The 131846-nt window shown below is 36.3% G+C and overlaps 4 protein-coding genes across 5 annotated transcripts; 3 read left to right on the top strand and 1 right to left on the bottom strand.

Annotated features, from left to right (window-relative positions):
* The first annotated feature begins 34134 nt into the window (after positions 1-34134).
* On the top strand, positions 34135-71274 carry LOC149087817 (phosphatidylserine lipase ABHD16A). 2 transcript variants are annotated; one of them, XM_089231726.1, is made up of 20 exons: positions 34135-34346; positions 38070-38138; positions 40012-40078; positions 41567-41653; positions 42672-42757; positions 43749-43819; positions 45378-45473; positions 45587-45660; positions 45852-45892; positions 47157-47261; positions 50569-50682; positions 52779-52943; positions 55253-55316; positions 57206-57269; positions 58260-58316; positions 59158-59220; positions 61305-61378; positions 64135-64233; positions 65277-65323; positions 67352-71274. In XM_089231726.1, the coding sequence occupies exons 1-20, from the start codon at positions 34278-34280 to the stop codon at positions 67481-67483; spliced, it is 1644 nt and encodes a 547-aa protein (XP_089087852.1). In that variant the 5' UTR covers positions 34135-34277; the 3' UTR covers positions 67484-71274. The 2 variants fall into 2 exon arrangements, with proteins under 2 accessions (XP_089087852.1, XP_089087853.1); XM_089231727.1 differs by lacking the exon at positions 41567-41653 and having other exon boundaries at positions 34168-34346.
* Positions 71275-74128: 2854 nt separating this feature from the next.
* Positions 74129-80891, bottom strand: LOC149087816 (uncharacterized). Its single transcript, XM_089231725.1, has 2 exons — positions 79361-80891; positions 74129-74780 (listed from the first exon to the last, which is right to left on the bottom strand). The coding sequence occupies exons 1-2, from the start codon at positions 80655-80657 to the stop codon at positions 74668-74670; spliced, it is 1410 nt and encodes a 469-aa protein (XP_089087851.1). The 5' UTR covers positions 80658-80891; the 3' UTR covers positions 74129-74667.
* Positions 80892-93198: 12307 nt separating this feature from the next.
* On the top strand, positions 93199-93873 carry LOC149087815 (ubiquitin-conjugating enzyme E2 Z-like). Its single transcript, XM_089231976.1, has one exon. The coding sequence runs from the start codon at positions 93199-93201 to the stop codon at positions 93871-93873; it is 675 nt and encodes a 224-aa protein (XP_089088102.1).
* Positions 93874-121242: 27369 nt separating this feature from the next.
* Positions 121243-131504, top strand: LOC149087814 (RNA helicase aquarius). Its single transcript, XM_089231724.1, has 3 exons — positions 121243-124695; positions 126609-126840; positions 130740-131504. Exons 1-3 carry the CDS (start codon positions 121343-121345, stop codon positions 131307-131309), a joined length of 4155 nt encoding a protein of 1384 aa, XP_089087850.1. The 5' UTR covers positions 121243-121342; the 3' UTR covers positions 131310-131504.
* The last annotated feature ends 342 nt before the right edge of the window (positions 131505-131846 follow it).

Raw genomic sequence — 131846 nt, 5'->3', positions numbered from 1 at the left:
CTACTCTCTTGCCCATTTTTTTTTTAACATAAATTCTCCGGAATACCTTCGATTTTGAGAAACGAAAAATACGAAAGTGGATATTGAATGAAATTCCAAAGTACTTACAGGTGTTGAAAGTCCAAAACCAACTCAGTCATATTTCAAAATTTTTCTCACCGAATGTACTTCTTGGGATTAAAGAAGAAATGATTGACTTCAAGACAACTCTACAAGCATATTTCTAACAAAAGTCCTCATGCAGACGTCTCCTCATTAACACTCTTATCACTCGTATCATAGAAGCATGCGAAAAAGCATTTGGAATCAGTTATAAATTGCGTCTCAATTAATATGGATTTCTCGTCCTCTTCGTTCCAGTAACATTTAACGGATTTGAATGGTTTAAATCATACATGCTCAACTAATGACCAGCGAGACAAATGTGGCCTTCGGAGTCATCTGATGTGGCCCGGAACCTCAAACTTAATTTTGTAACTTTGAACTAAGCGGCACATAACCAGATTTCTTAAGTGACACGCGGCGCATTTAATCAATTAAGCGACCTGGGGCACTGTTCTAGATCATTTATGTGGCTCGCCGTATATTTTTCCCTCACTTAAGTGACCCGTGGGGCAATTTTTAGGTTACTTAAGTGACTCGCGGCGCATTTAAAAATCAATTAAGCAACCTGGGGCACTTTCTTTGAAACCGAGCACAAGTCAGGTCTATTGCCATGGGCAATTTACTATCTAGTGACCTGTGCCGAAGTGTAAGTGTCTGTGTGTACTTAACAATCTGAGTGCGCTGGCATCTATATTTCACAAGTGAAGTGAGTGAAGTGTAATAATTGAATATTTTTACCGTTTGTAGGCCTGTTGCTCTCTGTGGCGAGACTTTTTAACGGGGAGATCAGCGCTCATTCGCGCTTCGAAGTCGGAAACCACAGAAAACCAACTTAAGCTTACTACTACTATGGTGCCAGTGGGGTTCGAACCCGGGAATTCTCCATGCGAGTCCCTCACTATGACCACTCGACCACCACAGTGGCACTGTGGCTAGTCGTACATTCTTAATTGACTTAAGTGACCCACGGCACACTTCCAGACCATTGAAGTTACACGGAGCACATTTATAAATTAATTAAGTGAACTGGGGCACTGATCAGGATCACTTGAGTGGCTCGCCGTACATTATTGCCTCACTTATGTGACCCGCAACACGTTTTCAAACCACAAAAGTGGAAGTTGAATTTGGTGTAAAAGGTATTTGATGATTCTTTTTGAAGTTAAGAACTTGAGGTACACATATATAGTGTATCTAATATAACTACTTCACCAAACACCAACTCTGGCCACATATCGCTTTAACTGGTCCTACTAAAGATATCGACCCAAATCAGTTAATCAATTAATTTCTTTTTAAAGGAAATTTTTACGTACAGTCAACACACAAATCAATTAAAAAACAATTTTTCTTAATAGTCTGTTTTGGCTCAAGTGGGAAGAGATTATGAATAAAAAAATAATTGCAGTAAAAACAACACGAAAATGATTTTAATTAAAAATATGAACAAAACTTAAGCTTTTGAAAACGAACTTTAAACAACGAATGGCATAATCTTGACACGAGTTAGTAAAGAAAACTATTGCAAGTATTTAATTTTTGCTAATGTACTATCAAACTATTCAAATATAACTCATTCAATCGTTCAAAAGTTTTCTTGAAAATAGCGGTAAATCTAAATCAGTATTAAAAAAAAAAATTTATGTTTGTGAACCGGTAAATTTTTTAAAATAATTTCACGGACTAGCCGAAATTTAATAAATAATTTGTAGACCTGATGGTGGTCAAGAGAAATAAAAACAAAATTTATAGAGACGGTATTTTCTTAGTTAAATCTAAAACTATGAAGTGGTACATAAATTGGGCGAAATGTTTCGCGAACTGGCAGAAAATCCTCAAGGACCGGCGGTTGAACATCACTGATCTAACTGAACTGATTTTTTTAAATATTCAATTACAGCAAGGTTTCTCAACCCTTATCGAGTCGCAAACACCACCCATATACTAATCATCAGAAGAAAAACACCCGCAATCAGAACTCTGACGTTGTGTGTGTGTGTGTGATTTATACCCAAACTAAAATCACCACAATGCAAATTTTTGAACTTACAACTTGTGATTGGGTGAATCTCTCCATACCTTGTGAGTATGAAATTAGGCACGAGCTTCGGCAACCTTTGATTCTCATGAGCAGCAGATTGAAAATACTTCTGTGATCTATGGATACCTATATATATCACATTATCCAGAATTGCGTTTTACTGCGAGTACATAATGATTCTTTGGAACGAATGATTTTTTTTGCAAATATCATATTTGTCAGGTTTTCACGGCTGTCGTTCAATGATGAATTTCTTTTTGGGCTAAAGGGCCGCCAGGCAGGTGTGAATATCACTCACGGTTGCTCCGACTTCAGTGGTTATCGTCATCAGGAGATAATTGCTGCTCTTGAAGTTTGTTGCTGTGGTGGTCGGGTGGGCATAGTAACGGATTCGCGGATGAATTCGAACAGCACCGTTGCCACAGTGGTTGTCGGCTGAAGTTGGTTTTCTGTGGTTCCTAACTTCGAGCACAAATGTGAGCCGATCTGCCCGTTGAAAAGTCTAGCAACAGGCCTAAAACGATAAAATTATTCAATCATTACACTTCACTCGTAGTTAAAAAAATTGACGGCACATGACACCACTAATATAACAAGCATTAGACAGAAACAAGCTTTATGTTAGGTCACCATATACATGCACAGATTCCAGGTCTGCTTCGACCACCTGCTAAAATCTCTTCATTGAGATAGAGCGGCGGGCCGTGATCTGGTTAGAAGGAAGTCTTTAAAGTTTGACAAAGTGATATCTATGTGATTTTAAATCAGACTAACCGATAAACCTGTGTCTGTTGTCCGAACTCAGTTTAAGCACGAATAAAATGAGTGTTTTCTTTCCGTAAAAGGCCGAAATGAGTTCCGATGGGTAGGCAGCGTCAGATTTCTGTAGATCCCAAAAGAGTTGCACATTTCGATATCTAACATGGGATGTCTCTGAGTATGTCACAAAAAACTGCGTAATGTCAAGTTGATTGTGCAATTGGACTATGTAGTCTAATTGCACAATCAATTCTATCCACAATCTATTCACAGAGAAGACCTATCTCCCCCTCCCCCCGTTACATATCATTAATACTCGTCTCGATGATGTCCATTGGAATCTGCAGAAACCTTAGGCTTAGTACCTATTACAAAGTACTCTAGCATACGACGTCCAGTGAAAAGCTATTTATTAAGCTATTTATACTTGAACTTGAAATACCAGACAGAAGCTATTTATACTGCAAGATTTATAATGCACCGGATTTTATTACACTACCTATGTATTATACATATACTAGATACAGCCTGTATTTTTATATAATTTTTTAAAATGATCTCTATGCTTATCTTTGTTCTCTTCCCACATGAGCCAAAACTGAGTGTTAATTTTTTTATTTGTGTTTATTGTGCGTCAAATGCCTTTTTAAAAAGAAAAAAAAAATTACTTAATTGATTAATTTTGGTCGATACCTTTACTAGGCCTATTTAAGTTAGGTACACATATATGTGTACCTCAGGCCTTAACTTGAAAAAGGTATCATTTAAAACCCGTTTAAACCGGTTAAATATGATAGGAGTGAAGAGAACATGCTAATCAAACCACTGAAAAAGCTACGTCATTGTATGTATAGTTTGGAAAATGCGAGTCACTGATCATAACTCAAATATGTATGGAGAAAGGAGTCATAAAATACACAAAGTTAAACCCATAAGCAGTATGAACTTTGGAGACGAGTGTAATTTTGGTCTGCACCATACACTTGGCGGGAAATGCAATTTATTCAATTTTAAAATAAAATAAAATAAATTATATAGAACTATTAGCTCAAACTGTATACACACACTGGATCTTAAAAAGTATTTTATCAGAAAAATTCGTCCCCATTGAATAGTTTATTCCATCAGTATTTCGTGATAAGTAAACTAAAGTACGACAAACGTCAGGGGTTTCAGAAATCCATCGTGTTTGCTCAGCAAACACAGTCAGAATCATTTAGAGCCCGATTGTTTATGGAGTTCGAAGTCACGTTCGAATCGTACAATATGATTTATTCGGTCGTTTTAATTTATGAATAATTAAAACCAATATGTAAGTATACTCTCGGTCGAGTACAACGAACCGAGTTTCTTCGCATATAAGGAAAGGAAAAAAAAACTCTCCACGCAAGGTCATCACCACGCTTGTCGGTGGTGGTGTGGATTTATAGTTGGTGCACAAACTTTGTGTATGTCTCTCTCTCTCTCTCTCTCGCTTTATAAGGAAAAGGCAGTCCTTTCTGCAGCAGGTGAGTCTGTGGGTGGACGGAGACCGACGAGGAGAAATCTACGGAAGGGAGGTAGGAGAAGAATGGTTGCGGAGTATTCAGCAAATATGGAAGAGAAGAGAAGATGGTTGGCTGGCTTGGATGCTGTAGCTGAAGACAGAGAGAGAGAACGGGAGAGAGAAAGGAGGAGTTCTGGAGGATGTGATATTAAAGGTTGAGTCGCCTTATTGCGAGAGAATCTAGCGGGCTTCCCAATCCCCTCCACCGTTGAGTCGAGTTGGCACAAGAAGACTGAGGTTAAGCAAGGAAGGGTCGCCGTGTTGTCGGGTTGTCGGTGGCAGCAGCTAAAGGGTGGGTTGAGTCTGTGCTGTGTACAGCAACGACGCATGCGCTAACCCAGATCCTTTTTGCTCTCCCCCCCCCCCTTTCATCTCTCATTTCAAATCACCATTGCCGAGCTCATTTCACAATTTGAGATATCGCATTCGATCGGTAAAACACGATTTGTTTCATCCTAGTAATATTGACTCGAATTTATTCCCCTCTCTCACTCGATGATTAAACTGAGATTTTATCTCGAATATACATAGTTACAACTTGGTTAATTCGAATTTTGGATTGTTCGAACTTTTACGAACTCCCCTTGAGTTTTCTAACTAAGGCCGGCATTACACTATAAAATCTTTCTAAAAGCTCTTTGATAAAATTTTAAAAACGCAACCAATAATCGATTACATTCGAACAAACGTAATCAATAGCCTTATTAATTATTTTTCCAAAGTCTGTAAAAAATCTTTTATCAAACCGTTATAGTGTAATTCCAGCCTAATTTAATGATAAAATTTTCTGTTTGATTCAAATTTTTTGGATCATTCGAAAAGTTGGAGGAAAACACAACGATTTTTTTTTTTTGTATACGCAAATTTAGTTTGGAAAAATTCTACAAGCATCCCCACAGATTTTTCTTTTCTCGATCAAGCTATTAAACAACAAAATTTTGAAGACTAATAGAAATTGATAATGAGCTTAATACCGATTATGCTTTTGAACCTATAAATCGAGGTGTAACATTCAAACTATGAATCTTTTAAATCATTTTAGTCGTCACTAAGATTATGGAAAGTATATCAAAGTTTTCAGATTGTGATACGTTAATGAAAGTACTATATTTCCTTGATAGCATGAGAATGATAAGCAAAATTTGAGAAACGGTTTCGTATCTGACGATCATGAACTGTTTTCGTAAATCAGGCTTTGAACATGGTCGAGATATTCTATAGTGATGCTGATTCCATAACTGTGGAATAATTCAGCACTCCTAAGATAAATTATTAAAATTTGGGAAAAAGTTTTGTAACTGATGATAAAATTTTAATAATTGATAAGTGTTATTATATGGGAATGTTGATGATTACGTTAGAATTTGCAGTCATTTTACTGATCCAGGATAGATTAATTGCATAATTCGAATTTTGGATAATTAAAACTTTGTTCCAGGGACTTTGGACTTCGAATTAACCAAGCTCGACTGTATATTTTGCAACGTTTCCTCTACTTATATAAATGCAGTGAAACCTTGATATAACGATTCTTTGAAGACCAAGAAAAAATATCGTAGGGGAGGGGTTATCGTTATATCGAGTTTATCATTGCATCGAGAATCGTTGTAGCGAGGTTACACTGCAGATATTTACTTTTAATACTGTATGAAACCCGAAATTAATTTAGTTTATAGAAACAAACAGTTTTCCGTAAGATTATGTGCTACAGAGACTTACAGACTATCAAGAAGGGGCCACTTACGTTCAAATATATAAATCATGAAGGCCAATGATCCCATTGGAAATACATAGATATATGTGGCCAATGAACTCCAATACATTTTCATTTTGAAATTCTCTGATTTTAATATTTAAAAGATTGGCTCTATTTGGTCAAATATACGATACGAAATTCAAAATTGAATCATTTGCACGTTACGAGTGAGATTGGACGCAGAAGTAGTGTCCAAAGCCCACTTTCTACCAATAGATTCCAACAAGTCCGTTGATGAGCTCAAAATTAAACATGTTCTGAATCAAGACCGTAGCGGGAGTGGGGAAGGAGACCATGGGGTCCCCATGAAATGTGAGGAAATGGCCGGAACATATTGAATACCATGGTAAATTCCACTGTTCTCTCTCTCTCTCTCTCTCTCGACCACTTTGGAACCTCCCATCGAAATACTAGATGCCCCCATTGATCAGGCAGACCTAAATAATATATATGTCAAATGCTGTACAACTAAAATACAGCAACTCAATATAAAAGCATATATCACAAAATTAAAAAAAACAAATGATTAATAACATATGATTCATTGTCCATAAAAAAGATTGTGGTTGCCTTAATCTAAGTATGTATACCGTTTCTATATATATTTATCCCACTATTTCTTTGCTAACGTATCAATTGTGTTAAAATTCACGAAACCCGGAGGTAAGCAATTCCACTTATTAACAACCCTATTTGAAACACTCCCTGTTCCATAACCTGGAATTGTCCCTTGTCCTAACTTAATCACGTTAGAAAAAAGAAAAGAAGGATAAAATTGTAGAAGAGAAAAGGAAGGAAAAAACTAATCAAAGAGTAAAACAGTATAACAGATAAGTTAATGATGAGAATGATGCAAAGTAGATTTCTCTTTTCACCCTCACCCAACCTATTCTCTTTCACTCTTAAAAGAAAGCTACATCATATCTTGGGGAAAATTCACTATCAGGGTATACAAAAACCAAAATGAAAAAAAATTATAGGGTTGTGACAACGCTTCGAGACGATGAGGAGAGAGAGGAAACAAAACAGAGAGACCTTGTTTGAATTTATTACACTGACATTTCGACGCAATATTACGTCCTTGATCGTAAAGTGGCTAATAACACATGGTCCATTCTATCCACCCAATTGAAAAATTTAAACACGTCGATCATATCCCCCACGACACCTACGTTCCTCCAATGTAAACATATTCAAGAAATCAAGTCTTTCTTCATAGCTCAAGCCTTGTGTGGCAACGAGAGCCCGCGCAGCTCTTCTCTGCACCCCTTCAACCAAGTCTATGTCTCTCTGTAGGTATGGTGTCGAAAACCTTGCGGCATTCTTCAGTCCAGCATGAACTAAGCCTCGAAATAATGTAAGAATGATTTTAGGAGAACGCGAAGAGACCTTTTTAGAAATAAAACCGAGCATTCTTTTCGAATTTTTGACCACCGCTGAAAAAAGGTTCAGAAAAACTCTCTCTCTCTCTTTCTCTCTCATCAATGAGAATTTCCAAAACGATGACCCTAGTTGCAACCGGGATAGTAATACCATTCAACTCGTAAGTGAAACGTGGGTTGTTTGAAACAAAATGAGTGACCATGCATGAACTTATCAACATTAAAGGTCACATTCCATTCATTAGTCCATGCTGCAATCATATTCAAGTCCGTGAGTATGTATATTACATAACGTAACGTAAAAATTCAAGCATTTTTATAATCTTTATTTCAAAGTATGGGAGACAGATGGTAGCAATGGACACAAAACAAGCTCAACTCTGACAATATCAATGCCGCATATGATATCACCGCAATAACAATATTAGGGCCGCATATGCACTCAGAACAACCATTTCGGCATGTACCGATTCGTTGGAAATTCCTCGGAGGAATGAATGCGTACGAGGTGCGCATGCGCAGTTTGTATTTCTCCAAAAGATATTTCTTGCTACCACCCTGCTCTGAATCAATTGTGCTTTTCAATGCTGAGAAGGTGAAAGAGCTCTTCAAAGTTCTTAAATACAGGACCAGATAACAACCATGTCACAATTATGGACAGTTCATCTTTATTTAGGTCGCATTTCAATCATTATTTTTATACAAATACAAATACAACGCCACAACAGGCAAATTGCCCAACGAGGTGGCTGACTTAAGAACATCGTGGATCCCTGAGCCCCTACCTACTACTGCTACACCACACATGCACCCCCCCCGCGGAACCCCCCCAACGAATAGGTACATGCGGGAATGTGCGTGCAACCTGACGTAAAGTTTGTTTCTGTGTAATGCTTGTTATGTGTAGTGCTGTCATCTGCCCCCAGTTTTTCTAACTATGAGTGAAGTGTTATGGTTGAATGATTTACCGTTGTAGGACTGTTGCTCTCTGTGGCGAGACTTTTTAACGGGGAGATCGGCTCGCATTTGCGCCTTGAAGTTGGGAACCACAGAAAACCAACTTCAGCCGACCACCACTGTGGGGTTCGAACCCGGATCCTCGCATCACGAGTCCGGCACTATAACCACTCGACCACCACAGCGGCTATATACACAGCGGACCCCTATTATTTTTTATTTCAAAGAAACACATACGATAAATCAAAAAAAATTACGAAATTGCAGTGGGTGACGTAATATAACAGGTGGTCCACAGGCTGAATTGGTAATTCAATGAATAACTTGGTAATGAATGGAAAATTACACAATTGTGAAACTGATATCATTAATATCCTCATGGGTCTAACTACACCCTTATACTTTGGGTATAAGAGAAAAACATTTCATCGAGAAAAATACTGGAAATCATGATCTTATAAACAGGATATCACTAATTGTCACCAAAACATGCAATTTACAATAAAATTGCCAATTATTGCTGAAATTTGCTGAAATTAAGGTCTATTGTGAATCGCAGTAAAAAAATGTATTCCACAAAAAGAATTTAAAAACCTTATGATTTCACGACACTCACATAATAATAATCTTGATAAAGTTTTTTTTTTTTCATTAACATTGGATCATGAAAATTTCCCGCTCGCCTCCATCAATTTGATTTTTTTTGTCTTTGCTAATTAATTAATGATTTTGTCAATATTGTATGTATAACATGAATGTCAGGTATTAATCTCTGGAATTCTGTATCTATCTATCTGTCTGTCTGTAGATCTCTGTATCTGATCACATTTTATTGAGAAAACGCACACGCACACAATTCCACATTTCATACAAAAAATTCAGATTGTGAACGCGAGAAAATAGTGGTCACCACCAATTATCATAAAAAGCTTAGTCGTAACATGGCAAAATCACCAATTATTTCAAAAAGTGATGAAAAATCACCAACGGTAAGAAAATGAGGGGCTACTGGATATTGTACTGAATTGTAGTTCTCGGGGTAAAAGATGTTGAATAAAATATGTGAGGTATGAGTATTTTTTATGACCAGAATTATCATAACATAGTTAAAAAGTTAAATACACAGTTATAAAAATTACCTACATTTTCAATTTTAGTAAAGATAGCAGATTAAAATGAGCTTCGATGAAAAAACGAGACAACTCTACAAAAAAGATCGGTCTAGCTAAAATTAAAGGAATGTCCCGAAAAATACGGGTCTTATAGATATACTACTCAGTGGTCCGTCGAAAATTTTCAGAAATTTTACTTGTCCGTGGGTGCAAAAATTTTGAGAAACGCTGCGTAACAATGTCAAGAAAGATATTTCCTTTAAAAGTTATACAATAAGTTCTAGCTCAAGCTTTCCCCATGAAATATACCCCCCTCCTTATACTGCACATACACACAAAATTCTGCGTATAAAATTCAATTCGTTTGCATATGATGGAGATTGGTCTTATAATCAGTAAAATCCCGTTATAACGAATTCCAAGAGACCAGAGAAATCGCTTCGTTATAACGAAATTTCGTTATAAAGGAATTCCAGATTTTTGCATTGTTCCTATGTGAACTTATCTGAGGGATTAGAAAAGTGTTTGTTATATATAACTAGATTTTTGCTACAACGGTATTCGTTAAAACGGGATTTGACTGTAAAACATATGAGATGTGAGAAATAGCGCGTTAAGATGCCCTACGCCTGCTACAGTGCTTTGCTGCAATAATATCGTTATTGCAAAGAAGTTATACACTAGGGACACGTATGCACGTGTTTGAGTGAATAATTTCCAACACTTGCATCTCAGGATGAAAAGCAGGTGAAAGCAGTATTGCGGCCAATTTCCCTTAGAATATGGATGGTAGATGGCAGCACTTCTCGAGAACACGAAACGCATTCAACTGTAACGTGTTAAATACCATAAGGTAACGCGTTAACACGCACACGGAACTTTTCTTCTCTAATTCGATCGGAATTCTCAAGAGGATTTTTTTTGTTTACGAGGTGCATGCAAGGTTTAATAGTATTAAATTGTCTAAAAAAAGTAATTACAGCATTTTCTAGATTCACTGATACTTCTGGAAGCCCCTCTCAACTGTTATGATGACGAATTCATCCTGCAAGATCATACTACTACATGCACTTCGTAAACATTCCTCTACGAAATTTCCAACTAACTGATGCACGTCGGAATGTGTTCTGAGTGTATGCGAGACATTAACATATTTATAGTGTCAGAATTATAAGTGTTTCAAGATCTAGTGGTACTGTTATCAGTTTTCCATATTTTGAAGTTGAAATGGTAGATACCTTAATTTTAGTGTTCTGTAAGTATCGTGGTAAAGGTCTGCCCATTCTCTGTGGAGAGACTTCCCTACTTAAAGACCGGTTCGGATTCACGCAATCGCCTGCACCTATATAGGTCAATGGTTCTCAAACCTTTTCCACTCCCTTGGCCCATGCCATAGTTTATCCATGGCTTCTCAAAGTAGACTAGAAAATAATCATTTTAAAGCACTGAGCGGACACGCATCAATACAAAAACTCTTCGGAATGCCCTGACAGAGATTTCTGATGCCCATAGGGTTCCACAACGAACATTTTGAGAACCATTGGCCCAAGTACAGGGTGATCAAAAAGTCACGCAACCCTAACTTAAAATTATTTTCATTTTGCACAATTAGATAACAGCACTACTATCACAAGTTGTATTTCACCAGAAATTTCGTTAAAGTTGTCTTAGATTTAATAGCCGTTTATTTGGTGGTAGAAGGACATTATTTTTTCCCCAGCAGAACAAAATTTTATGATTGAGAAGACCTTTGCAACACATTCTTACAGAAAATTTATTTAAGCATTTGAAAAGACCTTCCCTAATGTTTGTGAACTTGACAAAAACCACGATATTCCGCTTAGTAAACCAATTTCGAAAAACTAGAAGCATTCACGATAAGAAACGAAGTGGCTGCTCTTCTGTTCTGTGTCCTGCGAAAATGTGTTCAGAATAATATGCTGCAGTCACCAGCAAAAAATGTTAGAAAGCTCGCATCGCAATCACGTCTATCTTATGGAAATGCACAAAAAGGCACTGAAGAAGTTACATCTTCACACATTACGTCTTCATGTTGTTCAGGAATTGAAAGCGCCTAATCAGCTTAAACGGTTACTCTAGTGTCGGTGGGCTCAGGTCATTTATTGATCAATGAAGCAAGAAAACTTGTTATGTGCTTTTTTAAGTATGAAGCTTAGTTTCATCTTTTTCAAATGTCAATAGCCAAAACACGCGAATATGGAGCCCAGAAAATCAGCATGTCTTTCACGAAAGTCCGCTGCATTGATCAAAATTGGTGCGCTGTGCCACGTCGAAACGTAGTGAGACAAATATTTTTTGAACAGACAGTGGATGAAACTGTGTAAATTGATATAATCAAGTAGTTTATTGCGTTACTGGAAGTGGATGTCGTTCTTGCTGTTTTCAGCAGGATGGAGCAACTTGCTACACATCAAATAAGACAATGCATTTTTCACCGGCATTTTTCACCGATGCCGACCACTCCATTTCGAAAGGATTCTGGCCTCCCCACGTTCCCCCGATGTATCATCACCAAATTGCCTCCTGCAGGGTCACCTAAAAGCACGTGTTTATGTGAAAAATCCACACACCATTAATGTAAGTGAACATTGAGAATGAGGTTAAAAAAATGAGTTCGTTCATTGAGAAAAGTGTCCTAAAATTTGAGAAAACATATTTGTGCACACATTCAAGTGAAAGGCTCGCATTGTGACAATGTTCAAATTAAAGTGTTTTTTCGCTTTTTGTTTCTCTCTTTTGTTACACTATATACTATATACATTTTTTAATTTATTCTACGTTTATAGTTTTATTCATTTTAGCATTTTTTTATCACAATATTTTTGCTCCGGTTGTGAGACTTTCCGATCGCCCTGTAAAATGCCCTTATTACTATATTGCTATTACTTAATCGTACAGCGGGCATCTCGTACGCAGTCCTCTGCAGAACTTTTTTAATGAAATGCTTACATGGAAGAACGTGATATTTATATGTGTATATACGTGCCGTATTTATGATGTCATAGTTATGCTTATTTCGAATTTTACTGATGCTGCCATCTGTCTTCTATATTTTGAAGTTAAAATGGCTAATGCCTGATGTATATATTTATTAATGTTATAAAAGTATCCCGTTGAAGGTCTGCCTGCTATCAGTGGAGAGACTTTTTCAAGTGGGAGACGTTCGAATTCGTTTGTGGGCTATCTGCGGTTAGTGTGTTTGTGCTCTCTGTGGCGAGACTTTTTAACGGAGAGACCGGCTCGCATTTGCACCTCAAAGTTGGGAACCACAGAAAACCAATTTTAGCCGACCACTACTGTGGTGACGATTGGGTTTGGAACCCGATTCCTCGCAATGCTGGTTAGCGCTCCGGGCGTCGCATCGATTTTCCACCATGTCTCAAACCCTCTGGATGACCAGCTTATATCCCCTAGGGGGACAGAGCTGGGGTCATGATCGGTTTCGGGTCCTCGCAATGCGAGTCCGTCACTATGACCACTCGACCACCACAGCGGCACCTTTAAGTTGGAAAATGTCAGGAAACCAACTTCAACCGACCAGCACTGTGCCTTCAACAGGTTCGAACCTGGATCTTAGGTGAAAATACCAGGGTGCACAGGATCTCAAACAACAGGGCAATATTAAACAACATGTTGCCTTTAAATATTTGGAAAATTATGATCAAAATGTTCAAGAACTTCTCTGCGCTCCCTTTTCCAACAATTCTCCAAGTCTGAACCGGGAATAAAGCACATATTCAGATCATTAATCGTTCTTTCTTTTCATTGAACTTCGGCCACGTACTTTCTAGGAAACCATCGAATTGACTGCAGTCTGTATGGCTCTATATAAATGTGAAAACTTTCCAGCATCGAATTGTACTATTTTCAAATAACCTTGTTGCTGCCCGAGCTACACAAAACGTTTTCTTTTCGTATATAAGCTGGTGGCAACATTAATACAAATACAAATACAACGCCACAACAGGAAAAATGCCCAATGAGGTGGTTGAGACCACCACCTCTCTAAGTTGACTGTGTGTAAGTGCGTTCTGTCTGAAAAGAAAATGATGTCGGTGCAAATTATATATTAGAGTGGCATCTACTCTTTTAAAAATAACTAAAAGTAATTAAATGATAATTTATACATATTTTAATTTCAGAATTTTTGAAAATGATATTTTGAATTTCATTTTCCACGCTTTCGATGGACTTCTAATATGAAATGTGTCGACATTTTAAATATCATGATAAAAAATTTTGAAAGCTTTTGTACTCAAAACCCGTTACACTATATACATTTTCTTATCTAATTTCTCACATCTTTAGGCACTACGCGACTCCTAAAACGACAAATTGTTTCGCATTTTATTACGTGAGTATACCTGTACCTATATATCATATAGCAAGAGGTGCATTGTAGTTTCGCATACACAGCATAAATATATACACATGCGTTTGCACACTAAGAAAGTTATAACTTTATTCTATAAACATCCGTGTCAAAGAATGGAAGTGGATTATCCCCAAGAAAATAAGAGAAGTAAAAAAAAAAGCCTATCCCAAGAGTGGTGACGTTCTGGCGTAGGTGGCAAAAGAAAAGAAAAAAAGTCTAAACACTTTATCCGAAGGCAAAGCTGGCCAAAGTAAAGAAGGATGAAGAGACGATGGAAACAGAGCGAGAGAGAGAGCGGAGGCCAAAGCGGCCTGGTTAAGGAGGCTTTTCACGGCCAGCGGAGCAATACCCATTCGGGCGATATAGCTTATTGCCCCGCACATGTTGCACCACACTCACACACACACACACGCACACACACACGGGCAAAAGCCCTCTTACCCCCGCTTTTCTCATACACACACACAGCTCTGGCTCTCCTCATTGGCGAATCCACCCTCATCCTGCTACTACAGTGTATGTGTATACTGCTCGAGTTCGGTTCCCTCCTGGCTTACGGCGACAGCTTTTCACTGGGAAAATCCTTCTCCCACATTCCCATCCTTCGCTCCCATCCTTTTCTCTGGAGCTATAAGATGAAGTGACATGGCAAGGAAGACTCAGCGAGAAGAAGACCGGGATTCGGCAATAAAACGTGGCTTGCGTGCAGGGTATGTTCCACCATCTGACTTATTTTTTCCCTACCCTTCTCCACCAATCTCCAAAGCATTCTCCACTTCCCTCCATATTACTTGCCCTGTGTTCTCTGGAGCAATTTTTTTTTTCTCTCTCTCTCTGTCGTTTTGTCTTTGAAAATTTTTTCTACCGTGCACAAGAGACATGGCACTGAAAAAAAAAAATTCATGGAAAAAAAACTATGATCGGAGGGGAGAAAATGTGAAATTTTTCTATTTTGCGTCTCCCTCTACAGCGTCTTTTTTTTTTCTTCTCTTTACTCTCCGCTATAGCATTACCAAAAAAAAGGTTCGCTGCAGGAGCAAAGAACAACTTTATTCCCCCCTTTTTTTTGTTATTTTTCCCAGGGACTAGAATTGTTTTGGTTCCCGAATAACACGGAAGATCTTCGATATATGGCTTTATCCTTTTTTTCTCCTCTTTTTTGTTCTTACACAGTCTCTTCTTATTCTCGAAGACGGATCACACTCAAAGTTGATTTAAAGTTTTTATTGAAACTTTTCTTTTGTCACCGTTATTCTCACTGTTTACCTCCCTATGGAAGGCGTGATCCATAACATTTGAAGAAGTATATCCTACAAGGCATAAAGGGACAGGGTTTTAATTCGTAACACACGTAATAAGATTGGTAAATACGCGTTTGTTTCAAAATATCAGAACATCTCAGAAACTAGCGAGAGCAGTTCATGAAATGCTTGAGTTGGAAAGCTCAAGTGTTACTTGGTTGACCATTGCAATATGGTTGCAATTTGAATTTCTATCTTCTGAGGCAGTATATCTTACACCAGTGGTTCTCAATCCTATATGCCACGACCAAACTTGATTTGCAGAGGCTTCCGAGATGGATCATTCAAATCCACTTACAGCCCGTGATTCTTGAGCTGCTAATTTACTTCACCAAACACCAACTCTGGTCATGTCGCAATTTACTACCATTTACTACCATGAGAGGGGTTGGAAATGAAGGCGCTGTCTACCGGTGGTCGCCTCAAGTTCGTTAGGGAAAATACCTTATCTATATCCTCCCTTGGGTTCGAACGTGGGACTGTGACAGCAACCTTCACGGCAGTAGACGAGACGAGCATCTTACCACCACGCCACTCGGGCGTTGATTCTTGAGCTATGGATCACGAGTCAAACATTATTTGTAGCGGCTTCTCAGATGGGTCGTGCAAATGTACTTGTTACAGACAGGAATCCTTAAGCTGTGGGTCACGACTCATAGCTTAAGCAGGGGCTTTCTAGATGAGTCGCACAAATCCACATAGAATCCTCATAAAAAATGCACTTATTGCGTAACTGTTTCACTAATTTGAAAAAACAAACAGTTCCATGTACTACTTTGGGTTACGAAGCTGATTTTGTTCTTGATTTGGGTGGCGGCTGAAAAAGTTTAATAATTCTTGTCTTAAACTGTGCGTCGTGGCTCCTAGGGATGAGTAGTCGACATTCATTGACAGGCCTACAACGATACAAAGTCTTCAGCTGTGACAATCAAAGAATACAGACTAATGCTTCAGAAGACGTCTCTGGATAGAGGTGTACATTAGACTCTTTGTGTGTGTGTGTGTGAGAGAACGAATGCTTTGGTTTTTCTGTTTCGGGTGTTGACAGCTGAAGACGTTCGCGAATGCGAGCCGATTTTCTCGTTAAAAAATCTCACCACAAGGAGCAACAGGCATACAACGATACAAATCTTCAATTATTACACTTCACTCATAGCTCAAAAAATAGATGGCAGCACTATAACAAGCATTATACAGTAACAAAATTCAGACGTTTAGGTTCACGACACGCACACTATGACTCCGACACGTACCAATTCGTTAGAATGCACCAATTACACATGTGCGTTATATGTACCAATTCATTGGAAATGAATTCCAGGAATGTGGACGAGGTGCATGTGTGGTTTAGTAGTAGTAGCAGCTGAAGACATTGTTTGAAGATGGGGAATGAAGCATTCGAGAAAAAAAAATTTCATGCTGATCAAACTTCATCGGAGTTGCGATGGTTTCGTGATAGCTGATGAGATGGTGCCTGATAACAATCTTATCGAGAGATTGTGGTATTGTACTGCAAAAAAGAAGAGATATCCAAATGCAAATCAAGTTATCGACAAGAAATGAAATGTAAATGAATAATCAGTAGTTAGTTCGAACGCAAACATCGGGTTATACTGAAGTGGAAAACATATAACCATGAATAAAGGAAATGAATGAAACATTAAGTTAAACATACAAAATTCTAAAATCAAGAAATCAAAAATTTACGATGTTTTCATCCACATCTTTGGCAGATATCCCCAGAGGCGTTGTCTAGTATTATATCCGGAAAAACAAAAAAGAGCGTCCGGCGACTGAATGAGTTACCTTGTTTTTGATAACATTGGACAACAATGAAATTGCTCCCGAAATATACAATTCCGACTAATTTGGAACTGCTGAACACCATGAAAAAGTTTTATCGGTTCTTGTTTTCGAGATATTACCATATTAACAGTTAGCCTTTTAGGCTTTTGAAAGAGTTATTATATGGAGAAAAAATCGAAAGACTACCATAAAACAACGTTACCAGAGAAAATGGCCAATTTCGATGTTAGCTGACCACTGTTGCACAAATGTAAGAGACGCTCCTTATGTCCAGTACAAGTGCAATGAAAAACGAAGTGCTGTCAGACCTCTTTATAACGTTATCCCCGAAGATCGAATAAAAATTACTTCAAATGACTTCATACGTAGGGTTGACTGAGTCATAAGTAAAAATTTCTGCCAATTGTTGCTGCTAAGACTTTCAAAAAACTGACGTTATAGGCGAGGTAACGTTGGAAGTGATCGATGTTATATCAACATCTTTTTGTGCATGTCAAACGCCGATAAATCAATCCAGCTTTTTCATGGTCTAATCCGTGTTCAGAGCACCGAATCACTTAAGAAACGACTATTTCTGTTGCGGACGCAGAAATTCGGTCAAAATTTGTTGTCCAGTGAATATTCAAATTTGTGTGTGCTTGCGTGCATGTGCGTGATGAAAAAGTTAAATGAGAAATTAATTTTACGATAATATTTCAATAAAAAATGAATGTCCAAAATTTTAGTATTAGAATTTCATCTCAAGACCATAAAAAAAAATATTAGATTTCCAAACTTTATTAAATAAAGCTAAACTATTCTCTTGATATGTTTGAGATCAAAAAATGAGAAAGCTGCAAAATTCTCTCTTGTCACCGAGGTAACTAATTGTAAAGATACACACGCACACATACCAGTAGAGTTGCCATTTCCCCGTTCTACCAAAGTAATATAAATATTTCCCCCAAGTCCAAAAGCCCCTTAAATACAGTAAAAATACCGGATGAAACTTGACATTTCACGCCCTAAGCCCATTAAAAGAAAGTCATGGGAGGAGATTTCCGATTTCAATAGAGATTCCTTCCCTTCCCCTCCTCGTTCCCTGGGATCACGCGGTGCCACATTGCATAAATGCATTTTAGCCTTCGCAAAATTCAATGCATTTCCACCAGGTGGTCTTCGCTGCTCATTTTTTTTTATTCTCGGGCTTTTTGATCCAGTCCATTATCCGAGTTTTATCCCGAATGAAGCCTTGTTTTCTAAGATCACCGGGGAGTAAAACTCGTTCGGATAAAACTGGGGATTTTGAGGATTTCCCGGTTACATTATGATCCGAGAGTTCTTTAGGTGAAAGGGGTTCTTTCTCATTTGAATACGTTAAATCTGGGCAATGTAAGAAAAATTCAAAGAATGGTGCACGCGAAAACGAAAAAGAGCAGGAAATTATATCGAAATAATTCTGAGAATTAATAAAAAGTTAATTTTACTGCAAACGAATGATTCAGAATAATTATTGGTTTTGAATTGACATTTATTACAATAAAAGAGATAATTCAAATATGGGGTTATTGGTATGATAAATATTTGATTAGGTTACTTCTCCCGTGTTCAATAATTCCGCCACAATCAAGACATGTTCAAAAGGAAATGTATTTATTACAGCAAAAGTTAAAAATATTATTACTCTGGGATGATAGCCATATTATGACGGGTTTTTTTTCACTTTGACATTTTTACTATATTTAAGGCATTTTGTTGGATTGCTGTGTACAGTTTTGGAGTCAATTAAAAGCGTTTTCCTCAAAAGGCAAATTTTGTCCTTACGCGCATGATTTCTCAAATCTGATTCGACCAATCCTTATGAAATTTTACAAATTACTATTATCATTTATTATTTCTCTAATCTTTGACAGGTTCGCTTGTACCGAACGGGATGATTGTGCAAGGGCTGGTGTAGTTGTATAGTGTCTGATCTCATTCATTTGTGTGGTTCGAATCACTAGTCGATGACAGTGGATTTAAACCCAGATTCTGCGGAAAAGTGCTACACCCAGATCTGTTCTCAAGTTATTACATTGTCTAAACTCTTTGAGGGGTGTTTTTTTTTTATTAATAAGGATACATAAGTTATATTATTTGATAAATATAAGTAATAATTATTCATTATTTCATTGGTAAATATTTATAAAAAATGAAAATTTCCAAAAACTTTCAGGTCATTAAAAAATATAGCGATAAATCTCTGGTACATATGCTGATTCTATTGCGTACGTTTTGTGAATCAAAAAATACTGAACATAAAAAAATGCGCGGTATGAAATCATAAATTACAGAAAATTATCTAGAATTATTCAATAAAAATTTGTGTACAAAATTCATTGATATTATTCATTTCTTCTTACTTACTTTTACAAATCATCAAATTTTTAGAAAACATGAGACACCCTTTCTGATATGGACACAGTGGCACTTTACAAGTACTGCACATAACACTTTTTCAGCGGGGTTCACTATGGTGCATCTTTATGACGTACACTTTATTGGTACGTGGATGTTACGTTTTGTCTATTTCTTTAAAAAAAGGAAAGGCCTAACTTCCCCTTAAAAACAGTCCCCCCCCCCCTAATAACCTCCTCATATTTCAGTTTTCCCCACTCGCAAGCACATCATATTATAGCCCAGCAACAAAAAATCTCACACTTCTTTGCTCTGAGTAAGCGGTGGTTCACCCATGAAACTCTACTACATTTTTCATATTTTTTTGGAGATTAAATGGGAAAACTCAAAATTTACATTTTTCTGTAGTTAAAGTATGTTCAAATATAAGTCAATAAAAAAAGTAAATTATTTTGTGCTGCCATCTAATAGCTTTATTGAACCTTACAAAACATATTTTTCCGAATGAATTTCTCACAAACCGCCACCCGACTGAGTAAAAAAATTTTGAACAGGTTTTGCGTAGCGAAATCGCTGCCCCTCAAGGGGTTTAAGATAGCCTGCCAGAGGCTGGAGCTATTTTTTTTCTTCTTATCAACCCTTTTTTTTTATTGTTGGTCATTTTTGTCGCATTACGGTCATTTTCTGCACACGAGGGCTAATTAGACCGGGACTTACAATTTTTTTGCCGATTCCGAACGGAAGCCATTTTTAATATTCATCGAGAGGTTGGTGTGCTAACCCCTCGATGTTGGACTTCCCGCGGTAGCAATCCTTTTTCTGTGGTAACTTTATCGTTGTACCCCTGTGTCAGGGAAGTTCTTTTCTGACGAGGACGAACCGGGTATCGAATTCGCAACACCTCTAAACATCCTTTGGTATTTTAAGCGAATATCTTATCGACCTGGGATACCGCTCCCTTTTTTCGATTGTAATGAATTTGCAATGTCTGAATTTGATTGCTATCTATCTTTTAGAAAATTCTGAAAAAAAGGGAATTTTTTTTTCACACCCGCAGAGAGAGAAAAGGATTTATCCTACTATTCCAGCAACCAGAGGGTTAAATTCTTATAAAGAAAAAGATTGATTTATTAACTGGAAAAGAGTATCGAGACAAAATTTTCTCTCACACAGTGCAAAGAAACATTCAATAGAGGATTTAGGTCTTATCACTTATATAGTCGAATCCCACTTTAACGAATAGCATTATAGCGAAAATCTCGTTTTAACGAAAGCTCGTTTTAACGCGCAATTTCTCACATCTCATATGTTTTACAGTCAAATCCCGTTTTAACGAATACCGTTGTAGCAAAAATCTAGTTATATATAACAAACACTTTTCTAATCACCCAGATAAGTTTACAAAAGAACAATGTAAAAATCTGGAATTCCTTTATAACGGAATGATTTGTCTGGTCTCTTGGAGTTCGTTATAATGGGATTCAATTGAATCTTATGTAAAGGAGAATTGATATCCACTGGAAGTAAAGAAATGCAAAATCAATTCTATTCTGAAAGAAACGTTTTCACTCCGAATTCTAAAAGAAATTTATTCCAAAACTTAACCAGAATCATCTTCACCATCATATTCCTACCAAGCAATTCATGCAGCACCGATAGATAACAATGCCTTTATGATCTTTAAAATGAACTTTTTTCAAAACGCTGAAAAACTTAAATGTACTGTGGGTAACTGTATAGGAGAAGCGGAAAGAGAAATATTGTGTCTTGCCGCACCATCCCTGGAAATACAGATGAAACGTTATTTGATACTTAAAGGCCACCAGGCTATCAAACAGTCAAACAGAACACGTTACAAAAAAAATGTGTTGTGTGTGTTTTATTTAAGCTGTTAAATTGTTCCCAATAAGTGTGAACACTCTCTGTGTTACCATAGCATGCCTCAAGTGACAATCTTGGACAACGTTTCTAAACCTATGGTCGATGGCATAGGTGGGTCAGTGTTATTGACACTAATAATATCCATTATGGTAAAAATAAAATTATACCTTAGGTATAATTATTATTACCTTAATTATACTTAGGTTCACTATACGTCATCGAGGAGAACACGGTCCTAAATACGGGATAGCGCTAAATTTTGCCAAATTTATTGCGCCAATATATTGTTTTAAATGTAACTTGCTAATTACTACTAGAATTGCTGAAAGGTGCGAAAATAAAGGGCAGCTACAAATCGTAGTAAGTAAAAATCTATTTCACGATACAACGAAAATATTCAAATGATCTGGTGACCATATTTCATTGAGAAAACTAAAATTTCCGTTAACTGGGATCTTAAATATTTATCCGTAAAATACGGGGCATCGCCAATTGCCATTAAAACATTGTCGGAATTAGGTATAATCACCCCAAGCGTAATTAAAATTTCAAAAAAATTGAGGACGAAACATTAAACCTGACAAAGATGTGAGATGAATATTATTTATAATTTTTACAATAATTATCATAATGTAATTTATGTTATGAAAACACCGCCTATTCACGACTTTAGCAAATATTAAAAATTCAAATGAGTATCGTTGAAAAATCGGGACAAATGTATAAAAAAATTGAACCAACAGAAATTACTGGAAAATGTCCCGCAATACATACATCAAATATTTTCAGATATTTTACTGGCCCTTGATTTCGTAAAGGTTGAGAAACGCTGATCTTGGACATCAACTAGCATAAAGCATGATGAAGTTTAAAAAATGAAAAAAAAAAAAATCAAAGTCAAGAAATAATTAAAAACTTCAACTCTTTTTCCAAAAAAAGAGAAAAGAACGGTTTTAAAGATCTTTGTTTTGCACCAACTGAATATGCACAACAAAATATTTCGAAAAAATTTAATTTCTCATTTTTAAAAGTTTCGTGGCCTTCTGTGTTTCTTTTAAGATTTAAAACGAAAATACATTAGATGTTCACTGATCTATAAAATATTTTGAAACATAATCATTTCTATATGCATGTGGCCATCTTGTGGCCTATGTCATTCACGACCTATTAGTTGATTGCTACCGCTGTCCATGTGCGGAGCCTTTCAACATATATATACACTCCAAAGTCGGAATATTCCAACTGCTTCTATAGCTTAAGGCCCGTTTACACGAGGCAAGTGCTTTAGTTGGTAACTTAATTTTAACTCACCGATTCTTCTTGAAAGTGCCCACACGATAAGTGGTAAGTAGACGCTCATTGGATAATTTTTACGGAGGTGAGCGCAGTTAGCGGATGCGCGCTCCAGTCTACTCAAATCCACGGAGACAGAGAGACGCACAACGCGCGGGAGAATAATAGTAATAATTTTTTATTTATCTGGCATTTAGAGAGGTGCTTTTTTTAAAGCTCATAGCTTTCGTAACGATGGATGAAGATGATCAGGTAGAACTTGCGAATACTGTGATCAGAGCCACATTATATGATATTTTTTTTAAAGAATATAAATTTATTCACTTTCACTTACCCAAGAGGGGAAAAAAGAATACACAACATATAAACTTGTGTAAGTCATCGAGAAGAAATATAAGATTTCTCTATTTCTCCTCTAAGTTATAAATATCGATTATATGATATTTTAATCGAAGTTAAAGAGGAGACAAATTATGAATTATATAAGCCGAAAATACGTGAGAAGATTCTTGGCATTCGTAGGAAATTCTAAGGGTTAAAAATTAAATAATAAAAATTCTCATTAAACATAAAAATTATTTCCAAATTTTCGAAATTATTATTATTTTTTAATTTAATCTATAGAGATGATATCTTTATGTTAAATATTTGATCATGTATATTCGAAACCCCCCTCCAGTTTTAATATATAAATCCTCCACACCTGATATATATTTTTGAATCTTCAAATTTTTTCAACTCCTGACATCACGTCGACAGAATATTCCATAGCTTTTTCCACCATCGAATAATTTTTAGCTTGTTTTTGTTAACGTAATTTTCAAATGAAAATTAGTTCTATAGTTCTATAGTTCAACAAACATTCATGGCGAAGATATTTTTCAACAAACTTGAAGGTTGTGTCCTCTGGCCACCTCACCATCCAATATTTCCGCGGAATTCTAGCGAAACTTCAGAAGACGACGGAGCATGAACAGGTTCACGCTTGAGATCAAAATAAACCCCTCCGTGAGAGAACAAAAAGTCCCCTCCAAGAGTGGCAGGTCACGTCCACTGGCGCATGCGCATAGGTCTACTTAACCGAAAAAAATAGAACCGTTCGTATTCACTTACCAACTAAATCACTTGCGCACTTGCGCACTTGCCAACTAAAGCCGTGTAAACGACCCTTATCGTCTGCATACATTGTATCGTACTTGCCAACTAAAGCACTTGCCTCGTGTAAACGGGCTTTAAGATGGTAGACCACCCGTACGGCAAGAGAAAGACCGGGGTTCGAGTCCCGTTGGGGGCAGAGATGAATTTACTTTCTTCCAATATCTTCATCTCCACAAATAACCAGTCTTTCAATGAATCTTGTATAATCACTATATCTCGAAAATGAATCGAGAAAACCTCAAGTTAAATAACGAAAACGTCTCGCCAGAAGGTGACTGCTATGGAGTCATTCAAGTACAGAGTGTTTCAAAGAGAATCACCCGATTTTTGAAATGCGTATAATCACGAAAAATATTGAACAGATAGACACTAAAAATTTATTTTATATTAAATGGCTAATCCTAAAGTTTTTTTACAAACTAAATTAAAGGTGCTCAAAATATCGACCTTGGGATGCACGGTATATAGCCTATGTGTATACGGTAGTCAAATACGTCCCAAACTTTTTGCGAGTACGTTTGCATCCACGGCTGCTGTTATGCGTATCTTCAGTTCGACTAATGTAGCTGGAAGGGGAGGCACATAAACGTAGTCTTTTATAAACCCCCCACAAGAAGAAATCGCACGCTGTGAGGTCCGGCGATCTTGGAGGCCAGTGATGTTTAACTGAATCGTCAAGTCCCGTACGGCCGATCCATCGTTTAGGAATGCGATTGTTCAAAAATTCTCGAACGTCCAAGCTCCAGTGTGGTGGTGCCGCCCCGTCCTGCTGGAAAATAAAGCCATTCGAATCGGTTTCTAACTGTGGGAAAAGCCAATCATGACAAACACTGAAGTGGCAGCCGAAAGAAGAGTGTTAGCGCAACCTTTCGGCAACTGCGTGAAACTCGAGATTTTCCTCTTTCTACTTATACATTATTCGATCAAAACGGCTGAATAGTTATTATTAAAAGCTGAATAATTATGATTTTTTTTTTTAAATCAGATGATTCTTTTTGAAAGACCCTGTATTACGTCAACATCGGGGTGGGGGGTTTCCGATTTTCTGACTTTTGGTAACAAGTGGGGAGTTTGGATGATGCTTACGTCATCAACCTCCTTTTATGAAACTACGAAATATTCTTAATGGCAACTTACTTGGTACGTCAAAAACAAGAAAACCCTTTCGCTAGTTTGTGGGCACCTAAACTAACGTTCCACCTATTGATAAGTCCCCTACAGAGCCACTTTAGGGATCTCTAAATGTTTCGCGGATTCAAGTGATCTGGAAATGTGTCCGGGCCGCTTAAGTGCTCTGGAACTGTGCCACGTATCACTCAATGGATCTCTAAATGTGTCACGGATCGCTTAAGTGCTCTGGAACTGTGTCGCGAGTCACTGTGTCAGCGATCTGTAAATGTGACGCTTAGTTCATTTTTACAAAATTAGGTTTGAGGGAGGCGAGACCACATCAGATAACCTCGAGGGGGTGCATTTGGTCCGTCGGTCAAGGGTTTAGCATAAATGACTACTTAGAGGGTGGGTCGCAAATTTCTCAGAAAGAAATTATGAGTTCTTAGCCTTCAAATAGCGTTGAAATTAACGGAAATTGATTATAATAACATATAAAGGTATTCTTTTCCAAAATTTTAATTTTTGTTAAAAATATCTTTTGCATTAAAAAAATACATTTTTGATCAGGGGGGGGGGGGGACACGAGCTCCTCTATCCCCCCTCCCCCCCTAAGTACGTCTCTGATCCCACCAATATGCGTTTAGGATGTAGCGGCCAGAGCTGACGAAATTTTGCTGGCGGGGGCGGGGTCAAAAACGGCAAAAAATTGCTGACGTAATACTTGAATGGCCCCTATGACAACGAATTCACGGACAGTGGATAATCTTAGCACTCTAAGAGTGGAGTTACCAGACGTCCTCCTTCAGGAAGAAATGTCCCCTTTTTTATGTCATTTGAAGTGTCCGTCTACGCTTCGGAAAATTCGCCCCTTTTGTCCCCCCTTTTTGGTTTCCAGAATTCTTCTGACTTCTTTTCCCTAGGGAATTTTTTTTTCACTCTGAAACATATATATATATATATATATATATATATATTTTTTTTTTTTTCATTGATATGAGAGTTTTAGGTGTTTTCCCACCACCCGTTTACACGACCTGACCAATCGCCTTTGAGGCAGGGCCGTCTTAAGAGCATCATGAGCACCCGGGCCAAGTGGTTTTTTTTGAGGCCCTACCAGGTAAATTCTAGGAAATTTTAACCACTTCTCATTTTTGTGAGGCCCCCGGGCCGTGCCCGGGTAGGCCCCTGCGTTAAGACGGCACTGCTTTGAGGTTCCCTGAATAAGAAAACAGTAATTGCGAAAGAAAAGTAAAATTTTCTGAAAGTAGAGCTTTAACAAGACCATGAAAGCTTTCAGAAATACTAATAAACGGTGGGGATAATTCTTTCATTACAAGAAAAGGGAGACGGATATGTGTTTGTTCTTTTTTTTTTAGCGGTTCCGTTTTGGTTGGTAAAAATTATAGTGTGTAGTAATTGTCTTCGTAATTGTAGTGGCAGGCTTTTTTCGTCAGTGTAGTGACGTCATCTGTTGTGGGAATTAGTGAAAGTGACGTTGCGAAGGGTGAGTGATATGCGTCCTCCGTTCTTTGTATTCGAATTTGGTAACCCGGGGGTGGTCAACCCATGGTACGCTCTTAAAAAAATTAATGATCCTATTCCTATGTAATATTCTATTCTTATTAATAAATCTATTCCATTTTTCAAACAACGAAATTCCATTTTTCAAACGACGAAATTCCATTTATTAAACAATCCTGTTCTTGTGAATGGTGGGTTTTTATTGCCAAGCCTATATTTGATGTGATAAGCCCACTTAAAATAATTATTATGTGATGACTCTGTATTCAATGCGCTTCTGTTCGGTTTTTCATCTTCTTGCGTAGTTTCTGGACGTTCCATGTGTACGCGATCGAAGATCGTCCTCATGGGGGGGGGGGGAATGTATTGTGTAATACAATTATAGTATACATCCAGGAACTCTTGGGGGGCTAAGCCCTCTTACAAAGAGTTTACCGGGAGGGGAGGTCCTCAGGTGTGGTTTCTATGCCGAACATGGTGCATGTAAGGTAAACTTCTACCGGTATACGTACATTCACAATCTGCATTGCGAAATCGAATTTATGACAAAAATAAAAACAATTTAGGTTTCAAATGAGTGACAAACTGAGCGCATGTTTCCGAAAATAAAAGGACAACCGAACACTATTTTACAGAAACAGAGAGAGAGAGAGAGAGAGAGAGAGAGAGAGCACTCTTGTCCCGTAAAAACGGGTTGCATGGTCATCGTGTTAAAATTTGTTAAGTGGCACTCTTACCGAAAATAATATTGATTGTGGTACGTCTTGGTAAAAAAGTTGGCCGACCTGGTGGTTGTAGTATGTAAGCGTATTGATGTTCTGTTGTTTTTAGCGGCGCCATCTATTGTAAATAGAAGTAAAAAATCTTTCACATCATGAGCATTTAATAAATATGAAAGAAGGTGCTGCTGCCTATCGTTCAAGTTCTCAGACGAAAAAAACCTAACATGATATTTATTATAACTTCTGGAACCTCGCGATATCTAATCTTTCACTTCGTTTCTGATTCTTCTTGCTTTTCGATAAATTTCTTGCCCGTCATGATTTCGTGTCACTGATTAAAGATCTTTCTTTCTTTCTAAATCGAAACTTTTCTAAATAACGAATAAAAAATATTTCCTTATCAAATCCCTTCCTAATCAATATGTTTATATAAAGCCATCTGTCGGAATAAAATAGAACTTTAATCAGAAATTTCCTCGAATTACCGCAAGATGCCAGCACCTTCTTTCATGAGAAACACCAACACATTATAGGTGAAAAAAGTACAGTAAAAAAAAAATAACTCTCGGTGTTTAATGCGTAAGGCCGAATCGTTCTCAAACCGAAACAATTTCCCTGATAAGAATCAATGTAAAATGAAATAATCCATTCCTGGCGCACCCGAAATTTTCTATCGTAAAATTTTGCAGCAACTCCTGTCCAGAACGTGAAACCAATGGAAATCATTAAAATAATGTTACTGGAAAAAATAACCCCAGCATGAAAGAGCCGTGCCATGTCAGGTTTCATTAATTATCATCTATAATCCCAGTGTCAAATCCATGGCTCCCACAAGGAGGGGGAGGGGGGGGGCTAACAAGGTTCCAGCCTTCGGGCTCGGCACGATTCTCACCATTTTTTTTTCACGCTTTAAATTTATTATGGCCGCGGTAGCCCAGGTAAATAAGATACTCGCCTAAAGTACCAAAGTATGTTCAGAGGTGACGCGAGTTCGATACCCGTTCGTCACAACTTTCCTGACACAGGGGTACAACAGAAACGGCGACATGACCGCAGATAAAATTGCTACCGCAGGGAGTCCCACATCGAGGGGTTAGCTCACCAACCTCTCGATGAGTATAAAAACAAGCCTGCCGTTCGGAATCTGCGATAAATTGTAGGTTCCGGTCTAATTAGCCCTCGTGTGCAGAAAATGACTGTAATGCGACAATATGAATATAATAATTCTTTTGAAGTTGGGACGGTGGTCCCATAGTGGGCGCACTTGTTGATATTTTTTCCTATGGGTTTTGAAAAAATGTCTGGCCTTCAAAGGATTAATCGAGCTACTTAGCACATTTATATGTCATATATCGCATTAAAATTCTACCTAAAATTTACTAAAAATAATAGAAAAAAATTTTTATTCAACCAAGTATCGCAAATGCGTTTTCTGCGCATTTTTAAGAAACAACATGAAAATTGATGAATTAATTTATTTTGAATCCAAAGACAAAACGCATTTATTGAAAATCCAAGAAAAGCTCTCCTCATTCTTTAGTTTTTGAAATCGTGATTTGTCGCGTTATGTTGCTTATATATTGTTAGGTTGCGTAAGCGTAAAAAGATAAGTTCTTCCCACCTTTTCATTTATACGGTGCAGCGAAGTAACGGCCCTGAGTTTATACGTTTGGGACCAGAGGGGAAGGGGTCCGTGCCCTCACGATCAAAAATTAATATTATAATAATTGCGTTTATTCCAAATATTTCAGTAAAAAATTAAAATATCGAAAGAAAATACGTTTGTACCGTATGTTATCTATATCAGTATCTGTTAATTTAAAATGCTTCTTGAAGGTTAGTAGCTCAAAATTTCTCTGGGAGAGATTCCATGTGTTCCCCCAAACTCAATGTGTCCCCCTTTAGAGGTGGGGGGCCCCCACCTCTAAAGGTCGATCTTGGGGTATTGTAATACAAATACAAATACAAAAACAACGCCACAACAGGCAAAATGCCCAACGAGGTGGCTGATAAAAAGATGCCCATAAAAATATGGTTGTCATATGTTTCAAAAATACAGCAACCCAATTAAAAATGCAATTAACACAAATTACAAATATAATGGTAATGTAATGTGGTAGGTCTTCTCATGGTGCAAACCTGGTAACGCAAATTCTACCACAAGTCATTGTACCGCTTGATCATTGTTTGGCGCACCATAGCCTTGATGGTCCTCGCACCTATAAAGAACAAACACCAATCCAATCCGAAGGTGCATATGCACCCTCGAATGAATGATAGTACATATCGCAGCAAATCCGTTGGAAAAAATCAGCAAATAGTTCTCCAAAAACACCCTCTGCCATCTTTGCCATTGCGATTCGACAGCACATTCTATGATAAAAAATGATTGCTTAGGTGAGTTATATCACGTATTAAATTTTATCCCAAAGAATTTAGAATCACCTTGTATTTTACATGTCAGAAAGACATCAATGAACTAGGAGTACTTACGCCATCTATCAAATAAAGCTGTTACAATTTTTTGATTGAAATTAGTAACCGGATTTTGGTTAACGTGCCATGTAAAAAGAAACAATATGGCATGATATTAGTTATTAATTTATAAACAATTTAATTAAAATTTAAGCATATTAATTAAAATTTACCTCGAAATTTTCAGAACTTATTTGATAAATTGAACGATTCTGAATTTCCACACCTTGCGGAGATTTCATCATACGACAGTAGACACAAAGCACGATTAAAAAGACCAAAAAATTTTCTACGCATGCCTCGACCTGTGTTGCCAGGTCTATGAAGATTTGAAAACTTTTGAAAGAAAAAAAAAACCCTTGGGTCTCAGGTGAACCTACGTCTTCATCCACCTTATTAGAATCTAACTATCATTGCAAAGCGCACTACTGCACAGGAATTGGCAGAGTCATGATGAAGGGGGTTTGATGGATTATAACTATCCATTGGAACCCCGTTTCACCAATTACGGTTTTCGGTTCATAACCAAATTGACAGCCATGGACGGATACAGTCTGCGAGTTTTATTAACGGTGTTTTACCGCTGACAAATAACTGCAGTTAAAATTTCGAGGCAAACTTGACAACTTAACTAATATTATTTATTATAAATCATCAACTAATATATCATATCATATTGTTTTTTTTCACGTTGCGCATTAATCAAAATCCGGTTACTAATTTCAATCAAGGAATTAGCGGTTTTATTTGATAGGGGGCGTAAGTGGTTCTAGTTCATTCATGTCTTTTTCACATGTAAGTATGGTATAATTGGAATATTTTCTGGAAGGCATATTTTTGCTGATGAAATTTTATTTTTGGCCGCTCATTGGTTATGGACAAAAGTGCCCAAGAAAGGCGCCATTTTTTCATGGTGGGTAAATTAGCAAAATATGATAGTCTAAAGTATGAGAATGCTTCCATGTACACAGAATTTTTTGCAGCTCAGAAAAAAATTCCTTACATTGTATAAGACAGCATGCTATTTTATCATTCCGGATCCAAACAGCATGGCTCTAGAGATTATTATATTATTGTGTTGGCTGTATTTTGCTATATTTATATATAATTTTTACCGGCGATTACGCATAATTCCCAAATAAAGTTGGAAAGTCTGATATATAGCAGTTTATAACCTTTCTTCTCTTCACGAAACCAATTAATTGTTTTCACCCGAGCATTACATGATACGTACATATTTTGCAATAAAAATTAAATTAAAATAAGTGTGAAGAAGAAATAAACGTCCATAACAACATTATCAGTTATGTGTCGGCTTTCTTAACACGTATCAACATGTGCAAACAAAACCAACATTACCATTCGGAATCAGCATCTTAAACTATAGTTATGTTCAGTTAATCAAGTAATTAATTGACAGCAAGGCCATAGCGAGGAAGGGGGACTTGAGAATCTGCTCCCCCCCCCCCCGAAATGTGAGAAATTGCCTAAAAAGAGGAGTAAAGATTGCCAAATCTATTGTTCTATCAATTTGCCCCCCCCCCCGAACGAAATTTCTGGCAACGGGCCTGATTGACAGATTACCTTATTTACTAATACGAGCTTGGGATTTTTCATATAATCACCGTTGAATATAATGAATTCTCTATTTATGGACAAAAATTCGCAGATTTTGATTTTTTTTCCAATTCAGAGTTTGAATGATTTTAGTGTCCACTAACGGGGAGTGAAATACAGTAAAGCTTTATTCCACGGGACCGAGGATAAGAGAAGTGTCCGTTAACGGAAGGTGTCTGCTAACGGGGAATGTCCATTAATGGAGTTCCACTGTAATCATTTCCGAAAAAAAAGATTCATTTTTAATGAAGAAAATATACCCATCGACGGTGAATTATTTTAATTATTCGATCGCGAGTTATATAGTAATATTTCATTTCAGTTTTACTTCTCTCTCAATACTCTTCTTAATTCACCAAATTCTTAGTTTTTAAATAAATGACCATGGCCACCACACCGTCAGGCTGAGACTGACATGGTTCCAGTCACAACTTTCTGGATTATACCTAGGGGTTATCTCGGAAGTCATGCTTCCAGTCCGGGCACCCTGGATGATTGTCATTTTTTTTGTCTATACTATCAATTCACTCTGGAGGAGCCTACAAAAAAAAATTACCTTGGAGCTCATCAAATATCTCAGCCTAGTGCTCCTTCTACTACCACTACTGTACTAGTTAATTGTTCAAGCACCTTGTACACATTCCTCTACGGAATTTCTAACGAACTGATGCATGCCGGAATGCGGGGCCCTAACGTATTTATATTTATTTTGTTGAAAGAAAAGTCATCTGGTCTCCGCATTAACCGAACCAAGGTCGAATGAGATATTTTCCCCCTTCCCTCCTGGGGGGCCATTTGCCGAAACTAAGGGAGGTTACTGATGCTTCTGTTTCAGTGCTTCACGGTACCGTGCGTGAAATGAGGAAGGCAGGGTCGTATATTCAGTGATGCATATGGTAGTGCACTTGTCCGGTTTGGAAGAGGATCTGGGTCGGATTCACAGCCCACCCCTGACAAGAATAGGGTACCCCAGGACGATTTTCATCATTTCTTGTCTCTTCGTGCTATAAATTCACTATAGACGGGGTCCGTAAAAAATCCGGCCTGGGGCCTCGCAAAATATCCCAGACAAAAGGTCCTGCTGCAGGATGTGGATGCCGTGCCGTGTGGACACCAGATGCCTCCCCCCGAGTTCACCTCGGTATAATATCCAGAAAATGCCTATTTTCTTGATGTACTTGGGCTGAGAAAAAAAAGCCATCTCATTGTATATATTGGCATCATTTGCCCATCAGTAGCTTCGGAGACGGGGGTGCGGTGGGTACCTTTATAGGCGTACGCAGAATTTTCTCAAGGAGGGTTATGTTTTTCCTGCAAAATGACACTATAATCTCGGTTTCGGAGAGGGGGTTCGAACCCTAAATCTCTCCCCCCCCCTGCGTACGCCAATGGATACTTTCATGACCTTGTAATGCTATTGAGCACGAGGGGCGTCGGAAGTGTTTCGAACCTGTGGGTGCCCGTCTTTTGAAATTTCGATTTTTGAATCAATTCTGTGGGTGCTCGAACCCGTTCTGCAAACTCCGTGGGTGCTCGAGCACCCACAGCACCCCCAGCCCCGACGCCACTGTTGAGCACCAATGGAAATTAGCAGAACGGGTGAAAGCGTCCCAGAGCTGATTCAGGAATCAAAATTTCCTACACGTAACTTGAGACGAGCTCCAACCATCGAGCTTTACTGGAGGGAGCATCCAGCCGCCGCGACGGCATAGACATCAAATGCAAGGAAATCACGTGACTCGGTGAAAACACAATTCGTGCCTGACAATTTGTTGATACAAATGCACAGTTTAATTCTGGAATTATTTCTTTCATTAATTTTGGAATTATCACTTTCATTAATTTTTGGAATTATCACTTTCATTAATGCTGAAATTATTTCCTTCATTAATTTTGGAATTATTACTTTCATTAATTTTTGGAATTATCACTTTCATTAATGCTGAAATTATTTCTTTCATTGATTCAGAATTCATAATTCATTAATTCTGGAATTATATCTTTCATTAATTTTGGAATTATCACTTTTTCATCAATGCTGAAATTATTTCTTTCATTAATTCTAGAATTTTTCTTTCATTAATTTTGGAATTATCACTTTCATCAATCTGAAATTATCTTTCATTAATGCTGGATCGGGTTATCGCTTTTAATTATTTTGGAATTATCACTTCATTAATGCTGAAATTATCACTTCATTAATGCTGAAATTACCTCTTTCATTGATTTTAGAATTATCTCTTCCATTAATTCTATAATTTTTCTTTCATTAATTTTGGGATTATCTCTCACTTTCATCATTCTGGAATTATCTTTCATTAATGCGGAAATTACCGCTTTCATTAATATTGGAATTATGTCTCTTTCCTTCATTCTGGAATTATCTTTCATTAATTTTATTATTACCTCTTTCATTAATGCTGAAATTACCTCTTTAATTAGTGCTGAAATTATCTCTTTCATTAATTTTGAAATTATCACTTTTATCAATGCTGAAATTATCACTTTTATCAATGCTGAAATTATCTCTTTCATTAATTCTGGAATTATCTCATCGATGCTGAAATTATTTCTTTCATTTATTGTTTTAAATTCCTGTGGATGTGCCATAAGAAAATAAAGGGGGATTGTGTTTGTTTTCACCGAGTCACGTGATCTTCCAACGAAAGATGTCGGGGGAAACCGTTTTCTCAGCATTGCCAAGGATGAGACCACTGACGTCACGATCTCTCCAGTAATATAAGCTCGCATCTCCCTTCAAACATCGGGGATAAATGCACCGAGTGATGAGAATATTCCTTACTTTTTCCTGCCCAGAAGGTTTTTTTTTTTGGTTGTCATTGTTGTTGTTTTCCCATCAGTCGTGGTGATGGTTAGCGGAGTTTGCTAGTGACCTCCCTTTATTTCCTCGAAAGAATCGCGTGTATTTTTTCCTGGTGCGAATTCATCGGAAGGAAAAGATGTCGATGTACATTCGCTGTCTCTTTGGACCGCGTCTATTCAGGCTTCATCGCGACGACAACCAATCGGTTTGTTCGGGCTTCTCTGTTTTATTTGTTTACATTAAAATTGTCTCCCATTATATCCATAATTTACACGCTGAGAGAATGGCTCATTTTTCCTACTTGCGCAATACCTTTAATTTATTACGTCATTTCCCTCCCCCCCCCCACTCTTTCATGTATTTACGTGAATTTAATTGAAAAGTGTCAAATCATGAAATCGAGTAATTGCTGAGAAAGTCTCTAAAAAACACCACCCTTAAAGTTGTCTCTATGACTGGGGTTCCTAACATATAGCGGTTCGCTTATATATCCTTTGTGTAACTAAGATCAAGTCCACGGACCCCATGTCAATGAAATAATGGCCATAGACTCCTTTACAAAACTACAACTTACTACTCCTTTACAATTCATCATATTTTTCGGGTTTTCAGGTCAACCCGATAGAAATTTTTCACCTTTCAAAATTTTGTTTGCACAGGTGGCAAACTCTTTCAAGAAAATCTTATTTAGACGTGAAAAAAGCTGTTATCTACAACTTCTCCCCCAACTTGCATTTCACTGTTAAGGTAAACTTCTCTCCCACCCAATAGGTATGTCCTCGCTGGTGCGTCTTCTTTCAACAGCTTTCAACTTTCAATCTCGTTTTTTTTTCCTTTACCGCTGAACTCTATCGCATGCCTCAAGTGGCGTGCCTTTCTTCTGTCTTCACCTATACGGCTAAACCTTTCAATTCAGATGCCGATGCAACTGTCGCAGTGGATGCAATTTCCACATTTTAATATGAAAATATGTGAGGGAAAATTGCTCTATAAAAGACGGAATATATAGACGAAATCATTCTCAAAATTGCTCAACTTCGGAATAAATTAAAAATTAAATCAAGTCGTTCGTCAACTTTACCCGAATATAGTCGAGTCAAAGAAATTAAGAAAACTGTATACTTCTATTTTGCTAAGTCGTAATCTAATACGTATTTAAATAATTTTTTTCGTTAAAAATTATAGTCAGCGCAGCATTATTTTTCTCAAATGTTTATTCATACACCAAAGCACTGAATCCGTGGTAATAGAAGTGAAAAACTTGAAATTTCCAAATTAAATAATTTTTTGTAATAAAAAGTAGCAGAATATGATAGCCCAAGATGATCAGATTTAAAATATTTTCGCACACAAATCTGAATATCAAAAGAAAATTATTTAATATGTTGTTTCAATCAATTTTTAAACTTGAAATACCGTATTTTCGACAGTCAGTAACAGAAAATTTCTCTTGATGAGAATTTCTTGTGTGCTCATCCCTAAACTCGGCATGCTATTCGAAAGGTTGATCCTGCGTACGCTTCTGGTTGCACCTCTAATAATATTAATGAAAATAAAATCTCATAAAACTACAGTTTTTGAGAATATAGCGAAGATTATTATTGCGCTGAAGGGCACAGCCTGTTCCTCATAAAGTTGGGCCCGTGCAAACATTAATCTTTTCCCTCCCCACCCCACCCCCCTTTTATATAACGTTCTTTGAGGCAACTTTTTTCCAGTCGCAAGCGCAATGCTTGTTCCCATCATCAAAAAGGGTGCACCCTTATCAAGTTTGGCATACGATTGCTTGAAATCAGGATGATTTTAATCGTTGAATGTAATTTGAACAAAGTGTTCAAATTGGGACGTTAATCAAGTACTCGCAAACATGAAATCGGACACGAGCATCAAGCACTTTGAAAGCACCACAGTGCCTGCAAGCAGCAGGTTGAATATGTCTGCTACAGATTACAATTATGTAAAAAGTTTACATAATTACTCTCAAATTAAATTCCACGTTTGGAAATATTCTACGGAAAGTAAGGTTAAAAAAAGTAAAGGAAAGGAAATCCAAATTTGTGGGCCTCCGGAAATTGCAAGGGCGAAGGACACTTGCCCCGTTTGCCCATGCAAGAAACAGGCACTGGTAAAGGAGTCTTGCATCCGGTAAGGGTGATCCTCCAACAGTTGACTAAGTATTATTCGTGTGCCGCCACGAAATGTTTAGAAAAATGTGGAGTCAAGAGTTTCAACAGCACGGTGGACCTCCGATGAAAGTGATATTCGGAGGGTGTATCAATTTCATATACTTTGAAGAATCATACCATTAGATCTTATTATCATAAATAGCCCTCCAACACATCTGGTTAAAGTTCTCACACCGTGTCTGGATTGCCCCATGCATCGAGGTGGCCCCGCGAAGAGCTCATGAATTATTTTATAATTACACAGCAAACCTCCGTAACGCGAGCTCTTCGCAAAAACATGAAAAAGAAATCGACCAGCATTTTAATATGAAATTCTACCAAAAAAATAATTTTCTAGACAATCATTTAATTTATAATTTTACAATTATAATTACCGTTAATTTAAATTTACCTTCAATAATATCACGTAATGCACTACGTGACCTGAAGTCTTCAAAAGTTTTTTTTTGTTGACATCATAAAAATCGAGAAAAACTTATGAAAACAACACTGAATCTTCACGAAAAGGAAAGGGAAATTAAACGAAAATCCAAACCTGGTGGAGCAGAAGGAAAAGGAATGGCTCTTAAAAATGGCCGCCTTTCAACAAGTTTGAGTCACGCCTGAGTGATTTACGACACGCTTGATGACAGGTGTGCCAGTGGAAAGCGCATTGACACAGAAAAAACGCACCAGTGTAGACATAGCTAATGAGACTTTCTTTAAAGTGCAATGAAATGTCTCAGCCAGTGATGATTGAACTTTCGAGGCTCAATTATTACACATAGCCCCCTTACAACAAAGGCTGATCGGGCTCTAATTTCAGGTTCCTATTGTTCCCACACACAAGTGAGCATGTTGGAAAACCCATATTTTGTCTCTGAGGTAGTTTTCTCTTGTTAAAGGGGGGGGGGGGAATCTAAATAAAAGATTGGGTGAAATTGAAGCCCATGCCTGCATTCAAACGACTTGAAAACATTCTATAAGGTACAAAGTTGAGATGACTGTGTGGCTACAATGCAAAGATAATTTTTGAAAGAAAAGTCACATTCCTCAGCTAGGAATCGAACCACCAACTTCTTACTGTCTGGGCGAGTGCTTTACTATTAAGCTATTTTTTTTTGACTGAACAGGACTGAGCAATAGACAGCCTCCCAACTCAGCGATAGCTTGCAGCAACATTTGTCCCCAGATGGCAACGTAAATGAAACGATAAACCTCTCAGTTTACATCAAAGATTGCATGAAATTGAAGAGTCATTTACGCTACCTCTCATAATATAGTGCCTGGCTCTCAAAAGTGAAATTCATTGTAATAAGATATGTGGGTTATGCCCAGGTGCACCTTGCATAAAAAAAACTGCTCTGATGAAGGCCCGTTTTTCTAAAAACAGTTATTATTGTTGTCACAGCCTTTTATACAAGATCCTAGATGCTTAACACAAGTTCCTTTGATAGGCTGCAATTTGATCTACTCAGGTTGGACATTTTTCTAGTCTCTATTGCATGTTGCTTGCCTGGAAAGAAAATATTTTGTGACATCTTCATGCACATTTATGGGGAAGTTCAGCGAACCATTCAAGGAAAACTCGAAGCACTTGGATGTAGATGAGCCATTAAGTTATTTTTTTAAAGCTATAAAAGCCATAGCCTTTTTTTTTTTTTTCACAGAAATGGTTGTCTGTATTTTAGTTCATATTGAATGTTGACTTGTGTAAACTAACACTTGGAAAATAACAATATTTTTTTTTATTCTTCCTCCAGGGACGACCATATGAAGGGAATTTCTTGGAAAGCTTTTGTGATGGTCTCATCAAAACTGCCACGTTTTCGGTAATTTTCTATGAAGTATTTTCTGTGGGAAGATAATTGTTTTTGTTCTTCTTTTAAAGGTCATCGAAATTTGAGTTTTGTAAATTGAAAGATTATTTGATTCCAAATACAGTCAACGCTCGTTATAGCGACCGTTCCTTTACAACAACCAGTACGATGAGTCCCAAATGTTTTCATAGAACCACTATCATATATGATGAGAGCAGGCAGACGTACAACATGATGCTGAAGTAACATGAAAAATTCAAGCATTTCCATCTTTACTTCAGAAAATGTAAGACAGATGGCAGCATATGAACATAAAGCAAGTCTAACTTGGCAACGCAAATATGTTAGGGCCACACATACGCTCAGAACACACATTCCTTCAATTCGTTAGTAATTCTGTAGAGGAATGTGTATGCATGTGCGGTTAAGTAGTAGTAAAATTTCATTGTAATAAGATATGTTTCACTTTCTATACAATGACTCTTCCACTACAACATCCATTTTTGATGGGACGAAGGGATGATTATATCAAGCCTCGGCTGTAGCACAATTTCCTTGGTTTTGTTCAGTCTGTTCCGATTTTGTAAATAATGATTCTCAGTGGAGTCACTTTGTCATGCATAAAAGCTTGGGGTGTTTAAAACAAGTCACAAAACCGACAGCAATTGCTGTAATGCTGTATTTGTCTTGTAAACGAAACCACTTTCATTTTTTCATTTTGCATGGCATAGCTCCCAAGTCTCCTGAATTTCTACCGTAGGTACTGACCTGAAGAAAATATTAGGGGCTGAAAGTTTCTGGTCATCACGTATGTTCAGGACTCAAGCGTGTATGCAAGAGCGTGAAGGTGCATTGCATTGTTTTTGAAGAAATTATTGGGGGGGGGGGGCTCAAATGGCCTCAGTCCCTAGATTCCAGTGCCTATGATCTCCACTCCATGTTCCAGACTCCCAAAAAGTTTGTATATCTCCCAAATGTTTGATCGTGATTGTAAGAAATTCCTACTTTTTTTGTTGGTGGGGGGGGGGGGGGGGGGATTATTTCCGAAGATATCTAAAAAAAAGACTGTTCCATTTTTAATCCCGATATCACAAGCTCGATGCATTTATTCTTGAAAAATTGCCTCAATTGCATCACATCACAAAAAATATTTTCTGGGGGGGGGGGGAAAGACAAAATTTGCCAATCAGCCAGCATCAATTCGGCCTTTTGACATTTGTAATTTGCTAGATGACCTGTAGTTACTTTGACTCTATGTCCTGTTTTAGGTTTGATGGCGGTTTTTTTTGGTGTGATTTGATTTCAGAGTAGTAATGACAGGTAATTTTACTTACTGGTTGGCAATGATTGGTGACTTGAAGCATTTGGTGATGACTTGCATTATGTCATATTTTTGCAAAGGGGAAAAATCAATATACAATTTTACTAAAGTTAATGAGAAATCCCTATATTGTATTTCAAAAATCCCTTTTATATTTATTTTCAAGAAAATTTCTTTGATTGAAAAAATGGAATAGAATTTCTATAATTTTCCAAAAAAATGTTTGTGCGCCACTCCTGACACTGTGGCGTGCCACGAGTTAGTGTTCTGTACACTTTTCTTGAAGTCCTTCAAGTTTTGTGACATACATCACAGTTTTTGATCATCAAATGCATCCTGCTTTTCGGCTGGTGGCATCAAATTTCACACTTGTCTGGCATTTCAGCTTCGTGATTATTATAATGATGCTGGGTCAAAAATATGATACTTGCCTACTGTATTACCAAACCAAATTCAAAATGATTTCTGATGTATCTGTATTTAGTTTCTTATCACAGTGATGTATAAAATTTTTATTTTTCGAAAAACAAGTTCTCTAATTATTTTCATTTCTTTTTATTACAGATTTCCATCGTGTGGTCACTCAGCTTTTACGCTTGTCCCATAATTGCAGGCTGGATGTACAGGAAAGGTTATTAGAGCCTTCTTTTCTTTTGAAGTATAAAAATGCGTGTGAAATACAGTCAAATCCCTTTATAATGAACTCCAAGAGACCGTAGAAATCACTTTGTTATAAAAAAAATTTCTTTGTAAAGGAATTCCAGCTTTTTGTATTGTTTGTATGTACACTTATCTGGAGAATTAGAAAAGTGTTCGTTAAAATGAGATTTTTGCTATAACAGTATCCATTAAAACCGTGTGACCAAAAAATTAACTCTGTTGACAGGGTTTTTTTTTTAAACCCATTGCCTCATTGAGAAAATTCTCTTGCTTATTCTTGTTGTTTATGAATTTTTTTTCCCCTTTTCAGTTTAGCATAAATATGATTTGGTCCAATGTGCACTTGATGCCGAATATGCAATTATATAAATCATAACGTTATTTTTTTAAAATGATATTTATAACAGAGAAAAATAGATCGCTTTTTCTCAGCCCAAGATATCAAGGAAACACATATTTTCTGTATATTATGCTAAGATGAACTCGGAAAGAAAAGTCACGATGAAGGCTGGGTCATGTCTCCAGTGGTGTAGCTTGCCCGGTATGCAAGAGGACCTGGGTCCCGGCGGAGACAATATGACTTTTCTTTCCACGTTCACCTCAGTGTAATATCCAGAAAATATCTGTTTCCTTGATATTTATAACAACTATAAAACAATAAAATTATCATCATAAATGTTAAAACTGAAACAATTGAAATTATCAAACATAAGTGGAACCATGCCTTTGCCAGTAAACCAATATTCCTGGTTATCAAATATTTTAAACTACAATATCGTGTGTATGATACTGCCAAAGCCCGAAGTGTGGCCAATTCGTGAAATGGAAGATAGTTTCAGCCTAAGTCCAATTGGCAATGATTCAGTTTTTGGCCGGTCAATTCACGAAGTGGCTGGAGATCCCTGGTCAATGTTTGATGTGCTGATCCCAAATCCATTTTTTTCCACCTCTTACGTGTGATACATGGCTATATATAGGCTGTATTGCAGTAGCTCCATGTGGGCAGCTAGAAAAAAGAAAAATCAGAGAGAAAAACTATTTATGTTATAATGTGTGAACATATATAGTTTTTTCTGTCAAATTTCTCAAAGATTTTTTGATGAATGCCCATTCAAATATGGATATAGTTTGCTGACACTCATAAAAAAGTTTTTTCAGAACAAAATACACCTTAAATGCGATTTAATGGATAACTATTATTATTTTTATTAGTTTCATTCACAACTCTATTTTTGGAAATTCATTACTTCAATCAAAAAGAAGAGCGTTTTGAATGAGTTCATTTTACTGATGGCTAGAACTTTTAAAAAATGCGTTGAAAATTTGAATGGTTTTTAAAAATATCTCGCATTTAAATTTTTGAGAAAGAAAAGAATAGTTGCCAAGGTTATTAAATATTTAGCTATTTTTATGGCTTGCATTCTTCTATTGATTTATTCTAGTGTTTTTTTTTCTTTAGGTTATTTTTCTAACGAATATGCTTATGCCATGGGAAGGATCGTTGGAGCTGTTGGTATAGTTCTGCTTAGCACTTATTGCGTTAGGGGTGAGTTGGAATGAACAATTCGGCCACATTTGCCCCTCCTCCCTCGGAACTTTGCATGTGATACTGTCAGACTTCCTCTTTCCCTTCTATACATATCAAGACATGATGTTGGTGGATGAAATTTCAATCACCCTCTGTGTGCTCTTTTTTTAATTCTTATCAAAACATTTAATCTTAGTCTTTCTTTTGCTATTTCTGCCATACTAATTTATCTTACAGACTAACATATTACAGCCTAGAATGTATTTGACATCACTTTCATTTCATTTCCTGCAACTTTTTTATTTTATTAGAAATACAATAATACTATGATGCACTATCAGAGCCTGGTCTGGCTAGTTCTCTCATTGGCTGGCCAAAGCTTGAAGTAGTCAAGCTTCTGGTGTATTTTGGACTTTGGCCCCACCATTTGGTCAATAACCAAACTGGATGATCACTTTGCTTATTAGTGAAACTTCGGACATTGACTGTGGCATATATGTTTGTGCTAATAGCTTCAGTTTTTGCAATCATTAATTTATCATTAGACTAATTAGTATTTATGTTAGTTAGTGTGATAATATTATGATCTTGTGCCTCAAATTTTGTCAAAAAGAATAGCTGTAATTTGAGACTATTTTTATTGCAATTAAAAAAAACAATAGTTGGAAATATAAAATAAATTCTTTGCATAGTTCTGTACAACTATCTAATGAAATAGGATCAAGCTTGAGTATTCCAATGTTTTTTTGTGAGATGAAACTTTTCAAATCAATTGCAATAATATCTTAGATTTTAAGGACTTACATATTTTCACAGGATACAAATAACCGTATTATGAACTTATAGCTATTTATTAATATTAAGAAAGGTTGAGTTCTGGTTTGTTTCCTATTAATCAATGTAGATGCTTCTGTGACTGATTTGGTAAAATCAAATGTGTTCTGATTTTTTGCACAAACTTTGAATCTGAAATTGTAATTAATTTTTGTTCTTCATATGAAAATTATCTGACTACTTTTTTATGTTTATGTACCAGGTTTAGGAAGATTTCTGAACAATGACTATCTGCGATTCCTTGGGATACTTGATGAATATAAACGAACTATGTCAAGGAACTTGAAGGTAATGCAAATTGAAACTAATCAGTTTTTTGGACATAATAATCATAATTTTATAATTTTATTGAGGGCATGGTAGCCCAGGTCAATAAGATACTCACGTGAAGTACCAAAGGATGTTTATAGAGTTGTCGTGAGTTCGAAATTTAGGTAACTAGGACTTTTGTTTATTTCCATGAACGTGTGAAATAAAATTAATGTTGAACAGATTATTCCTGCATAAATTATCAGGGATTTCTGACAGGTTCTTTTATGGATTACATTATGTAAGGTACAATGGTGTGGTCCTTATTCTGAAACATAGTCACAATAAAATCCTATTTATTATTAGAAAGATAGCTTTCAGACCATTGGTTGTGCAAATAACAATTAATATAATCACAGTCCCTCTACTAAGGTCTTATATCTATCTGTATGCCAGAGGTAAAGGGCACTATGTCAAATTTTGACAATATTGAGATAGCAATGTTAATTTGCAGTACTTTTGTTACTCTACACATAAGTATAGGACACCATGTCCTATTTCAATAAATAACAGATATTTTTTTTATTAAACAAGCAAGCTCCATAGAAAAACACACTAAAAAAATATTTAAATGGCTCTCCTGTAAAATTTTCTTCTGAAAATATAGACTTGGAAATGTAATTTTTGCACATGCAAAATAAGGGGGAATAGGAAAATGTGTTTCATATGAAAAATCGGCTTTACAAAATATCTGCACTTGTTATCAACTTAAAAGGATTTGAAGAGGTTAGATGTTTTGTCATTGTCGGTTGAATCTGAACAGTTGCACTTGAATTGTCTGAAATCACGTTTGAGTTTCTTTTGTGTGAATTCACTTCGATCACAGTATGATGATTAAACTGTATACAAGTATTTTAAATCTCTTCTTTGTCTCGTTAATATGTTTCAAAAAAGCCATTTCTTACTTTTATAAACTTTTACATGTTGAAAGGCATTCAAATATGTATATATATATCTGTGTCTTTTACAGCACGAGTTATCAAAATTTGACTTTGAATTCAGAGAATGGCCTATTGACTTCAGATGGAATGATAGCTCTGCGTATGTTCTTTGATTATTCATTTATTTGTGGACCATTTTATAAACTGGAGTTTTATATTAACTCCTGAAATTTTCCTTTTAAGAAAATATATCTGTGAAAGTATTTCATTAGATTCTGAAGTAGTTGAGTGGTTAATTTCTTAACGATCATGAGCACGATATTTCGTTTCTGTTTGAATGTAAGAAATACATTTGAGCTCTCTCTCCCTTCCTTCAAGACTCTTCTTTCATAACCCTGTGAAAGAACATTGTCCTTTTTTTCTTCTTTTCCTTCATCTCGGCATTATCTTTTAATCTTTTCTCCCGTGCTATGGTATGATGATAAATTATATTATACATAGAGAGAGGGTTGGTGAGAGAAGAAGAAATAATGGGAAACCGCAAAAATAGAAATGGATTACCTTTTGGGTTTGATAATACGATTAAATAATCAACGTTTGGGTTTACCCAAAATTCCAAAACGAACACAGCTATACGCTTTTCAGAACTATATGAAGTTCCTTCATCAGTAGCAGAAACAAAGAAGAAAAAAGAAAATATTGAAAAACACTGCTTATAGCGGGAGTTACTCACTGTTGTAGACAAGAGTCAAATTCAAAATGAACCAGCAACAAAAGAGCAAGAGGACGGGAAAAAAAAAAAATTTTTTTTTCTTCTTTTTTCTGTCCTCTTGCTCTTTTGTTGCTGGTTCATTTTGAATTTGACTCTTGTCTACAACAGCGAGTAACGCTCGCTATAAGGAGTTTTTTCAATATTTTCTTTTTTCTTCTTTGTTTCTGCTACTGATGAAGGAACTTCATATAGTTCTGAAACGTGTATAGCCGTGTTCGTTTTGGAATTTTGGGTAAACCCAAACGTCGATTATTTAATCGTATTAATGGGAAACCTTACCTTACTTACCTTTTACTTAATTTTTCACTTGTAAATAATGCTACCACTTTTTCAAATTTATCTCTGCTAGTTCAACTGCATGTCATCCAAATTTGTTGTTAAAAACGTGTACGTAAAGGGGATTAAGCTGTAGAAATGATGCTGTTGGCACATATGCATCAGAATACTGAACAAAATTTAATCAGTTATCGATTGATATAACTTATTAATGCAATAGCACTATGTAACAGATAATGAACATATAAGAAATTGCAAGAATATTGCTATGAGCATTGCACGAAATATACTGGCTGTGTTCCTCAGTCATGAGGCATATACATAAAATAAAAAGGTGCCATCTAAAATTTGACAGTATACAACAGATTCCATGAGATTGACTCATGCAGAATTGGAGGTTTTTGTATCAGTCAAACTGGATAAGTATCTAGACAAAATGTGCATACTATTGGTGATGATGCACATCCAATTATTCCGTTGAATAGCATTTGCTCGTCAGTTTTTTGTTTGTTCCCCAGAAAATTGATTTTTTTTCTGGTTCATGTTTTAAATGTGGTTCAATCCCTAAACATTTGTTTTTTATTTGTAGTAGTGAAAAATTGATTGATTTAATCGTCTTCAAATGTAGAATTTTAAAATATGTGACATCCTTTATTTTTTTGCATTCCAGTGATGTAGGACGAATGTTGATATTTGCTGATAAGCATGATCCTGAAACCACTGGTATAATTGACAAAATTCAAAGCATTCCTTGTCATGCACTTAGGTAATTCTCTTGACTGGACATTTCTCCTTAGACATTGGAATTTTATGTGATATATTGAATTTGTTGACATTTTTCTTCTTCAAATCATTGGTTTGCTACAACTTTTATTGCAGTTATTTGGCAATTCATAGTTTTGGAAGACGTATGATATATCCAGGTTCTCTTTCACTTATCAATGCTTTGCTGTGTAAGTATAAAATATTTCTGGAAATCAATAAACTACTAATTAAGATCTCATATTTAAGTTTAAAATTTGTCTTGAATCCCTCCCCCCCCCCCCCCGTTTCTGACTTCTCTTCAACTCCAGAATATTTCTGAGCTGTTTTATAACTCTCCTACAAATTCATTATACTTTATTGTGTTTTTTCTTTTTTGCAGCTCCTATGTTGCTGAAAGGAAGAGCTAAGTTACTAGAGGAGGTATTGAACATTTTTTATAAACAAATTTTTAGTTACTATCTTCATAATTGTATACATTTTCATTTACCCCTTGATTGGCTTTTATTGGCACTCTTTAATTGACAAGCATTAAAATATCCATAGGGGAGACATTTTGAGGAGTTATACTAAGCAAATGAGGTACCCTGAATGTTATTACACGGCAACAAAAAAAAAAAATCATTCTCACTATTTAAAAAAATATATGAGATGTTGCACTTCAGGGTATTTCTGTATATGATTTACATCAATTTTTTTGAATTGTATAAAAATGCTGTTTACTGTTTGCCAACTTACTTTCCTATAATTGTTGAAGAATGCACATCAATATGTCTCTCCCATACATGGTATTTCCCTCCAAAATGAAAGGGTTAAAAATTGCTCTTGCTTGGCTTGTTAAGAAATAGGAGACACGTGTATCTTTGAGTCATTCTGCTGGTTATTATAGAAACTTGATCATGAACAGCTCACGAGTAAAAATTGAATGTTTAGGAGTTGCTTAGAAGTACCAATGCTGAAATGAGCTCAAAATATAGAATGTGTTTATTTGAAAAATATAAGAAACTCATGTTGCGCTCGAGAGAAACATTGTCAAATAAAGGGTTGAACTTATAATTTTGTTTTCAGTATTATTATTTTACTTATTTCTTGTCCTCATCATTTCGTGCCTATCATTCTATATTGCGATCATCAGTTATCAGGCTCCAAAAATGTACAGTCAGTCGAACCCTCTCATAGCACCCCCTGGTGTCACACCAAACCTGCATAGCGCCAACAATTTTCAATAAAAAAATCTTCCGTTTCTAGACTTTACACCTATTAAACTACCATTCAATATAGCTCCAGAATTCTGTGAAATAAATGGAGGTATTGAATCTGGGTCTGACTGTATGCTCTTATTCTCTATGTTTCTTGTTATGCTGGTTTAGTTTATAGATTATATTATGTTACTCAGAAAATCGAAGAACATGGTGAAGAAGAAATTAAATTAGCTGATTGTCATAATTTACCCATTTTATTTTTGTATTCACTTTCTAAATATGAATTTATAGACAATTTATGTAAAATGTAAGAAATGTTACATGTTTCATTAACTTTTATTAACATGTATCATGCATTGAATTATTAAACATACTTAATGGGATGTGTTGTCATGGTGCTCAAGGATGCAGTCTCCCCCCCCCCCCCCCAGTTTGGAAACCACTGGTTTAAAGAATTGATCAAATTTATTATGTTATATTTTTAGCTTGATGGTGAGCGGTTCAAGCTTTTGACCAGGGAAGGAAATGAAATAGATTCTGTTGTGATAGACAGAAGAGACAATGAGAATTTCCCTGAAGGAAATACATTGGTAAATACAAATGATCATATTTGACAATTTATTCTGAAAATTCTCTACTTGGGTGATAATTAGATATAAATAAGGAAAAAAAGACAATTTAAAGCTTTAAAAAGATGTTCAAATGTGTTTTAAAATATGCTTATACTTCAACCAGGCATCAATGTATCTCATAGATTTATCAGGGTTGTTTGGTTTAAACCAAGTGGTTTTTTAAAAAAACTGGTTTGGTTTTTTTCAAAAAATCAAATAAAAGTGGCCTAAATATAATTTTTCCCCTTGAAAAATATCACGTTGGTTCATTGCTAGCCAAAAAATTTTCATTCTTAGGGGTCGTTCAAGTATTATGTTATCATCATCGATGGGGGGGGGGGGTCCGATTTGCTGACTTTTGATGACAAGGGGGGAGGGGGGTTTGGATAATGCTTATGTCATCAACACCCTTTATGAAAATATGAGTTGGGATTCAGAGGGGCAGAGCTGATGACGAAATTTTCCTGACAGGGGGGGGGGGGTTCAAAAATGGCTAAAAATTGGCTTACGTAATACTTAAACGGCCCCTTACCACATTTTATATTTCTGGGATACATTCTCTCTCAGATGGTATATCTTTAGATGATATAAGTTGTTTTTTTTCCAAAAAGTCTCATAAAAGTGTCTTGAATATATATAGGCCCTATATATTTTTATACGTATCTTAGTTATTTAAAGTTATATACAGAAGCCAAAATCATCTGTCCTATTCTTACCAAATTTTCTAACCTTTGGCTAAATATTTATGCTCTATCTTTAGTAAATTCATCAATAAGGATTATATCACATCTAAATGTAGTGGTGTATTATCTTACAGGGTTTTTTTTGCTTTGCTTTTCCCTTCACAAAGAAGCAACTGTAGTGACACCATCATGCAAAGGGCAGGTGGTCTTATAATCCAATAAAGACACCAGCTGTCCCTAAAGGACAAAGACCAGTGTACACACTAGTAGTTACATTTACCTCACAGACATTTTCATTTTCTTTCCCATAAGAAGTAGCACATCTTACACTGTATATCACCTAGTCTTAATATTCAGTATTTTTTTAATACTTTCATTGTTAAGCCCAGTTAATCAAGGTTCTACTGTATAGTAGTAACAGATTTAAGAAAAAATAATCGGCTATATACAGGGTGATTATAAGTTTTCATTCCAAAACTATACAATAAGTACTGGTACGAATGACTTGAAAATTTGCATGTATACTCTCGAAGCAATGGAAATTTCTTTGGCAAATGGCAAAATGTGCAACTAGATGATGCTGTACTTGGCCAGCAGTATAATCTATTTTGTGCAACCACATCATTTCGGCACTTCAACAGCATCAGTATATGGATAGAAACTTTTTTTTATAGATGCACATTGTAACACCAGCAAAGCAGCTGCTGTCTGCTACTATTTGACAATAACAGGATGGCATGACACCTGGCCGGCAACCAGTTCACCTAACCTTAACCCTTTCAACTTCTGGCTGTGAGGGGTACCTCAAAATGTTATGAACAGTGGTCGGATTGCAAACTTTGGTCAATTGCAAGCTCCAGTGTGTCCCCCTATACGTTAGAAGTTCGTCAGGAATACTAACGTGGGAGCGTGTTTGGTTTAATAAAGATGAATTGCAAGTGCATCCACATCATGACCATAGCATACTCTTGATCTGCTGTTGAACAAGTAGTTTTGTGCTTTCACTTCATAGAACACGATGGACAACATATTTAATATTTCTTGAGTGAGTTGTAGTTATTTGTTCAATTACTTCATTTTAGTGATGTTTCCATGAACTTTGAAATCATGCAATGCTAATTAAGTTATCATTTTGCCCTGACTGGCTATCTTGGCCATTGTATGAGCAAATTTCCCATGTGTTGGATGAGTACAGTGTCGTTGAATTTTCATTTTTAAGTATATTTTTCCCCTTTCCATTGCTTCGGTAATTTAGTTATAATCACCCTGTATATTGTAAATCATTGCTAATTAATCTGCATTAATTTATGTTTCATTAAATATATTATATTCACCTAATTTTTAACATAGTTTTTGCAAAATAGCTTTCTAATTGAGCATACTAAAACTAGAGAAAACATCTTTATATTATATGGTTAATAATAACATTAAGAATTTTCAAACACAAAGTAATCCATTGAGTTACGTAAAAAATAATAAAATTACAAAAGTTGGTTTTTGTTAAAGTGTAAGAAATATTTATTGATTAATTAATATGGAAATAGTGTTAATTACATTAATAAAATTTTTATTTTAATTATTAGAAGTTTTAATGATTTTTCAGAAATTTTATTGTTTTTAATGTTAATACTATTTAAACCGGAAAAAAAATGGTTTAAACCAGGTGTAACCAGGTAAATAAAACCTGGTGAATGACCAGGTTTTATTTTCAAAAAACCCGGTTTTGCGCAAGGAGAACATTTGGCATACTCTGGTTTACCCTGGTTTTTATGTTGTTAAATCAAAGGTGTGCTAACGCTCGCAACAATCAAGCCTTTTCTGTTCCATCTATTTATTTTAGTATTAATCATTGATATTATCATGGCAATTTTTTTGGTGTCAACATTATTCAAATAATTGTGTTTGGTAGAAATCTGGATAGTCTCCGATGAATGATTATAGAAATTATTACAAGAGACTCTCTCAATAATACAGCAGTGTACTGGTTTGACCCATTCAGTAATCTGGCAATTTTTTTTAAGCGTAGAGGAAGAAAACATGTTAAAAACATGTATATACGCAGAAGTTTATATTATTTAAATGCGGTTTTTTAAACTGGCTTCCAGTAATCCGGCATACCCTGGTCTGATATGTGCCAGATTAGGGAGAGTCTACTGCAATGTTTTTCTGAAAAAGAACAACCCGTTACTCTGAGTCATTAGAGAAAAAAAAATGCTGTGTTTTCACAGAAACCAAGGGATTTTAATTGCAAAGACTGTCAATTTGAATATTAAGTAATGAAGATATAAGATGATAAAAAATAACAGTTGTTAGCTGTGAAATTTTAAATGTCTAAGATTAAACCATGAATCTTGAGTGCATTATAAATGATGTCTGGGTCTTTTATTTTGCCCTTAATCCTTTTTAAAAAATGTAGTTTTATAATATATGAAGCTTGTATGGATTGATATATTAAAGAACACATGGAGTGTCTGTGTGCTTTTGATTAATTTCAAAGTGTGAATTTTTTAAATTACAGCAGTGTTCCATTCATAGCTGAAATTTGTTATGTAATAGTTTCAGTTGTTTTACAATTACAAATAATTATTCACTTTTCTTTGTAGGTTATTTGTTGTGAAGGCAATTCAGGTTTTTATGAGTTTGGGATTACAGGTACTCCTATTCAAGCTGGATATTCTGTGCTTGGTTGGAATCATCCTGGTTTTGCTGGAAGCACTGTGCGTTGCTAAAAATTTCTAATGTTCTATTTTTTGTGTTTAATTGAAACAAGTACTTTTTTTATATTCGTTGATTATGATGCAGAAAAGCTGTTGCACAAGTTTTGAAAGAGACTTTGTTTTTTACTTTGAAAATTTTTGGTTTGTAAAACATGAAAAAAATGATGAAAGGATTTTCTTATAATTATAGAAGATAACTGTTAATATATGTTTGATTCTGTAGAAATTGACATCTGAAACTTTCAATGTAATCTACCAGCTCGTGAAACATTTTTTTTTACAATTTTTTTGAGCTGGGATTCTTATAATCACTAATACACTGTTGAAAAGTGCAATTAGTATCTGTGAGTGCAACATAGTCACTGTGAACAACAATTACTATTTAAAGTTTTGAGAAGAATGACAAGTTTATTAATTACCTGAATAGTTCTACTGGACTAGAAATAGTTTCTTCTAATAGTTTGCTGAAAATTTTGATGGCCTAGAAACCATTTGGTAGATTTTGTAATGGATGCAAATTTATCAATTCCATGGACACTGTTACTCTGTGATATATAGACTTTGTATAGTAAAAATATGGTATATACAGTAGAAATTCCATTAACTGAGCCTCTATCACCCAAGGCACATAGCCAGACCAGAGATAACTGACGTAGTGCATCCTTTTCACTGCCGCAGATCATTGAGTTCCAGTGACTAATGAAAAATTGTTGTGTTAATGGGAAGAGAAATAGTAGCAATTAGAAGATTCAAAAACCGTGAATCAATTTAGTCATTGCGGACTTGCTTTAAGAATTTAATTACAACATTGTTTTAAAGTTTTGAGGACCACAGCTACTTTATTATCCCTTTAAGTGACAATTATAAGATATCTTGCCTCCATATAAGCCTCTTATTTTAGCATTGACAATCCCAGATGGTTTGTATTTCCATTTCTCAGTGGAAAGCTTACCATATATCCCCTTAGTGTGTACCTGCTGAAAATTAGAAGCAAACCTACTTCATTAAAAAAGATATGACATTTTAAAGTGTTAATTACCTGAATACTTTTGCGTGGTTTTTAGTGACCTGAAAACTCATGGAAAGTGAGGGAAATGAAAAGTGGTTAGGGAAATATTTAAAATATGTTGTTGAAATAAGGTAAACATGCAAGAAATTGATAAAAGTTAGAGAAAATTCAAAGGAATTACCATGAGATATAGTGTTGAGAAAATGTTGGTCGAAGACGGTGTTTCTCAAAAAGTGTGTCACGGCTCCTGGGGGGTCATTGTGAAACTTTGTCAGAGGTATTGTGGTGTGTTACTTCACCAACTCTGGCCATATCGCTATATTGCAATTTACTGCCATTAATGAGATGGGTTGGAAATAAAGGTGCTGTCTATCTGTGGTCGCCTCAAGTTTGTTAGGGAAATATCTGATTTATATCCTCCTCCCTCGGGTTCGAACCCGGGACTGCAACAGCAACCTTCACAGTGGTAAACAAGCATGTTACTACCATGCCACTCGGGTGCTAATGTGGTGTGCTGGAGATATTGATTTGTGCCTATTTATGCATTAAAGTTCTTTTCTATAGAAAATATGTACCAAACTATTGAAGGGGGGGGGGGGAGAGACACACAGATGAGCCATGAATTGGGCAAGAGATAAAAGTTTGAGAACTAATGGTCTAAGACTAAAAACAACACCAAGTTGGAAATAAAATAGTTTCATGATAAGAACGTTTGAAAAAAAAGATCTGAAAATAGTTGTACATTTAAAAATAGAGATTTGACAAGCCTTACAAAGAAGATTTTATTTGGTTCAGATAACATTGTGCCGAAAGAGTTCCTATTCATGGTGTCATTTTGTTGGTGATGGCGAGGATCTGTAATAAAAGGCTGAGTTGTGAAAAATTATTCTTGTCATCCAAAGTTGGCTCAAAAAACTTAAGAAAACAAATATAAATTGTTAAGTGCTGATAAAATATTTTACCATTTTCAGGGATTGTCTCTGTTTACTGAGGTTCTTGATATATGTGGTGATCAAAGTCCTCTTTTGCTTAATTTTTATTCATGAAAAACTTATTGAAAACTAGATTTTCTTTCATCTTGTTGCAGGGAGTGCCATTTCCAGATCAAGAGGTTAATGCAATAGATGTTGTAATGCAATTTGCGATACACAAACTAGGGTTCATGCCTCAGAATATATTAATTTATGCATGGTCTATAGGTGGCTACACAGCCACATGGGCAGCAATGAATTATCCAGACATCAAAGGTTTGGTACGTTTATTTTAGCTTCACTTCTTCAGTTGGTCACTTTGATTTTTTTCTTGTTTTAGAGATATTAATTGTATTAATTGATATATTTTGAGGTTGCCTGAGTTATTTTGAGTTTCTTGGAAGTTTTTATCTGCTTCCTCACTGTACGGTAAATACCAAACCCATTAAGGTTAAGCTAAAAATTAGTCAAACCCATTATGATGACATTAGAAGACAATATGTGGTTCACATTATTTAGGTCGTTATTTCTCAAAGTGTGCATCATAGCTCTTGGGGGATGGTGACACGAGCTGAAGGTAATGATTTGTGTGTGGTTTATGCCTTGAAGTGGTTATTTTATAAGTGAAAATATCTACTAAGCTATTCTGGGGAGCTGCAGATGAGCTGTGAATTGGGCAAGGGAGTTGCAGGAGAAAAAGTTTGTGAACCACTGATTTAGAGAAAGATCTCCTCTATTATTCTCTTGAAAATACATGTAAAAGGAGAAGAGTGTAGTGTCATGCTGATCAAAAAGGGAAAATTATAAAGCAGAAATTTTAAAAAATTAATCACTGTTGGGGTTGGTTAAAATCATTATGGAAAAAAAGTTACATGTCAATATCAAGTAATAAAATACTCCTAGATATTCTAAGGATTTTTTTTTTTTGGAGAAAGAGTGTTCCATTTCTCAGATCTATACAACACATTCACATTTTTATACACAAAAAAGTCTTCAACTTATACTGAGAAATTGAATTTTCTGGATGCTATGCCAAAACTAATATTTGGAAAGAAAAGTGATTTGTCTCCTCCGGGAATTGAACCCGGTCCCCTTGCATACTGAGCAAGTGCGCTAACCGATGTACCAGACACACACATTTCAATTCCTTATAACACTCATTAGTAGTGTGAAGTGCTGAGTGGAGCCTCCCTTAACTACAGCAATTTTCGCCCCAGTTGGCATTTTTGCATTAAGAGGTATGCAGGGGTACCTGGGTTCGATTCCCGGAGGAGACGAATACTTTTTTTCCAAATATTAGTTTCAGCATAATATCCAGAAAATTCAATTTCTCAGTATATTTTGGGCTGAAAAAATACCATCTCTTAATAGTCTTCAACTTGTTGGCAAATCCAGATACTGGTAGACTGCTGTTTCTTCAACAGTTTCACTATGTGAAAAAAACTTCATCATTGTTTTTCAGGTTCAATGTATAGATTTTATTTGAGGGAGAAACAGTTTCAAACATGTTTATTGAAAAAAAATATTTATCTCAAGATAAGTTGTAGCACACTTGGGTTTTCAAGCAGCTACATTAATTGATTTATTTAAAATTTGATTTTTATCTAGATTTTTATAAGTTATCGCAGCGGTAATTTATAAGGGAAAGGAAAAATTTGAAGGTCAAGTGATGAACTATTTAAAGCTATGCTTTTTTCAAAAAATTTCAGCTTTGATTTCTCTTTCACATCCACATTTTTTTGATTAACAGAAGTTGTTGTTTCCTTTGTATAATATCTATATACTTAACTGTACTATTTTTCTTACGTACTATTACTATACTACTTAAGTACTGTTAATACAACTGCCTGCAGCTCATAAACATTACTCTGGGGAATTTCTATAGAATTGGTATGCACAAGAACCTGTGGTCTGAGTTTGAACGTACGAACACGTTCCTAAAGCACACATACGCTCAGAACACATGAGTGTGACTTTAACCTATTTATGGTGTCAGAGTTATGTGTGTTTCATGTTCTAGTGATACTTTCTTCCATCTCCCATTTTTTAAGTGAAAGTGGCAGATGCCTGAATTTTTGTATAGATTCAAAAACAGTAGAATCTCAATTAATCATGCCCCTCTATCAACTGACATATATAACATGACCGAACACTTTAATGAATTTTTGTTAATATTTAGTTATATATACGACAGATCAAAGAATAAAAAAGAAGCATGTTGAGGCAATTGGGTGTAACAGCTCATTATATTTGTAGGTTTATAACACATTTACGCTAAATTTAATATAAGGGGTTTGTTTCTGCTGTATGGGTTAATTTACTATGATGAGTTCTACTGTATACAGTTAATTTTAATTCTTTAATTAAAATTATATAAAATCAAAATTGCAATTTCACCATATAGTGTCTATTTCATAAATTTGTCATCATTTACCATTCAATATATATGCTATTATAATTTATTGATATTAACTGCATTTGTACAGACAAGGCATTTTGATCATGAAAATATAAATTTATGTATTATGTAATGTTTAAAAATACATAAATTTTCAATTACTTTAATTTTCTTTTTTTCAATCATTTGCAGATTTTAGATGCAACCTTTGATGATCTAGTGCCTTTGGCAGTAGCAAGAATGGTTCCAAGTTGGAGTAAGTTAATCTCAAAATATAATTTCATTCTCATTAACTTTATTTGGAAATTTATTTTCAGTTTTGTTATCTATTTCCCTCCCCCTTAAAAATGTGTAAATTTTCCGTTTCTTGTTGCACCAGTCTTCTGTTCTTGCTCAAACTATGTATGGGTACATAAATAATGTTTAATAGCAAAGAAAATTCATAAGGATGTCTTTAGAGGAGTATGGTACAGTAGAACCTCTTGAAACCTGGCACCCATGGGACCGAAACTTTTGTCTGCTAATAGGGAGGTACGATGTACAGTGGAACCTTGTTTATAGACTTTCACATTTTTACAACATTTAGCTTTGGTTGCAACTGGTTCCTATAAATTTTATTGCTAAAATGTATATGTTACTGTATATTAAAAGTTAACACACCGGTGCTGTGGTTATGCGCAATCACCAATTGTCTCAGTAAGGATAGTTTTATTAAATTTCACTTCATTTATCACTTCTACCTGTGGTTATACATAGTGTCCAAATAAAAATGAAAAATTTGATAAATATGGAAAAATTTATAGCATTTCTTCTCTTCATTAAACCAATTAATTATTTTTACTTGAACATGATGAGTGAAATATATGTAAATTGCATTAAATTGAATGTGAAGAAGATAAAAATGTAAAAACCATTATCATTCTTGTAATGTTAGCTTTCTTCACATGTATCAACATGTGCAAACAAAACCAACATTACCATTCAGAATCATCATTTTGGACCATAGTTATGTTCAGTTAATCAAGTAATTAATTGACAGATTATCATATTTACCAATATGAGCTTGGGATATACATAATCACTGTTGAATATGACAAATTCTTGATTTATGAACAAAAATTAATGAGTTTAGAAAAAAAAATAGAGTATGCCTGATGTTGCTGCCTGCTAATCACTAATGGGGAGTAAAATACATTAAAGCCCTATTCCATAGGATTGAGGATCGGAAAAATGTCTGTTAACAAGGAGTGTGTGTCCTTTAGGGGAGGTTTCACTGCATATTCTAAGGGTATTGGAACAAACATAACCCAGACTGTTAAATTGCCACTACTTTCTTGAAGAATCAGGCACAAATTATTCATTACTTCATGAAGTTTCTAGTTTATACACATGCAGTCTGATCTCATACATCCATTAGCATGATGAAATTGAATCTCTCAAGTCATTGAATCAGGTGGCACATTTCAAATCATCCATGATATAGTGGTGGTGGATTTTTTTTATTCTGAATCATGTATTCTGAGTCGTGTATCTTTTCATAGTGATGCAGGCAATATCATATCCTGTTAAAGCTACACTTTCATAAATTGTCTTTGCACATGAGCTTGTTTGGGGTGACATGTATTATATTCTGTAGCAGCATTTGTCACAGAGATGCCATTATATTTTTACTGTTATGCAAATGAATTTCAGCTCAGTTATCATATTTCTGTCTCTAGCTGTTTGCAAAATTCTTCAAATTTAATATAATTTTACTTACATTCTTGCCATGGGGTTATGTGAGATTCTTAAAACATTTGGCAGTAGCTATAAGCCCAACAAATTCAGCCTTTGCAGCACTAGTAATTTGCCTGCAATCAATTTCATTTATATGAGTTTGATGACTATCTGGAAAATGCATTTGAAAAACTAGTATATCTCAGAGATCTCAATGACTTGAGAGTATAATATTCATCATATGCATCACTTTTCTACTTTTAGTTGACATGATACACTCTTTCTTATTTGCATATTTCTGCTCATTTTAATTGTCTTTATGAATGTACATGTAAATCCTATCAGTGTATTTTTATTTCATTTATCAATTAAGCTTTATAAATTCTTAATCAAAACTATATGACATTTTAAATTTATTTTCTTAATTAGAACCGTTAGTTGTTCGCACCATTAGAGATTATGTAGATCTGAATAATGCAGCCCAACTTTGTAAGTAAGTATTTTCTGATAATTCTTTTGGGTTTTTTTTTTGTATAGAATACTTAATAGATATGTATGAGTATATGCTATATGTTTTTGTAGCATATGCAAAGGAAATGAAAATTATAACGGCAAATGCAGAATGTTATATCTGATGAACAAAGCCTAATGCATTCAATTTAAAAACATTTTGAATCAAATAAATCAAGCTTTGTTAATCCAAATTTGTGATATCAAGAGCTGAAATATTAATAAAAAGAAATAGCAATGAAATACTCAAATCATGAATCAATCAAGGAAATTGCTATGAAATATGATGATGGAAAAAATTGGGTTCTTTTTTTAACACCGTAAAACTGGAGATGACACTAAGTAGAAATTTTGAAAAAAATTAGTGCCCAGATTGCTTCTGAACTTTAAAAATATAGTATGTATTTTAAAAAAAAGAGATTTGTGAGAAAAAAGCTCTTAGACAAAAAGAAATTTACCTCGCGATTAGCAGGTTTTTGCTTCTCAGAGATCTCATCTCTATGTGAGGTTCTCAATTCCTGAAGTGGCTCTTGACCTACTTCCTCTGATTAATACAGGTTTACTTGTATAGGAGATTTTTTACAAAAAAACTTCCAACATAAAACTTTGAAATTTATATTTTACACTGCAAATTGTTTTCAATGAATATCATTCTGCTTTTCTGTTCTCAAGAAATATATGTTTACTTTTTATTTTACTACATATTTAAAGGACACTGATTTTTTTTTCACTTATTTATCAATTTAAATTTTGAATGTTCATAAAAAATATATGCTCTATACACTTATAAAATACATATACATATTGAATTTTTCTAACAAAATTTTTGAAAAATTTTATGTTCGATTTTTAAAATTTTTTGCTCTTGCTTTATTTTTTTTCTTTTCAAATTCTCTATGTTTTTATTTGCGTATGAAAAATAGGTTTTATAAAGAATAATATTAAGTGGTTTTTTTTGCTTAATTTTTTTTAGATATAATGGCCCTGTTATAATAATTAGAAGAACAAAAGATGAAATGATTTCTACAAGGTGAATTCAGATTATTTTTACATTTTTGAATTGTATTTATTAATGAATCAATAAAACAAAAGTTATTAATGAATGAGATATTAATGGAATACTCATGCTAAAAAATTCTGGATTCAATTCTTCAGGCCAGATATTTTCAAACCTTTGCTATATGTGGCTTCATTGTTCCTTATGGTCAAACACACTTTTTGCTTTCATTACCGGAACTATATTTGCAACTGCTATTGCGATGTACTTGAGTTGTGAAAATATTTGGTTGAAGTCTAATTCCTACTAATCACTAAGTTGTCTCAATGCCCTTTAAAAAGTTTGGCAACACCCCTGGAAGCAGTGTGTGTGTATGTGTGATGCCCACTTTGAGAACTACTATTTTGGTCTCTTGACATGATATATATGTATGCATCTGCCTGGTAGCTTGACTTAATGATAATTGTGCAGTCTTGTGATTATCCTCATAACTTTCCATGACAGGGCTCTATTTCAGGAAACCTGGGAGTCTGCTGGATTTGACTTTTTGTGGTTTTCCAACTTGGAAGCAAAAATGCCTCATTAGTAAAAGCCACGAATCTACAGCATCACAAACAAAAATTAATTTCCCTTTTACATTCACTTGCTGCCAACTTAAGAAACAGATGTCAGAAACTGCCATTTTATGACTGCCTTATAAAAGCTACTGTTTACCTGCATTTTTATAGCATCATAAAAAAAATTGAAAGGCTTGTTAAATTTTTAATCACTATTTTTTACTTTTTGATAATTTTTTAACTGCCAATATATATATATATATAGCTACGTGAAATTGAAATCATTTAATGATCAGATGTAACCATTTATTTTTCAGACCAAGTCAATCAATCCAGACGAACAGAGGCAACGATTTACTAGTCAAGTTGCTCCAGTGCAGGTATTACATTTTAATTGGATGTCCCAATTATACCTTTATTTCTGTTAATGGTAAAAAAATTTTATGGCATGTTTTTAATTGTATTATTTCAGCTTTGACTTTTCATGTTTATTCAGAAAAGCATGGACTGATTACTATTAAATTAGATATAAATAAGTACTAAAATATGAAATATATGATCATGTGAAGATAAAAAAAAGATACACTTCAAAACTGTGATCAGCAATTCATAGATTGTGATTAATAGCAGATCATAGATTTATTTCAGGTGTTTGAAAAGAAATTTTGAGTTCTTAGCCTTTAAATAGCATTAAAATTAACAGAAATTGATTATAACATATAAAGGCATTTTCTTCCGAAATGTTTTTTTTAAATATTTTTTGCATCAAAAAATAAACTTTTTGATGGTATGGGGGGACATGAACCCCATATGTGTATGTCTCTGATCCCAATGTGCATTAGGAGGTAGGGGGGCAGAGCCAATGAAATTTTACTGATGTGGGGGTGGGGAGGCAAATATGACTAAAAATTTGCTGATGTAATACTTAAATGGCCCCTTATTGCTGTGGTGACTACATTGAACATGCTTTCTTATCACAATTAGGGGAATATTATGTTTGCCATAAACTGAAAGGTGAGGAAAGTTTTCATCACTGAAATACAAACTTAGGATGCAGTGGGTGGTGAATGGGGAAAAAAATGTAATTTTTAGGTAGGAAACTATAATTATGAACTTCTGTGCCTGTCATAAAAGTAATAGGAAATCCAATTTCATAACACTTTTTTTTAAAATATACTTATTAATCTGACCAAGAGCAGTATCACACAAATGCAAGTTCATGTGTCATGTGATTTATTTATACTTGGGAAACATGTTCACAAGTCTAGAAATCATCAAAATAAAGTGATTTCTTAAGAAATTCATTGTGACCCACCCTCTAAGCCATATATGATAAACCCTGGCAGTCGAGTGGTTAGGGAACTAGCTTCTCACTGTGCAGGCCTGGGTTCAAATCCCGGTTCGGGCATGGATGTTTACTAACACTAGCAAATTTCCTGGACGGATCATGCTGATCCCTTGGGAATACGTGAAAATCACGTTTATTATTTAAAAAAAACCCTTGCTCGCACACCAAATGTGGCCCTGGGGGTTATTTGATGTAGCCTGACTCCTCAAACCTAATTTTGTAAATAAGTGGCACATTTAAAGATCCCTCAAGTGACCTGTGGAGCAATTCCAGAGCATTTAAGCACCCAGTGGCACATAATAATGGATCACTTAAGTGACAGTTCTAGAATGCTTAAGCTATCCATGACACATTTAGAGATCCCTTGAGTGACGTATAGTACAGTTTTAGAGCACTTAAGTGGTCCCTAGTATAGTTCTACGTCACTCAAGTTATCAGCGGCACATTCCCAGATTACTTAAATAATCTGCAGCATAATTACAGATCACTTGAGTGATACGTGGCACAGTTCCAGAGCAATTAAGTGGCCCAGACACACTTCCAGATCACTTGGATCCACGAAACATTTAGAGATCACTAATGTGGCTCTATAGAGGACTTATCAATAGGGAGAATGTAAGTTCAGGTTTCTACAAACTAGTGAAAGGTTTTCTCATTTTTGGCACACAGGGTAAAATGCCATTAAAAATATATTTTTATAAAGAGTGGTTGATGACGTAAGCATCATCCAAACCCCCTCTCCCCTGGTCATCAAAAGTCAGCAAATCTGGACCTCCCCCCCCCACCCTAGCTTAAATTTTGACTTATTGCTAATTTTTTTTATGAGTGGAACAGATACTTTGAATGAATCAGCTAATTTTTCAGCTTTTTTTTTGATAGAACATATGAATTTAATTACATAAATAAAATGCTGTGTGTGTGTAAAGCATTTGATAATAATTATAAAGTGTGTGAAGGAAGTTTTAGAATTAAAATAAATTATTTTGATTTTTTTTAAAGAAAAATTGAAAGAAAACTGTGTTTTAAACATAGTTGTTATACTGAATCTTTTAAGGCAAATTCTCAAACTGATATGGCAAATTAATGGTGATCATATAATTCTTTCTTGTATTACAGATATCCAAAGCTTGTCACTGAAGAGACATTGTGGGCACTGACTGATTGGTTGTCTGGTGACAAAAATCACCAAAGTAATTTTTTTTTCAACTTCATTTTAATATTTCAATCGGTGTGAAAATTAATTTATCCATTCGTTTCTCAAATGTATTTGTTTTTTTCCCATCATTTTTAATGTATGTATTAAAAAAATATCATTTATAAATATAGTTGAATCCTGTTATAGCAAACTCCAAGGGATTAAGGGAATCACTTCATTTTAAGAAAATCTTGTTATAAAAAAATTTCAGATTCCGAAAATTTTGAAATTCATTAAAATAATTTTGTTGTAGTGGAATTTGATTCTAAGGAAAAAATTATTTATGTTCTAGATAAGAAAAAAAAATGAAGTTGAATTTCAAAAATTACTCAAATCAATTAGGCATTGAATTTTTCTAGATAAATTTTACTTACTCAACATATTTGAGGTTAGTTATTATTATTTTTTGTACAAGTATTGTGGAAACCAGGGAAACAACAAATTCCTTTGAAGCAATAGTTCCGAAACTATGGGTCGCGACCCTGTGGGGGGGGTGGGTGGTGGTGCACGATTTTCTAAAATTTTAATGTCTTAAAATAAATTTATTTTCTTTCACAACGTAAATAGATATATGTCAAACATAAAATACATCTTAACTTTTAGCTGAGCTACTTATCAACCATGTATGCACTCACTAGTCAGAAGTAAAGCACACAGCTAATAGTGAACTATAATAGTGTAATGTAATTAGAAACTCCAGGGTATCTGGAAAAGAAAACCCCCAACCCCCATGCAAATTGTAAATCTTGAAAATAGTGAATGAAAAAAGTTTTTTCTTTTCATACTTGCTTTACAGCCCTGTAAAAGTTTAATAATCAGGTTCGACAAAATCATGTACTGTATTTGCAGCTTTTAATGATGAAATCATTCAACTCTTATTGGTCATCAAACACAGGTTGATGTATGTGCTGCATACACACATACAAGTACAAGCACTGACGTATCTTGATCAGGATGTTGATTTTTCAAAAAATGTAGAGCTGTGATTATGTAAATATGGTGCTCAAATGTGTGCAATGCTTGAAGCAAATGCTTGAAAGGTTTTGCATCCAAAAAAAAATTAAATTTGAAAGTCTTCTCTCATATGAGTGGGCTGGTAACTAGCACATTTCAGAAATAAATGTCCTGAAACCATGTATGGTTTCTGGAAAATGTCTTGAACGAATGTCCTGTAAAGACAGCTACATTCACATCTTGAAAATTTGAGAACGTCTAGTTTTTTTCTGTAGGATCCTATAACTGCTATTTGAATTCAAAATTCCAACTTAGTCCGATTTTTCAAAAATGTTGAAGGTGTAGATGGAGATATGCCCTATTTTATTGCCAAATTGTTTGTATTTACTCCAGCATCAATTTTAGAAATGATCTTAAGTTTTTTTAAAATCAAAAACTGTTTCCTTTTGAGGTTATTTTAAAACATTCCTAATGCATAGCCAGTGGCTTACCACAGATTTCATTTCTTTCACATGCACCATATTGGGTAAAATTATCCCGATGAACCATAGAAAAGCAATCCTCCAACAGTTCAGCAAGTTAATTCTCTGAAACTAATTTTATGGGCTAATTTTTGAATGCTCTGTACTCGTTTTTTGATTTTCAGAAGCTTGTTTTTGAGTTTGTTATTATGAAATGAAAAATCTGGTATATCGGACTTTGCAATGCATTGTTCCTATGCAAACTTATTTAAGGATTAGAAAATTTTTCTTTATGAGATTTTTGCTATAACGGTATTCGTTAAAACAAGATTTGACTGTATCTCAATTGAACTTGAATGATTATGAAATTTTTTTCTCCTGAATCTCAAAATTAGTACACGTTTATAAAGGAATAACTGTTACATAATTTCCTACACATAATCTATAACAGCATATGATCGGCTTATTCAATCAAATTTTGCTACTTTGAGAAAAAGACTCAACATATAGTCCACTACTGCATTGATATTCAGTATATGAAAATTTCATTCATCAATGATATCTTAAGGAATGAGAAAGATTTTTTGTGTTCATGTATTCATAGAAAGAAAATGTGATTTTCCTTCTCACATCTATCACATAGTTATTTTTTTACAAGTTAATTTTTTTTTAATATTCATTTCTATTCCAACCTCCCAAAAAAAATAAAAGCTGAAGATAATACACATCTTGAAAATTTCAATTTTTTTAACATATAATGTGCAGATTATACACAGAGAAATACAATATTTCCTACCTATAATAAATACAATTTTGTATTGAATCTAATTGTGTAAGTGCAAGTATACATTCAAAAAATCATTTCAGTAGTATTTGTAAATTATTAAATTAATAGTTACGTCATTTAGTTTCTCATTTTGTGCTTTAGATGGCAATGTAAAGTAACTCATTTTATTGAACTGTTTTTCCAAGAAAAAATTATGTTCATTTTTCTAACTATGAAGAAATTCTATTTTTATCATGAAAAATTAAATTTTGTTCCATATATATATTCCATACATGATCAATGTTGCTTTGTTGCAGCAAGAAAAAAAATTACATTTAAAATTTATTGTAGATGAATAATTTGGAAGTTGAGAAAATAAAAATGTGTTTCACCATAAAAATTTGATATAAAAGTTTTTTTTTTTTTTTTTTTTTTTTTAAATAAATAAATATCCAGTTGGTATTATATTTTTTTCCAATAAACAAAAAATAAATAAATAAAATAAAAATAATAAAAATAAACATATTTGAGTTACTCTTTGTGCAAATCCCATTACCTCCATATTTTCAGCTGTCCTGTGGGCTCAACAGGAGGTAGAAGAGGATTTATGTGAAACTGCCATTGCATCATACATCACTGAACATTCCCTTTCATATCCGATGTATTTAGGTAAGGCATGGTCTTGGTTTTTTTTCCCCATTTTCTCTGCTTGAAAGTATCATATTCCCTCCCCGCATTAGCCAGCATGACGGGAAATTTGAGTCACAAATTCTGGATAATTCTTAATTCTTTCTTAATTTGGACCCTTCGTTTTCTCAGGATCATTTCTGTTTTACTAAATACATTCAGATATCTGCAACTTCATGTTTGTTTTTATCGCCACAAATCTTTATTTATTTAAAAAAATGTTAGATACCAAGCATGTTTGTTCATGTAGATTTGATAAAATAGATGAAAATATATGTAGACTGCAAAGTATTTTATACTCCTTCATCGGGTATGTAAAATTGGAGTAAGCATTGTGAGAAATTAAAGAATTGCTAGGTAAAACGTGATGAAGCAAAGCAACACCATATTTCTTCAATTTCCAAACATCCAGAAAAACATGCAAAATATCTGCATTGTGTATTAGATAGATTGATGATAATGAAATTTAGAGCAATAAGTAGGTGCTCAATTGTTATTATCATTATAAAATTCTTTGGTAGAACATTCTCACTACAATGAAGACTATTATTTTATCCCGATTTGGCTATTTATTCAGTACAGTGATATCTTGGGTAATGAAGATAATTTGTTCCAGAATCATGTTCGTTAGCCAAAACGTGATTTCTTATAGGTTTTTATGGAAAAATGTTTAATTCGTTCCAGGTACTGCCTAAACTTTAAAAAGAAGTTTCTTTAAAACACTTTAAAACACAGAAAAATCTTTGTTTACCAAAAAATGTGTAAGCTGAAGCATTCGTTAGCTGAGGTATCACTACTCATTTGACACTGATATCTGCTTTTTCAATGTATTTTGCGATCATTATTAATCTTTTCTTTTCCTGGCATGCCGGAAATGAACCAGACTTGAACGTTCAAAAAGCTGGTGTTGCCTCAATTTTATAGTGTGCCTGCTAATGCGGGGAAATACAGTATAATTTATTTATGAGTTTCACAATCATTGTTTGTATGTGTATTTCATTGAGTTATCTTTATTATCTTTACAGGTGAAGACATGTCTAATGACATGAAAATTCAGTTAGTTTTGTATCTTGTAAGTATATTTTAGAAAACTTTGACACAGAATTTGATTTATTTTTCTTTTAGTTAGATTAGTTTCATTTTATCTTTACTTAAGAGATAAGCCATATTATCCCTCTAGTTACTAGTATATATGCTTCTCCCTTTGTGCAAGCAGAAAATTTCTCTTATTTTCAACAATGGCTTAGAATTTTTTTAATTTCTATATTGTTAAAGATAGATGTAAAGGTCACTCATTCAGACCTTGCATAGATCCAGTAGAATCTAAAAAAAAGTGAAATACAGTACAAGCAAACCTGTCAGAGAATGGGGAAATAATGAAAGGGGAAAAAGACTATGACACATATTCGTTTGCCATCTATACCTCATTTTATGAATTTAGTCTCAAGTAAGCAATGATGCCACTAATTCAAATTACCATGAGATTGTTGAACATGCCACTACACCTTCATCTAAGAAAGTGTGACCACAGAGGGAGCAAAAGACCTACAATTATGCAAATATTAAATCATTGCACTTTATTGTTTAAAAACTAGATGGCAGCACTATAACAAGTAATACACAGGAACAAACTTCATGTTAGGTTCACAATATGTACATGCACATTCCAACATGTACCAATTTGTTAGAGGTTATGCAGAGGAATATGGACAAGGTTTATGTGTGGTTTTGTAGTAGCCTTAATCTAATAGCGATCTAAGAATTTCAACACTCCGATTATAGTGACGGACTCGCGATGCGAGGATCCGGGTTCGAACTTCACAGTGGTGGTCGGCTGAAGTTGGTTTTCTGTGGTTCCCAACTTCAAGGCGCAAATGCGAGCCGATCTCCCCGTTAAAAAGTCTCGCCACAGAGAGCAACAGTCCTACAACGATAAATCATTCAATCATAACACTTCACTCATAGTTAGAAAAACTGGTGGCAGATGGCAGCACTACACATAACAAGCATTACAAAACAAAAAAACTTCACGTCAGGTTTCACTACACGTACACGCACATTCCCGCATGTACCGATTCGTTGGGGGTTCCGCGGGGGGGGGGGGTGCATGTGGTGTAGCAGTAGTAGGTAGGGGCCTCCAAAAAATGGCTCGGGGATCCATGATGTTCTTAAGTCAGCCACCTCGTTGGGCAATTTGCCTGTTCTGGCGTTGTATTCGATTGTGGTGCCTTTAGAGTAACACCAATGGTGGCATTGAATCTGGGAGTTCCATGAATGAAAATTGATCACATAATCATAAATATGTATGATGTTTGGGAAAAGTGATATAGTAATGTACAAGTATTAATATAAAACTAATTTATAAGAAATATCTATATAAAAGTGAAATAAATTTCTTCAACAAAAAATTACTTTGGAAATGAAATAATTGCATTTATATAAAATATCAACTGAATTAAACGTTACTGTATAGAACACTAGAATGACTCTCACCTATTCGCACTTGATATCCACAATATCCTTAAGACTATCTATGATTAAATTTTAAAGAAATATCAAAATTAAAATTTTAAAAAATTGAAACCTTTTACCAGCCAAATTCAAATATAGATTGATTTTTGTCATTTTTTCCTTTCATTTCCCCTTCTGATCTCTCGGATTAGATATTTCGATCGAAAAATTCATGAAAAAAATTTCTGTATGTTCTTTTGAACTTGCCCATGTCCATAGAAACAACATTAAAATTAAAAAGAGAAAAATTAAATTTTTTTTCATCTTTAAAAATGTGATTTAAAAAAATTAAATTGATAGCATAAAAATGTGTTGAAATGATTGAAATTTTTGTTCTGTAAATTAAGTTTGAATCTCTCAACTTCTTGGGGGAAAAAAATCAAGCGCTCTCATGCACAAAAAATAATTTTTATGTGTAATAAAACCGATGTTCCTAATTGGGAATGGGAACAGTGGCTGTTAAAAGGTTAAGCAGATTTTTCTTTTTTTCAATATTTCAAAAGTATTGTCTCAAAATTGAGTATGAATGATGGCTTTGCTGAAATGAATGTTTTAATTTATTTTTATGTTATTCTTTCTTTTTATCTAGGCTCACAAGTATATGGTCGATTTTGATTCGACACATTGTATTCCATTACCATCTCAAATGTTTCAACTGCCATGGGATCCAATGAACATGAATCGCAATCACTGTGATATACAACCAGATCTATGTACATGATTTGAAATTTGTTAGGGCTGAGTGGTGAATTATCTTTTCTTTTCCTTTCTTTTTTCTTTGTTGTGAACTCGGTTTTTTTGTTATTGATATGCTTGTTAAACCTCTCGAATCACATTAAACTTGTGCATAAAAGCTTTCAAATGTACTAAGCTTTTGTTTTATAATTTTTTTCAAATATATATATTCCTTCCTTTTTTCCTTCTCATTTGTAAATGTTTTTGTTCCGAATCTGTCAGTTTCAGAGTGACAAATGGTAATTTGTATATAATGTTTTCAGTCTCATCCATGAATTTCTCATGTTATCTGGGTGGTGTTGCAGCGTTTCTGAAAAGCAAAAATAATGCATTGCATGAATGAAGTTTTACATGCAAGTTATACAACTGTGTATGTTGTGCTCTCAAAACAAAATTTTTTTGTTTGCTCTATTCCAGTAATAAGTGCATCAGATGTGATGCTGCATTTAATATCAGCAAATTAGCCATAGAATTTTTTTTTTCCTGTGGAATTTTGTTGCTTTATTTAATGCAATAATGTTGAATCATAAGATTATGTGTCATTTGAAATGGAAGTGTGTTGTCTTGTATAAATATTTGTTTGGATACTTATATAATCATCTGTGATAGTCATGATGAGCACCTACATTCGACTAATCCTTTAATTCTGAGAAAGATTTCTTGTCAATACTTCTTTTAATGAAAGAAAAGGAAGATTGGACAACATGACACATAGCTGCCAAGTCACTTAAATTTTCATCCTATCTCTCAGACTTCTAAAAACTTATTGTATCCCCTGAATTTTTGCCGCAATTGCTAAAAATCCCTACTTTAAGGGGAAAAGAATGCTGTAGATTCTTTGTAATCCGGTATATGTCAGACCAGGGGTATGCCGGATTAGCAAAAATACCAGGTTTCTGGAAGGTCTTAAAAAAGAAAACAATGCATTTAAATTATTTAAACTACCGTACACCACATTTTTATTAGAAAAATGACACATATAGCGAAAAATGAACTGAACTTTAAATATGAACCTATAATAATATATATTTTATTAATCTACTGAAATGAGTGCATAATCGATCTGTGCATTCTTTTTTCATGGAAAAAAAAAAAAATTCAATTTTACCTGGTAACTGCATTATTCCATTGGAGTAAAAACCTGGGGTGCACGGGGACATATTCCTCTAAGGTTAATCAACACTTCCCGCCTTTCTCAAGCTTCTTAATAATTTCATTTTTTGAACGAGAGTTAATGGTTTGACTGCAATGATATTACACATACAACAGAAACAACAGAAGGAGACAGAATCAAATCGAAGCAAAATCTGAACTGACGTGATGAGTGGGTTAGAATATGGAATATTGTTTGGTATTCTTTTCCTCTAGCAGCAGAGATATATGGTGACATTCTCCATTTCTCTACATTTGTAAGGAATCAACACCCCTTATACGTTTTATATGCCTCCTTATAGATAAGATCTATAAGGGGCATATAGCACATATATAGTCCCTTGAGGTTACACACAAGCAGCCTATCCCCTTTTTTTTCATTTGGCTTCATGATTTTATCTTGACTGCATATTTATGTGCATATGTTTTTCCCCAGAAGAAAGTGATATGGCAGAAGAACAAAAAAATCGGCAAGAAAATGTCAGATTGCTGGATGGGCCAGGTTAATGCATGGCCGGATTATCGAGAGTCTGCAGTATTCCCAAAGAATTTAAATAAAAAACATTCATCAAAGAACTTTTTTTCCTCCCAAAATGACATCACAGGCATAATATTAGTTGTCACCATCGCATATAACAAGAGAAAGATGTAATTTTCCAAAAGTCAATGCCAATTTGTCCCCCCCCCCCCCTTTGATATTTGACCCAGTGAGACGACTTGTGTGCTGGATGACCATTCATCTCATTTTAATGAGCCTGTCTTTTTTTCAAATCTGATGCCAATTTTTTGGCCATTATTTAACTTGAGATAATAGGTAAAAAAATCAATACAATTTCACTTTCATTTATGAAAAATCCTTACTTTCTTTGCAAAAAATCTCTCTTTTATTTGTGTCTGTAAAAAAGGCAGTGGTTCTTAACCAGGGGTCCATAGACTCTTTGGTGATTTTTAGAGAGATTTCGGAAGTTTTTAGCCTTTATATTACTGGCACAAAAAATCAAGAACCCCTCATTTAAGGCAGCTATGCCATCAGCACTTTTGATTTTAAGAGTTGTAAAGTAACTTTTAAGGAAAGAGAAAAAAGACGTTGAGCAGAAGGGTCTGCATAAAAATCTCAGGAAATATTTCTTGTTCTCTTGAAGGGAAAAAAATAGGTTGTGTTTTTTGGAGTGTGACAGCCGACATGATTTGATTCATCGCACTCATGATTCCAAAATGAGGCTCAACATTAGAACCAGCAATACATGGGAAGGCAAAATAAATGTTGCATCATAAAATATAAGTACAGTTGAACCTGGTTAGTTCAAAGTTACTGGATAAAAAGTTATCAAACTTATTCAAAACTCAAATTATCCAATTAATCTATTGTGGATCTGTGAAATGACTGCAAATTGCAACTTAAACATGAACATTCATATAGGATTATTTGTTGTTTCCCAAATTTTAATAATTTATAATTATAGTAATTGATCTTTGCTGCTACGTTATTCCACTGTTCTGGAATCAGCATCTGCAGAATTTCTTGACCATGTTCAAAGCCTTATTTATGGAAACACTTCATGATCATCAGTTATGAAAGAGTTTCCCAAATTTTGCTTATTATTCTTATGCTATCAAGGAAATTTGCTTTCATTAACATATTACAATTTGTACTTTTTGGTTTTAAAAAGATTCAGATTTGGAAAAAGTAAAGTTTTTTGGTAAGCCTTGATCTATATAGGTTGAACAACATAATCGGTATCAAGTGGTACACATTTTTGATGCATTCCAGCTGAACAGTGTTAAAAGAATGGGCATTAAATTATCAAAGAAAGAGTACAGAAAAAATGGAATTTTCAAACTGTTATCTATCTTCAAAGATTTGTCATTTAACAACTTGAATCAGAAATGCAAAGTCTGGCTTCTTGTAGAATTTTTTCAAGCCCTCAAACAAAAAATCATGATTTTTTCCCTCCAACTTTGAATTATCCAAAACATTCTAAAAAATTGAATTGAACAAGAAATTTCAACATTAAATTAGATAGAAAACTAAACGGGAGTTTGTAAGGTTTTTGAAATATCCAGAATTTGAATTAACAAAGTTCTACTGTATGTTGTTCCAGGTTGACTGAGTTACATGTTACGCTCTCTAATTTAGTTTTTTTGCGACATATTTTCGAATGCTGTTCATTTTAATCATGAATGATTTTAAGAGAGACTTTTTAGCGTATTGATATACACTGTCGGTCATTACTTTTTTTTGCTTCGACATCATTCTGGATGTCTGTTAAAATTGAATGAGTTCAAAGTTTTGATCTGCATTTGGAAAGTTGTAGGTTTTCTTCAACTGATAAGTATAGTATAGTTATTTTTAGCTTGTAAAATATTGTGTGTTCGTGTCAGGTAATATGTGCACCAATGTTATTGATTTACACTCGGCCAGTTTTTTCCCCTTGTTACTTTCTGATCAACAAATGATCGAATATTTTCAATGCATTTTCGTAAATGGCAGCTTCTTTCCCATTGCTTTTTTTCCTGTGAATTTTTTTTTGTAATTTTGAGGATTATATGGACGTGCATGTCTACATATATATATTGCTTTGCGAGGAATGCTAGCTACATTAAAAGTGATTTTGTTTGGCTCAACAGTTTAGTTGCCATGTTTTATTCTGTAAAATTTTAGCTTTTGGGAAAAATAATTTTTAAAATGATGTTGTGTGTTAAAATTATGGATGTTTAAAAGTTTGAAGCTTGTGAAAACTATGTATAGTAATTTGATCTTACTCTGTTTTGCTTCTTTTTTTTTGGAAGTTGAACAGACTGTAAAATACCAAAAGAAATAAATGTTGACCTCATTATTTTGTAATTTGAACTGCGTTTCTTAACAAACTTACTGTTATTCTGCTTGTTGATACATATTATTTACAACAGTGGTTCAACAAGTTTTGTTTTTTGTGCCTCCCTCCACCTTGTCTTTTCATCAATGTCTACCTAGAAAAGTGTAAAAAAAGAACCCGCCCCCCCTCCATTCAAAGCTTCAAGCAGTCATACATCAGTATATATAGCTTGCAGTGACTTTGAAAACCACTAATATAAACACAGTCTACAGAAACTTCGCATCTAGCACGTTTCATCCCCAATACATTTCACCTGCCCTAACCATATGAGTGACAGAGTGAGTAAAGTGACGAAGAGAGTGACCATATGAAAATGCAAGTGAGTGTGAGTGATCATGGTAATGACATATGGGTGATCAGGTGAGTTGGACATTTATCTTCTACACATTTCACCTGCCCTGACTGTATGAGTGACCAAGCACGTGAGGTCAATCATAGTCACTCACTTTTCATTCACATGGCCTCTCATACAGTGAATCACGCTGTCACTCACTCACTTATATGTTCACTCCTACGGTCAGGGTAGGTGAAATTACCAGATCTATATACACGCAACACTGATTTTATACATTTTTCTACTTTTTCATATTGTGACTTCCATAGTGAGGTAAATTTCTTCCCTATATCAATTCTTATTATCTTTTATTTATGTTCCTTTATTTCACCCCCCCCCCCCTTCCTGTTTTTTGTCTGATCTTGTCATTTGCATTTAAGGAAATTTCAAAACTTGTGGTATTCGGGACAGTGCCGAAAAGAAACTATTTTGTATTATTACTTAAAAAGATGATTGATATTAATTTGATCATCCTTATCACTTGAGACCTTCAATATCAAAACCAGTGGTTAACTAATGGCAAGAGAAAGAAATTTTATGGATTCAATCTAGAAAATATTTCATAGTATAGTTTTGACGCTTGTTATAATGATCCAATTTATTGCGATCATTCCATTATAAGAACTGGTAGGTTAAGTCCCAAATGTTTTTCATATAACCACTATCATATGTGTTTTCCTTTTGATATAATGCCCGATATAACATCCATTTTTGACAGGACAATGGGGGTCATTATAATGAGTCAACCGTACTGTACCTATTTGAGGGGGAGCGGGCGCAAATTTTTGTTTTCTCTCTCTCTTGTGATTTATTAATTTATTAATAACTTACTCCTCGACAATACATAAGTAAGAGATCAACCTACTTTCAGTTTATTCTTATACTGGCACCCAATCCCCAAACTTGTAGTTTTTGGGGAGGACTTTTTAGTCAGAGAGGGAGGTATAGTATATATCACGACTTTTCCAGTATAGGGAGGACTAAAAAGTCCTCCCTATACTGGGAAAGTCGTGAGTGATGGACCAAGTAAGTGACTGACTGTATGAGTGACAAAGAGTGACCATGTGGGTGAGGAATGAGTGATCAAGTGAGTGTGAGAGTGGCTATATTAGTGATCAAGTGCATAGTCGTATGAGTGACCACACTCACTCTCTCATACAGTCACATACTCGCTTGGCTACTCATCCTCCCACTTGGTCACTCATGATCATTTGCGTAATCACAGTCACTCACACAGTAAGGCACTCACTCGGTCACTTGTACAGTCAGGGCAAGCGAGATGTCAGGGGCAAAATTTCTGTAAACCATTTTTCTGGGACGACCCTAGCTTACCTGCAGCCTGGGTGCAAAACTTCACGTGCTGCCCCCTGAAGTCCATGGTGGAAGGCAGAAAGGGTTTCAGAAAACCTGATCTTTTATTCGTCGAAAGCTTCACATCTTTAATTAACCAACAAACTGTACTTGATCATACGTCCCGTGTTTAAAGAGACTGTCCCGTTATTTTGGTCTAAAATTATTTCACTGTTTTTAATTATGCCAGCCAGTGTTGAACCTTATTAACGTCAAAATACCTACTCTAAGGGTTTCTTTGCCTCAGACCCCAGACAAGTGAGAATTCAAATTAATTCTTTGTCTTTATTTGACCATTCCCAAAAATTGACTGGGTGGGGTTGGCGACATTACACATAGCAAACATTACACAGAAACAAACTTTGTCAGGTTCATTACACCTACACGCACATTCCAACATGTACCAATGTGTTAGAAGTTCCACAGTGTGATGTGGACGAGGTGCATGTGTGGTATAGTAGCAGCATTGTGGTGTAGTAGCCGCTGTGCAGTCGTGTGGGCATCGTGCTGGACTCTCGTCCTGAGAATCCAGGTTCGAACCCCGTTGATGGCACAGTGGTGGTCGGCTGAAGTTGGTTTTCTGCGGTTTTCCATCTTCAAGACTCGAATGTGAGCCGGTCTCCCATTTGAAAAAGTCTCCGCAGAGAGCACGCAGGCCTACAACACAATACTGACAAAACGTGAAAATTCAAGCATTTCCATCTTTACTTCAGAAAATTGAAGCCAGATGGCAGCATGAACACGAACAAGCGCAACTTTACAACATAAATACTTCAGGGCCAAGCATACACCCACAACACACATTCCAACATGTACCAATTTGTTAGAAGTTCCACAGAGGAATGTGGACGAGGTGCATGTGTGATATAGTAGTAGTAGAATTGTCAAAGGTCATCCAATGAAAATAAATCCAGACCCATTAACTTTATAACAATTTATTCAAATTTGGCAACATATAATTATTTTCTTTGCATTGACTTTATCTTTCCCGATGGCAGTTCTATCACAATAGATTTGAACCCTGTCAAATCCGAACAAACGTACACACAAACGCGAGGAATATTAACGTAAATATTGCATTGATAAATTTCATTGGACAACCGACTTGAAATTGACGAAAAAAAAAAAAATACAACAAAGCAAACTTGACCTGAGTTGTTAAATGTGCAAATACGCACTATCACAGGAAGCAAAAGCGTTTCCACATCTCTTTTTTTTTCTGTCTACAAAAAAAAAGAAGCTTTACATGGCAACATACTATAACTACGCTATTTTATATTTTGGTGCGATAGCAATTGATCGTAGCTCTTCCTTGTTTCCCATATGAAATGACCGTTGATGTGCACGTCATCGTTATTAATTCTGAATTCATCTTCATTGATTCTGATTCAAAAAAAAAAAAATATCCTTTCAAAGCTGCCAAACGTTTTCGGTGGGAATGTCTCGCGATGACCATAATTACAAGCTCTCGGCAGACAGATAACAGTAAGGCTTCCCCGTGACTCGAACCGTGGCACTTTCCAAATGCTTTAGCACGTTCATCAGAACTTCGGTGCACATTAGAGGATTATCTGGAAGAGAGAGAGAAAAAATAATACAGTATATTTAAATGGTTCGAGATTCGCACAAAACGGGCTCTCATTCAAGTTCCAAGTCTTTCATTTTACAAAGCAGAGATTCCTAAACTTTCCACCTTCGTGGCACTCTTGGAAATTTTAAAATATGTCACGGGGTACCCCTGCTCGATATCGAGGCACTTCCGTTGCACCCTAAAACTGTTTTTCTCAAAGTTTCGCCAACGGCGGCTTCCCAGAATGATGTAGAACAGCGGTTCTCAACCTTTTTTGACTCGCGGAGCCCTTTTCAGTATATAATTTCTATGGCGGAGCCCCGTTTGAGTCGAGGAGGCCCTTTTTTGTACATAATTTTTATGGCAGAACCTTGTAGGCCTCACTTATTTACTTATACGAGTATATCAAATTTACTGATTCATTTATTTTCCTTGAATCGCCGCGGAGCCCCTGGGAGGTGCACACGGAGTCTTTGGGGCTCCGCGGAGCACCGGTTGAGAACCGCTGGTATAGAAAACTACTTGTCGTGACGTCCCTGACAAAGTTTGGCGACGCAATCCAATACCACACTAGAAATATCTTTAGTGTGGTGTTGCGCAATCCCATTTGGAAATCTCTACTGCAAATGCATGATTTAGCTCAAAACGGTGTTTATTTGAAATCCATTTCAACTGGATCATTGTTAAGGGGAAAAATCGAAGGACTTGACTTTTTAATCCTGGTGTTTTTAATCCCATAATTAAGTGATTCCCGCACGGTGTGCAGCTTGATACTTTCTGATAAAATTACCTCGAAAGCAGCAATTGTGACTGATTTCTTGATAATGCCACTTTTGGGAAGCCGCCAAGTGCCTCGGGGTATTTCAAACTCAAAGTTTATTATACCTTGGGTGCTACGAACATAAAAGAAAATTATGCATGAAAAGTTCATGAATCCCTGCTATGGACTATCAACAGCTTAATTGGCATTGAAAACCGATGTTTCTCAAATTGGGCTGCACTGTATCCTAGGGTATAGTAACGGGTAATAGTCTGCTAATTCAAGTATAGAAAGAGCATTTTAAAAAAACTGCCTTCCCCCAAAAAAAGGGGTTATCGTAAAATTCTGAATTTTCCCCATTAGTGCGACGTCACGACCGACAGCATTGATTCCAAACAAACATGAGCTGCGTGAGATTATAAAGGAAAACGCCATAGGGGAAGTGGGTGATTATATGTTTAAATTATTTTTCTAAAAAAAAAAAGAGATCAAATAAGACTTGCGAGCTCTTGAAATGAAAACTTTAAACTCTTCTGAACATGCTAAAATGTTAAAAATATGATAATAGTTCGTCTCTAATTAGCTATGAAAGCTTTTATTCCTCGCATGCTATCCGTTTACTCGCATTTATCCTAGTAGCCATGCTTTTGATTCCATGATTGAGATACTTTCCAGAATCAAAAAAATCTCTGTAATGCCGTGCATTTGATACATTGAAAAGGCCATCGGGGACCCTACAATTTCATATAGGCTAAGGACAAATTCCAGATTTAATAAAAGAAATAATTGATCGAAAAAGTTAATTTATGAAGGAAAGTTATTTTGAAATAAACAAAAATTCAAATTTAATGAAATAAATATATTCTGATTTTGGACCTAAACGGGCGGGAACGGACAGCGTGCGAGAAATAAAAAGCTTTCATAGCAAATTAGAGACGAACCATTATTTCATTTTTAACATTTTAGCATGTTCAGAAGAGTTTGAAGTTTCATTTCACAAGAGCTCATCTTATTTGATCATATTTTTTTTTTAGAAAAATAATTTACAGATAATCACCCACTTCGTATGACGTTTTCCTTTATAATCTCAGCATCTCATGCTTGTTTGGAATCAACGCTGCCAGTCGCAACGTCACCACTAATGCGCCCTATTCTGGAATTCTAAATCTTAATCAATTCTGGAATTGTTTCTTTCATTTATTTCCCTAGGTGCGGGAATTATTCGTGCAAATAATGCATTTTTCAAATTTTCAATTAATCGCTTTTGAACTTTTACTAGTTTTCAGGCAATTTCTTTCATTGGGTCCTAATTTTAATTGGTTTTGGACTTATTTTAGCATCAATTTAAAATTTTCTTCAATTGAAATTTCCATTCATTTTTTTAATTGTTAATTTACACTTAATTTTATCTATATATATTTTTTTGTATGCATGTTTTCAGCACCCATATATTCTGTAGAAATGTATGAATTTTTGGATGCTGATTTCACGGTCCCACATAGTATACAAAATCAGTGTTAAGGGGCCCCGCTGTTATTTTCACACCGGGCTCCTCATCTTGCATGGGCGGTCCTCGTGAGAGATTCTAGCCTAGGGGGACTTCCTCTCCTCGAATCACCTGTAATAGCTAGGGGTAAATTGAAGAAACCTGAACTGGATTTTACGCAATATCGTTCTCGGAAGAATGCCATCCATCACCCCGCTCCACTCATCTCTTAATTTATATTTCGCAATTAAATTTTCTTAACATTTTTTTTTCTCTTCCAAGCTCTCAAAAAAAGCTGCAAATATAATACGCAGTGGCATATAATCCTATTACTAAAAGTTCTGATGCCCTTTGAACATAATTTTCTGTGCTTAGGGTCCCCACAACCAGGAGCGAGACCTTCTCTGCTCAATAAATTGATAGCTGAGCCGCTACTTCATCTTCTGAAGTAAAAATTTATAGCGTACAAATTTTTTTTATAAATTAGGGGTATCTTCGAGCAAGATATCCATTAGCCTCCCTCTTGAGATTTGCTAAAAGGGTGATTCTAAAAGTAGTCAAATTTTTACGACCATATTTGACTTAAATACATTCTCTTCCCCCCTCCCTATGAGATCTTTGTGGCCCATGGGCCCCCACAAAGGTGAGGTGGACAGCAGAGCCGTCTTTAAGGGTGCGCGACAGGTGCGTTCGCACACCCTTGAGGGTGGCTTGTGAGGCCCCGCGTTCACAGTAAATTATCGGATGCTTTCACCAATTCTTAAATTATTTCTCGCATCAATTCTGAATTTTCATCGATTTTGGAATTATTTCTTTCTATTTCCGATACATCAATGTGGTGCTACAATTATTTTTTTTCCAATTATTTTCAATTCATGAATTCCGAAATTGGGGTGTTTCTTACACCCCAAGACAGTGACACGTCAATATATTGTGAAATGGCAGTCGGGGCAATGGAATGATTATAAGTTATGAATAACGATGTTGGCTGGCAACACATTCATAATTGTTTAGTGGGATATAGTTGATTGCTATAAATCGGTAGTGCGGTAATATCGGTCACTGCGTATCCCACACCAGGGCCCTCTGATAGTATTATACACTCTTGTACGTTTGTTCATATGTGTATAGTTGTATAGGCCTACGCTTCTTTAAACTAGCACTTAAATGCATATTATCAAGGGGTCCTCTAGGCACCCTAAAACAGGGGGCCCCTGAACTTCTTGTATAAACTTATCATTTTCGTAATTGCCTGCCCTCGCACATGCTTTTTTTTAAATTGTATCTGAATGTACAGGACTCGGGATCCTTCAAGTCCCACGCCAGTGCTCCCAATTTAGTCTTTATTTTTACTTCTTTGTTCTGTACAGTTTCGCACGTTTATGTATATGTTACGGTAAATGTGATAAATCCAGATAAATGCATAATCGCCGAGCATCTCGGTAAGTTTGATAAATTTCCCTAAATTCATCACTATTACCGACGATTATACGGTACCAGTACCCAAACTACCCAAGCGTTGCGTCATTGGCAAGCATGATAAATCGTACTATATGATATATGCTCCTGTACATGATAATTCATACACATGTATTGTATCATTATGTCGGGGTCCGACTGCAGGCATACACAAACACTACATTCGTTTTGATTTTTTTTTACATTTATCAAATTCATCAATTATACTGGGGGGTACTATGAAAAATCACAGATAAAAAGGCGATAAATTTCAAATATTTATCAAATTTACCTACGGCACTTGATTATTATGCATAATCGCCGGTAAAATTGGTTCTGCTTTCAGTATTTATCAAATTTACCAATGATGCTTGGGTATTACGCATATTAGACGGTAAAAGTGATAATTTTATCAAACTTACCAAGACGATGTATTAAGTATGCATAATAACCAATTTATCACATTTACCGTAGCATATATATTTACACTAGTACGTTACTTTGAATCTCGTATTTGAATGCATATTGTCCAAGAGTCGATCCTCTACGTACCTCAAAATAGGGCCCCGAACTCATTAAAAATCTGATTCTCTGCATTATATGTATGACTTCGCACATGTTTTTTTGTAATTGTATATTAATGCCCATACACGACTAGGGGTCTTTTAGATCCCATGATAGGGACTCCAGTTATTATTTTTTTCTCCCTGTAACTCAGAATTTTCTCCGGCACGACCACGCCCTCCGGGGCAATGAGCTTATATCTCGTAAACAACAGAGCCTGGTAGTGTTCGGTCCATTCTGTCCTGCTCTGCGTATATCGTATAATTTCTAGTTTCAGGAGGTTATTCGAACAAAGAATAAATGAAACACTTACCAGTTATGATGAGATGCTCGAGCTGCTTGTTGTGTAGGAACTGCTTCTTCTCCAGTAACGTCAGTCGATTTTGGCTGACGTCTAACTCCGTCAGAGCCGTCAGCATCTTCAGACTGTGGTGGAGCGACGAAATCTTGTTCGACCTCAGGTTCAGTTGCAGGAGCCGCGGCAAATGCTGGTTGGCGATGCCGTGCATGGACACCAGGCGGTTCTGCGACAAATCCAGGGACCTCAGCTGAGTCATCCCTTTGAAGTTCAAGTAATCTAAATCGCTCAGTTCGTTATTAGAAAGATCCAGAGTGACCAGGTTGGTGAGATGGCCGACGGAGGGACTCAGGTGAAATATCTGGTTGTCCGAAAGATCCAAGTGTTTGAGATTCGGCAGCGAACCGAAAACGCCGTCATCCAACTCGGACAAAAAATTGTGGGACACATTCAAGGATATTAAATCTGCGAGATTCTCCAAAGAATCCCCTATCGAATGGATGCGATTGAAGGCAAGGTTCAGAACCTGGAGACGTCGAAGCGGTTTCAACCAACCGTCCAAGTCCGATATCAGGTTGCTCTCCAAAGTCAGGAATTGAAGTCGGGGCAATCCGTTGAATTCGTTCCGTATAATAGTCAGTCTGTTGTCCGCTAGAAACAGCCACTCCAGATTGCGGAGTCCGCTAAGACTGTTGTTCAGACTCATCAGCTGGTTTCCGGACAGTGCGAGGGTTTCCAGCGTGTGCGGGAAAGCCTTCTCCTCTATGTGGGTTATGCGGTTGTTGCGCAGAACTAGATTCTTCAGTCCCTGTAGGTGAGCAAAAGATTCGTCACTGACTTTCATCAAGAAGTTTTGAGCCAGGCTCAGAGTACGCAGGTGCGAGATCTTCGCCAAAGCCAAAGTCGGGACGTCAAACAGCCTGTCGTTTCTCAATTCCAGAAACTGCAGAGTGTCCTGTCCGACGAACGCATCATCGTTTATCGCCCGTATGTGGCCGTCTTTTACGCTGAGTTTCGTGACCGTGATGTTCCCCAGGGCATGGTCAGGAAGCACGGGTATGTTCCCGTCGGATATCTGCAAAGACGGCAGAGGGCTCTTGATGTGGGGGCTCAGAACAGCTTGAACTTCTTCCAGGCTGTACACCCCGGTGCACTTGACAGTAGGTATGGGTCTGCTCTTGCATTCGCACGGAAATATCTCCTCCGACCTGGGGCAGACGAACTTACGGCGAGGACCGCTAGATTCCGTGTCCTTAACAGAAGTGCTCACCAACAGCAACGTGAACATCAAAATCCTAGTAACGATTCCCATTATCAATTGCGTGGTTCGTTCGTCGTTATCGTTTTAATCCTGACAATGGAGTGGTTAGACGATACTTCTCTGTATGGAAAAAGTACGACGATACTGTATGGGATGACGGTTATCCGCAGGTTCTCTAGGTCTTCTGTAATCTAGGTATATGTTTCTGAAACGGCGGGGAAAGTCGCAGGCCATTAAATTTTTTCTCCGATCTGTACACCTCGGAGCACAAACAAGAAGTGAATTGAGTAGGGGACGACGGGGCATCATTTATTATTATATTTTCTTTTGCCTCCTCGAAACAACCCCACGAGATGTTCACGTGCTAACCAGGCATCAAAATCTCATTGGTCGAAGATCGAAGGAGGGTTTGACCAGTAGTAAATTTTCCTTTGGCATTTTTTGTGGGGCATTTGAAAAGAGATGGTTGGCAATAAACTTCCTCCTTTTCTATTTACAGATTATATTCTGTATGTAGGAAGAAACCATAAAAGAAAAAAAAGAAAAATACAAGAAAAGAGAGAGAGAAAAAAGAGATAAGACATATATATATATATACAGAGAGGGAGGGTAATTCTCTCTGTCCCCTCCCTAATCACGCGCCTTGTAATAAATCATGAGAGTTTTTCTATAATTTCTTGAACTGTACAAACTAGTTTCAAAGGAGAGAAGACTATACACATTTTATGCATGTTGTTGTCATTAATGAATACGAGGCCATTCTCTCTTAATTTATAATATAACTAAAGCCTGGATTATATGCACTAAAAACGAGTTGATATATGCTTTAAAAATATGACAATATGCGCTAAAAATCACAAAATATTCACTAAAAAATAATCAAAAAGTCACTAAAAATTTTGAAACATGTATCAAAACAATAAATATGCGTTAGATGCTCCTACAAAAAAAGAATGTTTTAAAATTCATATTTGTTAAGGAATTACCGAGAGTAATCAGTTTAACATTGTAATATAAATGTTATGGTGAATGTGATGAATCCGGTTTTTATACATATTAATCGGTTATTATGCATAATCACCAAGCATTTTGGTAAGTTTGATAAATCGTTCCTTATGACAATTTATACATGTATAGTATCATTGCATCAGGGTACGATCATAAAATTTGTTATCATTATATCGGGGTCCAACTATATCATCACACATATTAGACTCATTTAGAATTTTTTTTCATATTTATCAAATTCACCAATCACACTATAGGATGTTATGCATTATACCAGATAAAGGCAATAAATTTCAAGTATTTATCAAATTTACCAACGACTCTAGTAATAGCCCAAAGTTGAGAGAGTCGACACACACACACTGTCTATCGAGGGATTTAAGAAAGGCTTTTCAAAGCCCAAGGACCAGTAAAATGTCTAAAACAATTCGACGGACTACTTGTGTCCCGTATTACGGGACATTACAGTATTTTCAGTTCCACCGAATTGTTTTATACATTTGTTCAGTTTTTTCACCGATGCTTATTCAAATTTGTAACGTTTACTCATATCGTGAATAAACAGACAGTTTCATAATTATTATGTTAATTATGGCTATAAATACAAATACACATCTTACGTATATTTGCCATGTTCAACGTTTTTTCCTAAATTTTTCAGCTATGTTAACTACAATTATGGATTTTTCTGACTTATGGCAATGTTTTTGATGACATTTTTCGACGTCCCGTATTTAAACCGTATTCAATAGAGAGAGATCCTAGTTTCCCTTATTTTTCTCAACGAAATATAGTTATCATTTGAATTGTTTTTTCCGTCTAATATATTTTTGTTCAATGCGATTTGTAGCAGTTATTTCCATCCCCTCCCCACCCATTTTCGTAGTAATTCGCAAATTTGTCACAAACTGCATACTTTATCTACAATCAGAGACAACGCGTATTAAAGGATCAGAATTTCTCGCATTTTCCTTGATGAGGTATGGTGAACCTAAGTATGAAGGTACAATTTTTATTTGAACCCATGCGGATATTAGCAATATTAATTACAACAATTGAATAATTTATCATTCAAGTAGAATCAAACGATCATGTCTGCCTGCAGACCAACTGTGTTGAGAAACGCTGCCCTAAGATAATGCAATTAGCTCAGTCAGAAATATTCATTTGAAAAATTGTAAATATGTGATTGATCTCTTTCGTAAAACCTAAAAAATATTCACTTATTCTGAAAATTCTTCCATTTTTATGCATTAATACCGATTATGCGAATGCACGTATGCATTTGCATATAATCTGGGCTTCAAATATAGCATATTAAGTCTTACTTTTGAAGGGGAAAAAAGAAGAGGATTTTTTTCTTCTGTGTAGCTTTCATGATAAGAATACAATCGGAGATTGTTTCCTTCCCGAACTAAACGCGTATCAGCATATTCAGATACTAAAGGGTTCTTGGAGAGTCCTCCCTGTATCAGCGATGAAAATATGTTTTTTGTTCAATAAATATTGGTAGCGTCACTTTCATTTTCCCGTTGAAATCTATTCTAGATCAATTTCTTCTCTTTTCACATTTGGAGCTCGAAGCGAGTCGTTTGATCTCTCTTTATGCATCCTTATCTCTTTTCGAGGAAATTTTTTTTTTCGGAATCACTTCTGTTCAATCACTTCAAGTATTTTATGCGAACAGATATTGATTGTTATATACCGAGAGTTTTTAACCAATGAGTTGTGACCGAATCTTGGGTCGCCGTGCTCCTGAGATGAGTCGTGGGAATTCACTTAAAAGCCCCTTATATATATATCCATTTGTTGTACCGCTGGTTTCAGGGAGGAGGGGGGGGGGGTTAACGATTTGAGTTTTCGAGGTTCCCTTGAGCTATCATTTTATATACAGTATTTTTGAGTAAAAGTTATCCAAAATCGATGGATGATACAGAATGCACAGGAATGCTAAAAAATATCTAGACTTGTATAAAAATACGCATCAGGTGTAGATCACATTAAATAAAAATTAATGAAAATTCAGACATGGTGATGATACAAATACAAATACAAATACAACGCCACAACAGGCAAAATGCCCAACGAGGTGGCTGATAAAAAGATGCCCATAAAAATATGGTTGTCATATGTTTCAAAAATACAGCAACCCAATTAAAAATGCAATTAACACAAATTACAAACAATATATACACATGATAAAATATTATACGATGCCCATAAAGATTACTTATGGTTGTCTTATTCTAAGAATGGATAGCTTCTCGATTTACCCCAACATGTTTATCGTATTTCTTTTTAAACGTGTCAATTGTGTTACAATTTACTACCTCCGGGGGTAAGCTATTCCATTTATTAACAACCCTATTGGAGAAAAATTCCCTGCGACACCATAACCTTGCATTGTCCCTCACCAATCGATACTGGTGTCCCCTTGTAAAAGCAGTCGATTGGCGGTGTACTAAAAGTTCATGGTCCATCCTATCCATCCCATTGAAAATTTTGAACACTTCGATCATATCTCCTCGACACCTGCGTTCATCCAATGTAAACATATTCAAAAAATGAAGTCTTTCTTCATAACTCAAGCCCTGTGTGCCAATAAGGACACGCGTAGCTCTTCTCTGCACCCCTTCAACCAAGTCTATGTCCCTCTGTAGGTATGGTCTCCAAAACCTTACAGCATACTCCAGTCCAGGACGAACTAAGCCTCGAAAAAGAGGAAGAATGACTTTAGGAGAACGCGAAGAGACCTTTTTGAAAATGAGACCAAGCATTCTATTCGATTTTTTGACAACCGCTGAACAATGTTCAGAAAACTTAAGTCGCTCGTCAATGAGAATTCCCAAATCGGTGACTCTAGTTGCATCCGGGATAGTGACACCATTCAACTCGTAAGAGAACCGTGGGTTGTTCGAACCAAAATGAGCGACCATGCACTTATCTACGCTAAACGTCATGCTCCATTCATTTGCCCATGCTGCAATCTTGTTTAAGTTGGTCTGGAGCAACTCCCTATCGCTTTCATTCCCGATTACCCCCATTAGCTTCACATCATCTGCGAATTTGCTAGTAATTCCATCGATACCCTGATCGAGTTTATCGATAAAAAGTGAAAAAAGTATGGGGCCAAGGACACTTCCCTGAGGAACTCCACTTGTGACGTCTGTCCAACCAGAGAATTCCCCGTTCACCATAACTCGTTGCGACCTATCTCTTAACCACGATTCTATCCAATTCAGCAAGTTGCCCCCTATTCCAATCTCGTGTAAACGCTTCAAGAGTTTGCCATGTTGGACCCGATCGAATGCCTTCTGGAAATCAAGGTAAACAACGTCGACATTTTTGCTCTTACCCAAAGCCTTAGTCACGTAATCGTAGAAGCAAAGGAGGTTAGTTACACATGACTTCCCCTTCCTGAACCCATGCTGATTATCCGACAATACATTATTCTCGTCTATCCACTTCACAAACTGCCTTTTGATGATAATTTCCAAAATTTTCGAGAGGGAGCTCGTCAAACTCACTGGACGATAATTAGACACCACTTCTCTACTACCCTTCTTAAATATCGGAACAACGTTAGCCAGTTTCCAATCTCTCGGGACGATACCCTCAGCAACACTACTCCTGTATATCTGTGCGACTGGCCCCAACAATTCATTAGCACCTTCCCTGAGAACCCTGGGATAGATATCATCTGGTCCTGGTGCTTTGCTTGCACATACATTTCTTAGAAGATTTAGGACCTCCACGTCTTCCACTTGAATATCGTTGAGCGTTTTATTACCCCATGCAACACCCGTATATCGAATATCATTATCTCCATTAAAAACCGACGCGAAAAAGTCATTGAAAGCACTACACATGCCTACATTGCTCTCTACTTTTGAGCCTCCTATCGAGAGGGGGCCAACTGTCCCCTTACATCCATTATTGACGTATCGAAAAAATGATTTTGGGTCAGAGCCAATGTTATCTGCCAACCTAGATTCAACTTGCTTTTTACTATCCCTTATCGCTTTCTTCAACAGTCTTCTTTTATCAGTAAACAATGATAGGTCACCTCGTCCACTTTTATACTCTCTGAATGCTCTTTTCTTTTCAAGATAAAGGTTCCGCACGCTATCCGTGAACCATAGAGGGTGTGATGTACAAACACGCTTTTTTCGAACAAAGGGTATGACGTCGTGCAAAACAGAGGACAGCTTCGTACTAAATTCTTCCCATTGACTTACCACCCCTACTGATTCCAACCGGTCTTTGAAAACTTCCGCTAACCTTCTTCGCAAAACATCAAAGTTAGTTCTCCGAAAACAAGGAACCAATCTTTTGTTATCAACCTTACCCGAGGAAAAGTTACAGTGAAATCTGACGATACGATGATCACTGGAAGAAAACTCTTCCCCCACCGAAACATGTTCAACTAGATCCTCAGAACTAGTAAGAACTAAATCCAAAATAGCAGTACCCCTAGTGGCTTCTGATACATGCTGATACAAAAAATTTTCGAGCACCAACTTAAGAAAGTCTCTTTCATACTGATTTCCAGATGAAAGGTTCTCCCAATCAATACCCGGGTAATTGAAATCCCCTAGTATGAGAACCCTCTTTCGCTTACACATGTAGGAAATTTCATCGTGCATTTTGGCGATGTAGTTTTGATCCCTATTCGGTGGATTGTAACAAACCCCAACAATAAGCTTATGACGTCTTTTGTTCTCAAGTTCAACCCATATGGTTTCAATATCACTTCTCTGTACGTTACACTCTCTAGCCTTCAAACATGATTTGAAGATGAGATGAGAATGAGATGATGATGAGAATTTGAAATTAATTGAAGAACAACATAACATTACAGCATTCATGGAAAAATTTTCATAAATAATAGAATTAAAATTTGTTTTATTTATATAAATTATATTACATACAGGGTGCCCAGTAAGTTCTATATATATATAATGCGGCCTCGTAGAGGTATGATTTTAATTTAAAAAACGCTCAAAAGCCGTTCAAAAATCCTTGTACCAGTTTTCAGAGTGAAAATACAGTAATAGCACTTACAGGACACCGTGTATTGTTACAGAATTTAAAAAAACCGCTAAAAACACTTTAATGAAATAAATGATTTTTGAATTTTTTGAAAAAATAATTTTATAATTTATGTAAAAATATATGATTAATTAAAATTAGTTACAGAATTACTGAAAGAAATAATTGCAAAACTATTAAGAGTAATTTCAGAATTAATAAAAATAATAATTCATGAAAAAATTAAGAATTTTTGAAAGGAATAATTTCATTATTAACGAAAATTTAAATTAAATGAAAAAATACAGTCGAATTCCGTTTTAACGAATACCGTTGTAGCGAAAGTCTCGTTTTAACGAACAATTTTTCAATCCTTCAGATGAGTGTACATAGGAACATTTAAAAAAACCCTGAAATTCCTTGATAACGAAATTTCGTTATAACGAAGGGATTTCTATGGTCTTTTGGAATTCGTTATAACGAGGGTCCGACTGTAATTCAGGTTTGTCGGCCTAATTTTAGGTTTAATAAAATAAATAATAAATTAAAAAGAATGAAGAATTAATTAATTGAAAAAAATTATAAATTTATTAATTAATGAAAGGAAATTATTTAAAAATAAATAAAAATTCAAATTTGGTGTAAGAAATAAATTCAGAGTAAATAGAACTGTTCAATAAGATAACTGAAAGGCTGAAGACCCCCTCCTCCGCCAAGTGTTGTCCGAAAATATAATCTTGATATGGGTAATTTCACTCCTCACCAAAACTTTAAGATGCATTTTTGTAAGAAAATAAATATTTTTCTATCAATAACTCACTACTTAGAGTATTTTCACTCCTCAACGAATTTTGGAGGAGTAAAACTGAATTTTGATGCGTCAATACGTATTGGCGAACACTGGTACTAGGGACTTTTTTCCCAGATAGGGGAACATTCCTTTTTGATTCACGTGCACAGACCTATTGTTTCTCTGCTCACAGAATTTCTATATCTGTGTGGAATTGTAAATAACATGCTACCATATTAATTATAAGGATAAAAAAATTCTGCGTACACGGAGAAGCATTCTCAGTCATTCTTAGACTCTAAAATGTCTGTATTTTGTAAACTTAATTATCATGGAGAACGGGTAAAAATAAAATATTATCAGCCAAAATAGCTTTCTAGAAAATAATTATATACCATAATAGTACAAGATTCGCATACCATAATAGTGTTCACCAATACGCCATCTAGATGCGTGATTTATGAAAATTCGATTTTACTGCTCCAAATTTCTTTGAAGAGTGAAAATACTCTTTAAAAAATTTCAGGTTTAAAAAAAAGAGAAAATAAAAAGAAATAGCATTTTTTTTCTGTTTTTCTTTAAAAAAAAGTGACCCTCTTTTAAACAAAACTACCCCTCAAAATTTTGGATAAGAGTGAAATCGGCGTCAAAATTATTTTATCGGATAACACTGTGAATACCGTACAGTATTATATAACATGTATGAAACATCATTGAACTGGAGCTCCTGCTGCCATCTATCATATAAAAAACACAACTGTTATATTTCTTCGAGTTAAATTGGTAACCGGTTTTTGATTGAGGGACCGCACAAAAAAAACATGGTGTGATATTATTAAATATTTTATAAACTATAATGTTCGTTTAATTATAAAGTTTGCTTTGAAATTTTAGCAAGTGTTATTTGTGTGTTGTAAAATAACGTTAGTAACGCAAAATGTAGCCCTCTTTGACGTCGAAAAAATATATGCAGAAACAGGCCTATTCTGGTGGTTTTTTTATTCTATTTTTTTTTGTGCGTCCCCCAATCAAAAACCGGTTACCAATTTAACTCGAAGAAATATAACAGTTGTGTTTTTCATATGATAGATGGCAGCAGGAGCTCTTACTGGCAGCATGTTTCTTACATGATAAATAATACTGTACGGTATTCATTGTTATCCGATAAAATAATTTCGACGAGCAATTTCACTCCTATCCAAAATTTCAAGGGGTAGTTTTGTAAGAAAAGCGGGACATTTTTTTAAAGAAAAACAGAGAAATTTTTTAAACACTGTTTTTTTTTTTTTAAAAAACCTAAAATTTTTGAAAGAGTATTTTCACTCTTCAATGAAACTCGGAGGAGTAAAATCGAATTTTGATCCGTGATTCACACATTTAGATGCGTATTGGCGAACACTGGTCCGGAGTGATCGTTTGAGTCAAAGTAGATCTTTGTCTCAAGGCTCTAGCATTAGTTCGAAGGTAATGGCTTTTTACGATTTCTGGTCTGAGCGAACATGTGATCGCTCGGCCCTTGTCGGTCCCGCGTTCGAAACAAACGCTGACAACTCTCGAACTAATCAACGTTGACACATGGAAGTTCAAGGGTACACTGAAGTAGAACCCTTCATTAGTACACTGAAGACGTCTTACACTGAAGCAGCCTCAGCAACACGATGAGATGGGTCTCAGCCCCCCTGGTGGCCGATTCAATAAGTTTCCGACGTTAACTGGGTTCCGGTCACTAGAGTCACACTCCCAACCTTTCAAAGTGGTTTCCAACGCGAGTGACGTGTTTTACGGGCCGTTCTGAAAGTGGTGACTCTTTGTCTATTTTACCCTCGGAATCATGGGTTTTTCCTATGGGAATTTCCATTGTTTTACTCACGTTATGATTCTCCTTCGGATCACTAGAGGGCGCTGCACGCGTATAAAAATTTACACTCCCCGACGTCACAAGTCGGTCCTCAACACGAATGACGTGTTTTACGGGCTTCTGTAAGTGGTGACGCTTTGTCCATTTTTGCCTCGGTGCCATGTTATTTCGCATAGGAATTTCCATTTTTTTCCCCGCAACTTTCTCTGTGGCTTCTCGATAAGTAGAGAATAAGCTGATCGCGAATATTCGTGAAAAAATACGGGAAATTGGGATCCTATATACAGGATACCTCCCATTGTTGACGAAATCGATGCCAAATATTGCCAACCACGGGCAGTTGACTACTGAGTAGCTGCAAATTGCAGTGGATCAGGACTCTGTGCGGTCGTGTGGACATCGTGCTGGACTCTCATCCTGAGAGTCCAGGTTCTAACCCCATTGACGGCGCAGTGGTGGTCGGCTCAAGTTGGTTTTCTGCGGTTTTCCAGCTTCAAGGCGCGAATGCAAGCTGGTCTCCCAGTTGAAAAAGTCTCTCCGCAAAGAGCAGGCAGACCTACAACGCGATACTGACATAACATGAAAATTTAATCATTTCCATCTTTACTTCAAAAGTGGAAGACAGTTGGCAGCGCGAACACAAAACAAGCGCAACTCGATAACATAAATACGTTAAGGCCACACATACACGCAGAACACTCATTCCGGCATGTGCCGATTCGTTTGAAATTCCGTAGAGGAATGTGTACGAGGTGCATGTGCGGCTCAGTAGATGTGGATGTGGACGAATCGTCGATAAGTGTAAGGAATGCAAATGCGTGGGATAGAAATTTGTACTTAAGTCCCGATTATCATGATAGAATTTATAAGTAATGGGAAATGTTCAATTTCGATAATTGATTTCAATAAGGTGTAAAAATTGAAGTATGAAATACGGGAAAAATGGGACGTTTTTGTTTATAAAAAGAAAATTTTTATGGAAAAACTACGGAACTTGCCAGGAAATACGGATCAAATACGAACCAAAGATGCTTTGATCCCTTCTCTTTCGGGTCAGTAGATGGATCAGAATGTTCACGAAAGCAAAGAACTCGCTTTATCAAGGATGTCCCAACTCAGACATCTCCCATAATAAATGAAAACCGTCCGAATTACGTACATAACATATGTCGACTCTCTATTTTCTCCGCAAGATGGCACTCACGTCTTTCATCTTTTCAGATGCATTTGATTTCGCACGATTTGACGTATAAATTTCACACATGCCCACATAGCACTGTTGAAAAATATTATTCAGCACTCCCCATCATTGTTTCTTTTTTCCTTAACGTTTCCGCCCTCATCGGCACATACGTCAATTACATTTGATGCATTCGGAATGCCCGTGGGCCATGCGTTCAAGACCCCACATCCACTCTCGATAGCGGACAGTAAAATCGCGCGCGGGCAAACTCTAATTTCTTTCCAAACTCTAATTTATTTATTTTTTTGGTCATAAACAGAGAATTTATCACATTTAACTAGCATTATGTTAATTCTAAAGCTCGTGTTGATAAATAAGTTAAGTCGTCAATTAATTACGTACTTAACTGAAAATAACTATAGTCCAGGATGGTAAATTCGAACGGTAATTATAGTTTTGTTTGTTGATACGTGTGAAGAAAGCCAACATTGCATGACTGATAATGTTGTTATGAATGTTTTTACCTTCTTCCCACTTATTTTTAGTTTTTATTGCAAAATATATCTGTGTAGTACGCACGTATCATGTACGGGTAAAAATAATTAATTGATTTTATGAAAAGAAGGGTAAATTTTTCCATATTTATCAAACTTTCCAATTTTATTTGGGAGTTATGCATAATCACCAGTAAAAGTGGCAAATGTAGTGAAATTCGAACAAACTTTCTTTATCCAGACGATTGGTGACTATGCATAACCATCGCTCTGTTGTCACAGTAACATGTGTACATTTTAATGTATAGGAACCAATTGCGACCGAAGCCATACGTCGTATAAATGTGAAAGTCGTATAATCGAGGTTCCACTGTATATTGTACCTCCCCATTAGCTGTCAATTTTTTTATATCTCATATGTGTCCGTTATCGAGAGGTTCTTCTGTATAAACAAAACAAGGCCTGTTTTTGAGTCATAAAGAATAAGGCCAGCTTCATCACGAACTGGTCAATTTCGGGCTTTGGCAGTAACATACGCTCCAAGGAAGAAATGTTCTATCTATTTCCATAGAGCTTAGGGGTAGGGCACTCGTCCAGCAAACAATAGACCGGGTTTGAGACCCCGTAGAGGCAGAGATCAATCTTCTTCCTAAAATTATCATCTCCAAACATAACCGGTCTTTTGAGGAGTTTTGTATTGTAAATTACATCGTTCTGTATTTTACTGTAAGTTTATTAGTAAAAATTTGTTTGTCTCTTAATACAGTAAAACCTGTCTAACAAAACGTGCATTAAGCAGAAACCTGTCTTCACCGGGGAAAAACCCTGGTCCCGTGATTTCAATGCCAAAATGCACATTATAAAATCTGGGCTAAACGGAATCTGTCTAACGTGGAAACGGAAAGCAAAACTGTACCCTTTCACAATGGAAAATTTCTCACGAGAGTTTTGACTGTGTTTCGCGAAAAATAGACCAAAGGCTCATACAAAATGTTAAAATGCTCTATCGAAATTTTTTATGCAAAATCCCTGCTTGCCAGTGTGACTTCTACTTAAACTTAATCGACCCTTAGATTTACAAAAACCGTTTCCGTACTTGATGCTGTGATTTTAAAAACCCATATGTGTGTGAAGCAGTTGCTTCCTGAGAGAAGTTCTAACAAAATTTTTCGGAAAAGCAGGCTTTTCTACAGGATAAATTTTCCAAATGATATGCAAGACTCAAAAAATTGTATTCAAGCTGCTTTCAGTGATTGCGGTTCTGAGCAGGGCCAGAATTATAGAGGGAGGCGAAGGGGACAAATGCCCGGGTGGCAAAATTTAAGGGGTGGTGGCAAATTTTTGGTGGGGACAAAAACACCGTTATAAAATCAACGAATTTTACTCGGGGCAGCAAACGCATGGCCCCTCCCCCTCACAAGAATCCTAGTTACAGCCGTGCTGAGGATTACATTAACATAGACGACAATGTACAAACCGAACATATCACAGATATTGACATTTTCATTGGAAATTCTAGAGGAAGTCAAATGAACGAACGTAAATGTCGTCAATTCAGATGAACAGTGTGAGGGTGACGTTTTATGCAGAGATGCGAGCGGTTCTATCTATACAGAGATGCTGTTAAAATCAATATCTAGTCTATAATATAAAATCACAAAATCGGAAAGGGCCTGTTTCTATGCAACGGAAATCGGTAAATCCCTGCCCTTGAGGAGGCCATGCCGGGAGGTATGTATATGTATAATATAAATACATCACCACTGCTCGCAACACACAGGGTCGGGGTACCCAGGGCGCGGCATTGCATGTATACCTTCATGGGGAAGTTAAGAGGTTTCATTTCCAAGGGGCCTTTGACGGACCTCATTGTTTTCCTTCTGCTCTAACACTGAAAAATTTGAAATAGCGGAAGCCCAAGATATATCCAGTCTGGGGACCCCATAAAAATCTGTCAATCGGGTCCCGGCTCCTTGATTGGGCAGCCCTGGATTTTATTCGTTGTTGAAATGAATACAAATAAAAAATTTTCGTGAACCTCACGGGGGGGACGTCCGACAATTCTCCTGGTCGCCCCCCCCCCTCCATGGAAAAGTCAACAGGTTTCATTTCGGGCACCTAGGATGAATTTCAATGATTTTTGTTGTTTAACATTGTAAAATTTGCAGCAGCGGAAGCCCGAGATAAATGCAGTTTGAGGCCCCCACTAAAAATCCCAGACTCCATCCATGGATTCGATTGCGACACAGAAAGTGGACTCGCCACAACGGATGTTCGTGCGGAGAATGGAAAGTGACTTCAATCTACTGAGAAGCGACCCGCCACCCGGCGTGTTCGCGGAACCCGACGAGGACCTCAGGACCAGAGTCCACGCCTTAATCATAGGACCTCCCGGAACACCGTACGAGGGAGGATTCTTCAACTTCTTGTTGAACTTCACAAATAAATACCCTTTCGAACCTCCGACCGTGACTTTCAGGATGACCAGTAACGGAACCCCCAACCCGGACCTCGTTATAGTCGGTGCTTGGGACAAAAGGAAGTGGGTCGCCACCCAGACATTGCGCGGCATCCTCATCTCCATCCAGACCATGTTGCACGAGGTGATCTCCATCAAGGAGCAGCACCTGGAAGGAAACGTTCCGAATTCCGCGGGAGATTCCATTACAACGTTCGACACGACGAAGTCGGCTGTTTGCGAGATGTTGGAAGGCTCGGACTTTCTCATGCCAGGACCTTTGAGGGAATTCATGGAGAGATCTTTCATGGAGCGCTACAACTTCTACGCGGATTTGTGCCGGAACAACGCCGATGCCGTTTCCCAAGCCTCGTACGGGTCGCTGATGGTGAGACTGGAGAAGATCAGAGCGAAATTGATGGAGGAACATCCAAATGATGCCTAATGTGGACAGCGGAACCCGAGCGGTCTCATACTCACACACGTATTAGTATGGCATTGTATGCCACTTGGTGCTCTAAATCGATTTTAACTGGATAATGACTTGATATATCTGTGAGTGTAAGAGAAATGAATAAAATACCTTTATCTGTTTTGAGAGGGTCTTTTGAAATCAGCTGAATAATATTCGATGGCTCGTACGGATGTACATGTATATATTACGGTAAAATGTAATGAATCGGATATTATATAAGATAATCGGTTATTATGCATAATTACCAATCGTTCTGATAAGTTTGATACATTTATCACTTTATTGGACATAACTGCACTCTGCACTTTATTGCATAACTTGAATTTGATAAATACTTGAAATTTATCACCTTTATCTCTGATTATGCATAATACCCATAGTGTAATTAGTGAATTGGATAAATAAATATAAAAAAAATTCCAAATGGGTCTAATATGTGTGATGAATAAATAGTTGGAACCCAATATTCTGATTTTATGATCGGGCCCCGACATAATGGGTCTCATGGGTCGACATATGAATTATACCATGCGTAGCAGCAGTCTTCCAAACTTTTTGTTCCATCGCCCCCAACTCAAGCAACCTATACGATCTTATGTTATATACTCGTAGCTTTTATCACCCCGTGGACCATTCCATTGCCTACAAGGGGGCGATATTGCCTACTTTGGGAAACTGATGTAACCTACATATACTCGTAGTATACAGTACGATTTATCATGTTTACCAACGACGTAACGCTTGGGTATTATGCATAATCGCTGGTAAAAGTGATTAATTTAGGGAAATTTATCAGACCTATACCAAAATGCATGTCAAGTGTGCATAATAACCGGTTGTTATGCATGATAATCGCATTTGTTATACTCACCGTAACAGATATATCTGTTGTTGGCACGGTCACTTATCGCATGAGCTCACGGGATCGGTGGCTTTGGATATATTGAGAGGGCCCATGTATAGCTATCCACACCGATTGAAGCTGGGTTTTAGAAGGCTCTAGTGCAAGGGTGCTCAACCTTGTGGAGAGTGTGGGACATTTCATTGGTTCAAAACGTGCCGCGGGTCACTTTCGTGATCTGTAGATTTGTCGCGGGCTGCTTAAGTGGCATAAGTGATCTGAAATGTGCCGTCGATTACTTAATTGAAGTGAAAGTGTGCCGTGGGCCACTTAAGTGATCTGGAAATGCTCCACGGGTCACTTAATTGAAGTGAGTGAGTGCTACGGGCCACTGAAGTGATCAGGAATAGCGCCCTAGGTCATCAAATTCATCTGTAAATGTGCCGCGGGTCATTTAGATGATCTGGAAATGTGCAACGGACATGGCCCATAAGGTTTGAGCTGGCCGGGCTCTAGCCTTGGGGCCCGGAACAAATACTTTCTTGTTTCTTCATGCTATAAATTCACTCGAAAGGACAAGGAAAAGTCTGACTTTGGGAGGGAGAGAAGCCACCGAAGATCCCAGTCAAGGGGCCCTGCTCTTGGACCGTGACTCAATATTAATATGGGGCCATAAGCAAGGATCACTTAATTGAAGTGAGAGTGTGCCCCGTGCCACACTTAAGTGATGTGGAACAGCTCCTCAGGCCATCTTGATGACTTGTAAATGTGTCGCGGTCACTTAGATGATCTCCCTGCGAATGTACCGCTGACCACTTAAGTGGTCACAGTGCAACTGCACCGTGGGTCACAGTGATCAGGAAACATGCCGTTTGGTTAATTTTTGCAAAATTAGGTTTAAGGTCGCGGGTCACAATCAGCTCACGGACCATGGAGTGAGCATGTATGCGCCATAGAAATTCAAAGTGGGGGAAAAAACAGTAGTTGATAATACAATTGAGTGGCAACGGAAAAATCATTGTAAAGTGTTCTGTAAATGTGTCACGGACCAATGAAGTGCTCTGTGCAAATGTGCATAATTGATTCAACATTCAATGTCAGAACAGGTTATTGCATTTCTTTCTTTCAAACCGAGCACAACTCCGGTGCTATCGGCACGGATGACTGCCTAGTGAGTTGCGTTGCACCGGAAGTGTTTTAGTGTGTGTACCTAAAGCCTAAACAGTCTGTGTGCGTATCTAGTGTTGTGTTTGATTTTTCACTACCGCCATCTATATTTCAAATTGTGAGTGAAATGTGATGACTGGATATTTGCACCGTTGTGGGTCTGTTACTCTCTGTGGCGAGACTTTCTAACGAGATGGAGATCGGCTCGATGAACATTGGCCATCCTTGCGATATTTTACGTCTAGTTACTTTACCACGCATTCATCAAACTGGATAGCGTATGTTTACATGTTGTGAGAGTGTCTTTGCAGTGCATACGGTCTACGGAAAATTCACTGACCAACAATTCACCGACAACAGTTCGACACGAGTCAGTGAGAAAGTAAGTCAGCGAGGAATGACCGTGTGAGTGATGATACAGTAGTTAGCGAGTGAGTGAAAGAGTGGTTATATAGTGTTGGTGAGAAAGTGGAGTAAACTAGTGAGTGAGCGAATGGCAGAGTGAATGAGTGGCTGACTGAGTGAGTGACCTAGCTAGTAAGTGAACTTGAGCAATTTGAGTGCACCAACGCACCAACGCACCAGGCAGCGCGTTGGTGATAGAATGAGCGACCTAGTAGGTGAGTGAGCGAGTGACAGAGTGAGTGACCAGGTGACTGAGTGTATAACAGAGTGAGAAACCTAGTGAGTTGATGATAGAATGAGTGACCCAGTGAGTGCATGACAAAGTGAGTGACCTAGTGAATAAGTGAGTGACCTAGTGAATAAGTGAGTGACCTAGTGAATAAGTGAGTGACCTAGTGAATAAGTGAGTGACCTAGTGAATAAGTGAGTGACCTACAGATGACCTACAGATAAAGTGAATGACCGACCTACCGAGAGAGTGATCGAGTGAGAGACATTGTATGTCTCACCTGGTGAGTAAGACCCCTTTCGCACGGAGCGGATGCGGACGCGGGTCCGGACGAAGTTTTAACAATTGGAATATACTGAGCCTTTCAGACGAGCCGAAATATCACCGCACCTAGGAAATGTTCATGCGGGTCCGGACGTCGTCCGCATGTGTCAAAACCTAAATGCGGGCTCCGCATCCGCACATAGAAATTTTGACAATTGGGTTATTCGGGGCAATTCACACGATGCGGATGAGGAGCGAATTTTTCCGCATCTTTGGCTACTTTTTAAAGCTTATTTTGCACTGAATTTTTTTAATTATTTGCCATAATTACCCTTAAAAACACCATATGAGGGCCCCTGTTCATAAAATATGATGTATCCACATACGTCTATCCCTTTGTTTCCTTCTGAGATTGAGATCTAGCAACTTTAACTGCCTTTTGTGCATACTTTACAATTTTATACAATAAAGCCTGCCAACAACGGCCATTGACGGGACCAAAATTACAAGCCGTTCATGACGAACATTACAAGCCGTTCTGTTCATTACGAATATTTAATTGACAACATACTTTAATAATCTTTAAATTCAATTAAAAAAGAGATATAGATGGCTTCTTTCTCAGCCAGAGATATCAAGCAAACAGTTATTTTCCGGATATTATGCCGAGGCGAGTTCGGAAAGAAAAGTCAGCACGTCTCCGCCGGGACTCGAACCCAGGCCTCTTGCATACCGGGCAAGCATGCTACCATCTACACCACTGGAGACAAATGAATCTGCCTTCCTAATTTCACGCACTGTGTCGTGAGGCGCTGAAGTAGAGGCATTAGTAGCCTCTCTTAACTTCAGGAAATGGCCCCCGGGTGGGACGGTTTAGAGAGATATAGATGGCTTCTTTCAGCGCCTCACGACACAGTGAATGAAATTAGGAAGGCAGAGTCAAGTCATGTGTCTCCAGTGGTGTAGATGGGTAGCATGCTTGCCCGGTATGCAAGAGGGCCTGCGTTCGAATCTCGGCGGAGACGTGATGACTTTTCTTCTCGCCTCGGCATAATATCCGGAAAATAACTGTTTCCTTAATTAAAAAATATCAATTTTTTCTTTTTAAATATTTGAAATTATTTAAAAAATATAAATACTTAAAATTATTTTAAATATTTTTTTTTTAATTTTGAATCTTTTAATTTTTTTGAACTTAAAAAAAACAACTTTTATTAAACAATGTCATCACTCAGTTATTGTTCACTCAAGGCCGGATTAAGACGTTTGAAGGCCCTAGCACTTGAATATTTTTGGTGGTTCCCCCGATACCTACAAGTTTATTTTACTCGATATTCAGTCTATAAACTGAAAAAAAATGAAATTTTATATTTCAGAAGTGACTAATGGGATTTCACTCTAAAAGGTTTATGAAAGTTATTTTATAAAACTAAAAAAGCAACCAATAAATTTATCGATTGCATTCGAGCAAATGCAACAGATTAGCTTATTGGTTGCATTTTTAAAAGAATTGTTATAAAATTTTCATAGTGTAATCTGGACTTAAGATCGGGATCACACTATAAAGTTTTATAAAAGTTTAAAACTCAACCAATAGGTGTATCGGTTAACCGGTGAGCTTATGGGTTGAATTTTTCACATTTCATCAAATAGCTTTTACAAAACTTTTATAGTGTAATTCCGGTCTAAGGCTGGTATTATCCTTTAAAACTTTAATTAAAAATTATTTTATAAAACTTGAAAAATGTAACCAATAAACACATCTGTTACATTCGAGAGAACTTAACTGATCCGCCTATTGGTTGCATTTTTCAAGTTTTATAAACGAAATTTAACAAACTTTTATAGTGTAATCCCGGCCTAATACATAACTGTGATGTGAATATTTCTAAGCACAGACATTTTGAAAGTCTCCACCCCCCCCCCCTCCCTTTTTCTACTTGCAAATTCTTTGATATCTCCTGAATTTTTTTTTTTTTTTTTTTTGGAACATCGAATGTTTTGGATGTTTTTGGATTGGATTTTTCGAACATTGGATGTGTTTTTGGAATTTTCTTTCATATTTTTCCGAAAAGACAGATTTTTTTTCAAAATTTTTTGAAAATATTTTAAGATATTTTCTCCTATCGACTACTTGTGAGGATCGGAATGAAGGCATCTTTATACCCATATCCTATGGGGCTCTAGATTAAACCACCTAAGAATGGCTCTAGGCTGCCTATGGGCACTGAATCAGGGGTGAAGAAGAAAAATAATTACAAAAATTGAGAAAAAAATAGTTTTTATGCACGAATTTCAACTCGTGTGAATGGGTATGCGGACCCGCATCCGCTCCGTGTGAAAGGGGCCTAAGTGAGAGACCTGGTGAGTAAGTGAGTGACCTGGTGGGCAAGTGAGTGACCTGGTGAGCAAGTGAGTGACCCAGGGAGTAAGTGAGGGACCCAGGGAGTAAGTGAGTGACTTGGTGAGAGAGTGGTATAATGAGCAATCTAGTCAGTGAGTGATATAATGAGCAATCTGGTCAGTGAGTGATATAATGAGCGACCCAATGAGTGAGTGATAGAATGAGTTACCTAGTAATTGACTAAGGGCGGTATTCACCGACATGGTTTAAGCTATAGTCACAATTTTTTGATAAGAGATCGACACGGATTGGTTAAATTCAGGGTTTTAACCAATGTATGTTGGCCTCTTATCCAAAAATTGTGACTACAGTTTAAACCATGTCGGTGAATACCGCCCTAAGTGGCGAGTGAGTGAGCGGAAGCGAGATAGCTCCAGCCACTCAGGCTGGTTTCGTTCATTCATTTACTCACTCAAGGACAAGGTGGTTGTTCACTGATGGTTTCGGCTGCATTCTGCTGCGACGGGCACACATCGATAGCCTCTCTTATAAGGCTGCGGTTATGATGGAGCAAAGAGATAAGCGGTACGTAAATTACGACTAGGAATATAATCATGCATAGGGGGATGAAGGAAGAGACGTCCACGCATAGTAAAAGAAGAAGAGGATAGAGTAAATAGCCGGAGGGGTTTTAAAATGTATATTACGGTGTGATGATGATAATGATGATGCCTCCGTAGAAGAGGGAGAAAGAGAAAGGGGAGAAAAACGGACCAATCGGCAGATAGCGAAAATCAGCACATCGAGTATGTGAGGTGTAGAACAAAGCAATGCAATTGTTTTCGTCGCTAGCCTCTTTCACACTCCTTTACCGCGTGGTCGCCTCACTACGTGTTCAGATTTAGGGATCGCTAAAGTACTCAGCATTACCTACAAACACTAGACCGTGATCTAAGCACTATCTTATGAAAATCTAGCTCATAATTCCCAACCTTTTTTGTCCCATCGCCCCCCTTCTTCAGAAATTTTTTCTCCCATCGGCCCTAACGTAATCTAACCCATAGGTTGCTATGTTATACCTGTAGCTTCTACCGCCCCCCCCCGGAACTTTCCATCTCCCCCAAGGGGGCGTTAACGCCCACGTTGGGAATCGCTGATCTAGCTAGTCCCCAATGGGAGTTTCAGCAAGATAGTATAGGCAAGTCGTAGTCGAAGGCAGATCAAAGAAAAGTTTAATACGCAAAAGATTAAGAGTTCTGGACTGGGCAGCATGTGGCCCCGATCTCAAACCTATTTAGTATCTTTGGGGCATTTTATCTAGAGCTTTACGAAAATAATCGATAGTATTTCACCGTAAAATATCTCAGAGCCTCCACTGAGAGCGATTGGCATAATTTGGAGCCGCAAAAAATGCAAGACTTAATTTCTTCGACGGAAACCAGCATTAACTTATTTATCAAAGCAAAAACGACATCCGACTAGATTTTAGATGATTTTTATTTTGCTGAAAATTTGACTTTGTCTAAACTTATGCGTCGATTGTTTGTACGACATTTTTGTTTATTTTGTCTTGTTCCATTTAAATGTTGTCGATATCTGTGAAGTGAAGAATCTAATTTTATTACTTTAAAAATAAAGTACATGTTCACCTTAATAAGTTTTAATTAATTTGTGATTCTGCATTCTAGATTCAGTGGCCAGTATCTGAAGTTAGGAAGGTGGTAGCATATGCACAACGAGAATAAGGTGTGTCACACATTCCAAAAGTTTGAGGAAGTTTAAAACCTGTTAAGACAAACCTTTAGGCATTTTATCGCGTGTTTATAATTAGAATATTTTAAAAGGAATCGAAGCTCGTGCTAATTTGAACGGTTTTTTGCCTTTTTCGTTTTTACCTAAATGTACAGGCTGTTCTGTAAGTGCTAATGCGGCCTTTATCTCATCAACCGTCCGTCGTAGAGGTATTGCTTCAGTTTAAAAAAAAGCTCAAAAGGCGTTCAAAAATTACCCTGTACCAGTTTTCAAGATGAAAAAACAGTGTCACGAAATAAAAATCTAAATTTTTATACGGCCTCCTTGTCCTTTAACTTCGAATTTGAAAATTGTAGCCCTGTATCTCCTGAGGCCAACAAAAATATTCCATGCTTCTAGGTGCGATATTCCTTAAGATATTTGCATTCAAAAATCGTGAGGAAAAAAAAAATTATGAAAAAACAGCAAAAACGAACGGACACAACGCTCCTTTCCCTCATTTAGGCTACCCTTTCTCAATTTTTCTCCCACTTTTGAATTTGAATATCTCCGCGAATATTGCAATTAAAAACACAGGATCTCTTTTGTTGGATGCAGAAAAGACAGAGTAACAATTTTCTAATTGGAAGTTAGAGGACAAAAGGAGCGTATAAAAAATTAAGATTCCTTATTTCGTGCCACAATGTATTATCAATCTCTAAACTGGTTCCGGGTAATTGTCGAACGCTTTTTGAGCATTTTTAAATTGAAACCATACCTTACGACAAGCAGTTGATGATATATAGGTCGCATTAGCACATACAGGACACCTTGCATATTAGAACTTGAGAAAAATTATCAAAGTGAAGATCTCTCTGATCAATCTTTTAATTAATAATGTTAAATGAAGTCTTCTCCCTAGCTCTAAACTTTTCATATAGGCACTTTCGTTTATTGTTTAGCGAGAAGTGACCATCAAGTGGAAAGTCTACAGGTGGTTTTGGAAGTGGCCAGATCTTTGAATTCTTAATAAATTTATTTGAAATTGATACTGAAATTTGTCTGTTATTTATGAAGAAAGATATAAATGAAAGTAATGAGTGTGTGTCACGTTGTCACGTGCAAACAAATTTTTTTTGTTGATAAATTTTCTAGACTAATTTTTAATATTTACTCAATGCAATTATAACACATATAATTTTTCTTAACCCTTTTTATTCGGGGAGATATTTAGAAACTGAAAAACACCCCTAATACTAGAAAAAATACCGTGATAGTGAAAAAGTGCGGTAAAATTCAAAAATGCCAAATGTTATCAACATCCGGGCTTGTTTACAACGCAAGAAAAGTTATTCTGTGCTGAAAAAGTTGGAATTTTACGGTGAAATTAATAATACTCATTATTAATTCCACTTGTTATTTTATATACTTTTGAAAAAGTTTAAAGTTTATAATCATCAACGCAAGGAATAAACAAACGGTGGCCCCGTTGAATTCAACGTTTAAAAACGTTATTACATTCTATCGAATGACTGACTTGCCTATCGTAAAGTTTGAAACGTCATAAGTAGAGCCCGGATTGACCATATGCACATATGCATTTGCATATTTTGACCTTTTTTTAACATTAATACTTATAATCATAATGCATAAAATAGAAGAATTTTCAGAATAAGTTGCGTACTTTTGAAGGCCCAATATATTTTGAAGGCATAATTTTGAAGACAGATTTGAAGACAGATTTGAAAACATATTTCTATTGCTCAATTACTTTTTTAAATAATTTTTCAAATAAATATTGTTCATATAATTTTCTCATAACATTGATTTTTGTCCCCGCAGGTGGGATTTAGTGAATTAATAGAGATGTTTTTAACGCTGTATTTTCCAAATATCAATGTATTTGCAACGCTATTTCTAGAGATGTGTCAAAAGTGTTCTATTTTTAAGTGTTCTAATTCTTTTGTTACTAATATTTCGTTACTCAGCAGCTACAACAAACTGGAAATTAAAAATTCCTAAATAAAAAAATATATATGTAGAAGTGCATGTGTGCAGTAAGTAGGCCTATATATGAATTGTAGGTAGGTAAAATATTTATTTTGGAAACGTATCTGCTTTTTTTTTGGAGTCATTTTTTATGCATATTTTCTCATTTCTGGTGCGTATTTCGTAATTTTATGAGTGCCTTATTTTGGCATTTTCAAGTGCACATTTTGGAACTTCTTTAAGTTCATATTTTCATATTTTTGAGCATAATTCGGGCTCTAGTCATAACCCAGAAAATTAAATTTCCGTTTTAAATCTCGTGTTATTAGTGATGATTTCAGGTCATAAGAAACATTGCGGGGGGGGGGGGAGGAAAAACCAGCTAAATATAAAAATTTCCCATTTCCTGTATATTTAAAAGGATTCGCATTCAAAAAAATGTGGAACTAATTTTTTTTCCTTTTTGGGATTTTGAAAACTATTAATTATCTCCTAAAACAATTATCGTCAACCTATTGCTCGCGAGCACCGTTCTTGTTCACTGAGCCACCATGAATTTCAACGCTTGTGTCTAATTTCATGCTAGCTAGTACCTGAACTTACATTCAAGAGTCCATATTATGGTGATCTGAATTTCAGCTCGTGTCATAATTGATTGCTATATTAGCGATTTCCTTTTGATGCTAAGAATAAGCGAAGTTCGTGACCAGATCTGGGCTGAGAAACGTCTCCCAAAACTACTTCAGATCTTCAACTTTTAATAAAAGAAGCTCAGCTTCAAACAAAAACAGCAAATCCATATTGATGAGGTAACAACGTACAACGGGTTTCATCAGCCGTTATTTTGTTTTAAGCCTTTCTATCTTTATATATTTATCGTCCGAAATAACCCGTTGACGCCCATCTTGCATCAGATAATGACGCTGCTTCGTAGTTGTGGCTACTTCTGTCGTCGCTTTGCCGTCAATATTTTGTATCAAAACTACAAACTATTAATATGTTTTCAGGCTTCAAATTCGGTCAATCCCTTATACACTTGATAACAATAGAATTATAAAATTTCTAACAGTAAATTACGCATGGTTAACAATGAAACAAAATAGAACATCGACTACATATAGGAATATTTATCAAGTGCCAAAAGAAAATAAAACATTTCCCCAAAATAATGAATCCTTTTCGTACTAATGAACGAATGGAACAATATGAACTCCGATTTCACAACATTTATTCATTTGCAAAAAGTAAAAACTTTTGTATATGAAACAATCCTGCAATAAATAAATGCAGATGCTTGAAAACACATTGACAAAAATTAATATATATAACGTATTGAAGTATTGGATGTATACAGTTTTTAATATGGTCATGATTATATATACCCAATTATGTTATTTATTCAATGTCTTTGCAATGTATGCACAGTGTTTATATGGGTATTTTTTGTTTCAAATATGGAATATTCGAATTTCATATATCAATCTAAAAATTGTAAATTCCATATTGACTATACTAATAAGATAGATTTTAAATAATTATATATACATGTAATAATTAGGGCTGGTCCGATTAATCGATCAATTGTTAATCGTAATTGGAAATTTCTGTTGAGTTAATCGACTCGATCAATCCAATTAAAATTCGATTCAAATTTGTTATTAAAAGTTTGTGAATTAATTTGATTTGCTTGGAAAAACCGATTAGATGTCTTATAAATCATGTTCTATACACAGAACATTTTTGATAAGTGACTATATTAAAAATATTTGAATCAATATTTTGATCAAATTCGATTCAACGAAAACGGATGATTTCAATTTAAAATTGAATTTGATTGGAGTTTTAGAAGACAAGACCAAAAATTTATTGTCTCTATTATGGACAGTAGTATTCTTGGAGAAACATCAGCTCATCTCCTCACAAGTGCCATTCCAGAGGAGTTTCTAGGAAAACAAGCAACAATATAATCGAAAGCAGTTCCGAAATCTGTGAATAAGAACCAAAAATAAAACCGTTTAAAAAAAACGACAAGATCCAAGTGAAGAAATTACAATTTTGGCAATTAATATGTTCAGCAATTATCAAATTGTTTAAAGCGGCAGCCTTAATTTCTTGACTTTTTCCTGTATTTGTTTACATCTACCGAATAGGTGTGTGAAATAAATAAATTATATATATATTTTTATAGCATCTATATTAATATTATATGGTCATGAAAAATATTCGATTAAAGGATTACAGAAATTTGATTAACCAGTTAAAAAATGTAATTGATTCCCAACCATAGTATTAATTAATATTAACTAACTTATTGTGATATTTTATGTAAAAATAAAACGTTAAGTGAAACCGATTTCATACCCTAAACACAAACTAACTAATTTTTATGAAACGTATGACGGTTGTCATTGATCTAAAGCCGGCATTACACTGTAAAAGTTTGATAAATGTTTTTATAAAACTTGAAAAATGCAACCAATAAGCTTATTGCTTACATTAATGTAACCAATATGTTCATTGGTTGTTTATTATCAAACAATTATAGAGTGTAATCCCGGCCTAACAGATGAAAATATTCTTATAGACCAGCGGTGCACAACCTTTTCAGTCCGCAGGCTAGAAACCTGTGCATATAATAAGGGCCATACATCATAAGAACCGTATTTTAGCGACATTTCCGTAATCTTAGACATCCGAAGATTTTTATAAAATGTCCCGTTTTTTCAACGATGCTTGCTTCAGTTTTATTCTTTACTGAAATTAAGAATTAACATTATTTCCATAGTTTATAGATCTCTCATAACATGATAATTATGACTCTATCAAATAAATTATAGTCACAATGAATATATTCGTGTCACATATTTGCCAAACATATACTGAATGCGATTTTTTTTTTTGGTGAATTATATTTCAATCCATTGCAACTTGCAATAGCTGTCTATTCCTGTCATTGGATGCTTTCCTTAGCAATTTTAGCGATAGTTGGCAACTTCACAAACTTTTGACAATTTGATTGACTATATTTAGCAAATTTACTTGACTTTGACTATTATTTTTGTTATAATTGACAACTTTACTTGATTTTGACAGTTACTTTTGTCTATAATTGGCAACTTTACTTGCCTTTAACATTTTTTGCGGCTGTATTATGCAACTTTACGTGCCTTCGATAATTCTTTTTGGCTATAATTAGCAGCTTTACTCTCCTTTAAAAAATGCTTTAGTTATAAATGGAAACTATACTTGATTTTGAAAATTCTTTTCCCCCATAACTGGTGAATTTAAAATTGTTTTTGACTAGGATTTGCTGGCATGTGTGGATCACGATTCCCGTATTTTTATCGAGGAGACGTGGTCAACCTAGCTATACATCACACATGGCCCGTGGGCGAAATGTGGCCCTCGGAGTCATGTGATGTGGCCCGCGACCTCAAATTTAATTTTGTGAAAATGAACTAAGCAACGCATAACCAGATTATTGAGTGACCAGTGGCACATTTACAGATCTATTTAGTGACCTGGAGCACTGTTCTAGTTGACTCAAGTGATCTGAGGCACTTTTCTGGATCACTCAAGTGGCTGCACATTCATGGTACATTCTTATATTACTGAAATGACCCGCGGCTTATCTCCAGGTCATTTAAGTGACCCGCCACTCATTTTCATATCATTTAAGTGAGCTGGGATGGTGTTTAAGGTCACTAAAGTGGCACACGGCACATTTCCAGATCATTTGAATGGTCTGCGGCATATTTACAGGTGACTAATGTGGCCCGAGACACTTTTTCAAACCAAGGAAGTGGCCCCGCGGTCTTCGAAAGGTTGAACACCCTCGGTATAGATCATATTGTTACTTCTCTACTGAAACAGCTTTTACGGGCAGTATTTAGCCCGCGGCGCGGAGCGGGGTTGTGCACACCTACTGGAAGGACACCTTAGTCTTTGGAGGTCACAGAATATGATTTTATTTCGTTTTATTGATTTATGTATGTATTTTTTATGTCACTGTTTTCACTGTTTCTACTTCAACAAAATCCTCAAATTTGAAAATGTAACGTGAATTGTACAACTTGCCTGAAAAAGGTTCTAATTTTTTCATCGATTCAAAAATTTTTTTATTTGAATGAAAACTCCCCCTTTTTAACCCAAAGCTACCCTTTAGGGTGTGCGACAGATGCGGTCGCACCGCTTTTGGGGTGGGGGGAACCGCACTTACGATAACAATAATTTTTTCATAAATTCGGAATTTTCATTTTTTTGGAATTCTGAATATTCATAATTTTCTTGAGTTATGAATTATTTGAGTTTTCTTTCATTTATTCTGAAATTATTTTTGTTCATTTATTTATAAAGTATTTTTTCAATTTAATCTGAATTTTCATCAATTCGGAAATAATTTTTCATTTATTCCGAATTTACATCATTTGAAGTTATTTCTTTCATTTATTATGAATTTTCATGATTTTCATTTTCTGAATTTTCGTATCTCCCTCCCTGAGAATATATAAAATCGGCGTTGCGGCACCAAAAGTATTACGACGCATCCGGCCCCACCATTATTTTCGCACCGGGGCCCCACGACCGGTGAAGGAGGCCCTGCTTTATCTGGGAATTCAAAGATAATATTCATGTGACGCATCGTCTTCCCGTCGTTCTCCAACGAAGAGGACGAAATCGTGCGTTGTAGATAAAGCTCTAAATTTATCCCATCAAAGAAAAACAAAATTTCCTCTAATGCCAGTAATCTAAATTTCCTGCCTAATGAAGGGCTTGTCAAATTTGATAGGTGATGGCTCACGTGGCCCTGCAAATCTGGAAGTCGTCCAGATGAAAGTAAGCAATAATGAGGCATGATTGGACGACGTGCTTGTTCCGTTTCAAGAGATGGCACTTTTGAGAAAGATTGGTTGAGGAGGGAAAACTATATGATTTTGGATGACGTTTCGCTTTTTCTGTCTCTCAAGTAAGAGAGACGTTTCCTGCTTTATTAGGGTTGGCTTTCGGGAAAAAGAACTCTCTAAGAGTGTGTACTCGAATTGAGGGTCGCAGTGAACTCATGATGATCACGTGAACAAGGCGTGATACCCTCGTGCTCATGTAATTTGCTAGTGGCTATAAACAGGTGCATGATCTCTACGAGAGAAAAAGAAGAGGAAAATAAATAGGAGAAAAAAAAAGATAAATTAAAGAGGGGCATTTGAGATGGAAAATAATAATAATAATAATAAAGACATAAATGATCTCATTTGATGAATGAACTTTTTTGTTAAGTTGCAATTGGGGAACCTTAGAAGGAGAAGAAGGCCAACGCCTACAGGAACCGATCTTTCCAGCTCCAAACTGTTTCGCTTTAAAAAAAACCTTTAATTGCGATGAAATTTGTTGTTTACAACACCAATCAAAGAGGGAGAGATGGAATTCAACTCTTGAACGCGAACCAAGGTTATAATTCCTTTCACATTTTCTGAGAAATCTCGAAAGGAAAGAAGAAACTCGGGTTATTGGAACAACGAAATCTTTAATATTTGATTACGAAACTAGTTGTTTATTTAGTGCATACATGAATCAGTAAACAAAAACTATTTGTTATTATTTCCTTGCTAAGACTGTTTGAGGGAAGCATTCCACCGAACTATTCACTGGCGCACACACAAAAGGACTAATGAATTGGAGGAACGCCCGCATCTTTTGTACAGAAATAACCTTGCACATGCGGCAGAAAAATAGCTATTTACTCCTTATTTCTTCACAAAGAGAAAGAAAAAGCAACACGAATATTGTCCCATATTCCAATATTCTTAGAGAAGAATAGTGGCAAACATTGCTGGGTGTGTGTGTGTGTCACACCGGGCACACACGACACGGAGATCTCATTTGCATAGAGACTTCCACGATAAGATCTGGCGCAATGATTTATGACAATGAATATGTGAATTATAGGGCTGAAAATCGATTAAAATTTTTAACTGGTTAATCAAAAAATGTTTAATCGATTAATCGAATATTTTTGTGACCAAATAATATTAATATATGCTATAGAAATATATTCTATTCATTTCACTCACTGTAGATGTAAACAAATGTAGGAATAGGTTAAAAAAAATAAGGCTGCCCGCTTCAAGCAATTTGATATGCTGAACATAACTGCCTAAACCCGCGATCTCTTCACTTGGATCTTGTTGTTTTTTGAAAAAAAAAATCAGTTATTTTTTGGTTCTTATTCACAGATTTCGAAACTGCTTTCGATTATATTGTTGCTTGTTTTCCTAGAAAGCCCTCTCGAATGGCACTTGTGAGGAGATGAGCTGATCTTCCAAGAATACGAAAAACTACTGTTCATAGTGGAGACAATAAATTTTGGTAGTGTTTTAAAACTCGTTTGATATAGAACTTTCGCAGCGACACCTACACTCCCATCCCACTCGATTTCAAAGTGAAATCGTCAGTTTTCATTGAATCTAATTTGATCAAAATATTGATTCAAATATTTTTAAATATGGTCACTTATAAAAAATGTTCGATATAAAACATGATTTTTATGACATCTAATAGGTTTTTCAAATATTTATTTATTGTAACCAAATACACACACATGCAACATTACACAAATACTGGACAATACACGAAAAGGAATACAAAATTAAAAAAAGACATACACATATAACGAATATACACTATGTGGCCCCAAGGGACACTAAGTCCTTCCAGGAAGCCAAAAAGACATTGTATTACATTTTTTCGCCGCCATTTTGAGCCGCCAAGTACGCACTATATAATTATAGAAAAGTATATAAGAAATTTAAGACATGATGTATAACAGTTCAATGTAAAATGACAATATATATATATATATATATATCCATATTTAGTGAAATTTAAACAAGATGATGCGAGTATATATATGTTCTGGGTACAATTAATACACATAAAAATATATAGTTTTAAGCAGTAATTATGAAAAAAAATATTAATTTTATATTGATCTAGCTTTTTTATATAAACAGTTTCAGAACATGTCATCATAATTTTGAATGCGTTTTGCATATATATGTAAATTTCATATTTGTGAGGTTAGTATTATTAGTAGTTGGTTTTTTTTGGCTGAAATGAATTCATAAATTTAGGAGCAGTAAATGAGAAACACTTTTGAAAGAGATGTTTTTTGTTTTCGGCACTTCAAAATCATGTTTGAATCTCGCTGCTGTTCTATTTGTTTTTCTCTGAAGCCAATTTTTATTTTTTGTCGCAAAGTTTATCGTTCGGTAAATATATAATTGATGTCTATTGTGTGACAGTTAATTTTTCTATCGTTTCCCGTACAGGCTTGTGTTAGCATATTTCTTACCTTGTTATATATGTTACTCAGTTGCATGATATTACAATCGTATGCTCCACCCCACGCACACAAACCGTAAGTTATAATTGAGAAAAAAACACGCGCGTAAAAGACATCTTTCAAAACTTTAATTTTGAGTTAATTCACAAACTTTTATTAAAAATTTTAATCGAATTGATCGAGTCGATTACCTCAACTAAAATTTTTAACTGCGATTAACAATTGATCGATTAACCGACGAGATTAATCTATTAATCGGATCAGCCCAAGTAAATTTTTTAACTGTGGTACCTAAGCGCTCCCTTTCATTCTGCCCTGGGACTATGAGACGGCAGTACCGACTCAATTTTTTTGGATAAATATTCAAAAATTGGTTTGAGTTCCGTGGAACACCCTCATTATCATAATACGTTCCGTGAGAAGTGTTTTTTTTTTTTATTATAACATACAAACATATATACAAGCATATACAGGGTGATTATAAAAAAACTATCCCGACATATGGGCCCATAACTATCATACCATTCACAGAAACTGAATGAAATTTTGGCATAAGGTATTTTGAGGTATGCGCTCAAGAATGATATGGAAAACAACAGTGTCAGTTACGGTTACAGTGAGAAAATTTCGAAAATATCAAATGGCAACACCAAGTTTCTTGTATTGGAATGTGATCTCCATTGTGAAAAACCCTAAATAGCGTTCGAACGGCAACGGTAGCATGAAAATCACCGGCGGTAGATAGGCTAAAAGTGAGGACAACCAATAAGGACAGAGAAGCAGCATAAAATAAAGCATTTTATTGTGTTTCACAAATTTTCCACATGACCTTGTGGAGGACTAATCAGGCTGGCATCTCAGCCGAAGAAACGGTGTGACCAATGTAACGAACATTAATGCTCTGGTGCACGGCAAAGTCCTTTTTCCTTGCCTAGCTCCGGGGATTTTCGTGCTACAGGTGCCATTCCAACGCTATTTAGTGTTTTTCAGTATGGAGATCGCATTCCAATACAAAAAACTTGCCATTTGATATTTTCGAAATTTTCTTACTGTAACCGTAACTGTTAGAGTGACACTGTTGTTTTCCATATCATTCTTGAGCGCATACGTCAAAATACCTTATGCCAAAATTTCATTCAGTTTCTGTGAATGGTATGATAGTTATGGGCCCATATGTCGGGATAGTTTTTTTATAATCACCCTGTACATAAACACATTCAACATACACTTTTGACCTCAAGGGACATGTCTGTCCTTCCAGTAGGTCTACAAGGGTTTCTCCGTGGATTATTTTCCCTATAAACAGCCTATTATGGTTTAGGTCGGTTTATAATTGTTCAATATAAGACATTTTTTTTTGTATTTATGTAACAACGAAATTTTACATACAGATGGATTGTATCATGTAGTTGTATTGTTGTTGTAATATAGATTATAGACTGGCATTCATAGAAAACGTGAATATATTGTTATTAGATCTTATGTCATTATTTGTATTATTGATTGTATGGTATTCACTATTTTTGGAGCGGTGTATCTATAACTCTTTTGAAATAAAGTTTTATTTGTTTTCTGCAGTTTATATATGTTATTTGATCTAGATGACGTTCTATTTTGTTTCATTTCGAACCAATTATTGTTTAAGAATGAAAATTTTATTAGTCTATAAACATAGCTTTGTCTTATAGTTAGCTTATGGCATTCTGTTTTGTTGGTGTTTATTGTGGTGCTTGTTATTTGGGATCTTATCTTGTTATATATATTATCTAGTTTTTGTATATCAATTTGATATGCACCTCCCCAAGCAGTGATTCCATATGTTACTGTTGAATATATCCAAGCATAAAATAAATCTTTTAGAAAGTTATTGTCTATTGTGTCTCTTAGTCTATATAGAATTGCTGCATATATTCTTAATTTTTTTATTATTTTTTCACACTGTGATTTCCATTTTAAATCATCTTGTATTATTATTCCTAGGTAGTTGTATTCACATACTCTTTCAATTTCTTGACAGTTACATTGTAAAATATGTTGACATGGACAATGATCATGAATTTTTATACTTAAATTTGCCAAGTTAAGTTTTACATTGGAAACACCTGACCTAAGAGTGCACAAGCATGTGAGTGACCGAAATAGTGTGCAAGTATATGAGTAACCAAAGAGGAATGACCTGGTGAGTGAGAAGGAAAAGGATGATCTAGAGGGCGTGAAAGCATGCGAACGACCAAAAGAGTGACTTGGACACAGAGGCATATTTACGGTGTGAGGGGAGGGGGGTGTCTAAGCGAACAATAGTCCAAGGTGGCTAATTTTGGGAAATCAGTAGAGTCAAGAAAACTAGATTACAATGGTTAAGGGAGACGGAATTTGCCCAGCTCACGGGAGAGGAAACCATAAATCCGGCTCCGGGAAGTGGGGGGGGGGGCGGGGACTTATAGGCTGAGGCCCTAAAATTATGTAGCCCTTGTCAATTGCTTGAATTTTCACGAGGAAGAATGAAGCATTTTTTCCAAGCGGCACCTGCTATTAATCATAGCACCTGATCCCATTATCGTGGAGTGTCCCTATATGTACCCGAGAAGGTTCCCCGCAGCCACGCCTTGCGGGCCCATGCTTTAAGACCGTTCTGGGGTAATATATTAAAGAATCAGGCAATCTTCTCCTTCTTCAATTCGGAAACAAACACAATGGGAGAAATAATATTCAATGTCTGATAACACTATATAGTCAACAATTTTTTCCTTTTTTTCCTATTTAATTGCGGAAAAAATTTCTTTTAGTTGCGTAGGTGCGAGAAACCTGGACCAGATTTGTCCATAGCCTTCATAATGTCATTTTCATCAGCCCCAAGGTCCTGGGGCAAACGCAGGATCAAATTAGGAGGGGGTCACAAAAGGTTTTGGGGGGGGGGGCGTGGTTTCGCAAGGATTTTCTCCCAGATAAATTTTTAGTTTTTTAACCTTTAAAAACATTTAAGTCAATTTTAATCAACAGAAATTAATTAAAATAAAAGGTATTTTATTAGTCTTTCGATATTTTATTTTTCACAAAAAAATATTAAAAAATATTTTTTTAATTTTTGATCGTCTTGGGAGGAACATAAGCAAACCATTCCCCCCTGCCTTGCGTACACCTCTGATCAGCCCCAATTTAGTGTGACGTGGTGGCAGCAAAACAGATAGAAAAAGTTATTTGGAACATTAATGAATCTGCAACATTGACTCTTAGCTCCATTTTTTTACATTTTTTCACACACACACACACACGTGCGTTTCTGTTTCAATTAAAGGAACGGAGAATCCGGTTACAATTAGGGAAAAAATCAGTGTTGTCATTCCCCAAGTTTTAGATGGTAAAAAATAGAAATATATATATATATGATTTATCTCTCTCTCTCTCTCTCTCTCTCTCCAGTACCATTTCACATGTATATTGCCTAAATATGCAAATTTTGAAAGATATTCAGAACTAAATAACATATAACAGAAAAATTAGATGTGATGTAAATTTTTTAAGGTCAGATCTGGAGTCAGCACCGAAAAATTAACTAAGAAGCTAAATTTTTCCATGTTAGAAAAAAAATCTTGTATATATATATATATATATAGTGTTATTAATAAATACCCTTCGTTGTGGAAAGCACCGTTTTAAAAATGTAGGCCTATACATATTAAAAGTGGTTTTGTTTTTGTTGAAAAAAATTGTCGTTCATTGTTGATGTAGTGGCGCCTTCTGTTGTTAACATGAGCGAAGAATATAGCCAAAGACGAGTGTGCATGCGTCCTCATGTCCAACTTTAGGAATATATCTCGAAACCCTACTTCAACACTTTCACTCACATTCTAAGTACATAAATAATATATGAAACCGTTACATTGGAACCACTGCTGAACCACTTCATCTACAAAATATAAAAAATACTAAACATCAAACCTGACGAGCTGAATAAAAATATAGATTTCGGTGGTATAAAAAACAATTTTTTTTCCAGATAGGGAGAGTGCACTGACCTATTGTTTCTCTGCGCACAAAATTTCGATATCTGTGCGAAATCACAAAATAACATGCTATCTTATACAATACGGGGAGTTTTTCTACGCAGCAAAAACCTTGTGTGTACAGCATTCTCAGACATTCTCAGACTCTAAACGTCCATATTTTGAAAATTTATTCTCCATGAACAAAAATTATGCCTTTCTTTGTTACTTTTGTCCATAACCAGTAAACAGGTGAAAATAAAACTTTATCAGTAAAAATGTGCCTTCTAGAAAATATTGAAAATAAGTATACAGTTCAGTACTATTTTAAATGTAAGAAACACATGTTTTTCCGCTTTTTATCGATAAATAATAAGACAACCATAAGTATTCTTTATGGGCATTGTAAAATATTTTATCATGTATATACATTGTTTGCAATTGCATTTGTAATTGGGTTGCTGTATTTTTGACATACATGACATCCATATTTGTTACGGGCATCTTTTCTCAGCCACCTCGTTGCTTGCCTTTTGTGGCGTTGTATTTGTATTTATATTAAAACCACTGCCGTGAATTAATCACACCTATCAAATAAAAATACAACTGTTGTAATTCTTCGATTGAAATTGTCGACCGTTTTCTGATTAATGTGCCGCATAGAAAAAGTCAATGTAGTATGATATTAATAAATATTTTATGAGAAATAATATATATATTACTTAAATTGTCACGTTTGCTTCAAAATTTTTACGGTTGTTGTTTATCTACGGCAGGGGTGGCCAACCTTATCCCGGTCGCGCAACCAGCAGACTATTTTCGATGCACGTACAACTCCACGAATTTTCATTCGCAGACCAGACGTTCCGCGCAACGGGATGCTCTTATATACATTTTATATAATATATATATATATATATATTCCTTTCTTATTATCCTCTTATTTTCGTAAAAATGTTCAGTTTGTGTCGTTGTTTTTAGTTCTAAATTGTTTTCGTATTTCAGTCATAAATTCTATTATGAAAGTTGTGTATGTACGTATATCAATAGAAGTTCATCTTACTAATACCGTGTTGAGCACATGCACCGCGAACCTGAGGACTCAGGGTGTCTACTCCCCCCCCCCCCAAACAATTCATAGATTTTCAATTAAGCACTTGAATGGTTTTGGTGTCTCCCCCCCCCCCCACCTTCCGTCCCTAAAAGTATATATATTACTCGATATCGAATCTATAAGGAAAAAACATCAAATGAAATTTTATATTTCAGAAGAGTAAAACTAATCTAAGGCAGAATTATGATTTGAATATTTTTCAGCACGGACATGGAAAAAAAAGTGGAGCAGAGAAGAGACTTTCAACTTGCAAATCATTGATAATATCTCTTAGATCATTTTTGTTTTCAAGTTTTTGGAATTCTTCTTTCGCATTTCCCAAACAGACAGACCTTAAATTTTTAGATTTTTTTCTTTTTCAAAATATTTTGAAAAAGCATCTAAATATATTTACTTCCATCGACTGCTCGTTAGGATTTCACAAAATGGCTTCAAACGCAACCACTGAATCTTGGCCTGGCCGATATTACATTTAATTTGGTGAACCATAATCATTGGGTACTTGTTCTTTCAGATGCATTTTCGAGTTGCGATCGGTTAGCATTTCTTTTACTTCTACGGTAGATCGAACTAAAGTGTCTACATACTTATATTCTAGGAGTTCTAGATCGAACCACAAAAGGTGGCTCTAGGCTGGGTAGCCTATGCAGAAGCAATAATAATAATAATAATGTTTTTATGCAAAATATTAAACTATGAGCGTATTGGACTGAAAATGATTCGCAGATAAAAACCCGTGACTTTTTTTAAACGTGATCCTCACGCACTCCCAAGAGATCCGTAAGATCTGTCCAGGAAATTTGTTACCATTAGTAGACATCGAAAAACCGTGATACGAATCCAGACTTGCACAGTCAGGGACTAGCTCCCTCACCACTGGAGCTAGATGACAATTTTTGACGCATTTCATGTCTGGGAACACAGCAGCGAGTTTTCGGGATTATTTTATTGGTGCGACTTTTTTACGCCAGAGAGGCACCAAAACTGTCTCGCACGGGTAATAATAATTAACTACAAGATAAAACCCCTGAAACCATGCAGTCGATCCGCTAATGACTCAAAGATTTGAGCATTTTTAAGTTCACGTTCTTATTCTGTAGAACTTGGTTTATTCTTAAATTTGTTATTTTTGTACTGATTTAGTATTTGTCATGTCGGTTGGAAATGATAATGATTTGTTTTATTAATGCGCGAGTCTCACCCGGACACAACCATAGGACCTCGTGACAAGTAGATCTGTTTACAATTTGGGAGAGTTAGTATGCAAATTGGTAGGCACAATTGGTAGAGAGGGCCACTCAGATAAATCAGTTTGTCAAAGGGCCCGTAGGCTGGGATCTTTTGCGGGCCCCTCGGTCAGTATTTAACGGGCCCCTTCTGTAGTTAATTTAGAGCGTGAAAAAGCAGAAAATGATGAGAACCGTCCCCAGAACTAGAGCCCTGTCAGCCTCCCCCCATGTGGGGGCCATGGCCCCCTGATGCTGTTAAATTAGCTCTAACTTTATAGAAATCGCACGAAATCTCATTTCAAAAACTCAGCATTAACGTGATCTCTAGTTTCCAATATTATCAGTTTTTCTGTATTTGTGCCATCTTTTTGATGAACATCTTTAATTATACAATCAATCGAAAAAGACTTGATGCCCCATTAACGTGCTTATTTCGTTTAATGGTTAATCTGGCACTGCCCCACAGGCACCGAAATCTCTGAGTGCAAGCTATTTGACCCCCAATAAAATTTACGAGAAGGTGGAGCGCCCCCCCCCCAATTAATGGGCATACAATGGACGGTTCACTCCCTCTCCTGCATAAGGGCTCAAGTGCTGTATATATAGCTGGTAATCCGTAAACAACTGCCAACTTTCAACCCATTCAATAATGGAAAGGAATGTGGAGGAGGTGCATATGTGGTTCAGTAGTGGGCCCCTCAATTCTCTCTTCATGTCGGTACCTCTGCATGTCTCCCATGTGGAACATCCTGAATGTCATACACATGGGAAGTCCAGCAATTATGCCCAAGAATGGGAAACCGAACAGAAATGCATTGCATAACAGGTCATCTCATAGTTATTATTTTAAGAGTGCTTACTATACTTAATGGCAACCTACAAGGCCTTCACTCATAAAGCCGGATTACACTATAAAAGTTTGATCAAAGATCTTTTACAAAACTTGAAAAAAAAACAACCAATAAGCGTATTGGTCACATTCGCTCGAACGTAACCGATATTCTTATTGGTTGTATTTTTTTTAATTTTATGATTGAATAAAGAAATAAAATTTCAATAATTTTTGAAAAACATTCGTTTGCCAATCCTGATGACATGGTGTGCCATGGGTTGGCCACCCCGATATACGGTAAACTAACGTTCGTAAAATGCGTATAACATAATCCCCCAGCACATCCCTTCCGATCACAATTACAAAAAGCCACGGGTTACTTTCTATACGTTTTACTAACGTTAGTTTACCGCACAGAAACAAAAACCGTTGAAATTTTGAAGCAAGCGTGACAATTTAGCTAATATTATTGCTCATAAAATATTTATTAATTTCATACTATATTGACTTATTCCATTCGGCGCATCAAAGAGAAACCGGTCACCAAAATTTCAATCGAAGAATCACAAAAGTTTTATTTTTTACTTCATAGGTGACAGCAGTGATTAGTTCAATGATATTTCTTACATGTTATATAATACTGTATTGTCCAGTTATTTTCAATATTTTACTAGAAGGCATATTTTTACTGATAAAATTTTATTTTTGCCCGTTTATTGGTTAGGGACAAAAGTAACAAAGAAAGGCGTAATTTTTTCATGGTGAATAAGTTTACAAAGTATGGATGTTTAGGGCCTAAGAATGCGAATGCTTCCGTATGCAAAGATTTTTTTTGCTGCACAGAAAAAAGATTCCAGCATTGCATGTTATTTTGTCATTACCCACACACATACAAAAATGTAAAAATTCTATGCGCAGAGATACAACAGGTCTGTCAGGTGAAATAAAAAAGAATGTGCCCACTATCTGAAAAAAAAAAGAGTTAGAGAGAGCACATTTTATGTAGGTATAAAGTTTTTCCTTTTCCCGCGAGCATCTCAGTGCTGACCATGGCCCCCACAACCTGGGCCAAGGCAGGGCCATCTAAAGAGCATCATGGGCCATCCGGGCCAAGCGGTTTTTTCGAGGCCCTACTGGTAAATTTTAGAAAATTTCAACCAGATCTAACTTTTGTGAGGCCCCTTTTCTCTCGAGGCCCCCGGGTCGTGCCCGGGTGGGCCCATGCGTTAAGACGGCACTGGGCCAAGGCTGTCTATACTGAGATGTTTGGTCAGTCTCCTGTGTAGAGAATTTATAGTGTAAAAAGACCACAAGCAACAAGATTCGTCCCTGGCTTACCTTTGTAGGGGGGGGGGGGCGGTCATTGTGCTGACTTAAACGATTGAGGATGGATGCTTGATTTCGTACTCAGGAGATATTCACCGTCAACTCAAATGAACACGCTATGATTCACCAATTCGCATTATGATTATTGCAGTTTCAGTCAAGTCCTTGTATGGGCGCTTTTCTGCTGGTGATGGTTACAATCAAAGCGTTAGAATCGTGATAATGCTTCCGAATAGGATCACAGGGTTCCAACCTCGTGTCTACGCATCGACTTTACGGCCATCTTAAGAGGATCATGGGCATCTCGGGAAAGTGTTGTTCAGGTGCTCTTATCTGGTTGAAATTCACAGCCTACCAGTTTAAATACGTTCTTTCTTGAAAATTTTACTGCCGGTTCTCTGATAATCATGAGACTCTCCTATACATCCGAAGTCCCCGGGTAAAGCCCATGCGTTAAAAAAAAGTACTGAGAGACCTCGCCTATAACTTTGCTAAATACTAAATTCCCATTTTCAAACACAAAGTGGGGGGGGGGGGATCTTTGAATAGTTCATTTGAATTCTTATAGGCGGCAGAGCATCACCAAACCTGTACATTTCTTAAATACGAAAACGTCCGATTAAAAAAAAAAATTCTTAATAAAATTCGAATTTTTGTCACACTGTTAACTCTCCCCCCCCCCGTATTTTCTATAATCAATTTAAACAAATACAATGCCACAACAGGTAAAACGCCCAACGAGGTGGCTGAAAAAAAGATGCCCATAATGACGAGAGCAAAACAAGACCTGATGCACACGCACGCTTCTCAGCAATTATGGCAATGATGAATCTTTTAGTGTGAAAAACAAAAACTGATGAGAATCATCTCGAGCCCCCGGGATGGGGCCCTATCATCCCCACCCCCTTATAAGGGCGATGAGGGGATCTCAGTTGCATCTTCGTCGGTAAGATCTGGCACAATGATTTATGACAATAAATATGTATATTAAGGGGTGCCGCCTAAGCCCTTTTCATTCTGTCCTGGGGTTATTATGTTTTTGAGACGGCAGTAGGGACCCTTTTTTGGGACAAATATTCAAAAATTTGTTTGAGTTCCGTAGAACAACCTCATTATCATTAAGAGTTCCACGGAACACCCTTATCGGCGTTAGAATTAAAAGATAAAGTCACTGGTCCCAAGGATTCCTTGAAGAGTACGAGAACCTACTTGTCCCCGCAGACATCATGACTGTAACTGTAAGACCAGTCGTGGCGCAGGCAAACTATGATGTCTGGTCAACAAAACCAAATCTGTTCTGAATCCTAATCAAATTATTTAGAAGAGTGATATACCACCAAGAGGGTGGAAGAAGCTATGAAACAATTAGAACTGCAGTTAAACCTTATAAAATCACCACTATTGATTATGTGGCTTATATTTTTTACAGCAATAAACATTTATCATTTGACATTTAAACGGCCGAGACGATATAAAACGACTATGGGTCAGTGATTCTCCCATAGCAGATCAAAGTGTCACAGCGGGGAGGGAGCGAAGTTTTTCTGGTCCCGCGGAGCACCACAATTTTCTTCTCGGTGGTTCGATTGCTTAATTACTTGTCTCAGACCAGCGGACCACCAATGATTTCGAACGCTGCTTATAACTATCAAGGATTTCACGAGAAGCTTTAACGTTGAAACCTACTGTGCCCGTTTTAAAGGAAGAAAGACCGTGTGTCTCTGTGGTATAGTGGTCAGTGTACCTGCGCGGTTTGCAAGATGTCCTGGGTTCGATTCCTAGTGAAGACACAACAAACTTTTCTTTCCCAAGTTTACCTCTGCATAATACCCAAAAAATCTCTTGATTTGATATAGATTGTATTTGTAATGTTTCACGTTTTTGTTCATAAGTTACATTTCAATGCACTACGATTTGCAGCAGACATGTCCGACTCACAAAGTTCAGGATGACAGGGCTCAAGCCAAACAGATTTTCATTGTGTTTTTTCACACTATAAATTGCCTATTGAGGGTTTCGTATGTCTGGCCTGGGTTCGCGCCAAAGATTCTAGCCTATGGGGGCCCTGCTCCAGGATATGGGCAGTGCATGGCAGTAGCTTTTCATTCCACACTATTCAACAATTTTTCTGTGAGTTCAGTCATAATAGGAAGTCTTGCTTACCTTTGGCGTAATTTTTGGTAACAATTATTATTGGTTTCTGAATTTGGGGTCTCAAATTCCCGTATTTCTCTCGAGTAAATATGGTTGGTAACTACGATACATGCATAATATTCATGTAGCTAGTTTAGTAGTTTTAGTATAGTTTAGTATTAGCAGTTTCGCTTGCTTGTTTTTGGCGTAATTTTGGCGATTATTGATGATTTCCGACTTCAGGTTTTAAATTCCTGTATTTTTTCGGGTAGATATGGTCAATGATTATGATATACGAAATTTTTCGATGATGTACATCACCATTAAAAAGCTTCGCAGTCAGAAGCAAACTCCTCTTGACCTCCTCACACGTTTTTTGAAAGCAAGTATCAACAACTACAACTACTCGATCGAAAGTCACGGCCGTCTTGATCGACCAACTCAAGGCTTGATAGTAAACAATAGAAAAAAACCGACGGAAAAACGTCATTCAAGTGAGAAAATAAAGAGGCGATGGCTTCGTCGAAGAAGAAAGAAGCGCCTCCGACGGTGGCGCAGATCAGCGCCGACTCCATAACGAAAGTGGCCGATAAATATTGGGCGCCGTATAGCACGAGCCCTTTACTCGCTTACGACGCTGACGTTATAGAGAGCATTTACAGGGACGAGATCTTCCCGAAGGGATCGAAAGTGTTTTCGGTCCGTAGGGTGATGCTCCTCGAGTTCAGCCAATATTTGGAGAACTATCTGTGGCCCAATTATTCGGAGAGCTCCAGCGTGGCCCACGTCATGTCCATAGTGGTGATGGTGAACGAGAAGTACCGAGAGAGGGTCCCGGCGTGGCTGGCATTTCAAAAGCAACCGGAGAAGTTCCCTTTCTTCTTCCGCAGGGTGCTCTTCGAGGTGCTCAGCGAGAAGACCACTCTCAAGGAGAAGACAGCTCTCCTCGTGTTCCTAGTCCACGCCTTCAACAGCATTGAGGTCGACTTGATCCGGGAGCAGACCCAGAAGCTGGTCTTCATGTCCATCTGGGCCAACCTCCTACCGGAGAGGAGGGAGCAGGAGCTCAAGAAGGTGCCCAAATTAAGGAAGGTCTGGATCGCTCTGCTGAAGAACGAGAAGAAACTCGAGGAGAAGCTCAAGGAGACTTCGGAGTTCGATTCTCGATTCTTGTTCAGCTTGATGAACACCTTCTTCGATGTCTTGGACAGCATCCCAAAAACTGAATCTGTCGCAGAGCTAGACGATGAAGCGATGGAGAAAGTCCACTACTGTGAGAGGTTCTTGGAGCTTGTTATAGATATCGAGTCAATATTTCACACTAGAAGATTCTTCAATGCTATGATAGACGATTCTCATCTCGTTGTGAAATGCCAATTGTCTAACCTTGCAAAAAGGAAGGAAGGCCGTTTGTTCACTCAGTTGTTGGACATTTTACGGTTTTATTCTAGGTTTGAGATCAATGATTATTCCAGAGAAGCGCTCACAGATCATGATATGATGTTGATCCATTACGATTCGATCACTGCCCTGCAGAGGGCTCTGTTCAAGAAGTTCCCTGAAATAAAGAGATTTTGTTTTTCCGATGTTGCCAGTGTCGATAAGAGGGATGTATTGAAAAAGCTGTTTGGCGCCCTCAGTAACGATAAACTACACGACATCGCAGCGTTTCTCAAGCTGATGAAGCCAAGGACGTCTGATGAGAAGGAATATGATGACGACTTTCTATTGGAAGTTCTTATAACTCGTCATGAGAAACGAGAGTCTCAACTTGAAGCAATTAACGCGATGCCGCTTTATCCAACTGAGGCTATTATCTGGGACGAAAACATTGTTCCATCTGAATATTTCTCTGGAGAAGGGTGCCTAGCACTGCCGAAGTTGAACCTACAGTTTCTGACTCTCCACGATTACCTTCTAAGAAATTTCAACCTTTTCCGTTTGGAGTCTACCTATGAGATACGGCAGGACATTGAAGATGTTCTGATTCGACTCAAGCCATGGATGGCTGAAGACGGAGGTGTTGTGTTTGGTGGATGGGCGAGAATGGCTCAACCAATTACATCCTTTGCAGTTGTTGAAGTTGGTAAACCGAACATTGGGGAGAAGAAGCCCTCACGGGTTCGTGCAGACATAACAGTGACGTTGAGTTTGAGGAGGGAAATAAAAAATGAATGGGAAGCCCTGCGGAAACATGATGTTTGTTTTTTAGTGACCGTTCGGCCAAAGTATTTACCCGGGACCACATATGACCCGAAAGAACCAATCATTTCCAGAGTTGGTTTGACCTACGTAAGAGGTTGCGAGATCGAAGGAATGTTGGACCAAAAAGGAAAAGTTATTGAAGAAGGTGTTGGTCCTAAACCTGTTCTTGAAGGTGATACAAGGACATTTCGAGTCTGGTTGGATTGTAACCAGTATCGCATGGACATGGAGAAAACGACAAAAAATCATGAAGACATTTATGAGACGTTCAATATCATAATGAGGAGAAAGCCAAAAGAAAACAATTTCAAGGCTGTCCTCGAAACGATTCGAGACTTGATGAACACAGAGTGCGTCGTGCCGGATTGGTTGCATGATATAATTCTGGGATACGGTGATCCAGGTGCTGCACACTACTCAAAGATGGATAATCAGATTAACGATTTGGATTTCAATGACACCTTTTTGAGTATGGAACATCTGCGGCAAAGCTTTCCGGATTCTAAAATCGATGTGAACGTTAACGATCCAAAGATGCTCGTCCCGCCTTTCAGGATAAAGTTCAAGCCATTAAATGAAGGTGAGGGTAACAATGAAGTTAGGGAGGGTGAATCAAATGAAAAACTTGTTGTTACTCCTCATGTTATTCCCAGCCGCGGACCATATCCGTACGAGCGTCCAAAGAGGAACCAGGTGCTCTTCACACCAACACAAACCGAAGCCATAAAATCTGGAATGAAGTTGGGTCTTACAATGGTGGTCGGTCCTCCTGGTACTGGAAAAACGGATGTTGCTGTCCAGATAATATCCAACATCTACCATAATTTCCCAAACCAGCGAACTCTTATCGTAACCCATTCCAATCAGGCATTAAATCAGCTCTTCGAGAAAATCATGGCCTTGGATATAGACGAAAGACATCTGCTCCGTTTGGGACATGGGGAAGAGGCTTTGGAAACTGAGAAAGATTTCAGCAGATACGGGAGAGTCAACTTTGTTCTTGCCAAGAGATTGGAGCTACTGAAAGATGTGAAAACGTTACAGGAAAGTCTTGGCGTTCCAGGTGATGTGTCCTACACATGCGAGACTGCTGGTCACTTCTTCCTGTATCACGTGCTCGCTAGATGGGAAGAATTTTTAAGCAAAGTCAAACCCGGGAAAGGAAAAACAGTACCCGTCGAAGATGTTGAGAAACATTTCCCATTCACAAAATTTTTTGAGTCAGCTCCTCAGCCGATTTTCAAAAAGAAAACATTTGAGGAAGATATGGGTATTGCTGAAGGTTGTTTTAGGTTCATCAAGAAGATCTTCACACAGCTAGAAGAATTCAGAGCGTTCGAGTTATTGAGAAGCGGACTGGATCGGTCAAGGTATTTGCTCGTCAAGGAAGCCAAAATCATCGCCATGACCTGCACCCACGCTGCTCTTAAGAGGAAAGAGCTCGTTGAACTGGGTTTCACTTATGACAACATCTTAATGGAGGAATCGGCTCAGATCCTCGAGATAGAGACCTTCATTCCTTTGCTGCTTCAGACACCTTATGACGGGTTCAATCGATTGAAGCGATGGATAATGATTGGCGATCACCACCAGCTTCCCCCAGTCATCAAAAACATGGCTTTTCAAAAGTATAGCAACATGGAACAATCCCTTTTCACAAGGTGACGCTCACGAATCCCGATTTTTTTCTTTGTGTGTTTGTTTGAATTATTGGTAGTTGAATTTTCAAATGGGACAAGTGAAGTGTTTATGTATCATGTATAATATCTATAACTAGCTATTATTTCCGGCACTGCCCGGGTTTTCTTCAATTACTGGGAGGATCAAAAGAAGTGACGAACCATTATGAAGGAATAAACTATCGTACACAATACTGGCATCATTAAAGGAGTGACAAACAATTGTAAAGGCGTACGCGTACCTGAAACGCATAGCTGGGGAACCATGGTAACCAAAGTAAACATACTAAAAGTTATCGTTGATGCTCAGAAACCATTGCTGCCTGACAGATTCTTTGCCCATTTCGGGCATTTACCCAGCTCTGATAGACTTAAAGTAGTCTGTCGTTCAAGTTGGGACCCCATTTGGTATATATACAAAATTTGGCTACGATCTGTCAAAAATTGTAGATTTGTATGGAGCGCGCGCACACAGAAAATCAATTGCATATATATAGATTGGAATTAACAAATTATTTTATTCAATGATAGGGAAAAATTAACAAATTAAATTACTGTAATTTCTGATGAATAGTCTACAGTGGTGGTCAGCCGAAGTTGGTTTTCTGTGGTTCCCAGCTTTGATGCGGGAATGCGATCTCCTGTTTCCCCATTAAAAAGTCTTGCCAAAGAGATCAGCGAGATTACAGTGGTACAAATATTCAATAATTGCACTTCACTCATAGTTTGAAAAATAGATGGCAACACTAAAATTCACGCACAATACTACTTAGATTTGCACTCAGACTGACTGTTAGACTGACACTTGCACACTTCCAGCACAACTGATTCGGTAGTAACTTGCTCATGGCGATGGACTAGAGTTGTGCTTGATTTTGAAAGAAAATAATAATAAATATAGGCCAAGTCGCAACCAGAAAGTTGGCAGCAGGGAAAAAAGTTTTCCCTGCAGAACTAGATTAATTTTTTTTCCAAATTCATTATTGCATGAGCCAATTTTCCAAACCCTTGCATGTGATGATTTCAGCTCAGAGATCTTTAAACATTAGCAAGAAATCTTGTTCTTGGACTCTTCATTCTTGTTAAAGATATTAAGATTTTTTTTTAGCAGCAGGAGTCGAAGTGCGGATAAAAAAAACCAAATTACATAGCTCTTTATATATTTTGTAGTAGCCTCATTGACTCCTATTGTTCTGTTCCAGCACTCTTCATGCAGGGATACCAACCACCATGACAAATATTACCTCAGGCAGTACTAGTCCATTATCAAAACATCCACCAACCTGCAATAAGGGGAAAAACCCAGCCAAATCTTATGCTGTTTTGTTTTTATAGTTACAGAAAGATCGCAGCATTAACCACAAGCATGAATAGGAACATCAGCCTATTTCCTAAATTACACCCATTTGAAAAAGCTTGTCATTGGTTTTCCCGATAACTGATCAATGCCCTTCAGGTGATTATTAGAATTCTGTAGTTAAAATGTCCCGTGAATCTTAACAATCGGAGAAACATTGGTTGTCATTTGAGCTAGAAGGCTTTTTACTCTTTTTTTTTTTTTTACTGTTAGTAGGCCCTGTCTGTCTCAAGTTGGTACAGAACATAAAGATGTTTCATTCTCGATGCCATTGGCCATGGCTTTGAAATAGCTGCAAGAGCTAAAAATTGGCTTTTAAACTATAAATAATATAATATAAACATAATATAAATTCACCAGCAAATTAAATATCATGTAAAATTATGGTATTATTTTGGAATTATCAAACTAGCATTTGAAAGAAATTAAAAGAGTATGCGTCGATCTGTTGAATGTCTTTTATAAACTCATTACCATTTGATGCCTGTATCTATGATGTTTTCTGAATACCACTTACTAATATTGTTGTAAATTACAGATTCGTGAGACTAGGAGTTCCAACTGTGGATCTAGATGCTCAAGGAAGATCTAGATCGAGCATATGTGAACTTTATCGCTGGAGATACAAAAACCTTGGTGATTTGCCTCACGTCCTTAATTTACTGGAATATCGAAGAGCAAATGCTGGTTTCTGGTATAACTATCAACTTGTCAATGTCGATGATTTCAATGGTGTTGGGGAATCAGAGCCTAGCCCATATTTCTATCAGGTATCTTTTATTAGTGTTTTTTTTCAATTTATTTTTAAAGATTTTATGTCAAAATTCACACTTGTAACTTCTCGAGAGAGATTTACAGCCACATCAATGAACAGAAAACACATTTTATACTTTGATTTATTTGTCATCCTTCAACCTTAATGTGGTAACTTATATTTGGCTATAAAGGGGAAAATACCTTTTGAGACACGAAGCAAAATATGCCAAAATCTGCAACATACGCCACAGAACAATCGAAAAGAGTTTTAAGAAAAGTGTAGAAAACACTATTATGGGGATTTTTACTGCAGAATATTTCCAGTCAGCTGATGGCTTGTTGCAGAACAATGCAAAACATTCTGTTTTGAGCACTGAGTAGAAAATGTAAACAACGAAAATGACTCCAAATAAAAAATTGAAACACCAAACAGCTGCTTCAAGGTCAATATAGCCCCTTCTTTAGTGGAAAATGGGCCTGATATAGCACAGACCGCTCATTAGTATAATGGCATGGACTTGCAGCAGGTGGAAATGAATCACTTCAGTCATAACAAGTGCTTCAAAATTAATATTTGGTATTTTCCAATTAAAATTTTCACCTTAGTATCACTAGTTAGGTCATCTGGTGTCAGTTCAAGGTCATTGGACGTGATTTTGTATTTGTATGTCAGATGTGACAGGGTAAACATTGTCTCAGAGAGACACTCAGTTGACTGACTACGTTCAAACAACACAGTGTCTTGGTTATTTTTGCCATCTGGTGGTTCTGGAATGATGAAGGAAATTCATATGATATGTAATTGTAGCATACGGTTTGCAGTGATTGCTTGTTTCTCCAGTAGCTAGCTGGATATATAGCAGCAGCAGTATTGTCTTCACTGCACTCACATTCAGCTGCACTCTCAGTCTCTCTCACTTTGTTGCTTGCTTGTCATTTTTGACTATACATAGGGATTCAGGAGCTCTTAGCCATGGGGGTAGCTTTCTCGCCCTCAAAGTCCCAGAATTTCAATTGAAGCCGCTTTATCCTGTAAGGCTCCAGGAAGTAAGGAACTGTCCACACAGGAACTGATAAGCGGACATTGGACAGAGATACAGATGAGCAACATGTCAACTTATGGTGAAAATAGTCAATTGAATCTAAATTTCTAAAGGTATAATTTCATTCTGTACAGTAAAGTAAAATACTGTGAGTTCACATTTCAATTCCGTGTTGTTTTGGATTGTCTCATGATGCTCACTTGAACCAGAAGTGTGATGACCATCCGTTCGTCACACTAGAGTGAAAATCAAAGAAATCAGCGCATTCACTCTAGCGAAGAGTGTGCACTATATCCAGACCATTTCCCACTGAAGAAAGGACTATATTATCCTTGAAATGTCTGTTTGGTTTATTTAATTGTTTTTTATTTTGAGTCATTTTCCTTAGATGTTACATCTATGATGTTAGGCCTGCTATGAATACATAGCAGGCTGCTTTTAGATTTCAGATTGCATTTTATTACTTTTCAGAATTCTTTTAAAATTTTGCATTGCTTTTTAATTTTTTGCACCACTTTGGGTTTATTCTGTTTGAAAACATTGAAATTAAATATATATATTTTTAAATTTATGTACATTTAATTTTCTTTTAAACAAAAGTGCATTACTGTCATTTCCTGCATATGCAAATTTCATTCACCAATAATGAGATCTTGATGAACGGAAGGGGCTGTTGGCCATTTTTCTGCAGGTCAAATGTTAATTTTTCTTGCATCTATGCATCATCTGTAGGAATCTTTAAACAATTATTTTTTTTCAGAAATGCATTTGTAAAGATATAAACAGTGTTTCTATTCCAACCTCTCCAAAAAAAAAAGCTGTCGCTAATATGCAGCAGTGCATAATGTACTTTGATAATTTTTTATGTTTTTTCAATGCATAATCTGCACGCAGGTATATCATCTTTTTTCATCTCTTTGATTAACATTTTGAGTTCCTGTTATTTTTCTATGCATCATGTTTTTCTTATCAATGTGCAAATATCTCGGATGATATCGTTTGGTGACATGAAAATCTTTTTGAAATGCAGAACATATTGGCATGATCAGAGGTTTCGTCAAGTTGGCATTTACCTTTCTCTTGGAACTGTTGTTGCCTTATTTAACTTATTGTCAAAATTTTAAATAAATCCATTTCAATGCCTAAGTTGAACTTCATCGATGCCAATTTGCAAATTGTTGTCAACTTAACAGTATGTTAGTAATTAATTGTAAATTAGCATTTTTGCATTCAACGCCTCTGCTAATATTCATTTATAAGTGGCTTCTTTGTTATTTTTGCACATTTTTGTTTTCCGAAAGTGTTTTCATTTTTTTTGGCACCAGAAAAATAGGATGGGATAACCAACGAGAGTTGAAAATTGATAATGAAATTACAGAAACAGTTTTATGAATTGCAAAATGAAACTGTCAACAACAAAATCACAGCAGTAATTTGATGTTGTCAATCAGATAAGGGTTCCACACTGGTGATGCATGTTCGAGAATTGGGTGAACGAAAGTGTTGAAGGCACACGCATCAAAGTCACACTGTCGCACTTCGGATAGCACCTTCTTATCATGTTACTCAAAATTTTTCTTATATGGCTGAACATTGAAAGGCACTGATCTTTATCAATGTCAAGAGTGTATGGCTACTGCTTTTATTATACAGTTATCTGGAAAATATCAGCATTTAGGATTGTTGATCCCTATGTTTAGCACAAACGTTTTATCCATTGATATAGGCAGTGAATTTCGTCTTCTGAGCAACTTATTGATAAGTGATAGACCAGGTATTCTTAACCGTTTTCAGCTGCGACCTCAAAATCATCAACATGATAAGCTTTGTAACCCATGGGACTGTTTGTTCTTCGATATTAATGAAACTAGTGACCCAATAATTGCATTTATGACAAGACTGTAAGTGAATTTGTCCTGGATTAAGGAAGCTCCTTCGAATCAAGTTCAGGTTGTGACATATAGCTCACGAATCCCTGGCTGTAAGTGGATTTTTATGACCCCATCTTGGAAGCCGAGACAAAATAATCTTGGGTTATGACCTATAGCTCAAATGTCCTTCAGCTATAGGTAGATTCATATGACCCTTCTTGGAAGCCTCTGTGACCCACTGGTTAAGAACCCTTGTGCTAGACCAATAACGCCAAGACAGTTGCACAACTCATTACAGGAGTCTCTCATTACACCCATGAGTGTACTAACCTCACTGTAAGAGACATGAAAAGGAAAAGCTGTTCAGAATCAGCTGCATAAACTATAGGTCCTGGTTTAATCAGCTCTTGTGTAGAGAAAACGGAAGTAATGGTGCAAAAAAAAAGAAGAAATGATTGAAATGGTTGAGCAACTTATGATTTCATCATCATTTGTGAACATACAGTAGACTCGCTAATCAGCTCATACCATACCAGGGTGTACTGGATTACAGAAATCGCCACATTACTGGAAGTTGGGTGGAAAAGCTCATTTAAATAATATAAATTGCTGTGCACAGACATGCAGTGACAATGTTTTCCTCTTCTACGCTCAAAGAAAACCCACCTAAAATGCTTATTACTGGACGGGCTAGACTAATGTACAGCCAGATTATCAAGAGTCTATTGCATTTCCAAGTCTGAAGATACTTACATAAACATGATTTGGTATTGAATTTTTTTGTGATGAAAGATCAGAACAATCAATGTCCATTAATTAATTTTTCAGAATTACTGTTGAGATTTGATGTCTAAAAGTGCTCCTGGAAATTTCTATTACTCAGAGCTATAAAAGTTTGACTGTTACGTCAATAAGAATATTTGTGATCAAAATATTTTGTCATCTCTCTTTATTACTTTGCTATAAGTTCCTTTATAACAAGCTGTTTTTATGTTTCAGAATCTGGCTGAAGCTGAGTATGTGGCAAATGTCTTCATGTACATGCGAATGTTGGGATATCCTGCTGATAAAATTTCCATTTTGACCACATATAATGGCCAAAAGCATCTCATTAGGGATGTGGTGAATAAGAGATGCGCAGATAATCCTTTGATTGGAAGACCACATAAGATAACGACAGTAGATAAGTATCAAGGCCAACAGAATGACTATATTCTCTTGTCACTGGTTCGTACAAAAGCTGTGGGACATGTGAGGGATGTGAGACGACTGGTAGTAGCCATGTCAAGAGCACGATTAGGACTCTATGTGTTTGCAAGAGTTTCCTTGTTCCAGAATTGCTTTGAACTGACACCAACTTTTAAAATTCTGATGAAACGACCCTTGCAGCTGTATCTCGTACCTCATGAGAACTATCCGACCAAGAGAGGATCGGAAGAACTTCCGATTGGAGAACCTATGATTGTCTCAGAGATGCCGCAGATGGCCTCGTTTGTGTACAACTTCTATCATCAGAAGATGGACTTGGCAATGAGCCAGCTTCAGAACAAAGAAGCAGACGGACAGTGATTAGAAGACATTTTGTTGCTTGGTATGACGTGAGCAATTAAATGTACATAAAATCTCGTGAACTTTTCTTTCTTTGTTATCATACCACCATTTCTTTTGGAATTTTTGTCACATTATTATTCAGTATAAGTTTTCATCTAAATTTTTCGAACTATGTTGTGATAATGGAAAAAATAAAACTATTTTTTATTATAATTTGTGGAATGTTGAATATGTGTGTATGGAGGTGAATGGTTGTATAATATGGCATTTATCAACTTTTCCTGAATATATGGACCACTAAAACAGGGCAGAACAATTCTAAAAAAAATCTAGGCGACAAAAAAATTTGTACTCAAAGAAAAAGTTCCAAAAGTAAAAATCTTTTGACTTTTTCAGAGCATAGTGATCCTCTTTCATATGTGTTTGCAGATATGCTGCTACAAATTCCAAACATTTTGTGCTACTCTCAGCCTGCAATTTAGTAACTACACAAAGAAAATTTTAGGTGCCAATACAAATTTTTTAGTCGCCACGGTGACCCGGTGCCTGGGATTT

The sequence above is a fragment of the Pholcus phalangioides genome, unplaced genomic scaffold (assembly GCF_987345545.1).
Source record: "Pholcus phalangioides strain wild (caught in Gottingen) unplaced genomic scaffold, Ppha-v1.0 ptg000004l_1, whole genome shotgun sequence".
Classification (NCBI taxonomy): domain Eukaryota; kingdom Metazoa; phylum Arthropoda; class Arachnida; order Araneae; family Pholcidae; genus Pholcus; species Pholcus phalangioides.
This window is presented reverse-complemented; position numbering and strand designations above follow the sequence as displayed.

Bases quoted from the DNA above. Each gene is read 5' to 3' on its own strand.
- LOC149087817 (XM_089231726.1), top strand. From the start codon at position 34,278: ATGTCGATGTACATTCGCTGTCTCTTTGGACCGCGTCTATTCAGGCTT. The intron at 47,262-50,568 runs GTAAATACAAAT...TTTTCTTTGTAG, and splicing joins TCCCTGAAGGAAATACATTG to GTTATTTGTTGTGAAGGCAA. The intron at 64,234-65,276 runs GTAAGGCATGGT...TTATCTTTACAG, and splicing joins TTCATATCCGATGTATTTAG to GTGAAGACATGTCTAATGAC.
- LOC149087814 (XM_089231724.1), top strand. From the start codon at position 121,343: ATGGCTTCGTCGAAGAAGAAAGAAGCGCCTCCGACGGTGGCGCAGATC. The intron at 124,696-126,608 runs GTGACGCTCACG...TGTAAATTACAG, and splicing joins GAACAATCCCTTTTCACAAG to ATTCGTGAGACTAGGAGTTC. The intron at 126,841-130,739 runs GTATCTTTTATT...TTTATGTTTCAG, and splicing joins CTAGCCCATATTTCTATCAG to AATCTGGCTGAAGCTGAGTA.
- LOC149087816 (XM_089231725.1), bottom strand. From the start codon at position 80,657: ATGGGAATCGTTACTAGGATTTTGATGTTCACGTTGCTGTTGGTGAGC. The intron at 74,781-79,360 runs GTAAGTGTTTCA...TCTCTCTTCCAG, and splicing joins CGAGCATCTCATCATAACTG to ATAATCCTCTAATGTGCACC.
- LOC149087815 (XM_089231976.1), top strand. From the start codon at position 93,199: ATGGATTCGATTGCGACACAGAAAGTGGACTCGCCACAACGGATGTTC.